Source organism: Nicotiana tomentosiformis, chromosome 2, assembly GCF_000390325.3.
Source record: "Nicotiana tomentosiformis chromosome 2, ASM39032v3, whole genome shotgun sequence".
Lineage (NCBI taxonomy): Eukaryota > Viridiplantae > Streptophyta > Magnoliopsida > Solanales > Solanaceae > Nicotiana > Nicotiana tomentosiformis.
This window is the reverse complement of record NC_090813.1, coordinates 15,667,153-15,811,331: the sequence shown is the minus strand read 5'-3', so window position 1 is coordinate 15,811,331 and position 144,179 is coordinate 15,667,153. Positions and strand designations below refer to the sequence as shown.

Genomic DNA, 144,179 nt, shown 5'->3' with positions numbered 1-144,179 from the left:
AATTATCGAAATACCATTTCAAATTCGAAAAGATATAAGAATTTAACAGATCTTGACATATAAATATAGAAGAATAAAGAGATTGACATATTTCACTAACACTTGATAAGAAAGTGACCATACAACCCATTATTTAAAGTTAATAAATATGGAGCACTTCATATTTAACTAAATATTACATCCTATAAGAAAATTGCAAATATTTCTAAATAATTTTTAAAGAAAATTCTATAATAAGTCTTAAAAATATATATATAAATTATATATTTATATATCGGTTTGGTTTGGGCTTTTTACTTAATACCAAACCAAATCAAATCAAACCTAATCGGGGTTTTAATCAGTTTTGTTTGACTTTTCGATTTGATGCGATTTTTCGGTTTGATTTTGTACACCCCTAACCAAAAGTTTGACAACAAGCAAACGGCTTTCTATCATAGGTGAAATAGTTCTAAACCTTTGATGAACGATGTAGTAGTATTTAACTTTTGTATATTTTTTGAATCATAAATTGGATAGTTATATAATCTTTATGTCGAACTAATTAACTCTTTTTTAATATTGTTTAACTTGATCTAGTCAAATTAAAGATTGAAGTTGGTCGAACTAAAGAGTTAGACATCAAAAAATAATTATGTTAGTCAAATTCAAATGTTCAAAGACCGACAAGATACTGACATCCACAGAAGATTGTGAGCCAAGTATGTATAATTATTGAAATGGAAAGATAATGCCAATATCATAAGATCGATCATGCAGATGTGAAGATGAGGTGTGACATAAATGTGAAAATGGCCTGTATTTATTCCAAGACTGTTGGCAGAGGCACCGACAAGTAAGGTATCTCTCTGCAAACTTTCTATACATTAAATAATTGGCAACAATATTATTAAATAGAGCATGTTATGTTGATGTCTAAATAGTGCCCACCCATTAATCATCTCAGTTATGCTCCAAACATCACAGTGTTCGTTTTATCTATATATGCCATCACAAATGGAAAAAGGAATTTCCAAAAACTCAATCTGTTTATTCCACACACCCCTTTTCTCCAAAGTGACATATATTAGCCAACAATGCAAACAACTTTATTACAGCTTGTTGGAGGGTTGTTACGCATTATTTTATAATGTATCATATTATATTATATTGTATTGTTTTGATGAATATAACGTTTGGATAAATTATATTATTTTATGTTGTTGCATGATATTACGCATCAACAATGTGAAAAATAAACTTACAATAATAAAAAGAAATAGAGTACAAGGTAGAATTATTATATAAAAGATACGATACATAATAAAATATAATTATTTAATAGGCAAAATAACCTTTGGGCCACCTAAACTTGTACCAAAATGCCAACCCGGTAAATGAACTTAGAAGTTTCCCATTTGAATACTTATACTTGATGGATGAGTACTAATAAATACCTCCAGCTGAGCGTGTTCCTCAATCGCTATGACACAGTTAACACGTCATATTCTTAACTTATTATTGTTTGACAAGTGTAATTTACAGGTCCCAGTCATTTTTCACCAATTTATTAAAATTTAAAAAAAAAGAACTTTATCTTCTTCTATACCATGGCAACCCCACCATCACCATATGTTTCATCCACCATCGACATCATCCTCATCTACTTTAAAATCCCCTCAAATCAACTATGAACTACATCTTTCTTCGTTCTAAAACTTTCAAATCAATAAAAAAAATATCAATTTCTTAATATTTTAAATTTTTTTTCTTTCTATTCCTATTCTCTATACCTGCTAGGATTGTGGGGGGGCGAAAGAAATTGGGGAGTTTTATAAGATATATGGCAATTCTGATAGAATTTAACTCCCAAAACCCCAACATCCAAATCTGCAACTAAGAGAAGCACAATCAATTTGCACCGGAAAAATCTACCAGTGATCTCATCAAAAATCACCTTTAATAATTATCACTTTTTCATCTGTAACTACTAAGACCAATCAAAATTACAATCCCTGAAAAATTAAAAAGTTGCATAAAATTTTCATCATAAGAAAAAGAAAATTAATCGTGAAAAGGAAGAAGAGGAGAAATTAAAGGGGAATTAGGGGAGGTGGAGGGAACAACGTTAATGGGGGAAAGGAACAGAAGGAACAAAAAAGGGGGAAAGGGGGGGTGGATTAGCGAAGGGGTAGGGAAAGAAAGTGTTACACCCCATGTTTTTGTATGTAAAAGTATGTCGTAAGTCAATTGATGTAAACTTGAAAATGAGATCCTCTTTGAAAGTATATAAAGTGATTTAATGATGTTACGTCCCATTTTCACAAGCCTTTAAAAGTTATCATTCGGGGAAAAATATTTCTAAGGGGACATGTTGTTACACCATATACTTCAGGCGTCACTATCATTATAGGATTATCTAATGTAAGCTCAAAAAGGACGAAATCCTTCTACAAGGATAAGAAAGATTTACCGAAATCTTAAGTAAGTTAAGATGAATATGAGACTTGTTAATCATGATTTAAATGAGTTTAAAATCATGATATGACTATATATGATGTTTGGATATGAAATATAAAGTTTGGGAAAAATCGAGCGAAGATTTGCCTTGTAACGAGCTATTTTGAGAAATTAATTCATAAGTTTTATGATGTCATTTTGGGACATATATCATACCAAAATGAAAGTATTTGAACCTAATTTCCAACGGCCCAAACCATTTATTCATACAATATCGGGGTAGAGAAATATGAATTTTTAAAGTAGGGTCGCCAAGTCACGTCGCCGCACTTCGGAGAAACTGGCAGGTTTATAGGCCAGGTTGCGAGGTAGTTTTCTCCCAATATATTGAGAGTTACAGGTTTATAGGCCAGGTTGCGAGGTAAGTTTATAGGCCCCATGTATCTAGTTTCTAACTCCGCAAACCGTTCGTCAATACGACATCGGTGTAGAGAGGTATTTATGTTTTCGCGAAACTGCGTAGGAAGCCCCTATGGGACCCACTTGGTCGGGGCCCGGCCTTCACTTATTCTTATCTCATCTTTGGGATGAGCTTTGCTCATTTTTCGTCCTCCTTCTAGACTCACACTCTCCAAACCCTCCCAAACAATTCCCCAAAGGCTCCAAACAAATTCCAAAGAAATACACCATAATCAAACATCAAAGTTAGCCTAAGTGAAGAAGAGAGTCTTTATGGTGTTGTGATGTGATTAAGAATGCTTGTATGCTAAGGGAAGCTTTGGTTCGAAATTTTTTATATTATTTAAGGTATGTATAACACTCTATTTCTTGGGATTAATTTTATTTATGTGTTGGTTGAGTTGTTTAAGTGAAAATCTACAAGATAGTAATTGACATGGCATAAGGAATCGTTATCTTTTTTTTTGTGGGCTGTGTTGAGGCTATATATATGGTTTGTTGTGGCTGAAAATTATTATAAATAGTTTGATTATGTTGTGGCTATTGTTGTTAAGCTTATCTATGTGCTTATTCAGTGGATTGGAGAAGATAACATGAAAAATAAGATGTTGACGATAAAGGTTAAGGTGCTAGGCGTGTGGACTATTTTTGAAGATTATTCTTATGATATTTTGGGATGAAAATGATATGGTAAGCATAAGTATGATGTTATATAAGTTGTAGGCAGATTCATGAAAAGGGAATTGGATTAAATTATATTTTTTTAATTGTAAATCGAGTTTGCCGCTCAAAATGGTTGTTGAAGTAATCAGAGAGCTTATTGTGAATTATATTGTTGTTGTTTGGGTTGTTTGGTGACTTTTAGTAACTTATGGGATGTAGTAAAAATAAGAGATGTGCTGTCCATTTTCTTGTAGAATATTGATTTTGAAATATGAGAGTTACAATGCTTATGTGATGACGACGAAGTCGGGTTACTCATTATAGACGTAAGAAGATCATATTGAGCTTGGTGGGCGATTGGAGAGAAGATTGCAAAGGTATGTTAAGACTATCCCTTCTTTCCTTTTGGCATGATCCATATGATGCAATGAAATGAGCAAGCACGCAACTTTCATAAATGACTTTATTCATAGAAGTACTAGGGTGCATATGTTCTTGATTCCCCATGTGTCCTATTGTTATATCTTCTGTTCATGGGTATCAGAAAAATACGTAAGTTGCTAAAGTTTATCCGAAGGCATATTGATCTTATGACATTCCGAGAAATCTTACTGACTTACTTCATTATACATTGCATTCATTTATACATGTACATTGACACATGACCAGGTAGCGTTATATACACGTATATTATATGTATTGGGATATGGGAAAAGATCCTGGCATTATATATACACCACCACCTGATCAGCTGGTATACGTTGATGATTTCACCCACAGTGGCTGAGATGATATGATGGGATTCCATCAGAGGCTTGATGATGTTATGTACGCATATACCTATGCATGGTATAGAATTTATACGCATATGTATAACATTATAAATTTTTCATGATTCACATAGCTATTCAAAATTACAGGTTGAGTTCTTTACTCTATGTTTCTTTCATGTCTTTTATATACTACTGTCATGCCTTACATACTCGGTACTTTATTTGTACTGACATCCCTTTTGCCTGGGGACATTGCGTTTCATGCCCGCAGGTACCGATAGACAGGTTGAGAGTCCTCCTAGTAGGCTATCAGCTCAGCGAAAGGTGTTGGTTCACTCCACTTGATCCGGAGTTACCTATCTGGTCAGTATGATTTGGACATGTATTGATTGGTATGGCGGGGCCATATCTCGAACTTTATGATATTTATGTACTCGTATAGGCTTGTAGACAGATGTAATGTATATGGATACTTGTATGGCCTTATCGGCCTATGTTTTGAGTATACAAAGGATTATGTCGGCCTTATAGGCCCGTATGTCATATGTATAAGTTGGTATATCATGTTGGGTCGTCCTATGTCGAGTATTCTCTTATGTTTAATTCTATTAATCTCATGACGGACTTTCCGGTTTATTTACCCATGATAGTATGATAAGAAGGATACGTTACGTTGGTACTCTGTTGAGTTAGACACCGGGTGCCCGTCGCGGCTCTACAATTTGGGTCGTGACAGAAAGTGTCTGATTTTACATTTCCTTTGTTTCTTTATTGTTTATAGTTTTAGTTTTTTTTTAAAAAAATGAAAACTAGCATAGTCACGCACCTTACAAGCGTGATTTGCACGTAGCTCGGCCACATCAGCTATGTCATTGCCACATAAGCATGGGCAATGGTTAAAGTAGTTTATTAATGTGAAAATGATTAAGTTGAAATGTTCAAATAGAAAACTTTTAAGTTCATTTACTGGGTTGGCAATTGGGTGCAAGTTTAGGTGGCTCAGAGGCCATTTTGCCTATTTAGTAATAAGAAATGGTAAGATGGGAGAAAAAAATAAGGTAACGACGCCACCACACTAAATTGGTCGTTAAATAAAGTGGCACTTTTCGCCGTTACGTAGCTATAGATTTAATAATATGATACAATAAAATTTAAGTAACAAACAAAATAAATATCATTTTTTAAAATAATAATAATAATAATAATAATAATAATAATAATAATAATAATAATAATAATAATAATAATAATAATAATAATAATAATAATAATAATAATAATAATAATAATAATAATAATAATAATAATAATAATAATAATAATAATAATAATAATAATAATAATAATAATAATAATAATAATAATAATAATAATAATAATAATAATAATAATAATAATAATAATAATAATAATAATAATAATAATAATAATAATAATAATAATAATAATAATAATAATAATAATAATAATAATAATAATAATAATAATAATAATAATAATAATAATAATAATAATAATAATAATAATAATAATAATAATAATAATAATAATAATAATAATAATAATAATAATAATAATAGCGTTTGGAGATTGATTTGAGGGGCAAAGGCATTGCGTTGTAACATTTTTAAATCTGGTCTTGAGGGTATGAAACCCCGGATTTTGGTAATAATAATAATAATAATAATAATAATAATAATAATAATAATAATAATAATACTTTTGATTACAAAAATGAAGTTTTGACAGAGTTTAATAAACTCAGAGGTTATCCCAAAAGGAATACTAGGCACGCTGATAAGCCTAGGATACAAACTTATTATTACAATCGTCCTACTCCTCAAGATGTTTTAATAGAGGAACGTGATTGGAATCAGACTAATACATCTTATAGTGCTTCCGAAATCTACGAGTGGAATCTTGATAGTTTAACTGATAGACAATTGACTATTCTTATGCATAGGATGCTTATGTACGCAACTATCTGTAAAAGTGTGAATAATACAGATAGGACTATTTGTAAAATGATTGTTGCAGGTTTTACTGGCCAATTTCGAGGCTGGTGAGATAATTATTTAAGCATTGAAGAAAAGGCTATGGTTGTTAATGCAATAGCCACTGACGAAGGAGTTGATAACCTAGGCATGGCTCTTGTTAAGAACAGAGAAGATGTTGTTTATACTCTAGTTCTTACAATTTTAGAACACTTCAATGGTACATTTACCAATCAGCATGAGACAGTTCGTACCCTACTTAATGGCCTTAGATGTAAGACCTTAGGGGAATTAAGATGGTATAAAGATACATTTATGAGCAGGGTTATGGAATTACCCGAAAATAAGTTCGACCATTGGAAAGCTAAGCTTATAGATGGCCTTCCCTCCTTATTTGTTGAAAGAGTTAGAAAGACTCTAAGAGGTAGCTATGGTGAAATTCCTTACAAAGATTAAACCTATGGTAAGTTGATAGGAATTTGCACACAGGAAGGGTTAAACCTGTGCAATGAGTTAATATTGTCCAGACAGCTTAAGATAGATAAGCTTAAGGAGAGAAACCAATTAGGGGACTTTTGCACCCAGTTCGGTTTACCCGAAACTTCTACTCATAAGAAGAAGAAACATAAGTATCATAGATACCCTAACCAAGACAGTTCTTATAGGAAAAAGAGATCTAGAATAGATCCAAAAAAGAACGAGAAGCCCATCGCAAGTCTACTAGATTTATCAAAAATAGATCTAAGCGAGAACTTGCTGATATTAAGTGTTACAAATGTGGAAAGTTTGGCCATATAGCACCAAACTGTAAGCTTCAAAAGCTGAAAACCTTAGAACTTGACAATAAATTACGTGATAAGGTTTATAGTTTGTTATACACTTCTGGATCAGAATCTGATTATTATTATTCTGAGTCAGAATCTGAAGCCGAAGTTGATTTACTTGATTTATCTGATAGTGATAAAAATGTTGATAATACTTGTACAACTTGCAGAGGTGATACATGTACCTGTGAGAATGATGAATTTTATAAATCGCAATCTCAGTTCCAGGAATTAAACATGAAAATTATTAAATCTGATAATGTGATAGAGCTTTTAAAATAAGTTACTAATGAAAGATTTCGTGAAAAGATTATAAATTTGGCTGCAAGTACTAGTTCAAGTTCTTCAAAGCCTTTTGAAAAATCAAAAAAGGAATTTGAATATACTGCTCCATATTCTTTATTAGAGATTATTAACCGTCTTTTGAATAAAAGTACTACTCCAGCAAGAGATTCTTCTTTCGATGATTTAAAGGTTGAAGTTGAAAACTTGAAACGAGAGATCAAATATCTTAAATAAAATCAAATGATTTGTGATCACAGGATTACTCAGATTGAGAAAATCAATTCTCCAGCTGAGAAATCTGATGAGAAAAACAACGGTATTTCTGAAAATAATATTTTTACTGAAAAACCTGTTAGAATTAATTCTCAACATGATATATTTTTGGGAATGATGCAAATTGTTACTGTCCATTGATGGTATATTAAATGTACTATTCTTATTGATAATAGTTTTTCTATTACTAATATTGCTATGATTGATAGTGGAGCTGATGTTATTTGCATACAAGAAGGTCTAGTACCTACTAAATATTTTCAAAAAACTACTCATATGGTTAAATCTACATCAGGACATGCTTTAGATATAGAGTATAAATTGCCTAATACTGGTATTTGTCAGAATAAAGTTTGCATACCTCACTTCGTTTTCTTAGTAAAAATCAGTTATACCCTCCAATTATACTTGGAACACCATTTATTAACGCTATCTATCATTTTACTAGCATAGACTCGAAAGGTTTTACTGCTACTTATAAGGATAAAAAGATTAATTATACTTTCATTACAGATCCAGTAACGAGAGATATAAATGCTTTAATTGATATGAAGCAGAAATATGTTGATTCGTTACAGTTAGAATTGTTTAGTATGAATATATTTGATACTTTAAATTCTACTAAAGTGCAGGAAAAGATCAAATTGATCTCCGAAAATATTGTTGTTGATATTTGTGCAGAGCATCCCAGTGCTTTTTGGAATAAAAAAAAGCATATTGTCACTCTGCCTTATGAAGATAATTTCTCTGAGGATGATATTCCTACTAAATCTCGACCTTGTCAGATGAACGCTGAATTGGTAGAATTCTGCAAGAAAGAGATTGATAATTTGTTACAAAAGGGTTTGATAAAACCCTCAAAATCTCCTTGGTCTTGCACAGTATTTTATGTTAATAATGCTGCTGAAAAGGAACGTGAAATTTTCAGATTAGTTATTAATTATAAACCTTTGAATAAGTTTTTAAAGTGGGTAAGATATCCAATTCCCAACAAAAAGGATTTATTGTCTGGATTATATGACGCCAATATATTTTTAAAATTTGATTTAAAATCTGGATATTGGCATATTCAAATATTTAAAGAGCATACTTATAGAACTGCTTTTAATGTTCCATTTGGGCAATATGAATGGAATGTTATGCCTTTTGGTTTGAAAAATGCCCCTTCTGAGTTTCAAAAAATTATGAATGACATATTTAATCCATATCTGGATTTTATCATTGTTTATATTGATGACATTTTGGTATTTTCCAAAATATTTGAAATGCATATTAAGCATTTAGATATTTTCAAAAGAATTGTTATACAAAATGGTTTGGTCATTTCTAAACAGAAAATGAGTTAATTCCAAACTAATATTCGATTTTTAGGACATTATATTTGTCAAGGAAAGATTACTCCAATTCAAAGATCTATTGACTTTGCTTCAAAATTTTCCGATGTTATTATTGATAGAACCCAGTTACAAAGATTTTTGGGAAGTTTGAATTATATTTCACCGTTTTATAAAGATTTATCTCGTGATTTAGCCCCATTATATGATCGGCTAAAAAGGATTATAAAAACCCTTGGACTAATAGTCATACTATTTTGGTTAGAAATATTAAATAGCGGGTTAAATCTTTACCTTGTTTGACCCTTGCGAATCCTGCATGGCAAAAGATTATAGAGACGGATGCATCCAATATTGGTTACGGAGGGATTCTGAAACAGATAAATCTCAGTAATAAGCATGAATATTTGATTAGATTTTACTCTGGAAAATGGTCTGAAGCCCAGAGAAAATACGCTACTGTGGCTCATGAAATGTTAACCATAGTTAAGTGTGTTTTAAAATTTCAAGATGATTTACATAATCAAAAGTTTTTGATAAAAACTGAAGCACAATCTGTTAAATATATGTTTAACCAAGACTTTAAACATGATGCCTCGAAAATGATATTTGCAAGGTGGCAGGCTCAATTAGCCCCTTTTGAATTTGAAATACAATACAAAAAGAGAATTGATAATTCTCTGCCAGATTTCTTATCCCGTGAATACTTGTAGGATGGAACCCCCATGGGGGCGAGGTAGAGGTGGTAAAGGATGGGGAAGATCATCCCCACAATCCATAGGAAGGACATCCCCTTCAGGATCGTCATACGGATCCACATCAAACTCCCCAGTTATACAAATGGGAAGAAAAAGTTTGACCAATGAGAAGATATCTCGCAGAGGTGAATCCTCGATAGTAGGACCATCTATTCACCTGGAAGATATTCCAGAAGATAGCCCGTTATATGCGCACTTGCAGGCATATTTGACTGCTCAAAAGCAAAGTGATACTTTTGCTTCTGTTACAAAAGAGGATAATGATGATATCAAATCCTATGAAAAAGTGACTAAAAAAGAAATTATATTTCTTTTAGAAAATTCTGATATTCAGAGAAAAGAAGAACCATGGAAGATATTCTAAAGGTATTTGATAAATGGTTTATATTATCCGGGTGAATCATATAAAACTCTTTCTTATTATGAAACTATACTCACTAGTACTGGCAGTGCAGAATTTCAGCACTTTTCTGGTTATAGTACAGACGAGAACGTTTATAGCTTCTCAAAGATCATAATCAAACAGATTATATCTGTTGAAGACTGGGGAATATCCACGAAGAAGGAAAGGCAGATAAGCCTTAACAAGTCCCGTATGAATTTTACTTATTGGGATTATATCCAGGCCTTTGATAAAGTCCTTTACTACAATAATGATAGACACAAGCATACTTGGTTCGTCAAAGTATGTGCAAAGATATTTGCAGAGCCCATTCCAAATTGGTTCTTAAATTGGTGGTCATACCACGGTCCGACTATAAAGATTTTACCAGATCTATTTCTCATGTTATACAAAGAATGGACAAAAATTTCTCCAGTTATAAATGAACTTTATCACGCAGATCATATCTGTTACTTAGAGAAGATTGACCAGATATATTTCTTTCTGGAATTCTCTATTCCTTGGATACATAAATGGACTCCAGAAGTTGGATTCACCGAGGAACAAGTTCCGTGTTTATACAGGACCTTTTATAATAATTTCTGGGATAAATTAATGAAGAAAGATCCCAAAACAAAGACGTTATACGGTCAAGAATTCTTGGATTCCATCAAGACAAAAATCCAAGAATATTCCAGCATCTCTCAAAAAGAGAAGGTTGACGATAGTTCAGTCAGGCATATTGCCAGAAAGATCTCCTTTCAAGAAGGGGATAAAGAAGAAATGATCAACGATTACTTGGAAGAAGTTAAAAGAAATTTACTTCGCTCAATTAAGTATGAGAAATCAGACACTTCGATGCAAAGTAAAACCAGCAACGATGATATCGCTGATGATTCCCAACCAATAGAATCAGAGAAGATTTTATCTAATGAAGCCCTACAAGATGCGGATGAATTCCTCCGCAAAATGAAAGAAGCAGAAAAGAGACCAGCACAGTGAAGCCGCCAGACCCCACTGCACAGTAAAGCAGCCGGACAGGTGGACCCTACTCAATAGTAGATACATTGTTCATCAACAGTAGAAACACTGTTTGCACCGTAGAAACACTGTACAGGGACCCATGTGGGACCCTATTTTACTGTTCATAGATTCTTTTTCTTTTCTATTTATACGTTCATTCATTCATTCTTTTAGGAGGTAGGAAGACAGAACCCTTCTCTCTCTCTCTCTCTCTCTCTCTCTCTCTCTCTCTCTCTCTCTCTCTCTCTCTCTCTCTCTAGAATTATCTCTCTCTCTTCAGTTGTAATTAGAGTTTGAAGTTTGTAACCGAAGAACAAAGTAAATAAAGTTTTCAGTTCTTCATCTTCAGGTCTTGCATCCCGGCCAAAAGGTACTGATTTTCTTCCTTAAGTGTTTTCATCTAGTCTCACCTCTCTAGCCGTGACTATGTCCGGCTAAGAGACAATATATCTATGTTGAATATCTAACTTCTCTCCTATATAAACCATGAAAGCGACGACATCTATTAAAATATAAATGAGTTTTATATATAGTATTTTGACTTGGTTTCGAGATGGTTGGTACAGTCTAATATAGCACTACTCTTATTGGCTTTGCCTTAGTGGCTCCGTCTAGCCAGCCGTGAACCTTAGCCCTATTATTATTATTATTATTATTATTATTATTATTATTATTATTATTATCTGAACAGACTATTCGTTTGTTAAACAAGTATGATATAGATGTTTATAAAAATCAGTATAATTATCTGCATATTGGTATATTTCAAATTGCTTTTAAGCCATTAACCCTTAAAGGGTTACCAAAGACGTTTTTGGCTACTCTCAGAGATGCCAGAAATCTGAATTTTAGGCAGTCTCTTATGGGTTCTATTGAATCTACTGTTGCCTACGGCCCAGTATATTTTAATACTCAACCAAATCTGCAATTATCTCTATCTGATGTTAATATACTTGATGCTTTGACATTAAATGTGAAAACGCATGGTTATAATTATGCACTTGGTTCTGAACTTATATGTTTATCGTATAGAATTTATTTTAAATTGATATCTATGTTAAACCCTAGATGTAAATTATATGATACATCTGATCAGACTATTTTAGTGGAAACGAATTTTGCAAAGTCTAAGGTCACCACGAGGAGACCTATTAAGTGGGAAGAAATTAATTTTCTAACTACATGGACTTTGGATTCGGTTATATCCCCCAGTTAGATAACTGATGTTGTTAGTAATACTGAGTATTCTCATATTACTAAATATTCGGATGGTAGGATATGCATTCAGTTTGATGATAATATTTCCACTTATAGTAGACAGTCATTTTCTAATAATAGAATGTTGCCTACTACTAGTTCTATTTATAATAGACATTCCTTTACCAATCGTAGATTGTTGCCCGATATTCAACATATTTCTCTTGTTGAACCAGTCTATGGACCAGCTAGAAATCGTGATGCATCTTTGCATATAATTTCTACTAAAGTGGGTGATAAGCCAGTTGAAAGGGTTAATATTAACCCCCATACAAATATTGTTCAGGATAGTGATAATATTTCTGATAAGAATATTTCTTCTGCGCCCGAGATGGATTTTAAACCCAATGATACTTAATGATCCCGCACCAAATTTATTTTAGTCCAGGGTCACAAGCTAGAAATTATATTCAAAAAGAATTTTTCTGTGATAAATGAAACCAGTTTAAAACTTGGTTTTTTGATACTTATAGTAAAGATGATTTGAATAATATTTCTCAAGAGTTTTATGAAACTTGTGCTTTACATAATCAAATTATGTATTTTGTTCCTTGGTTTATAACCACCTATTTACCACTTTTTATAAAAGTTTTGGAAAGATCTTATAAAGACGGGAATGGCAATATTATTAAAGCCATTAACCCTCCTCAAGCATCTTTTATTTTACCAAATAATACAGGTATTACTTTTACTGTATTTCAGAAATTTATTGATGAAGATGTTGTTGCAGTCAGCATCATAGAAATTAATAAATTAATTTCTAAAAATAATTATTTGAGTTTATATGTTTCAGTTTTGGGAGAACAAATTAGTTTTCTTAATAAAAAACTTGATGATTTGACTATTTTGATAAAGGATATGAGTACTAGTAAGATTTCAACTGATATTGCCTCTACTTCAGGAAGCAAATCAGAACCTCAAACTGTTTTTACTCATATTCAAAGACCTCTTGAGATTCAGGATTTTAAATTTAAATCTTTAAATGATTTAGAAAAACTTCTTGATAAAAAGTTATCCGGTTTGAATATCAAACCCATTGATTTATCAAAAGATTTTGCTGATAAATTAGATGATACTTTTGATTACAAAAATGAAGTTTTGACAGAGTTTAATAAATTCAGAGGTTATCCCAAAAGGAATACTAGGCACGCTGATAAGCCTAGGATGCAAACTTATTATTACAATCGTCCTACTCCTCAAGATGTTTTAATAGAGGAACGTGATTGGAATCAGACTAATACATCTTATAGTGCTTCCGAAATCTACGAGTGGAATCTTGATAGTTTAACTGATAGACAATTGACTATTCTTATGCATAGGATGCTTATGTACGCAACTATCTGTAAAAGTGTGAATAATACAGATAGGACTATTTGTAAAATGATTGTTGCAGGTTTTACTGGCCAATTTCGAGGCTGGTGAGATAATTATTTAAGCATTGAAGAAAAGGCTATGGTTGTTAATGCAATAGCCACTGACGAAGGAGTTGATAACCTAGGTATGGCTCTTGTTAAGAACAGAGAAGATGCTGTTTATACTCTAGTTCTTATAATTTTAGAACACTTCAATGGTACATTTACCAATCAGCATGAGACAGTTCGTACCCTACTTAATGGCCTTAGATGTAAGACCTTAGGGGAATTCAGATGGTATAAAGATACATTTATGAGCAGGGTTATGGAATTACCCGAAAATAAGTTCGACCATTGGAAAGCTAAGCTTATAGATGGCCTTCCCTCCTTATTTGTTGAAAGAGTTAGAAAGACTCTAAGAGGTAGCTATGGTGAAATTCCTTACAAAGATTATACCTATGGTAAGTTGATAGGAATTTGCACACAGGAAGGGTTAAACCTGTGCAATGAGTTAATATTGTCCAGACAGCTTAAGATAGATAAGCTTAAGGAGAGAAACCAATTAGGGGACTTTTGCACCCAGTTCGGTTTACCCGAGACTTCTACTCATAAGAAGAAGAAACATAAGTATCATAGATACCCTAACCAAGACAGTCCTTATAGGAAAAAGAGATCTAGAATAGATCCAAAAAAGAACGAGAAGCCCATCGCAAGTCTACTAGATTTACCAAAAATAGATCTAAGCGAGAACTTGCTGATATTAAGTGTTACAAATGTGGAAAGTTTGGCCATATAGCACCAAACTGTAAGCTTCAAAAGCTGAAAACCTTAGAACTTGACAATAAATTACGTGATAAGGTTTATAGTTTGTTATACACTTCTGGATCAGAATCTGATTATTATTATTCTGAGTCAGAATCTGAAGCCGAAGTTGATTTACTTGATTTATCTGATAGTGATAAAAATGTTGATAATACTTATACAACTTGCAGAGGTGATACATGTACCTATGAGAATGATGAATTTTATAAATCGCAATCTCAGTTCCAGGAATTAAACATGAAAATTATTAAATCTGATAATGTGATAGAGCTTTTAAAATAAGTTACTAATGAAAGACTTCGTGAAAAGATTATAAATTTGGCTGCAAGTACTAGTTCAAGTTCTTCAAAGCCTTTTGAAAAATCAAAAAAGGAATTTGAATATACTGCTCCATATTCTTTATTAGAGATTATTAACCGTCTTTTGAATAAAAGTACTACTCCAGCAAGAGATTCTTCTTTCGATGATTTAAAGGTTGAAGTTGAAAACTTGAAACGAGAGATCAAATATTTTAAATAAAATCAAATGATTTGTGATAACAGGATTACTCAGATTGAGAAAATCAATTCTCCAGCTGAGAAATCTGATGAGAAAAACAAAGGTATTTCTGAAAATAATATTTTTACTGAAAAACCTGTTAGAATTAATTCTCAACATGATATGTTTTTGGGAATGATGCAAATTGTTACTGTCCATTGATGGTATATTAAATGTACTATTCTTATTGATAATAGTTTTTCTATTACTAATATTGCTATGATTGATAGTGGAGCTGATGTTATTTGCATACAAGAAGGTCTAGTACCTACTAAATATTTTCAAAAAACTACTCATATGGTTAAATCTACATCAGGACATGCTTTAGATATAGAGTATAAATTGCCTAATACTGGTATTTGTCAGAATAAAGTTTGCATACCTCACTTTGTTTTCTTAGTAAAAATCAGTTATACCCTCCAATTATACTTGGAACACCGTTTATTAACGCTATCTATCATTTTACTAGCATAGACTCGAAAGGTTTTACTGCTACTTATAAGGATAAAAAGATTAATTATACTTTCATTACAGATCCAGTAACGAGAGATATAAATGCTTTAATTGATATGAAGCAGAAATATGTTGATTCGTTACAGTTAGAATTGTTTAGTATGAATATATTTGATACTTTAAATTCTACTAAAGTGCAGGAAAAGATCAAATTGATCTCCGAAAATATTGTTGTTGATATTTGTGCAGAGCATCCCAGTGCTTTTTGGAATAAAAAAAAGCATATTGTCACTCTGCCTTATGAAGATAATTTCTCTGAGGATGATATTCCTACTAAATCTCGACCTTGTCAGATGAACGCTGAATTGGTAGAATTCTGCAAGAAAGAGATTGATAATTTGTTACAAAAGGGTTTGATAAAACCCTCAAAATCTCCTTGGTCTTGCACAGTATTTTATGTTAATAATGCTGCTGAAAAGGAACGTGGAATTTTCAGATTAGTTATTAATTATAAACCTTTGAATAAGTTTTTAAAGTGGGTAAGATATCCAATTCCCAACAAAAAGGATTTATTGTCTGGATTATATGACGCCAATATATTTTTAAAATTTGATTTAAAATCTGGATATTGGCATATTCAAATATTTAAAGAGCATACTTATAGAACTGCTTTTAATGTTCCATTTGGGCAATATGAATGGAATTTTATGCCTTTTGGTTTGAAAAATGCCCCTTCTGAGTTTCAAAAAATTATGAATGACATATTTAATCCATATCTGGATTTTATCATTGTTTATATTGATGAAATTTTGGTATTTTCCAAAATATTTGAAATGCATATTAAGCATTTAGATATTTTCAAAAGAATTGTTATACAAAATGGTTTGGTCATTTCTAAACAGAAAATGAGTTAATTCCAAACTAATATTCGATTTTTAGGACATTATATTTGTCAAGGAAAGATTACTCCAATTCAAAGATCTATTGACTTTGCTTCAAAATTTCCCGATGTTATTACTGATAGAACCCAGTTACAAAGATTTTTGGGAAGTTTGAATTATATTTCACCGTTTTATAAAGATTTGTCTCGTGATTTAGCCCCATTATATGATCAGCTAAAAAAGGATTATAAAAACCCTTGGACTGATAGTCATACTATTTTGGTTAGAAATATTAAATAGTGGGTTAAATCTTTACCTTGTTTGACCCTTGCGAATCCTGCATGGCAAAAGATTATAGAGACAGATGCGTCCAATATTGGTTACGGAGGGATTCTAGAACAGATAAATCCCAGTAATAAGCATGAATATTTGATTAGATTTTACTCTGAAAAATGGTCTGAACCCCAGAGAAAATACGCTACTGTGGCTCATGAAATGTTAACCATAGTTAAGTGTGTTTTAAAATTTCAAGATGATTTACATAATCAAAAATTTTTGATAAAAACTGACGCACAATCTGTTAAATATATGTTTAACCAAGACTTTAAACATGATGCCTCGAAAATGATATTTGCAAGATGGCAGGCTCAATTAGCCCCTTTTGATTTTGAAATACAATACAAAAAGGGAATTGATAATTCTCTGCCAGATTTCTTATCCCGTGAATACTTGCAGGATGGAATCCCCATGGGGGCGAGGTAGAGGTGGTAGAGGATGGGGAAGATCATCCCCACAATCCAGAGGAAGGACATCCCCTTCAGGATCCTCATACGGATCCACATCAAACTCCCCAGTTATACAAATGGGAAGAAAAAGTTTGACCAATGAGAAGATATCTCTTAGAGGTGAATCCTCGATAGTAGGACCATCTATTCACCTGGAAGATATTCCAGAAGATAGCCCATTATACGCGCACTTGCAGGCATATTTGACTGCTCAAAAACAAAGTGATACTTTTGCTTCTCTTACAAAAGAGGATAATGATGATATCAAATCCTATGAAAAAGTGACTAAAAAAGAAATTATATTTCTTTTAGAAAATTATGATATTCAGAGAAAAGAAGAACCATGGAATATATTCCAAAGGTATTTGATAAATGGTTTATATTATCCGGGTGAATCATATAAAACCCATTCTTATTATGAAACTATACTCACTAGTACTGGCAGTGCAGAATTTCAGCACTTTTCTGGTTATAGTACAGACGAGAACGTTTATAACTTCTCAAAGATCATAATCAAACAGATTATATCTGTTGAAGACTGGGGAATATCCACGATGAAGGAAAGGCAGATAAGCCTTAACAAGTCCCGCATGAATTTTACTTATTGGGATTATATCCAGGCCTTTGATAAAGTCCTTTACTACAATAATAATAGACACAAGCATACTTGGTTCGTCAAAGTATGTGCAAAGATATTTGCAGAGCCCATTCCAAATTGGTTCTTAAATTGGTGGTCATACCACGGTTCGACTATAAAGATTTTACCAGATCTATTTCTCATGTTATACAAAGAATGGACAAAAAATTCTCCAGTTATAAATGAACTTTATCACGCAGATCATATCTGTTACTTAGAGAAGATTGACCAGATATATTTCTTTCTCGAATTCTCTATTCCTTGGATACATAAATGGACTCCAAAAGTTGGATTCACCGAGGAACAAGTTCCGTGTTTATACAGGACCTTTTATAATAATTTCTGGGATAAATTAATGAAGAAAGATCCCAAAACAAAGACGTTATACGGTCAAGAATTCTTGGATTCCATCAAGACAAAAATCCAAGAATATTCCAGCATCTCTCAAAAATAGAAGGTTGACGATAGTTCAGTCAGGCATATTACCAGAAAGATCTCCTTTCAAGAAGGGGATAAAGAAGAAATGATCAACGATTACTTGGAAGAAGTTAAAAGAAATTTACTTCGCTCAATTAAGTATGAGAAATCAGACACTTCGATGCAAAGTAAAACCAGCAACGATGATATTGCTGATGATTCCCAACCAATAGAATTAGAGAAGATTTTATCTGATGAAGCCCTACAAGATGCGGATGAATTCCTCCGCAAAATGAAAGAAGCAGAAAAGAGACCAGCACAGTGAAGCCGCCGGACCCCACTGCACAGTAAAGCAGCCGGACAGGTGGACCCTACTCAATAGTAGATACACTGTTCATCAACAGTAGAAACACTGTTTGCACAGTAGAAACACTGTACAGGGACCCATGTGGGACCCTATTTTTCTGTTCATAGATTCTTTTTCTTTTCTATTTATACGTTCATTCATTCATTCTTTCAGGAGGTAGGAAGACAGAACCTCTCTCTCTCTCTCTCTCTCTCTCTCTCTCTCTCTCTCTCTCTCTCTCTCTCTCTCTCTCTCTCTCTCTTCAATTGTAATTAGAGTTTGAAGTTTGTAACCGAAGAATAAAGTAAATAAAGTTTTCAGTTCTTCATCTTCAGGTCTTGCATCCCGGCCAAAAGGTACTGATTTTCTTCCTTAAGTGTTTTCATCTAGTCTCACCTCTCTAGCCGTGACTATGTCCGGCTAAGAGACAATATATCTATGTTGAATATCTAACTTCTCTCCTATATAAACCATGAAAGCGACGACATCTATTAAAATATAAATGAGTTTTATATATAGTATTTTGACTTGGTTTCGAGATGGTTGGTACAGTCTAATATAGCACTACTCTTATTGGCTTTGCCTTAGTGGCTCCGTCTAGCCAGCCGTGAACCTTAGCCCGATGAATGAGTTGAAAAAAGGCATCTTCTTTCACGGTTAGAACCGCTAGACACATGGGCTCAATGAGAGTATGTATTATATTAGGACAGACCCCTTGCTTGAGTAAAAAGGTTTAACCTTTCATACAGTCTTTAAACTATATAAAAAATTCAAGTATATTTCAATTCTTATATCCTTACTGATTGTGCGGATTACCGCCAGTCTTTAAACATAAGGATACTGAATTAGCTAGATTAAGAATTCTCAAATGTGTTAAAATAGAAATCTTTAACTGGTAAAAACCTCGATGGACATATAAATGTCAGCAGAGGTGCGAAACAATTCCAGTTTCCGGTCAAACGGTGATTTCTGTTTTAGCTTAGTTGAGAAGGCCGCGCGGATTACTGCCCGCTACTTGATCCTGTTAAAATAGTATCACCCACTTTAGTAGAAATTGTATGCAAAGATGCAGCACGATTTCTAGCTAGTCCATAGACTGGTTCAACAAGAGAAATATGTTGAATATCGGGCAACAGTCTACGATTGGTAAAGGAATGTCTATTATAAATAGAACTAGTAGTAGGCAACAGTCTATTATTAGAAAATGACTGTCTACTATAAGTGGAAACATTATCATCAAACTGAATGCATATCCTACCATCCGGATTTTGAGTAATATGAGAATACTCAGTATTACTAACAGCATCAGTTATCTGATTGGGGATATAACCGAATTCAAAGTTCATGTAGTTGAAAAATTAATTTCTTCCCACTTAATAGGTCTCCTCGTGGTGATCTTAGACTTTGCAAAATTCGTTTCCACTAAAATAGTCTGATCAGATGTATCATATAATTTACATCTAGGATTTAACGTAGATATCAATTTAAAATAAATTCTATACAATAAACATATAAGTTCAGAACCAAGTGCATAACTATAACCATGCGTTTTCACATTTAATGTTAAAGCATCAAGTATATTAACATCAGATAGAGATAATTGCAGATTGGGTTGAGTATTAAAATATACTAGGCCGTAGGCAACAGTAGATTCAATAGAACCTATAATAATAATAATAATAATAATAATAATAATAATAATAATAATAATAATAATAATAATAATAATAATAATAATAATAATAATAATAATAATAATAATACGCAATACAATAGGTAACAACCATTCAAATAAGCTGTTAGAAGTCATTAGAGGCGTGAGCATCTAATTTTTTACCGTGCTTGAATTTTCGCCCACTCATCTCACCAATACCACGCTTTGTCCTCACTCCACTTTACCTTGTCCCCCATGCTTGTCCCCACCCCACTTTACTTTGTCCCCCATGCTTGCCCCCATGCTTGTCCCCCATGCTTGTCCCCTCACTCACAACCCATATATCCCTATTTTTCCTTCAAGTAAAGACCTACACAGAGGAGGGGAGGTCTTCCAAAAAACAAAAAAAAAGGGGCAGAGCTTCTAGCTCTAAAAGAAAAACAAAGTCGTAGCTTCTCCTGAAAAGGGGCAAAAAACACACGAAAACAGGCCGGAAACCCCCCCCCCCCCCAAAAATAAATGCTGCACCTTTAACCAGCAAAAACACTTTCAAAACCAGTGTAAAAACAGTTCCAAAATGGCTCTTAAAGGCAGCCGAAAATCTGCCCAAAATTGCAGCAAAAATACGGCCGAACCAGCTGCAAAGCTCCCAAAAAACAGCTTCAAAAATCAATCCAAACACCATTCTTGAGCTTCGTCCAAGTTCCAGTCGAATTCGGCGAGGTGCGAGTTTCTTTCCGACGAGGTTGATGTTAAGTATTTCTGGTTCCTGTTATTCGAATATCCATCTCCCTTTGTTGTTTGTTTATTTATTTTGCATTTTCGTAAAAATAATTTACTGCTTTGATTTTGTTTCGATTTGTTTAGTTGGTATCTTGTTGTTTGAATCTCTTATTTTCGCTTTTATTTCATGAGCATGAGATCCAAGTCTAATAATCTTTTAGTTTTGTTTGATAGCTGAAAATAAGAAGCAGTGATGCATTATTTTTCCTTGGAACCATTGTCCATTAGTTATGCCAGTTTGGCCATTTGTTTGTCTTGTGAAAATCAGAAACTAGATCGGACATATAATAATATAGTTTGTGAGTTTGGGCAAAGTAAGATATGTTTTGCCATAATTCAAAAAAGAGAAACAAGAGAGTCCCTACTTATTCATATGCCGACCCAATTTTTCTAAAACATATGAAGCTAGCCCACTTTTTCATAACTAATTCACTTTATTTCCTTCACAATATTACTCATACCTTATGACTTTACAATAATCTCAAAGTTTAGATAGAATAATGAACACGATAGAGTATTTTAGGCATGCTTTTATTGTGATTTCCAAAATTAAAATTGAAGCACGTTATTCGCAATTTTGGCCAAAACAATCTTAATACAATAAAATATTATTAATTGTGTACACGTACGTGTGACATGATTTTGGCATAATAAAAAAAATGGATTCACACGTGACTCGTTTCAAAGTTAATTCCATATTTTAATAATTAAAAGCGGATAGATAAAATATAAAAATTATTAAATCACAGTTTATTCTAAATTAATTCAAACCAAGTTGTAGTCAATAAAGCTACCGTGCTAGAACCACGGGACTCGGGGAATGCCTTACACCTTCTCCCCGGTCAACAGAATTTCTTACCCGGACTTTATTTTGCAGACCAATAATAAAAGAGTCAAATCTTCCTTTGACTAGGGATTCAAACAAAAGGTGACTTGGAACACCCAAAAAATCAATTCCAAGTGGCGACTCTGTAAATAAAATAGTCCCTATTCAAGTTTGTCACTTTAATTGGAGAAACTCTTTAACCCACCATCCATAACACACTTTATCATTTTGGGGGTAGTAAAAGGGGTGTGACAGCTATGGCGACTCTGCTGGGGATTCTCAAGAATTCGAGCTTGTATATTGACTTTGTTTGGCTTTATTAATTTTTGTATATATTGTGAGTTATTTGGGACTAATGTGCTACTTGTCCACTTTTTACTGTCTTGATATTGTTGAACTGTACATATAAATTATATCCTCTCTCGCACCCCACTGAGTCTTCTGATAATTTGTTATATTGTGTTTGCCTACCAGCATCACAAAATTTCTATCTTGAGATAAAGCCAGTTAGCCTACCAACTTCTGGTGAAGAATTTAGTCACACATGTTTAGGCGGGAGAGCCGTTAGCTAGCCAGTGTTGTTCTACTACTGGTAATGCTTGACGCTCCTTGGCTCGGGTTGTCCGTCCGGGTAAGCCAGGTCTAGATACCATCTCCTTTAGGATTTACAAACTTAGAAGAACAAGCCACAAGCAATGAATATCCCTAGTAGGCTACGCTTTATTTTGCATCATGTGCATTTGACTTAGCAGCGTTCGACACAAAGGTCGAGCTCTGTTTTAGGACAGGTACCTTGTTGAGACCATTATGTCATGTTATGTGCTACTTGTTGCATTATTTGGGAGGCTGGCATGTCGACCGACTTTAGCATAAATCAGTTGAACAAACATAAAAAAAATGATGTGGTCTAGTGCATACGGTTTTTTAAAGGTTAATTTTTCAAAAAAACAAAAAAAAGAACATAGTCGATTTTTACCGAACTACGCGGGTCTGATTCTCACCGGATGTGAGATACGTAGGCAAATCTCATCGGTTCCGGCCCCAAATTATAAAAAATCCAAAAAAAAATTATTTTTTCTTTAATTCCTTCTTTAAAAGTCTTTCTTTGAGACGTCAAATCCAAAATTCCAAAAACTATTTTCTTTAGAAGTTTTCTTTCAACAAAAAAATAAAATTTCAAAAAAACAAATTGAAATATTGTACTTGTTAGCAGCTTTTATGAGATTATTTATATATGAGTAAAAAAAAGAGTTAGTTTATTTTACTTTATTCCTCATTTACCGAACTATGCGGGTCTGATTCTCACCGAATATGAGATACGTAGGCAAACCTCATCGGTTACGGCCCCAATTTTAAAAAAAATTCAAAAATAGTTTCCCTTTCCTTGATTTCCTCTCTAGAATTCTTTCCTTAGAAAATCCAAAAAAAAAAAAAGAATTTAATCCAAAAATATTTTCCTTCTTTTCCGAAGCCTTTCACTTGAAAAAAAAAGAACAAAAAGAATCTTCAAATCAAAATCCAAAATATTTTCTTCCTTCTTTAGAATTCCTTTTTTTTTTAAATAAAAAAATAAAAAAAATAATTCAAAATTCCATAAAAAGAAAAAAAAACTCAAAAAATATATTTAAAAGTCTTTATAAATTAAAAAAAATGAAAAATAGGCCAGTTTATTCCCAATCTTCCTGAACTACGTAATGATCTGATTCATGCGGTGTCATGATACGTAGGCAATCCCCATCGGATTCGATCATAGCCATAAACAAATTGAGTAAAAAAAATCGAAAAAAATTGAGTGAAAAAAAAAAAGAAAAAAAAGAAAGAGTGACAAAAAATAACAGAGAAAAACAAAGAGCGAAAAACAACAAAAAGAGAAAAAAATCAAGATATGAAAAAAAAAAAAAAAAAGAGAGAGCCTCTAGAGATGGATTACCCTTGTTGGTGAATCATACTCGATCTTGTTCCAATAGCTAGTCAGGCTAGGTCTACTTTGGCCAGTAGCCCCGAACCGGCCAAACCCCAAGTCCCATTCGCACCAGGCTAATGCTAGATGTGAATACCACTCTGGAGCAGTCAGACATGATACAAAAGACTGTTAGACTCTTAAGAGAGCAGTGGAAGACCTCATCAATGTCAAGGAAATAGTGCTTAGGGATAAAGAGGCCCCTAATATGATGAACAATTCTCTGCCTACTCACACCAATGGGCTAGTAATCAGAATGATCTGTGAAGATGAGGAATTTGATCTGGCACTGAAGGCCATTGCAGCCATTGCCAAGACAGAAGAGAAACCTAAAACCGAGCGCCAAACCTGAAAAGTTCTCTGTCATATGGGAGTCTCGGTAGCCGGTCTTGCTATCTTTTCTGCGTCCGAATTATTTCAGGATCTAATCCGAATATTTTTACTTCACTGCTTTGCTTTCTGATGTAAACCCTTCTATCTCAAAAAAAAAATAAAAAAAAAATTCAAATGAAATTAATATTTCATTGTCGGGGAATGTTTCTTTTCTTAATCTTGTCACTTTTCTTATTCTCTTTTTAGTTTTGTTAATGCAGATTTTAATGACATGACATGCTTGCGGACTTCACGCCCAGATCCTAAAACGTTGTCAGACCCTGAAATAATAGATCAAGAAACAAAATATTTTGAAGACAAGGCTTGTAAGAAAATAAATAGAAAATTGGAACGAAGTTGAGATTCCCTCTCTTCGGATCATTGTTGAAGTCGGGATTGAGGATAAAGAGTGGGTCAAGAACCGATTGAAATAATTGACACTGATGGATGAAAAATAATTGGCCGCATTTTGCCACGGGCAGTTGTGCCAACAAAGAATGGTCCGTGTCTACAACAAGAAAGTGCGGCCCAATAAATTTAAAATAGGACAACTCATTCTGAGACGTATCCTCTCAACTCATGAAGAAGCTAAAGGAAAATTGGCTCCAAATTGGAAAGGTACATACATTGTAATGAGAGTACTGCAAAAGAGAGCGTTGTACCTGGGAAGCAACGAAGAAAGTGTCCCTGAAACAACCGTCAACGCGGATGCAGTCAAAAGGTACTATGTTTGACCCTCTATATAGCATTAATGTTCTCTGATTGGGATGATGAAGGCTTTCATTCTCGCTATCCAAACACCATCAACCCTTTGCTAACCCTTTTGAGCCGGTTACCTTTCTTTGATTACCATCTTTGGAACCTGAAGATGTTATTTTTTAAAAAAAAAAAGAAAAAAGAAGAAAAACAAATAAAAAGAAGAAAAAAAAAAAAAGAAAAAAAAATGAAAAAAAAAAAATCAAACAAGTTCATGTTAATCGAACTACGTCTGACTTGATTCCGAAAGGATACGTAGGCAGCCTCTCTCTGAGGTTCAGTCACACCAAAATAAAAATCTACATTCCCCCAAAAGTTGAAACTAGGGGCAAGTGTTATAATGGTTCGGTGATGGTTTCGCCTGAGAGGTTCCAAAGTTGTAATTCAGTCCAAATCCTTTTTACCCAAATCCTTTTCAAGTCCTTCCGATCAATCAACAAGAATGTTCAAGAATTGGAGGATACAATCACTTGGATCTGATGCCACCAAAATGAGAGAAATAAAATGAGAGAGTCTTATTGATGAAAACCCTCACGGGCACCATAGGGCGATGACGAGCAAAGAAAATAAAAATGAGAGAGTCTTGTTAGTGAAAACCCGCAAAGGGCACTATAAGGCGATGGTGAGAAGAGAATTGAGAGAGTTTAGCTGGTGAAAACCCACAAAAGGCACTACTGATCGAAAAGAGGATCTTCACAGCCATTGGTATTGATAATCTAAGGTTTCTAGGTTTCGAGGCAAAAGTTGTGATGAATTTCTAAGAGTCGGACGGTTTACACAGATCAGACATCAAGTCCAAAAGGCATGTCATGTTCATTGAAGTCCGCATATACTCCAGATAAATCATTCTTTTCTTCCCCGAAAGGAATACCTCATGTCTAAATTCATTATCCATTCTATTGTTTGTTTTTCTTCGAATCCATTTTGGTCTAACTCTGTTCCAAAACTAAGGCAACGAAGGGATAGCAAGACTGATTTACAGGGCTTTCGTTTGATACAAGCTAATATGCAAAAAAATGCACCCAGACTCGGTAGTGACATCAAGTCGACCCCGACTGGCCATGGCGGTAGATGCTTAGAAATCAAAAACTCTTGTAAAGAGAAAATCAAATTGAAAGTGGCTACAAGGCAAAATGAAGTTGAATAGTTTAAGTCCCAAGTGGCTAACCGTTTTGGCAAAGTTTGAAAAGCTAAAGGTTCCCTAATTCTCAGAAATTGAAAGTTTCGGAGGAAAGAAGTCAAAAGTGAAATTCCACAAAGGCAAAACAAAGTTGAAAAGATTAAGTCCCACGCGACCAACCATCGTATAAAAGTTTGAAAAGTCAAAGGCTCTCTGGGGCCAGACATGCAAGTGGTATTCAGGAAACATCAAGTGGCAGGTTGCTCATCATCAAAAGAAGATGGGCACAAAGCCAAGTTTCCAAAGACATCAGGGCCACAAACTAGCCACTATTTTCAAAACTCACAATTTTTCTTTGTTTGCAGCATGAACAAAATAGTGAAGAATGGTGATTTCTAAAGGACGAATGTCACCAAAGGTAAGTTTCCTCAAAATCTCCACTTTCCTTTATTTTTAGCATGCATAACTATTGTTCATACCTCTCATTTTTGTAGCTTAACCCAGGTAGAACCTTTTCGCCTAGGGGGATTCAGCTCATAGTTCGGGTAGAAGTAATCTTCGCCCAGGTTGTTTTACATAGCTTAACCCAGGCAGAACCATTTTTCCTAGGGGGATCCAGCTCATATTTGTGGGTAGAAGTACTTTTCGCTCAGGTTTAATCATAGCTTAACCCAGGTAGAACCTTTTCGCCAAGGGGGATCTAGCTCATAGTTCGGGTAGAAGTACTCTTTGCCCAGGTTGTTTTACGTAGCTTAACTCAGGTAGAACCATTTTGCCTAGGGGGATCCAGCTCATAGTTCCGGGTAGAAGTACTCTTCGCTCAGGTTACTTTTCGTGGCTTAACCCAGGTAGAACCTTTTTGCCTAGGGGGATCCAGTTCATAGTTCCGGGTAGAAGTACTCTTCGCTCAGGATGTTTTACGTAGCTTAACTCAGTAGAACCATTTCGCCTAGGGGGATCCAGCTCATAGTTCCGAGTAGAAGTACTCTTCGCTCAGGTTACTTTTCGTAGCTTAACCCAGGTAGAACCTTTTCGCTTAGGGGGATCCAGTTCATAGTTCCGGGTAGAAGTACTCTTCGCTCAGGATGATTTACGTAGCTTAACCCAGGTAGAACATTTTCGCCTAAGGGGATCCAGCTCATATTTTCGGGTAGAAGTACTATTCGCCCAGGATTGGTTTTCGTAGCTTAACCCAGGTAGAACATTTTCGCCTAGGGGGATCCAGCTCATAGTTCGCGTAGAAGTACTTTTCGCCCAGGTTGTTTTACGTAGCTTAACCCAGGTAGAACCATTTCGCCTAGGGGGATCCAGCTCATATTTGCGGGTAGAAGTACTTTTCACTCAAGTTTTTAATCATAGCTTAACCCAGGTAGAACCTTTTCGCCTAGGGGGATCCAGCTCATATTTCCGGGTAGAAGTACTTTTCGCCCAGGCTGTTTTAGGTATCTTAACCCAGGTAGAATACTTTCGCCTAGGGGGATCCAGCTTATATTTCCTGGTAGAAGTACTATTCGCCCGGGATTGGTTTTTGTAGCTTAACCCAGGTAGAACATTTTCGCCTAGGGGGATCCAGCTCATAGTTCCAGGTAGAAGTACTTTTCGCCCAGGCTGTTTTAGGTAGCTTAACCCAGGTAGAATATTTTCGCCTAGGGGGATCCAGCTCATATTTCCGGGTAGAAGTACTATTCGCCCAGGATTGGTTTTTGTAGCTTAACCTAGGTAGAACCTTTTCGCCTATGGGGATCCAGCTCATAGTTTCCGGGTAGAAATACTATTCGCCTAGGATTGGTTTTTGTAGCTTAACCCAGATAGAACTTTTTCGCCTAGGGGGATCCAGTTCATAGTTTCCGGGTAGAAATACTCTTCGCCCAGGTTATTTTTCATAGCTTAACCTATGTAGAACCTTTTCGCCTAGGGGGATCCAGCTCACGGTTCCGGGTAGAAGTACTCTTCGCCCATGTTATTTTTCGTAGCTTAATCTAGGTAGAATATTTTCACCTAGGGGGATCCAGCTCATAGTTTCCGGGTAGAAGTACTATTCGCCCAGGATTGTTTTTCGTAGCTTAACCCAGGTAGAACCTTTTTGCCTAGGGGGATCCAGCTCATAGTTTCCGGGTAGAAATACTATTCGCCCAGGATTGGTTTTGTAGCTTAACCCAGATAGAACTTTTTCGCCTAGGGGGATCCAGTTCATAGTTCCGGGTAGAAGTACTTTTTGCCCAGGCTGTCTTTCGTAGCTTAACCCAGGTAGAACCTTGTCACCTAGGGGGATACAACTCATAGTTTCGGGTAGAAGTACTCTTCGCCCAGGTTGTTTTACGTAGCTTAACCCAGGTAGAACCATTTCGCCTAGGGGGATCCAGCTCATATTTGCGGGTAGAAGTACTTTTTGCTCAGGTTTTTAATCATAGCTTAACCCATGTAGAACCATTTCGCCTAGGGGGATCCAGCTCACGGTTCCGAATAGAAGTACTCTTCGCCCAGATTATTTTTCGTAGCTTAACCTAGGTAGAACATTTTCGCCTAGGGGGATCCAGCTCATAGTTTCTGGGTAGAAGTACTATTCGCCCAAGATTGTTTTTCGTAGCTTAACCCAGGTAGAACCTTTTCGCCTAGGGGGATCCAGCTCATAGTTTCCGGGTAGAAATACTATTCGCCCAGGATTGGTTTTTGTAGCTTAACCCATGTAAAACCTTTTCGCCTAGGGGGATCCAGCTCATAGTTCCGGGTAGAAGTACTCTTCGCCCAGGTTATTTTTCGTAGCTTAACCTAGGTAGAATATTTTCGCCTAGGGGGATTTAGCTCATAGTTCCGGGTAGAAGTAATCTTTGCTCAGGTTGTCTTACGTAGTTTAACCCGGGTAGAAACTTTTCTCCTAGGGGGATACAACTCATATTCCGAGTAGAAGTACTCTTCGCCCAGGTTTGTTTTTCGTAGTTTAACCCAGGTAGACCCTTTTCTCCTCGGGGATTCAGCAGTTTTTCAGTAATACAGGGCGCCAACCCCTGGTTACATTATCCTTTTTTAGTAATACAGGGCGCCAACCCCTGGTTACATTATCCTTTTCAATAATACAGGGCAGCGACCCCTGGTTACATTTCCTTTTCATTAATACATGGCACCAACCCTTGATTACCTTTCCTTTTCAGTAATATAGGGCGCCAACCCCTGGTTATATTTCCTTTTCATTAATACAGGGCGTCATCCCCTGATTACATTTCCTTACCAGAATAGGGTACACCAATCCCTGATCTCCTTACCAGTATAGGGTACACCAATCCCTTGTTGTGTTCTCCAACATAGGGTACACCACTCCCTAGTTGATTTGATTTTAAATGCAGGATACACCACTCCTTGGTATCATTGCCAATATAGGGTATCTCATTCTCTAACCACAGTTTTCCAACATAAGGTACACAAATCCTTAGTTGAGACATTCTTTTGGGACAATAAAAAAAACAAAATCATCATGACCTTTTCAGGGTACACCATTACTTTTTTTTTATTTATTTGCTTTCAATAAAGAAGTTGTTTAGAAATTTGTTACAATAACTCACGAAATTTTTCTAGTGAAAACTGGGACAGAAAAATTTCGTTCGTTTGTTTGGTGTGATGTCTGAGCAGGTTTTACCTCGAGGCACAAGGTTCGAGATGAACAAAAGAAGAAGTTTAAATCCACAATAAAGAAAAAAAAAGAAAAAACAAGTGAATCCAAATGCAGAAGCAGATGGAAATGATATGGACTGCTCAAAACATGACTGAAGTTACGAGCTTCACATTTCCCGTTTTGCTCAGAAGAAGCCGTAGAAGAATGAACTAGCACCTACAGCTAGCAAGCATCAAGGTTCAGATCAGAGTCTGCGTGAAGAACCAATCAAGAATCAAGATCAAGTTTTAGAAGACTTATAGATAGGAATCTTGTAACTCATAGTTGATAGATTTGTTTAGTTTCTTTTGATGTAATAACTAGACTACAGAACAGAGCCTCGACGAAAACTCACTCGACTCTCCAACTCAACATTCCATCCTTTTTCTTTGAACTACACGTGGCGAAATTTTCTCATAACCCGGGATATATAGGTTGTCCATAACGAAGACTCGGTCGCACTCTTTTCTCTTGTCTCTTCCCTTTTGAATAATGGTATGACCAAAAATTAGTCATATCGCTCATCTTTTCTTTGCCTGAAAACTTTTCATGTTTCCAAGCAAAGAGGGGCATGCTGTGAGCACCTAATTTTTTACCGTGCTTGAATTTTCGCCCACTCATCTCACCAGTACCACGCTTTGTCCCCACTCCACTTTACCTTGTCCCCCATGCTTGTCCCCACCCCACTTTACCTTGTCCCCCATGCTTGTCCCCTCACTCACAACCCACATATCCCTATTTTTCCTTCAAGTAAAGACCTACACAGAGGAGGGGGGGGTCTTCCAAAAAACAAAAAAAGGGCAGAGCTTCTAGCTCTAAAAGAAAAACAAAGTCGTAGCTTCTCCTGAAAAAGGGCAAAATACACACGAAAACAGGCCGGAACCCCCCCCAAAAAAATGCAGCACCTTTAACCAGCAAAAACACTTTCAAAACCAGTGTAAAAACAGTTCCAAAATGGCTCTTAAAGGCAGCTGAAAATCTGCCCAAAATTGCAGCAAAAATACGGCCGAACCAGCTGCAAAGCTCCCGAAAAACAGGTTCAAAAATCAATCCAAACACCATTCTTGAGCTTCGTCCAAGTTCCGGTCGAATTCGGCGAGGTGCGAGTTTCTTTCCGACGAGGTTGATGTTAAGTATTTCTGGTTCCTATTATTCGAATATCCATCTCCCTTTGTTGTTTGTTTATTTATTTTGCATTTTCGTAAAAATAATTTACTGCTTTGATTTTGTTTCGATGTGTTTAGTTGGTATCTTGTTGTTTGAATCTCTTATTTTCGCTTTTATTTCATGAGCATGAGATCCAAGTCTAATAATCTTTTAGTTTTGTTTGATAGCTGAAAATAAGAAGCAGTGATGCATTATTTTTTCTTGGAACCATTGTCCATTAGTTATGCCAGTTTGGCCATTTGTTTGTCTTGTGAAAATCAGAAACTAGATCGGACATACAATAATATAGTTTGTGAGTTTGGGCCAAGTAAGATATGTTTTGCCATAATCCAAAAAAGAGAAACAAGAGAGTCCCTACTTATTCATATGCCGACCCAATTTTTCTAAAACACATGAAGCTAGCCCACTTTTTCATAACTAATTCACTTTATTTCCTCCACAATATTACTCATACCTTATGACTTTACAATAATCTCAAAGTTTAGATAGAATAATGAACACGATAGAGTACTTTAGGCATGCTTTTATTGTGATTTCCCAAATTAAAATTGAAGCACGTTGTTCGCAATTTTGGCCAAAACAATCTTGATATAATAAAATATTATTAATTGTGTACACGTACGTGTGACATGATTTTGGCATAATAAAAAAAATGGATTCACACGTGACTCGTTTCAAAGTTAATTCCATATTTTAATAATTAAAAGCGGATAGATAAAATATAAAAATTATTAAATCACAGTTTATTCTAAATTAATTCAAACCAAGTTGTAGTCAATAAAGCTACCGTGCTAGAACCACGGGACTCGGGGAATGCCTTATACCTTCTCCCCGGTCAACAGAATTCCTTATCCGGACTTTGTTTTGCAGACCAATAATAAAAGAGTCAAATCTTCCTTTGACTAGGGATTCAAACAAAAGGTGACTTGGAACACCCAAAAAATCAATTCCAAGTGGCGACTCTGTAAATAAAATAATCTCTATTCAAGTTTGTCACTTTAATTGGAGAAACTCTTTAACCCACCATCCATAACACACTTTATCATTTTGGGGGTAGTAAAAGGGGTGTGACAAGAGGGACATGGAGATTTCAACTACACTAGTAATTAGAAATGTCATAAAATCTTTCTTTCAGATTTTCTTTCTCATGTGGAGAATTGAATGGACTTAAGTTATATATGACAATAGAGATTTCTTTGTTACATCTTTATAGTGAATTTTAACATGAGGTTAACTATTATTTTTATCAGATTATTAGTTAGTAAAATAGACCCTGTGGTCCGGGTCTTCCTCGAACCCCCGCATAGCGGGAGTTTAGTGCACCGGTCTGTCCCTTTATCAGATTATTAGTTAATGCTTACATTATCATGTAACTTGATTGTGTAACTATTACTTATATTATTAATGCATGGAACTTAAACTCGTGCAGAATAGTACCCCACCTTAGAATCTGTAACGATGATCCGTTGTAGATGCCGTGTTGGTAACGGGTGCGAGCGTATTCACTAACTCGGACTATATGTATAGTTGATTTATTTATTTATAGTAAGTTCTGAATCTTGATCATACTGAAAAGAAGTAGTGAGTTCAGTGCCAGGCGTAGAGCTGCCTCTGCCAATGATAAATTAAGCTAGTTAAGTCATTGACTTTCATATTGTGTAGATATTGTTGTAGAGATCTAGCCTAATGTCTCCATCTGTATATATATTCGATAGTGATCTAACTAAGCGGGTGGAATGTTTTCTATGGAAGTAAAAGTACTTACTTTTTTGAGAAATGAGAAACCTTCTAATGCAAATCCTTATGAACTTGTGGATTCATAAACCAGAAAACTAGTCAAATCGAATTCTATACTACAAGTTATCATATGCTGATAAATAAGGACGGCCAGTTGAAATTATTTACATGAGATCAGAAATAAAAACATATTGGACTAGGACGAAAACTAAGGTAGGTCTTCTATTTAATTTGTAACATATTTACTTGCACTCCGAGCATGTGCCAAAGTAAAAAGTGCATAACTTGTGTCTTTTACATGAGATTTGTTATGATCACAGTTAAGTAAATGTATTTTTATCTCAGCAAATTAACATGATTTTGCTTTTGCCACTCTACTAATTGGAAGAGGAGGCAGTTTGGTAGTAGAAGGAATTTCGGTCTTCGGACCTAATAGTAATAAGTAGTTGATACTTGATACTTATTCCTTTCTCCTCCTCGGAATAATTCAAGAAGAATAAAATAATCCAAGTCACATACAAGAAAAGAGTTGAAAATATGCAGAATCTCTCAGTAGGGACAAGGTTCCTAGAGAAGTTCTCTGGAGATGTCTGGAGGCAAAAGGTGTGTCGGTTCCCTACATTATGGCGATTAAGGACATGTATGATGGAGCTAAGACTCGGGTTAGGACAGTAGGAGGCGACTCTGAGCATTTTTCGGTTGTAATGGGGTTCTGCGCTCAGTCCGTTCTTATTCGCCCTGGTGATCGACGCGTTAACACACCATATTCAAGGGGAGGTGCCACGGTGCATGCTATTCGTCGATGACATAGTTATGATTGATGAGTCGTGAGCCGGTGTTAACGAGAGGCTAGAGGTTTGGAGACATGCTCTTCAGTCTAAGGGTTTCAAGCTGAGCAGGACGAAGACGGAATACTTGGAGTGTAAATTCAGCGCTGAGCCAGGGGAAGTGGGCGTGGATGTGAGGCTTGAATCACAGGTCATCCCAAGTAGAGGCAGCTTCAAATATCTTGGTTCGGTTATCCAGGGGGAGGGGAGATCGACGAGGATGTCACACACCGTATTGGGGTAGGATGGATAAAGTAGAGATTAGCATCTAGAGTCATGTGTGACAAGAGAGTGCAACCAATACTCAAAGGTAAGTTCTATAAAGCGGTAATTAGACCGGCCATGTTGTATGGGGTTGAGTGTTGGCCCGTTAAGAACTCACATATCCAGAAGATGAAAGTAGCAGAAATGAGGATGTTGAGGTGGATGTGCGGGCACACTAGGATATATAAGATTAGGAATGATGTTATTCGGGAGAAGGTGCACATGGCTCCCATTGATGACAAGATGCGGAAAGCGAGGCTTAGATGGTTCGGACATGTTCAAAGGAGAAGCCCGGATGCTCTGGTACGGAGGTGTGAGTGGCTGGTTGTGGGGGGCACGAGAAGAGGTAGAGGGTGGCCTAAGAAGTATTGGGGAGAGGTGATCAGACAGGATATGGCGAGGCTCTAGATTTTCGAGGACATGACACTTGATAGGAAGATGTGGAGGTCGGGTATTAGAGTTGTAGGTTAGGATGTAGTTGAGTCTTGACTTACTTCGTACCATTGTGGGACTAGCCAGGTAGGGTTTTTGTCTAAGATAGCTAGTGACAATGTTGTGTTTTACTTCTTCGTTTTTCTGTGCATGTCCTATTTACTAGCTATCGCTTTTGCTTTGCATCTTTTTTCTGTATTTCATGGTGTTCCTATTTTTCCTATGATTGTTGTGGTGATACTAATATTGTCTCCTTTTGTCTTTTTGTTTTCTTGAGCCGAGAGTCTTTCGGAAACAGTCTCTCTACTCCTTTGGGGTAGGGGTAAGGTATGCGTACACACTACCCTCCCCAGACCCTATTAGTAAAATTTTACTGGGTTGTTGTTGTTGTTGTCGTCTCAGTAGGGACAAAAACAAATTCGTTAAGTGATAATCTTTATCTTTGCCTAAATCGTCTTGGTATAAAAAAAAGTTATAAGAATTAACTTAAATAGTCTTCCATCTATCCGTTTGAACTAAATATAGCTAACAAATATATAATATATATGTAATCATGTATGTAAATAGTGTACAATATAATGTAATAAAAAACTAATCAGTGAATTCGACCGGCTATTTGTGGAAAGATATACATGTGATGAAGATTTCTTTCCTTTGAGATATATTGGTCCCATCACAGAAGTTGGGCTTTTTAAGTGCATCGTGGGAGTTGTGTTGGACCATCCTCAGCCCAGCTTGTGGCTAACGGACTTACAGAAGCTAAGCCAAAATTAGCGACTGATTTCTGCAAATATTCCTTTTTAGACCACTTTTTAGATTTTGTTCATATTTAAAAAGTTGTGCAAATATAGCTCTTGAGAAATTATTTCTTGCACGTTATGTTTAAACTCAAATTTAATATTTGCTCATTTAATTTTCATGTTGCTCATAAAACATTAGATCGTGATCTAATATTTTCTAATAAGATTTTCAGTTTGCTAAAAAAGAATCTTTAGACCGTGGTTTAAAAGGTCCATTAATTGCAAGAAGAAGAAAAAAGATTATTTATAGCATGTTGGGTCAAGCTTTTAAAATTTGCTTATTTCGAAAGGTATTTTTCTCAAAAATATTTTTCAAAAAAGTATTTATGGTGAGAAGCAGTTTATATTTGACTAATAAATCCGAAAAGCACTTTGAGCAGCAATTAGAATTTAAAGCTTTTAAAAAATACTTCTAAGTGTATTTTCTTAAAACTGTTTTTCAAAAAAATACTTTTGGAGAGAAACTCCCTTTTTAGCTTCTCAAAAATAGCTTATGCTTCTACTCAAAAAAACTTTTCTCCTTATAAAAGGTTGACCAAACACATGAACTTTAGAAGAAGAAAAAAAATACTTTTGGCTATAGAAAGATTGACCAAATAGGTTATTACTAAATACCTGATATAAAAACGGAGAACCAGCGAAAACTTCACAAATAGCATACAAAATGGTAGAATCAAGTGAAGTCAGAACTATGTTGAAAAATGGATTATTTGTACGGTATGATATTCTTTGAGATCACTCTTTAAATAAATTTCACTTTTAAAAGTAATTTAATAATATATCTTTTTGTGCAGACAAATTTAGTTCATAGGACAGAATTTAAATAGTGACCTCCAAAAAGATGTCATTTGTGCAAATGCTCCCTCAAAATACAAAAACTTCACAAAACGAGACCAACACCATCTTTGTAATTTCCCCACTCCCCAAAACTGATCTACTGTATATATTAAACCCTACTGCAATCTTTAACCCTAGTTTCTCCTCTTCCTGAATATTCCTCTAGCCCCCCTTTACCCCCCCCCCCCCCAAAAAACTTCACCACACCAGAAAGCAGCCATGGGTCGTGTTCGTACGAAAACAGTGAAGAAATCCTCACGTCAAGTCATAGAACGTTACTACTCAAAAATGACCTTAGATTTCCACACAAATAAGAAGATTCTCGAAGAAGTAGCCATCATCCCATCGAAGCGTCTCCGCAACAAAATTGCTGGATTCTCCACTCATTTAATGAAGCGGATCCAAAAAGGTCCAGTAAGAGGAATTTCTCTCAAGTTACAAGAAGAAGAAAGAGAGCGTCGTATGGACTTTGTACCTGATGAATCTGCTATTCAAACTGATAGGATTGAAGTTGATAAGGAAACTATTGACTTACTTGCTTCAATGGGTATGAGTGAACTACCTGGTGTTGTGCTTAAGGAAGAACAGCCCGTGGCTATGGCTGCGCCTGTAGGATTCGGTGGACGTGGTGGATTTGGTGGTAGACGTGGTGGGTATTGATAACCGGTCTGTAGCTTTTATTGTTTAAATGCCTTTGTGTTGTTTCTTTTTGGTGTTATGAGAAGAAGTGCGTTTGTTAAATTTGATCTGATTGTGGCTTGAAATTTGAGTGTTTTTTTAAACCAATTTTAGTGTATTGAACTTCGTGGGTAATGCAACATATACTTTAATTGAGATGTTGTGCATTTCTGTCCAATTTCATGTAAAATAGAACTTTAATTGTTTTGCTAAGTTCCTATCACAGATTTCTTATTGAAGCATTATAGAATTTACTTGTACAGGATTTATCCATGTTACATGCTTTCGTTCTTTGAGCAATGGTAAGCACATTTGGATATGGATGTGGAAGCTTTGTGCAGATTCTTCAACATAAACTAGATGTCCTGCACCCTCTTATGTGTTACCAGATCATAGATGTATAGGCTATTGGTGATAAGAATTGCTTTTATTACCCTATATTTGATAGGACGCACACTTTTCTTAAAGTTGGATAATCTCCAAAGTATGGAATGAATTCGTTCCTCTTGTACCAAAGAGTGAGCTGCCCATGATTTCTATTTAACTTCATCATCATGTGGCATTCTCCCAAGAAGCTATTTCCCATTCTATTTTTTTTAAGTTTATGGTTTAGTTTGGCCTTTCTTTAAGCCAAAATAGTCCTAAACTTTATAGATACTGCAAATTCACAGAAGAAAAATTTGGGCAAGGGTAAAGGTTTCTTGCCCAGAGAAACCCTTTCTGCATGTACGTTTAATCTCTAACTATTATACGCGGCTGAATCGGATGAAGATCTTTGATGTTTCCAAAAGTTCCCCAGAAAATATCATTCTTTACTTCACATATTTGGATGTAGAAATATACATGTATGATATCACAATCAAATGAATCTGTTCCTTTGTTACACTTGTCTATCCCTCGAGGCTCAACCAACTACTTGGGCAATAATATAACTGTATAAGGCATTTAACTGCCAAAAGCACCTGAAGAAGAGTGTTACATTGAAGATGCTATTAAATAACACATGATGTTTTATTTCACAAGATAACACATCTATCAATTTTCTACTCACTTCATAGTAATAACACAATACATAATTAAACTACATGCAAGATGATAAACTCTCGAATACGCAAGCCAAACCATGCTGACTTGAGCAGAAGCAACAAGTGCCTCAACTTCAAATAAGTATGAGGGGACGCAGGCACATCACTGACTTGAATTGGCAAGTCCAACCATGTTAAGCATATGGCGGTCCTCTTTAAATCTGTCTAACACAGTACCTTTAAGTCGATCATGATTATCGTCTTGAGCTCTTTTTATTGCGACTCCCCAGCATTCTATCACTTCCGGGAAGATCTGCTGGGTCTTTGATAAGCTAGGACTGCCAAAGGTAGTGCAGGTGAAAGTATGCCCCTGGTCAAAGTTAGCTGAGATGAACAAGCCGAAGTGGTGCACTCGTCCTCCAAAACCAATGCCATTGGGAATGCTCTCAGAACTAAAATTTATAGCACACTGCCAAAAGATAAGAGCTTAAACATCTTAGTAATTCAAGAGTTGATAAATAAATTCAAGTTTGCAAGTAGTTATTGTTTCAGCATATAAACATCCAGGCTCAAGGGATTTACATGAACCAGGAAAATTAAATTCTGAAAATTCTAATTTCCCAACTATGTGAACAATAATCAAAATGGAAATCCAAACCACTCATGCAATGAAAGCAAGTAACACTGACGGAGCAAATTTTTTGTCAAGTGTACATTTCCCAGATTACTGTACAATGTTGTGAGGCAGGAGATATATTAAAAGCTGTTCTTCTACGTGAACAATTCCGGATAAAAGTAGGACATGTAGGTGTTTCAGGAGAGCACATAAACTACTTGATAAAAACCTACACCACCTGGTGGTTACACAAAACTAATGGATGCGAGACATACGTCTTTCATACACAGTATTCTCACTTAACTATGATTAAATGGTATCTATTCTCAGCACCCAAGGGTGTGGGCTAGTTGTCTATGAAGTGGGAGTTGAACCATGAAGTCTCAGGTTCAAATCCCAGCGGAGGCAAGAAACACTAGGTGATTTCTTCCCATCTGCCTATGTTTTGGTAGGCGGAGTTACCCGCTACCTATGCTGGTGGGAGGTAACATATACCTGAAATAGTCGAGGTGCACACAAGTTGACTTGGACACTACCTTCATAAGAAAAAAGTATGTATACTACTGCATTGAGAGAACTTGCAATATGTATACTACTGCACTGAGATAACTTGCAAAAATATTGATACATTTTCGTCTCTTCCCAAGTCTCAGAAGGCAAAAGAAGAATGATAAACCTCCAGCTTCGAAATCCAAAATCCGTCAAGGATCACTTATGGTCAAATGGGGGCAATAGGTAATAACCAGTAGCAACGAGTTGCAACTTGAGAAATGAAGAGCCCACGGGATAATAGGAAAAGTTTTTAAGAGTTGGAGGAACTTTGAAGTTTTGAACAAGAGGAGGCCTTCTCCAATGATACCAAGTGAATCCATTATTTCTTTTGACAGCTAATATGAATAAAGTTAAATGATATCAATTGTTTCAAAAGGTTCAGAAGCTTACCCACTGTAAATTAGTGTTCGCTCCAGTAGGACGGTATACTGATGCCTTCGGGTATAGCTGGAAGAGGAAAGACTTCATGTCCCCATAAAAATCAGCATGCTTCTCCCATGGTTGAGAAGCATAACCTCCATAAATATAACCTTCCTTGTCTTTTATTATCAATAAAGTTGGTCCTTTGTCATTTCTGCAGTCCAAGTTGGGAGTTAATACTTGGATAAAAGAGTTTAACACTTGGCTCAAAGAATGATACTACAGCAACCAGACATAAAAATGAGAGGAAAGAGTGATGGCATTTATGCATCAGTATGCGCCCAAAATTTATCATTTAGCTGCTAGAAGAATCAATGCTGCATGCAAGATGGTATGTTGTGAATCCTGTGATAGGATTCATGCGCATAACATCTCTTTGTGGTTGTCAATAGCCATTCCACGTATTCAACAACCAATTCTCGAATCATCCTTGGATTCCTCTAGTTGGGTTATAGACACCTTATTAGTTTCTTGAATGGGTTTGAGACTCTGTTTATGCAAGTTTATGAAGATATTCAGTGATTCTTGAAACTTATCGAGGCTAAATGCCCATGGAGAGGATGCAGAAATGAAATGCCAGCAAGCTAGGTCCGAGTAGGGAAAACTCCACCCACAAAAGAGTAGGGGTGGACGAGGGTGATGGATCTCAAAGGGAGAGTGGTGTGGACAATGAGAAATATGCAATGCCCTATCACCATCTTAAATAAATGTCCTAGCTTCTTAGAGGCTGGATTATCAATGCAACTGGCAGATAGCTTAGGGAAGCTTCTATAGTTACGAAATGCAGTTAGTTTTGCCTGGAATCCATTGGAGAAATGCATGTTATACTACTTGATATTTCAAAGTCCATTGTACTAACAATACGTAGGTTAACTTCGCAACTGATATAAAAAAAAAATGGCATCTATTTAGCAAGTTGTGCAAGTGGAAGTTAGGATAAACTGAAAGATGATACTATAAGCATATTCAGTGATCTGATAAGCTGAGAAATTTTTTCTGTCAAGCCCAAAATAATGATGGAAACAAGATGGCTACCAAAAAATCTTTTAGCCTAACTATAGCTAATTTAAAGATCTTAATGAGATCAAAGATACTGATAGTTAATCCTCAAATAAGAAAATCATTTCTAAGCTAACATGAAGCCACTCACGAAATGTTCCCCAGGAATGTATTGAAACTTAGTCCATGTACTGTACTGTGATACAAAAGTCTCCATTCATGCAGCTCGTCTTGTGGGAGGGCCCCCCCTATATGCCAAGCATATTCCTTTCTTAACAATAGTACAGCAGGATCAATATTTTCCGGGTGTATTAGCACAGGAACCTCAGAGCCTGCAAAAGAAATACTAATAGATTAGTAATCACTGCATACCACCTAACTTGACTACGTTTTTGCAACTGTGAAAATATTTTACCGTGTTTTTTTCCCTTTTGCGTGCCTGGGGATGGGGAAGTGGAATGACAATTATGAATACAAACAACCAGATTTCCATATACAAACTGATATGTGTAACTGACAATATTCTAGAGTGGTTATAAGTAAAGAATTAGGTTTATACCTATTCTACTGGAAAGCTGCATAAAACTAGCAAGAAGAGTTATTATGACAAAGAAAATCCTCAAACTAAAATTGCTCTTTCATTTCATGAATGAAGATTTTTCAACTTAAATTTGAGAAAATAATGTGATTTCACATATGCTGTGTGGGGGAGGGAGGAGGGTTGTATATCCGTGCCACATTAGCATCCTGTATGTGTAAGGAAGCAATACTCAAAATAAGCAGAGTATCATTAAACTATCAGAGAGATACATGATGAAAAAATATGTTCAAACTGAACTTAATCTTTCATTTACATGATTGAAGATTTTTCAATTTCAGCTTGAGAAAAACTGATAATTTTTTTAATAGGCTGACTCCATACTAGCATCCTTGCTTCCTCTATATCCAAGTTTTCAGAGGATTCAACATAGTTACAGACTATTTTTACATTGGCAGCCAGCCTACTGCAACCTCCTTCTTCATCCGGATTTAAGAGCGGCTATGCTTTGTGAAACTCACATACACAAAGTAAAAGAGAACACGACAAAGTACTTTATAAGGAGGAAAAAGATAACATGACAACGCGCAAGAAAATGGTTCTGACTGGATACGTCCTCCTCCCTTAACCTTGCAATGCGCACAACCATCAAAAATACTATAGAGTTCGTGAAAAGGTAAGGGCCCTGTTAGATCAAACCCTTTGTGAATCAGGTGATCATAAAGTTTTCGCCCCTGGTATATGGATACAAAGGAATAGGACATATTTGAGGAGTCCTTCACAAGCTTAGGGAAGCATGGCGATGAACTTGTCCTTGACTCTGCTCTAGGAATAATCTTAACACCACTTCCTATACAGAAATGATCTTTCTGAGAGTAAGAAAATTACATCGAAACAAGCATTACCCAATTCCTTATTTCATTGACCATGATAGCCACAAAGCATCCTACCACCCTCGTGTATTTCCCTCATTCCCCAAGATCAAATTCTATTGCTTTCATATAAATGTGGCAGACTGAAAAGCTAAACTGTTATAAGAATCCCCATAACAGCAACTACACCAGTTGCAGGACTCAGCATATTTAACAGAACTCTAGAATTATGCATAATAACATATAAATTTCAGAGAAAACACAAGTAATGTCTATTACATGCAAAGGCCAGTATCATGCATAATTGTCATGGAAGTTTCAGAGAATGTAGAAGTGGAACCAAATAGAAAAGCCAACATTCAAGCCCACAGAAATTCACCCAGTAAGCAATGTCCAATATGTTTTAGAGAAACTACAAATAACAAGAAAAAATGTGGAAATACAAATTAGAAAAACACAAGATGACTGTAAAGCAGAAACCTGAATCACGTGGAGACAACAGACTTCCGAGAAACTTCCTTACTGATGGAAGACGGGCACACCAACTTCTAAATTCCTCGAAAGAAATATAACTTTCAGCACATTGTTTATCATCCGTTGTTAAATTTGCAGCATTCAGGAAAATGTCAAGAACTTCCCTCTCTGAACTAGGTTCAGATTGATGGCTCTCATGAGAAGATATATTTCTGAGTACTGCAGTCAAGACAGCTTCAAGATCAGATCTGCAAATTGATCCCAGAGATGTATTTACCACCATAAAGGAGAAACAATACTGCTGGGTTTTCTTTTATCATTCTCTTTTCGGTGTTCAATAGTACGGATATCTATATAAAGAAAAAAAGAAAAAGAAGAGGATCTAGAATTATTTTTAATGATAATTAAAAGTTAAATGTTTAAAACCGGACTAGGCAGGGGTTATTTTAGGAGAGCCTCAATGTATCTATTTGACATCCAAGTTTAAGTAGTCAAGCTCACAAACTGAAGAAAAAACTTCTCATTCGACATATATCTGTTCCATATAAGGATAAAAGAGATTCTGGAAAAAAAAGGAACCTTTCATCTGACAACAACTATTGAAATAAAGGAAACAAATACATCATCTAATGCCAGATGGTATGCTCTTTCCAATTACAAGGAGGGCTTCTAGGCCATAGAAAGCAATCGAAGAAGAAACCATTTCTCTTCCATCATAGAATATTATTTTGCAGAAAGAGGCTATTGGAAATTCCCCAAAGGGCCAAAGTTATGGTCAACCCCTTTGATTCAACAACTGTATGTACATGCTACTTAAAGTTTATCAATAAGCACCGCAAGTTTATGTTATCTATCTTGAAGAATAATGCTGGAACCTCCTCCTTCTCCTCAATGGAGATCCATTCTTCAGAAATAAAATTTATGTCACTTCCACCTCAAAAAGTAGGGATAATTTTTAACGAAAAGGGTCCAATCCCAGATATTTCAAGTCTGGTGAACAAACATCACGACCCTATCCAGCCAAAAGCAGGTGCAGCATGGTTGCCTCATTCTGAAATTAAATATTAGCATCTCACGGAGTGTAATGCTCTGCCCGTCCTCTCTTCTTGTAATTATTTTACTTGACTATTACAGAGGAAAGGTAGCAATATCAAGGACAACCAGCATCACTTGACTCTGCAACTAACCTGATGGTTAAGCTTGTATCAAGTGCTTCACAAGGATTTCAAGGTAAAATAGTTAAAGTTTGCAAAACAAATTTAGTTGTAATTCTTTGCTGGCATCATTTTAGGGAGAACTACCTGCGAAAGACAACCCAAGAAAGGGGTTGGGAGGATCAATCAATGTGAAGCTTACAGACGAGGAATACCCAGGGGGATGCACAGGAGGTATGCACATATTAAAAAGAGCTAAGTTGCTCAGTGCGGGTGTCCAATACGGGTGCGGATCTAGAGGTCGGATCCTTCACAATCTAAATTTTAAAATTCGAGAATACGGATCCAGGTATGGATACGGGTGCAGGGTTCGGCTAAAATTAATTCAAATATCTGAAAATAGAGTTAAAAAATATGTCTAAATTATGAGACATTAGAAAACTTACAAGTTACAAGATATTTCAACAAGGAAAACCTATTGATAAAGAGGAGAATCCAAGAAGGAGATAAAAGGAAAAGGGCTGACATAGAAATTTCTATATAAAAGGTACTCCATTTTCTTCAATTTTCACTTAGCTTTTGTTTTGATTTTAGAAATCATTGTATCTTTTCCAAAATTTCTCCGCCGATTTTGGTTAAAAGTACCCAAAATCGGTTGATTAAATCAAGTACGTATCCCAGGCCCACACCCACATCGTGTTATGTCGACTGGGTGTGGCACCGAAAGTGAAGAGTCCGAACAACTTAGAAAAAGAGTGATAATACTATGATTACTGCAGGAAAGAAATAGGATGGCTGAGGATGACTAGAAGAAACATTTTTACAAAGTCTGATAATCTGTTGATTATGAAGAACTTTGCATAAATCAAGATAATGGTAAAAAAAAGAAGTCGTGTATAGAATAAGATGAGTGAGACAAAGATATGTTGGGTCAAGTAAAATATGTACATACATACAAATGATTGTGACAATACCAACTTCCCCATTAGTTTTTAATAATGAAATACAAGCCTGAAATCCCTATTTCCTCAAGAGGCTTACATCACAATCTTTTTCGAGATTTTCATTTTGCTTGCCAGTTCTATTTAACATTTGCCCGGTCTTCATTGACAGCATATTTAGAAATTCTGATCAATCATTCTTTACTAAGACCTCTCCTCTCTGTAACTTTAGCATCTTGATAATGATCATCTTCTCATAATTATCATTTCAAAAGTAGTCCAAGAGATAGTGAGATGTCAAATTGCAGCTTTCGAATCAATGTTAAAACTAAAACACCTTAATTGAAAAAAAAATATTAATATAAAATAAAACAAAGCATAATATTAATAGAGAGAATACCAAATCTCAATTCAACATAAAGAAGGCCAAATTAAAATGAATGTATAATCCCAGGCCCTCCGAGTGGTGGAAGGAAAAAGAACTGCCTCAAATGAGCCAAAACGCACAAATTATCTCAACTGCACGAAGCAGTTATTTTTCTGTAGAAAAGGGTGGTTAAACTTAAATTGGAAAACAAAAAAAATTGCATTTAAAATAGAGTACCACCTTAGTCCTATGGGGCAAAGCAAAAGTTGATTTTTAATCCAAATTAATGACAAGTGTACCACCTTAGTCCTAGTACTTTTAGGAGAGCATTCACACTAAAAATAACTGTAGTTTAGCACATAAATCTTCAAAGATCTCTAGCCCGGCCTTTTACCCAAAACCTGATCCCCACACCACACTTGACAGCACTCTATGCCGTCAACCAACCTACAGTGAGAACCTTTGCCCTTGGTTTTCGTAAATATGAAGTTTGAGCTGGTAGAGTTGTCTGTTCCATTATAAAGTTAGTTTGGACTTTTATTTTAACCCATGAATTGAGAGGTAATTAATACATTTAGAAAGTTGAGCATAGTTACACGTAAAAAACTATCTGGAGGGACCAAACTATATATAGCCCTTAAATATATCAACGCTTATTGCTCTACCTTCCAGCAATTCCATCATCAAAGACATCTAACAACTGATAGATAAACTCTTCAATATCATTGTTTGTCCCTTTTTCATAGGTTCCCTGCAATATGAAAAGTGGATGCATACATCATGAGTTCATATTTTTTCATTTGTTACTTGCAATAGAAGCTTCACAGGTAGAGACAGAATGATCCTCACTTCACCGATAGACAGATACATGTCCATATTTATGCAGTAAAGGATTAAAGGGTAATGGTTATCTGAATGAATTACAGTTTGCAAATATAACACCGTTCTCTACAACTATGTTTTTCACTCCGGATGTCCACGAGGAGAACATCAATATGCTGATAGAAACTTGAAATGGCACACAAGGAGAAGGCAAGAATTTCCAGAGAGACCTCAAATTTCAGAAGTAAAAGATAACACTGTAGAGGTTTATTCTGGTCGTTTTAGGGGTATGACGGACACAAGAAAGTAGAAACACTAGCAGTTGATTAAGTCTTAAGTCTTGTGCTAAAACATCTCTTCATCCCTTTTAGCTCGGCCCTAAATTAGCTCAGCCATTAAGCTTATCCAGAGAATCCTACCAACGTAGGTAGATCATGCTTCAGTAATTACTACCCTGAGTATAGGGACTGCAGTTGGAGCTGCCTATGGCTAATAATTCATGGAGACAGTCTCTACATCTCTTCCCTATTTATCATTGCATTCTTTTGGGGCTTCTATCCGAGCTAGCGCGGAATGCAATCTTATAAAAGTGGAATTTGCGCTCAAATGCAGTAAACATGTAACTTGCATTTCCTTCTGTAGATATTGCTTCAACTTTTAAGTCCCATTCTCCACCCTCCAATAGCTTGTTCATGAATATTTTGTGAGTTGAGTCTTCTAGTGCTCATCATTAAAATCTGGTTCCATATTACTCTTCTCCTTTTTTGCTCCATTCTTTTGTTTTACATGCAAGACCACCGGACTATTTTGGATGGTTAGGTGTTCTCCTTGTATAACCTTGCTGTCCTTTTCTATTTATTTATAGGATAACCTTGCCATGCTTAAACATGGAATTGTCGCTTCTTTTAGTAAGAATGAAGTTTATTTGGCTATGGTTGCCTCCTCTCTTAAATATCAATTGTTCTTCTCTTTCCTTATATTAGGTTTCAGCTAAAAGCCTAAAACTAGATAATAAGCTAACGCAAAACTCTAAAACCTTCCCTTCTCCATTTCTTGTATGATAATACTTGTTATGTACTCGGCAAGCGCTGTCACATATCTATCCACATATCCATTCTCGTCTACTCCTATAAACATTTGTCAGTCACCTAGAATTCCGCGTACCAACGGATCCATATCTTCTCAAAATTTAGTTTTATTTTTCTCACACAATTCTATTTGTGAAGCCTATGCACTAATGATATCTTTTGTTTTCTTTCCCTCACTAATCATAACAAGATAAACCAATCACCAATTCTCTTTACTTCTAAAACTTTATCTATAGGTCCCAGCTCAACATTATTTCCATCCTGCGCCTACTTTTATCGATCCCACAAGCCATAGTACCACAGCTTATTTAGCTTGTTGGTCAATCTCTCTAACCTTCCTTCATGCAGGCCAAGTCTCTTATAGACACGCAATATTGGTTCTTCTCCTCTTTAAGGTAGACATTAATTTCATTTACTTCTCGGTACCTAACTAAAAAGAATCTTTGACATCCATGTCAATCAGCCTATATACCACTACCGATTTGAAATTCACTATCTTGGAATAACATATTTAATCTATTCATCCAGTATGATGGGGAATCCTTCTTATCTAGCATCATATCCACGCACTCTGATGGAACTAATTTCTTTACTCACACCCGTGCATGATATGAGAATCCTTGCTTGTACTCCTTAATGCCAATGTAGTGCGTGCTAAGGAGAGAACATTACCATGAGGATAAAGGATTCAACGCAATTGATAATTTTTTACACTGATCATCAACCTAACACAACCCTCTTTTTCATCCAGGCTTGGAACTAGATATACTCTGAGAGCATATGTGAACAAATTCGTATGTAGTTTTCATATTGTAGATGTACCTTTTCCATTACGATGTAACAATATTGAGGTTATTATTAGTTAATAATGTTCAAAGGGGCAAATTATGAAAGTTGTTCGTCCTATTATTATAACAACTATGACATGTTACAATAATGAAATGGATCATATCATACACTTAAGCTCCTACTCGAAAAGTCATGGATATGTGAAGGAAAATGTGTTCTTTTCATTATATATTTTAGGTCACATGTCCAAGCAATTGTCTCTTAAATGAGTGATGGTGCCTTAAGTAAATAATGAACTTTTATACCACGTAGGTACAAATAAGTTATGTCATTAAGGGTAAAATTGGGACAACCTAAAAAAGAACTTGTGTCACATAAAAGCAATAACAATAAAGGAATAAGATGAAAAATACTCACTTTAGCAATCACAAGGTCTTCAAATGTAAGTTTTTGATCCTTACGTTTCTGAGTGACCAAATCGAACATTCTATCACCCAACGGCCCTTCAACTCCAATATAACCCTATACAAGCATAAATACCCAATTCATGATTTAATTGTAAAAAAACTGAAAATTTAACAGACGAGACATAAAATTGAGAGGAAGCACCTTGAAAACAGGAGGAGAAATGTAATTTCCATTGCTTTGAGATTGTGCAGCTAGCGAATCGAACATCGATTTCAGGTCTTCCAGTTTCTTCTCGGTGAATGCTCTACAAAAGATTATCAAATCCGTTTTGAGTTTAAACTGATCAAACATATTCAAAGTGGGTAACCAGTTGTAGTGTTAAACAGAAATTGCCACCTCTTTGCTAAAGCAAATCGCGGATTCGTGGATGAAGATTGAGAGTTGCCCATTTTCTGCTCTGCTCTCCTCAACTCTTAGCGTTTTACTACTCTATTATTACTCTCCTCTTCACTTCAAGCTGTTTCCTGTAATAAACGTGGCAGCAAGTAACCGTTTGCAGATATTTCAAGGGGAACTAGCAAAAGTTAGCGGCCCAAATCAGATCGGCTCAGGACAAAAGTGTGTGCGCTACAAATGGAAATGCTTTAGAAATTAACTCAAATAGTCGCTCACTCCATCACTTAAACTAAAAATAGCCAACGAATATACAATATATAGATAATTTATATATTACATATGTATAATTATATATAATTAATATATAATTTATGTATATAACTAAAAAAAAAAAATTAATATGGCCGGCTATTTGTGTAAAAATCTCGTTTTAGACAAGCTCCAAACTCGAAAGGGCTTTTTACAAAAGTAATGAATTTACATTTGGCTAACTTCTAAATATTAATTAGTTTTTGGCCAAACTTTTAAAAAGTGTTTCTAACTCTATTTTTCTCAAAAATGCTTTTCAAAAAAAGTTTTCAAAAGTGCTTTTTTTCTGCTTCTCCAAAATTATTTCTGTTTCTACTCAAAAGCATTTTTTCTCCTAAAAGCTTGGCCAAATACTTTAACTTTAAAAGAAAAACACTTTTTTCAACTAGGAAAAGCTCGGCCAAACAGGCTATTTGTCTGGAAAAAATACTAATTTCTTGTAAAATATAAATTTTTAAAGAATAATTAAAGATTTATTAATAGTTTCAACAATTTTATGCAAATTTTAATAAAAACAGTTACCAAAATAACAACAAAAAAGAAATATGAAATGTAAAAGGATGCTTGTTTAATTTCACCACACACATACACTCTATGAGCCATAATTGAAGTTTCTTTTTCGAGCTTTTGACAAAGTTAGCCATTCGGCAGAAACTATAAACAGCCGCCTAGCCTATAATTCTATATTAAAACTTGTAGCCAAAAATTAAAATATGTTAACCAACATATTTGTGCTTCCCGAAAAATTTTACGTTGGTTCTATATGTGAGGCTCCTCTTAAATTTTGACAAATGGAAAAATGGGTCCTATGGTGTCGCTTTATTAACTTTTTGCAATCTCTTTCCTAACTTCGTTCTTAAAAAAATAAACATTCTTTCTTCTTTGAAAAAAATTTATAACACCTTCTTTCTTCCTTGTACTTCAAAGTTCAAACCATTTCATCTTCCACTACAAAAAATTATCACTACTCCATCAACTTCGTCAGCAAACTTTTTTTTTCTCACACAAAAAAATTATTCTCACACAAGTATTACGTATCATGTCTCACACATGATAAAATTTCTCGTGCCATCTTGTCCTCCCTAGTCACCAAAGTACAAAATTTTCTTGCATTCTTTCCTCTTCTTCCAATTTATCTCGTTTACTACATCTCTACCAATCTCCGTTCTCGTATCTTCTTCTGGAAAACAAATCATTCACCAAAGAGAAAAAGAAATTGTAGTAAAAATCAACAATACAAACTCTCAACACTTCTTTTCAGGCCAAAACTTTTTTTTATTCTGTCACTTCCATTCTTATTTTATAAAAAAATTCATCTTACCTTGCCAAATTCTTCTATACAAAATATATAAAATATATACAAAAATAAATTGTCACTATGCAAAAAATATACAAAATAGGCTGTCACTATATAATTTATATAAAATAGACTGTCACTATATAAAATATATACAAAATAGACTATTACTATACAAAAATATACTAAATAGACTGTCATTATGTAATTTATATACAATAGACGGTCACTGTACAAAATATATACAAAAATAGATTGTCACTATGCAAAAAATATACAAAATAGACTGTCACTATACAATTTATATAAAATAGACTGTCACTATACAAAATATATACACAATAGACTGTCACTATACAAAAAATATACTAAATAGACTGTCATTATACAATTTATATACAATAGGTTGTCACTGTACAAAATATATACAAAATACACTGTCACTATACAAAAAGTATACAAAATAGATTGTCACTATACAATTTATATACAATAGACTGTTACTATACAAAATATTTACAAAATAGGCTGTCACTATACAAAAAATATATAAAATAAACTGTCACTATACAAAAAATATACAAAATAGACATTTCGGGCTATTAGATGTAATATGTTTGGGGCGGAGGGACATTTCATGTCAATGAAGAAAAATATGGACTATTAAAATTTTGAGGGGCTATAGAGGATCATTTTCTCTTCTTTTTCTTTGCTTTTGCTTTATTTTGGCGGTATGTGTAATAATAATAATGCAGTGTTTTTGCTATTGTGCCATGTGACCTATTATAGTTTGGCACTAATCACATTTTTAAAAAATAAAGTAAAAATAAATTAACCACTAAAACTAGTATTACATAAAGCTATCAAATGGGCTCGGTCCGGCCCAGACCTATTTTAGCCCGGATCGGACCGGTAGTAAGGGGCCGGGTAGGGTTGGGTTGGGACGGGGACCGAACTGTGCCGGATAATTTTTTGGTATCGGTTAAGTGGACCGAAACGACCCGTTATGGTCAAGTCACATGGGAACTGATTAACCGGACCGGTTCAATGGCTATTTTTTTAATTTTTTAATTTTATAAAGTTGACGATTGTTATAAAAAAATATTAAATAATTTCGGCCCGGCCCAGCACATTAGACCCAGAACTATTCTGGTTAAATTTTGCATTGAAGAAGCCCGGAACCGATTAACCCAGTAAAGAATAATCGGAATCGGCCCGGTAATGAAACTGGATGGTTCACTATTCCCTGTAACGCCTCGACCGGTTGTATTGAGCTCTAGCGCGTCGTTCGGCAGTTTGAGGCCATGAGCAGCTTCACTTCAGGTATTATGACTTGTACGCGTGATCGCGATTGAATTTTGGGGAGTTCAGAGTTGAATTGGAAAGAAAATTCTCATTTCGAAAGCTTTAAGTTGGAAGAATTGACTAAGGTTGAATTTTTATGTAAACTATCTCGAAATCGGGATTTGAAGGATCCAACAGGTCCATATGATGAATTCGGACTTGGACGTGTATCCGGATCGGGTTTTGGATGATCGAGGAGCATTTCGGCGCCTATTGTGGAAGTTGGCATTTTGGAAGAATTTCATAAATTTGGGTCGAAGTGCATTTCAATGTTATCGACGTCCGTTTGGGATTTTGAGTTTGGGAATAGCTCCGTATGGTGATTCTGGTATTGGGAGCGCATCCGGATGTGGATTTGGAGGTCCGTAGGTCATTTTGACGTCAATTGGCAAAAATTGGAAATTTGGACGATTTCGAGAAGTTTGACCCGAAAGTGGACTTTTTGATATCGGGGTTGGATTCCGATTACAGAAGTTGGAGTAGGTCCGTAATGTCGAACGTGACTTGTGTACAAAATTTGAGGTCAATCGGACGTGATTTGATAGGTTTCGGCATCGAATATAGAAGTCTGAAGTTCTAAAGCTCATTAAGCTTGAATTGGAGTGCGATTCATAGTTTTAGCGTTGTTTGATGTGATTTGAAGGCTCGACTAAGTTCGTAATGTGTTTTGGGACGTGTTGGTATGATTGGTGGAGGTCCCGAGGGCCATGGTTAACGGATTGAAATTCGACTTGAGGGATCTGCTGAAGTTGTTGTCATGACTGTTGCTGGTTTCCTTATACGTGATCGCGAGTGGAAGTCCGCGATCATATAGAGTTGTTTGGGGGAGACTGTGAAATATGCTATGCGGTCGCGATGATGGACCTGCGATTGCGGTGCGGTGGGTAGTTGTGCTACGCGAACGCGGCTGTGGTAATGCATTCGCGAAGAAGGAATGAGGGATGGCATGATGCTACACGTTTGCTCATCGCGATCGCGTGAGGAGGAGTGCGATCGCGAAGTGTTGGGTTAAAGAACATCGCGTTCGCGTGGGCTTGTGTGTGGTCGCGTAGAGGAAAATGCGGAGGCAGTGTGCTTAGCCTTCACGATCCCGAAGGCACTCCCGCGATCGCGAAGAAGGGCGGACCCGGGCTAGGCAGAATATTTTAAAAGCAGGGTTTGAGTTCATTTCACCCATTTTCACACGGCTTGGGCGATTTTTGGAACTTTTGAAGAGGGAATTTTCATCAAGCAATTCTAGGTAAGTGGTCTCTTCTCATTTGTGAGTTAAATACATGAATTATACATGGATTAGAACATGAAAATTAGTATGAATTGTGGGGGTTTTGGTAGAAGACCTAAAATTTGATATTTTGGATTTTGACCACGAAATTGGGTATAGAATTGAGAATAAATTATATATTTGAGTTCGTGGGTTTATGGGTAAAGTTTATCTTCGAAAATATTCGGAATTCGGGCACGTGGGCCAGAGAGTGGTTTTTATCGACTTTTCAAACGGAGTTGGAAATTGTTGTAAATTGGATTATAATGAGTATTAGAGTATATATTTATGGATTTCCTCATTTATTGACTAGTTTTGGAGCGTTGGGCATCGATTTGAGTTGATTGAATGGCTTGGGAGCCGGTTATGGAACTTCGGAGCGAGGTAAGTCTCATTTCTAACCTTGTAAGAGGGAATTAACCCCATAGGTAAATTAAATAAATGTTTGTACCTAATTGTGGGGACTACGTACGTACGAGGTGACGAGAGTCCGTACATAACTACTATTATGCTATTGTTCGGGTAGTTTAGGACCCGTATCATGCTATACTTGGAATGTTCGTGCCCTTACTTGCTAATATAATCACTTAGTCATGATAGAAATTGATAAAAGAATTGTATAAGGTTAAATTCACTTACTTGAAGGTTTGTACGAGATACTTTAGTGTAAATGAGAAACTTGTGTTTTCTTGAAAATAACTCTTATTTGTGGATCGGGCCGAGCGCCTCGGTAGTAAATAAATGCATCTATGGTTCGCATCATTCGACCCTCTAGCAGTGCACAGTTTAAATATTTGTTGGATTGGGTCGTACGACCTCGGCATGATTTGCGCATGCTTGTATTGCTTGCCTTGAAATTTATAAATAATGATATTTCCTCCTCGGCCTGAGTTAGATTGTTAAATAATGGGAGATGAATTTGGAGATTTCTTAATTATGAAAGAACTGCTTACTTACTTCAAAATATTGAGCTTGCAATCATTCATATAATCAATACTTAATTATATCATTGATATCCTATTTATAGCCCATAGTAAGTGTCGAAATCGACCCCTCGTCACTACTTCTTCGGGGTTAGGCGAGATACTTACTGGGTACGCGTTGATTTACGTACTCACACTACACTTATTGTATATTTTTGTGCAGGCACACATATGTTTAGCAGCCTTATGGGCGCAGAGACGTGATTATGGCAGGGACTTAGGTGAGTTGCATTCTATACGACGCACCGCAGCCAACAGAGTCTCCTTCAGAGTATTGTATTTTTTTCTTTCATGTCCAAATTTGTATTCCGGACAGTTATTATATTTTATTTTAGATTTTTAGAAAAGGCTCATGCACTTGTGACACTGGGTTCTTGGATGATTATGGGATGTTCAATATTGGAATTGGAAACATTGTTATTTATTCTATAAATTCATCTTTTACTAGATAAATTGAAGTAAATTTATGATTTCAAAAATATTAAAACGAGAATTTAATTAACTATTTAGTGTTGGCTTGCCTGACACTGGTGTCCGGCGGCATCACGACCTTTAACGGATTTTGGGTCGTGACAGCATGGTATCAGAGCGCTAGGTTCATGTAGGTCTCACGAGCACGAAGACGCATGTACTTATCTTCGAGAGGCCACAGGACTGTTAGGAGCACTTCCCTTCTTGATTCCTCACCGTGCGATTTGATTCCTTTGGGGCTTATGCCTTCATTTCTTTCCCATTCAATCTTATGCGACGTGAAGCGCTGGTTATAAATCGAAAATTAAGAAATAATACAGATGTGGTGCGGGATATTTCTCCCTGCGTAGTTGATTGGGCTATTATCGTCGCCTTGTGGAAGGATATTCTGTCATTTCAGCTCAGAAGTTATACGTCTGAGAGCTTTGAGGCTATGCACAGGTTGATATGATGCTCATGAGTTGTTATCGCACAATATTGATGTGATGGTAGGATGCTTGCCTATGTATCGGGGCAGTGAATGGCTTGAAATGAGGTTTACTCAATGTATGATTCAGAGATTCAGTATTTTATTTCCGACGGAGGAAAGGCAATCGAACCAAGAATGTTTAGACTTGGGTTGATGGAGGTATCAGGACTCGATATTTTCGAGCGTGGTGGAATCTTCACATGTGATGTGGCGTCATCGTCCTTGATTGGCTATAATGTGTTAAGTTCGCCGGGGTTATGGTTTCCTTCAATTCGCCTCGGGGCAGAGTATTATAAATGCTACCGAGAAAGTGGTTGTCAGAGGTCGCAGTGTGCAGGGGTTCAAGGTCAAATCGGCATTCCTAGTATTGATGGTTCGAGAAAGATGATTTTCGGAAAAGGTTTAAAGTTGGTAGCAATCTATCGGTTCAAAGTGCTACAGAGGTAGATTTTGATTTAAGGCAATATCTGGGCAGTGAAGAATAAGGAAGGGCATGTGGGAGGTGCATTGTGGTGGATAAATTTATAGAAGGCCAAGCGTCAGAAACATGAGTCGGGTAATTACTTATAGGAGTGAGTTTGACCGAAGTGGGAGAGTGCAGAGTAGCATGTGGGTTCTGTGATAGGATAGATACACGCCTTGAGGAAAGTTTAGAGTGATTAGGGAATGATTGTGGATGGTGATTGGGTCTACAAACTTAATTTGGAATATTGCCTGCTATATTGAGGAAGATTGGGTGTGACAGGAGGGAGTTGCTTGATATGAAGAAGGATATAGCATAACTTTGGATTGGAATGTATTGTCGCACCTTTAGTTGATACCCATGAGGAGTGAACGGACATGTACAACTGGTGAATGAGCACGGGCTCAATATGGGTTACTGATTTCGTAGTTATTGTACCTAGTGCAGCGGCATTGGATGATGTTGGCATGAAATTTTCACAGGTGGGTTATCTCCTGTGAGCAGGTTAGCGGTTGCGTGGTGTTGATGGGGCTGTCACGAAAGAATTCTACTGGTTATCCGACAAGAGGTCGAATATGTGAATGTGGTTAGTGATTCAGAGTGTTCAAGAAAGGTCAAATGGAAGGATTTCGAGAAATTTGGCGAGTTGGTTGTGCAAGATCAGTTCAACGAAGAAGAAAGAATCTTGACGGGTTCTAGAGTTATGCAATGGTAGCTTCAAGCTAAGTGGGAAAGTTCCACCGCCTACTGTTGGATTGCATGGTTGTCTAATTGTGAGATTTCAGGTTATCGGCATATTGATGGGTTATTACGACTAAGGAAAGAGAACATCAGTGGTAATCTGAGTAAGTGAGTTGAGGAATGTGTGCTATGGTTGGCCTTATCGATTCATGCTCAGGCTTTGGGAAGATTCAGGATTTATGCTTCGTGTATAGGCGAGTTACAAGGAAGATGATTCGGCCAGGTGCTTCCTTGAGAGGGTGCTTTTGTGTTAGCAGCGCCTTGGAGTTGATTATATTCGGGACCAAGTTAGAGCGGGTGACTCTCAATAACGGTCCTAGTGGATTCAAAAGTTAAGGCGTGGTGCCTAAGGATTTCGAGTCCATAGTATGGTTGAATATCGAGCTTCTACAGCGGATTATAATAAAGGAGCTTGGAGTGTTCTATGTTATCTTTGGTCTACGAGGTATCATGAGAGGAAGGGGAACATGTAACTTTGGATTTATAGAAGAATCATCAGAATGGGTATATCAGTTGAAGACGCGATTATGCGCATAATGAGGGTATGAAATGGTTCGTGGGTTTTGGGGACAATGTGGTATCATGAAATGGGGTCACTCGGGATGAGTACAGATTGAGTTCGTTATATTGATAAAAGGAGTTGTTGTTATTTCTAAGGAAGATCCAGAGTAAATTAGGAGAAGTCGGTTTGGTTAGCAATGGTTGAATTGGCATAATGATGGCAATGATCAGCTCCTTCAGTGTGTTGGGTTATTCATGTGATTTGTGACGGTACGTGCGAGGTTTGACAGTCGCCGTAACCGATCTTATTTGGAGGCTTTCGAGTATTATGGCATGTTATATGCAGATGGATCCCGGAGGGGTTATGGTGGTTTAGACCACTATTTGAGGTTGGTATTTTCTGTGAATATAAGGATTCAGTCGCGTGTTGCGATGGTTCTCTTGGAATGAGTGAAGTAAAAGGTTTCTACGTGGTGAAGTGTTTACCCTATTAATAGTTCAGAAGTTAAGATGAAATTCTTGCACTCTTGTGCACTGGCATGATTAAGTGCAATGATCGACATGGGATTCGGAAGTTGAGGATCAAGGTTGCAGTTTGGTGTCGACAAGAATGTCAAGAGCTCGGATGAGCGGGAAAGGATTCAGATGGTTAGAGTAAGCTGGTATTGTCTTTAGCGTCACCTGAGATCGGTGTCCTGTACAAGAGGCTTTGAGTAGTGATTTCGGATTTTTGATTTGCTTTACATCGTTTGTGCGGCCAATGGTATGAATGTGCAGACTTGTTATCTGGTGCGGAAGGTCGTGGGAGCATGTTCCACGGGAAGATTATATAAGCGTGACATGTAGTAACTTGATTGATCGAATATTAGAACCAGGTATGGAGATTACTGTACTATTGTTCATGTGAGAATTTAAGCTTGGAGGGCGCTCGTTCATTTAATTGTGGATTGTGGAGGTTTGTTCCGAATATGATGGTTGTTCTTGTGTGTTATAGGGAAAAGGGGTTATTATGAACCCTTGAAAGATTATTAGACTAGTACGGTGCGATCCGAATCGGCATGAGGTCCGTGGATGGATCTAGATATGAATGTTGGCTTTATATCGGGCGTGTTCATTTCAGCTTAGCGCTCCTTATGGAGGAGTATTCGGACGTTGGATATTATTTTGTCGTCGGCTATTTCATGTAATACAATATTGTGCCGTGAGAGTTGTGAAACGACTTGATAAATTTCCTATGTGTTGAGGTTCCGCGTAGCGATGATGTTATGTGAGCAGGATGGCTCTCGAGATTCAGATCATATATCGCACCTTAGTTGTGCTTGACTTTTGCAGCGTATAGTACTATCTGTCTCCCCAGGGATGGTATTATGCACTTAGCATGCTCGTGGCCGATATTCAGGTATTTTTGTAATAATGAACATTCTAGCTCGGTAAGTATCTCCTTATATAGATTTTATGTGTGGATCGGGTGGCACACCGCCACATACATGCTGTTTGGATCGGGTTACGTACCACAACAGTGTGATGTCGAGTATAGTTCCCTATATCTATTATTGTGTGTTTTGTTTCTCATTTCCTGAGGAAGGTTCATAAAGCCTTTGGTTGTTTAATTAGTTACGCGGGTTGAATAATCCTTTTTAGAGTTCATTTTCCTTATGTATCACGTTTGAGTTTGTAGCTTATTGGCACATTGCGGCATCATATGAGACTTTGGTCATGTTTGGGGTAGCTTGTTACCTGAGCAGCTTATACTGGGTGAGATGAGATTTTTGGATCTGGGATCAGTGTGATCAAATTATATGAAGTATATTAAAGAGAAAATATCATTATTTGGTTCATAATAGGGTGATGATTATAGTCAAAGGGAGAGATTCAATGATTTGTTGACTCTGTAGTTGGTTATGAATTTCTATACATCTCTTCCATCGTGGCGGTATTGCAAGAGTTAGAACAAGACTTATATATGTCATGAGGTGCATTGTGAGCATCAAATTTGTGAAATTTCGGCTATTATTATCAGAGGATGTTATTATGGTCATGTGAGTTATGCAGTGCATAGTGTGAATTCAGCAAAGGTATGCAATCATGTATCAGTGCATCGTGTAGTGATTGACACGGTATTCGTATGATGGGAACATGCCTGGCAGAGAATTCCAGATGTTGGAATTGGACTCTAAGGCTCATTTGGCTAAGTAAAAATGGAGAATCTTCAGATTGGCTCGAGCTAGTATGCTCAACTGAGTTGTGGCAGCGCGGGTAAGTGCACGAGGTATTAAACAGTGATTTCGGACAACCCCAGAGCAATTCTTAGCACGTTCGAGGACGGACGTATATTTAAGTAGGAGAGAATGTAACGAGCTGAGCGGTCGTTTTGAGCTCTAGCGCGTCGTTCGGCGGTTTGAGGCTATGAGCAGCTTCACTTCAGGTATTATGACTTGTACGCGTGGTCGAGATTGAATTTCGGAAAGTTTGGAGTTGAACTGAAAAGAAAATTCTCATTTCGAAAGCTTTAAGTTGGAAGAATTGACTAAGGTTGGATTTTTGAGTAAACGATCTCGGAATCAGGATTTGAAGGTTCCAACAAGCTTGTATAATGAATTCGGACTTGGGCGTATGTCCGGATCGGGTTTTGGATGAACCAGGAGCGTTTCGGCGCCTATTGTGGAAGTTGGCATTTTGGAAGAATTTCATAAATTTGGGTTGAAGTGCATTTCAATGGTATCGACGTTCATTTGGGATTCTGAGTTTGGGAATAGCTCCGTATGGTGATTCTGGTATTAGCAGCGCATCTGGATATGGATTTAGAGATTCGTATGTCATTTCAGCGTCAATTGATGAAAGTTGGAAATTTGGATGATTTTGAGAAGTTTGACTCGAAAGTGGACTTTTGAAATCAGGGTTGGATTTCGATTCCGAAAGTTGAAGTAGGTCCGTAATATCGAACGTGGTTTGTGTGCAAAATTTAAGGTCAATCGGACGTGATTTGGTAGGTTTCAGCATCGAATATAAAAGTTTGAAGTTCTAAAGTTCATTAAGCTTGAATTGGAGTGCGATTCATGGTTTTAGCGTTGTTTGATGTGATTTAAAGGCTCGGGTAAGTTCGTAATGTGCTTTGGGACGTGTTGGTATGATTGGTGGAGGTCCCGAGGTCCTTAGGTAGAATTTGGATGATTAACGGATTGAAATTCGACTTGAGGGATCTGCTAAAGTTGTTGTCGTGACTGTTGCTGGTTTCCTTATACGCGATCGCGAGTGGAAGTCCGCGATCGCGTAGAGTTGTTTAGGGGCGACTGTGAAATGTGCTATGCGGTCGCGATGATGGACATGCGATCGCGGTGCGGTGGGTAGTTGTGCTACGCGAACGTGGTTGTGGTAATGCGTTCGCGAAGAAGGAATGAGGGATGGCCTAATGCTATGTGTTTGCTCATCGGGATTGCGTGAGGAGGAGTACGATCGCGAAGTGTTGGGTTACAGAACGTCGCGTTCGCATGGGCTTGTGTGCGGTTGCGTAGAGGAAAATGCGGAGGCAGTGTGCTTAGCCTTTGCGATCGCGAAGGCACTCCCGCGATCGCGAAGAAGGGCGGACCCGGGCTAGGCAGAATATTTTAAAAGCATGGTTTGAGTTCATTTCACCCATTTTCACATGGCTTGGGCGATTTTTGGAACTTTTGAAGAGGAAATTTTCATCAAGCAATTCTAGGTAAGTGGTCTTTTCCCATTTGTGAGTTAAATACATGAATTATACATGGATTGGAACATAAAAATTAGTATGAATTGTGGGGGTTTTGGTAGAAGACCTAAAATTTGATATTTTGGATTTTGACCACGAATTTGCGCATAAATTTGAGAATAAATTATATATTTGAGTTCGTGGATTTATGGGTAAAGTTTATCTTCGAAAATATTCGAAATTCGGGCACGCGGGCCAGAGGGTGGTTTTTATCGACTTTTCGAACGGAGTTGGAAATTGTTATAAATTGGATTATAATGAGTATTAGAGTATATATTTATGAAGTTGCTCATTTATTGGCTAGTTTTGGAGTGTTGGGCATCGATTTGAGTTGATTGAATGGCTTGGGAGACGGTTATGGAACTTTAGAGCGAGGTAAGTCTCCTTTCTAACCTTGTAAGAGGGAATTAACCCCATAGGTGAATTAAATAAATGTTTATACCTAATTATGGGGGCTACGTACGTACGAGGTGACGAGAGTCCGTCCGTAGCTACTATTATGCTATTGTCCGAGTAGTTTAGGCCCCGTATCTTGTTATACTTGGAATGTCCGTACCATTACTTGCTAATATAATCACTTAGTCATGATAGAAATTGATAAAAGAATTATATAAGATTAAATTCACCTACTTGAAGGTTTGTACGAGATAATTGATTGTAAATGAGAAACTTGTGTTTTCTTAAAAATAACTGTTATTTGTGGATCGGGCCGAGCGCCTCGGTAGTAAATAGATGCATCTATGGTTCGCGCCATTCGACCCTCTAGCAGTGCACAATTTAAATATTTATTGGATCGGGTCGTACGACCTAGGTATGATTTGTGCATGCTTGTATTGCTTGCCTTGAAATTTATAAATAATGATATTGCCTCCTCGGCCTCAGTTAGATTGTTAAATAATGGGAGATGAATTTGGAGATTTCTTAATTATGAAAGAACTGCTTACTTACTTCAAAATATTGAGCTTGCAACCGTTCATAAAATCCATACTTAATTATATCTTTATTATCCTATTTATAGCCCATAGTAAGTGTCGAAGTCGACCCCTCGTCGCTACTTCTTCGGGGTTAGGCGGGATACTTACTGGGTACGCATTGATTTACGTACTCATATTACACTTGCTGCATATTTTTGTGCAAGCGCACATATGTTTAGCAGCCTTGTGGGCGCAGAGGCGCGATTATGGTGGGGACTTAGGTGAGCTGCATTCTATACGATGCACCGCAGCCAACAGAGTCTCCTTCAGAGTATTTTTTTTCTTTCTTGTCCAAATTTGTATTCCGGACAGTTATTGTATTTTATTTTAAATTTCTAGAAAAGGCTCATACACTTGTGACACCGGGTTCTGGGATGATTATGGGATGTTCAATATTGAAATTGGAAACATTGTTATTTATTCTGTAAATTCATCTTTTACTAGATAAATTAAAATAAATTTACGATTTCAAAAATATTAAAACGAGAATTTAATTAACCATTTAGTGTTGGCTTGCTGATAGTGGTGTCCGGCACCATCAAGACCTTAAACGGATTATGAGTCATGACATTCTCCAACCCCTAACCGGCTTGGCCCAGCCCTTTGACACCTATAGTATTACATGTAACTCGAAGAATAGAATTGTGTGCAAAACCCTTGGTCTCAAAATTTTGAAATGTTAAAAAGGGTCAGATTTGTTCTTCTTTAATGTTTTCGAAATTTTTTGATAGTTTTTTAGGTAAAATACTAGTCATAATGTTTTTTCATACGCAAGTTTAATTTCCCTAAATTGAAAATCAAACTTTTATTTGTGAGCTCCTTATCTCTCTTTTCTCTCAAGGTCTCACGTTGGTGTTACCTAACTATAAGCTAATGAAATAATATAAAATAAAAAAGCAACTTGGTACTAACAAAATTAAAGAAAAACTAAGGATATGACTCCTTTTACTACAGGACGTTGCCTACTCAATGCTTAGATCCGGCTCTAGCCAAACTTTTATGGTTCACCTCAACATTCTCCATGTGTCCGACTGTTGTTGAGCAGTTTTTGGATATCAAACGAACCTCCCTAGAAGGTAACTTTAATGTGATCGATTTTTCCTCTTTTGCAATCAGTTTCGCTGTAGCACCCGCTGCTCTAGCTAATTGTCCACCATTTCCAAGTGTGATTTATATGTTATGTATGGTCGTGCCTAAGGACATATCGGTTGAAGTAGATTCTTGGGTAGAAATTTATTCCTACTCATGTCTATACTATCTAATGAATACATGACGCATATATTCGCATATATACTCTTTACTAAATTATAACTTAATTAATATATTTATATTAATTTATAATTTTATTATAATAATATTACATCTCGCGTTTCTCGTACGTTAAAGTTTTGTCTTCAGTTAATTGACATAGAGTCGGGGATGAGATTATCTTGAGGTTAGCATATTTATGCTATTTATAACAAGCAATAAGTAAGTGCCATAAAGGAAAGGGTACACGAATTAAAGAAAATGAGTTTCGTTGAAGGTTGTCGATTTGGGATAAAATACGGTCCGAGCTATAATACCCGAATACAACACTTCAAATCAGAACGTTAGAAATTCCAACAAGAATTATTAGCATTAGCAACGTGAGATTTTGCGATTTTAAGGGAGTACGGTGCAACCTTTTCCAAGAATATCATACGGGGTTTCCCCCTACTCCAGGTATGTTAAGGTTAAGCCCTTCTTTCATTTTGGCATGATCTCGTAATTATACGAGTTTGATAACGAAGCATAAAGAAAAAATCATATCCTGGAATTTACGTATATTTTTCTAGTTTTGTAAGTTACAATATTTTCTTTATCGGGACTTCATATTCATTTGAGTATTTCCTTTTTCTAGTCAAGAGAGCAGAGAGTCTATATATACATTATAATAATTTCATTACCATCGAGCTATAATCGATGGACATGCCCCTATTAGGCAACCTCTGATCAGATGATAAGTTATATATCGAGCCTACGGTGGCCGAGCGCCTATGAGCAAGCCCAGTTGGTCGAGATACAGAGCCTAGTATGGCCGAGCGCCTATGAGCGAGCCTACTACGATATAGCAGTTATATATATATATATACCGAGCCTTATAGGGCCGGACATCTATTTTACTCACTATATTGAGAGAGTTGAGTCATTATCAGCAAGTAAACATATATTCAGATTATCAGTTCAGTTTCAACTTTCTATATATTGCCTTACATACTCGGTATATTATTTCGTACTGACGTCCCTTTCTGAGGAGGGGAGGGGATGCATTTCATGCGTGCAGGTTCAGACAGACAGACGGGTAGACCTCCTCAGTAGGTGTTGCCCGAGTTCAGCTTTATCGGTAAGCTCCCCGTCCTTCGGAGTTGCTGGGTCTAGAAGTTTTGCGTACATCTTGTGTATATATGTAGATAGGTTATGGGTAGGTCAGGCCCCTATTCCGATCACAGTACATCTATCAGTAGAGGCTTGTAGACATATCCTGCCAGTTAGTGCAGTATGTTAGGCTTGTAGGCCCTGTACATATATTTTGTTGGCTTGTCAGTTATAGTAATTATGACGGTCTTGCCGGACCAGCTTTATGTTGATATTTAGTCAGCGTTAGTCTTTATTCAGTTTTATAATTTGCATCGCACATTATCTTGTAATGTGGCCCATGGCCAAAGTATGACATTACATGTTCAGAGTCTCTTAATCGCAAGTGGTACGCAAGGATAGGTGAGGCACTGGGTGCCGGTCTCGCCCCCAGGCTCGGGGCGTGACAAATAATTAATATGATTTAGTATAAATATATAAATAAGGGAGAATCTGATCAAAGAGAGATGGATAACAACTTGTTTGGATGGTTGTTACCTATTGTATTATATCGTATTGTTACTTTAAATACTATAATTATTTTGATTGTTGCTTAAATTTTATTGTATCGTATCGTTAAATACATCGTTACGTAACGACGAAAAGTGTCACTTTATGGAACGTCCGATTTGGTGTGTGTCACGTCATTGCCTTATTTTTTCTATTATCTTGCCCTTCCTTATTGTTAAATATTATTAAATAATCATATTTTATCATCTATCCTACCTTCTAATATAATAATTTTGCCTCGTACCTTACTTTTTCTTTATAGTATTACAAGTTTATTTTTCGTATGATTAATGCATGACATCATGAAATGACGACAAATAATACAATCTATCCAAACATTGTATATATCAAAATAATAAAGTATAATACAATATAATATTATACGATACATTATGAAACGATATATGGCAACCTTCCATACAAGCCGTAAAGGAAGTGGTAAATTTGCCTAACCTTCACAAAAGGCTAAAGCCGACAACTCGCTTGCTTACATGACTCGTAAAATCTTTAGGGTATGTTTGAAAAGTCATGTGTAATTATTTAACAGTGTAATTATAAGGACAGTAATTACATAGTCTAGTAATTACATATTATAATAATTAAAATAATATATTTATTTGTCAGAACGTAATTATAATATAATACTACAATTATATTTAGTTGGACAAGTATAATTACAAAGTTAGATAAATATTTTTAGATTAACATGTAGATAAATTTACTGTGTAACGAACATATATGTACGTTATAAATGTAAAATATTAATTTATTATGAGGTATTTAAAGTAAATATTTTTTTTTGTACAAATATATTTAATAATTATAAATTAGTAAATAATATCAAAAATAACACTCTATCTTCCAAGCAAATATTATAATTTAAATTAATTAATAAAAATTTTAATAGCAAAATTAGTTGCTTACCACCTCATGTGAATAAAAGAAAGTTAGATATGAGCTTAAAAAATAATTTTATATTAAATATTTATTAGAAAATAAAGCTAGTAAAATACAAAGTAACTATCTTTAATGTGTGACAAATTCATGTATACATTAAAAATATTATATATTATTTATAATTGTGTATTTAAACTACATATTTTCTTTAAATGATAATTATAAATAAATAACTAATATCATAAAGAATAATCTATATCTTAACTATCTTTTAACTAAATAATATATTAACTTAAAATAATTAATAAAACTTTTAATTATGAATTTAATTTTTTTTCCAACTCATATGTATGTAAGATGAAATTAAATTTTTTACGCTTTTTCAATAACAAAAAGATATATATGAGTTTATGAGGTATTTCTTTTTAATAAATATGCATACTAATGAAAATAAAATAAAGCTTCTAATGAAATATAAAATTGTATTTAACAACTAAGAATAACAAATAAAAATAAAAATATAAGAAACAAAACATGAGAACTCGCAAAATTATATAAAAGCATACCATAAGCAACATGATTTACATAACGTGATTCTAGAGAACTTACTTTCTCTCTCTCTTTGAACTTACCGTTAGCGAAGAGCCCGACCCGACGCATCTCTCTATCACGCCGACGACCACAGGTAGAGTTTCTCTCTCCTCCTTTGTTCCCCCTATCTCGGTTGTTTTCTATCTCTTTCTCTCCCCTTCTTCCTTTCTCTATTTTTTCCGCCCTCTCTTATCTCCTTATCTTTCTCTCCCGCCTCTGTTTTCCCCTTGCTGGTGGAAGTCCGGCGATAAAAAAATTTTGTCTGCACCGCTGCGGTCCGCCTCTGTTTTCCCTCTTCCCCTTTCCCGTCTACTTCTCTCTTTGTCTCCTCCCCTTCTCTCGCTCTCTCTTTCTGGTGTGTGGGTGTGGAAAAGGCAGCAGATTTTTGGCAACCTAGACATAAATCAAACCGTGCGTAATCTGTCAAGGCGGGATCGACGTATTATAGTGCCCCCGGCCAACTAGTTTCTATAGTCTCTTTTTCCAATTTGTTTCTAGTTTTGGATATTGATCAACATTGTTAATCATAGGTTGCGTTAATCCTTCTGTTGTTTATTATTTTTAGGAAGCTTTTATGTGGTTATATTCTTACTTAGTTACTTTACTATTCGTATTTTTCTGTTTTTGAGGCTTAGTAGAATTCTTTCCATGTTATTAATCATTTCTACTGAGTATTATGAATTACATTGCATTGACTTTATTCCCCATTTCTTGTTATGCCCTTTTATTTTGGTACTTCTATATCTCATCTTTTATTGAAACTAGGAGTATTGCATTAATTATGGACTTGATATTTGGGCTATAGTGGTTGTATTGAGTAATGATAGAGTAATGTAGTATCTTCGGGTGGAGCGGGGGGTGGGGGCAAGGGTAGTAACAGGGGTAAGGGAATATCTAGGTTGAGAATTAGATTGTGGAACATAGGGACTTTGACGGAAAAGTCTATAGAGTCACCCCAAAAGATGAAGGTCAACATAGTTTATGTCCAGGAAACTTGAAGGGTGGGGATTAAAGCTCAGGAGGCAGACGAGTTTAAGTTGTAGTGCTCGGGGAGGGGTGAGGGTTGAGGGCGAAGAATGGGGTTGGCGTCCTAGTTGATAAGAAACGTAGAGAGCTAGTGGTAGAGGTTATGAGGATGAACGATAGGCCAATAACTATTAAAATAGTTGTGGGAGTGCTTACTTTGAACAATATTAGTGTTTATGCACCTAATATGGGGTTTAGACGAGAAGGTTAAAAGGCGTTTTTGGGAGGACTTAAATGGGTTGCTGCGGGGAATTCCGAAATCGAGAAGCTTATCATAGGAGGTGATTTTAATGGCCACATTGAGACATCGCATGGGGGTTATGATGGTGTCACGACCCAAAATCTCACCTGTCGTGATGGCGCCTATCTCAATACTAGGCAAGCCGAAAATCCCAATAAATCACCATATCTTTTAAATTTGAAAAAAATATATTAAATTTAGCGGAAAAAATCTCACAAATACAAATATAACACTCCCAAAACCCGGTGTCACTGAGTACGTGAGCATCTAATATGAATACAATGTCTGACTGATAAAAAATACTGTCTGAAAGTATAGAACAGTACAATAATTGAAGGAAAGAGAGACAAGGTTAGCGGACGCTAGGCAGTTACCCTGATAGTCTCCAACTGGTAACACACTGAGGTCTAACAGTCGCTGTGTCCGGAAGTATCTGGATCTGCACACGAGGTACATAGTGTAGTATGAGTACAACCAACTCAATAAGTAACAATACTAACCTCTGGTTAAAAGTAGTGACGAGCTCCGCAGGTACAATCCAGTATAAATAATGGTACAAAATGTAGGCATGCTTTCAAGTTCAACAGTTAAACTTAGTACAATTGAAATAGATCAATATTGAATGATATGAGGAATGTGACATCCCGGTAGAAAGACCTCATGTAAATACTGGTCACAAATTATTCGGTCACTCGGTATAGTTTTTGGCCAATCCAGCCCAGGGGTGTTCCAATCCATATATAAATACACATCGACTGACAATCAGTCAATCAGTACCGTATAAGGCCAATCTAGTCCTAGGTAATTTGTCCCCAAATGTAAATGATACAGACAAGATCCATGTCTATGTAAATTCAGTACAATAAAAATCAGTAAGACAGGTCCATGCCCTGGGAAATCCATCACGAATATATATGATAATCTACGCTCACTAGGGGGTGTGTACAGATCCGGAGGGGCTCATTCAGCCCAAGCGTGATATAAATCCTATAAGGCATGCTGCAGGCGGGCAGCTCCGATCCATAAAATAGTAAAGCCTATAAAGCTTGCTACAGGTGGGCATCCCCGATCCATATAATAATAATGTATAAAGTCATTCTGGTCTGTTGCAGGCGGGCAACCCCGCTCCCTTTAATGATAGAATATATAAAGCCAATATGGCATGCTGCGGTGTGCAGCTCGATCCCCTAAATATCCTCACAATGGACGAATATGACTGAGTGTGAAATATATATTTTTGAAATAATTAATTCAACAGCAACATGACCCCATGGGTCCCAAAATATTGGCATGTAGCTTAAACATGACATTTAATAAGAGTCTCAGCTCAATTTCTCTAACACGTGGAACATGTTCAGATAATAACATGATTCGTTAATTTTACAACTGCATGGGATTTATTCAAAATATAATTTCTATGGTGCACGTCCACATGCTCGTCATCTATCGGGTGTTTCACCTCCAAACAATTTATATCATACCAAATTCGGGGATTCATACCCTCACAACTAAGTTTAGAAGTGTTACTTACCTCAAATCGTGTAACTTTTTACTCCGCTATGCCTTTGCCTTGTGAATTGGCCTCCAAATACCTCGAATCTAGCCACAATTAATTCGATTTGGTCAATAAAATTTATTGGAATTAATCCCTTAAGAAAATACTAATTTTTCAACAAAATTCAAAATTTAGCTCAAAAATCGCCTGTGGGGCCCACGTCTCGGAACCCGACCAAAGTTATAAAATCTGAAAGCCCATTCAACTACGAGTCTAACCATACTAATTTTACCAAAATCCAACCTCAACTCGACCTCCAAATCATCAAATCTTATTTCTGAATTCCTAAGTTCAAATCTTTGATTTACACCTCAAAAACATGTAATCTAGTCGGATTATTCGATGATAATTCAATATTATGGAGTAGAAATAATCACAAGTGACTTACCTCAACCTTCCCTTGAATTCTCTCTCAAAATCGCCCCAAAAACCGTGCTTGAAGGTCCAAAAATGGCAAAACTCAGAACCCCTTCGAAATGTATACTGTTCAGGGGTTCCGCACGTGCGACTTACTTAGCCGCTTCTGCGGTCTCGCAGATGCGAGAATTCAACCACTTTTGCGGTTTCGCCAAGCCTCAACTGGAGCCGCTTCTACGAGCTAGGAGTCGCTTCTACGAGTTAGGAGCCGATTCTGCGAAAAGCTCGCTTTTGCGATGGCTGGTGTGCACATGCTGGCACCTGCGATCAAACCTCCGCATGTGCGAAAAATACCAGAATAAAAAACTCCAGCAGTGGTTTTAAGTCCGAATTTGATCCGTTAACCATCCGAAACTCACCAAGGCCCTCGGGACCTCAACCAAACATACCAACAATTCCTAAAATATTATACGAACTTAGTCGAGTCTTCAAATCACATCCAACAACACTAAAAACATAAATCACACATAGATTCAAGCCTAGTGAACTTTGAAACTTCTAATTTCTACAAACGACGCCGGAACCTATCAAATCACGTCCGATTGACCTCAAATTTTGTACACAAGGCATAAATGACATAACGGAGCTATGAAAATTTTTAAGACTGGATTTTGACCCCGATATCAAAAAGTCAACCCCCGGTCAAACTTTCCAAAAATTCAACTTTCATCATTTCAAGCCTAATTCCACTACGGACCTTCAAATAATTTTTTGGACACGCTCTTAAGTCCAAAACTACCATACAAAGCTATTGGAATCATCATAATTCAAATTCGAGGTCGTTTACACATAAGTCAACATCCGATCGACTTTTCCAACTTAAGTTTTAAGCCTTAGAACTAAGTATTCCAATTCATTCCAACACCTCATCGAACCCGAACCAATTAACCCAATAAGTCATAAAATAACTGTAAAGCATACATTGAGCAGTAAATATGGAAACTGGGTTGTAATACTTAAAATGATTGGTCGGGTCATTACAGATGGTGTGCATGACGGCTTTGGTTTTGGAAACAAAAACGGAGAAAGAACTTCGTTATTGGAGTGTGCTAAAACCTTTGATTTGGTGATTGCTAACTTGTGTTTTCCATATAAATAGTAGCACTTGGTCACCTTCCAAAGTACAATGGCCAAAATCCAATTGCTTACCTACTACTTAGGAGGTATGATAGAGGTGTATGCATGGATTGCAAAGTCATCCCAATTGAAAATCTAACGATGCAACATATGTTATTGGTTATGGATTTGGCGATCATGCGGACAAGGAAAAAAAAGGGTTATGTCTGGTCTAACTAGGATCAAGTGGGATGCCTTGACTAAGGACTAAGCTGAGGAGTTGGGGGAAAGCTATTGGCTAATGGGGGCCTGGAGAAGTAGTAGGGACGTAGGTTGCATGTGGACCAGGACAACAAACTATATTACAGAAGCTATGAGAGAGGTGTTAAGGGCCTAGAAGGTTTTCTCTGGTGGATGCAAAGGAGACTGGTGGTGGAATGAAAATGTCCAAGAAAAAGTAAAATCTAAGAAAATGGCATATATGAAGCTAGTAGAAAGCATAGATGAGGTGGAGAAGAGACCATACAAGGAGGCAAAGTGAGCGGTTACCACGGCTAAAATCGCGACGTTCGAATGTTTGTATGAAGAGATTGGGGATAAATGCGGGGATACGAAGTTGTACAGGCAGGGCCAAAATGAGAAAGAAAGGCCCGTGACCTTGATTAGGTGATGTGTATAAGAGATGATGAGGGCAAAGTTTTAATGGATGAGGCAAAGATTAGGCGAAGATGGCTGTCATACTTTCATAAACTCTTGAATGAAGGGGAAGATAGCAACATTCTGATGGGTGATTTGGAGCACTCCGAGAGTCATCAAGATTTTAGATACTGTAGGCGCATAAGAGTATGGGAGATCGAGGGGGTGATGTGTAGGATGAACCAGGATAGAGCAATCGGGCCAGACAAAATTCCTGTAGAGTTTTAGAAAAGTGTAAGTAAGGTAGGCTTGGAATTGCACTCTGGGCTGTTTAACTTTATTTTTAGGACGAAGAAGATGCCTGAAGATTTGATGTGAAGTACGGTGATTTTGTTATATAAGAATAAGGGTGATATCCAAAATTACAACTATAGGTAAGGTTGTTCAAGATTGAACCAAAACAGTTATCCAAACCGAACCGATGGCTTATTGGCTTATTGGTATCGGATTATCGGTGTAATGGATGGTGAACGGATTGAGATTTTATAATTAACGGCTTAACGGTTTGGGGGCATATTACTCAATTTTCTTATCGGGTAAACTGTTAACCCTTTACAATTTTTTATATTTACTCTTTTACCTCTATGTATATAAAGTACTATTGAAACTCTAAATGGCTAAATCCCTAATTTTTATTTTCTAATTCTCAATTGTCTGCACCACCAGAGGCAGAGAAGTCCTCAGTCTCGTCTCTCTCTTGAAATAAGAATTGAGAAGTCAAAAAATCGAAATCTCAATGATTAATACGTGCATGTCTTTATGAGTAGTCTTGATGGTGTTAAAAATCTGGTTAATACATGTATGATAGTATAAGTAGTCTTGAAGACTCTTCAATTAAAAAGTATCGTTTGGTTAGATCTTAGATGGTATTAAAAAATTGGTATTGATTTGAAGCTGTTTGGTGTTGATTGAATGATTGTTCAAAAAAATTCTATTTGGTTTAGCTGATAAGCCGCCCGATAATTGTTAATCCGATATCAATCCGCCTGGTGTCTTATTGGATGGCTAGCAGATTACTACATTTATAATCCGATAACCGTTAAGTTGAACCGTTAAGCGTAATTATCCGCCCGATAAGCACCCCTAACTATAGGGGTATGAAGTTTCTAAGCCATACGATGAAAGTTTATGAGAATGTGGTAGAAGGGAGGGCGAGGAGAAGTGTGTATATTTTCGAGAACCAGTTCGGTTTTATGCCGGGTCGTTCGACTACAAAATTCACTCATACGGTGAGAAGATTGGTAGAGCAGTATAAGACAATAAATAAGGACTTGCATATGGTGTTCATTCATGACCTAAAAAAAACATACGACAAAGTCCCGATATAGGTAATATGGAGGTGTTTGGAGGCTAAAAGTGTGCTTGTAACGTACATTATGGTGGTTAAGGACATATATGATGGAGCTAAGACACAGGTAAGGACAACTAGAGGTGACTCATAACACTTCCCGGTTGATATGGGGTTGCATCAGAGATCAACCCTTAGCCCATTTTTATTTTCCTTGGAGATGGATGTATTGGCACGACATGGGAGGTGCCATGGTGTATGTTATTTGCAGATAATGCAGTTCTCATTGACGAGACACGAGGTGGTGTTAACGAGATACTGGAGGTTTGAAGACATACTCTTGAGTCTAAAGGTTTCAAGCTGAGCAAGACTAAGACAGAGTACTTGGAGTGCACATTAAACAGCGTTGTACAGGAAGCACGCATGCATGTGAGGCTTATACACAAGTCATTCCGAGGAGAGGGAGTTTCAAGTACCTTGCACCAATAATACAAGGTGATAGAGAGATTGGTGAGGTTGTTACACATCATATAGAAGCAGGGTGTATGAAGTAGAGGCTCGTTTTTCGGTGTGTTGTGTGATAAGAACGTACCACTGAAATATAAAGGTAAGTTCTACAAAGTAGTGGTTAAACTAACCATGTTGTATGGGACAAAGTGTTGGGCGGTAAAGAAATCTCATGTCAGAAGATGAAAGTGGTTGAGATGCAGATGTTGAGATGGATGTATGGGCAAATTAGGTTAGATAAGATTAGTAATGAAGTCATTCGAGATAAGATGGATGTGGCCCCGGTGGAGGATAAAGTGCGAGAAGCGAGGTTGAGATAATTAATGCATGTTAATAGGAGAAATATAGGCGGTGTAAAAGGTTAGCATTGGGGGTATGAGGAGGGGTACATGTAGGCCAAAGAAGTCTTGATGAGAGATGATTAGGTGGGACATGATGTATCTATAGGTGACTGAGGACATAACTCTTGATAGGAGTGTGTGGAGGTCGAGAATTAGGGTAGTGGGCTAGTAGGTAGTCGAGCGTTTCGCCTTGTATTCTTAGTTCTATAGCAATAATATTAATATATTATCTTTTATTCTTATATTGTTATTACTATCTAGCGTATAATTGTTACCTTGGCTTCGGTCTTCTCCTTTTATCTTGTTGTTATTACTACTTATTGCCTTTACTTTCTTTCATCTATTTTAGCCGAGGGTCTATCGGAAACAACCTCTGTACCTTTCCAAGGTAGGGTAAGGCTGCATAAATCGTACCCTTCCCAAACATCCCTCGTGGAATTCACTGAGTTTGTTGTTATTGTTGTTGTATACAACAACATCTTAGAAGGTTATAAAATGAAATTTGGGGAAATCAAAGAGAAGTAATGTGAAAAAATAGTACTTAATATATTTGAAAAAATAAAGGAGAATTAGAAAAGTTATATTAGTTTGTAATAAAAATAATTCCCCTCGATTACATTCAATTTCGCAATTACACCCACATATAGGGGTGTGTTTGGTCCGAAAGAAAAATATTTTCCTGGAAAATGAGTTGTTTTATCACTTATTTTCCTATGTTTGGTTGGTGAGCGAAATTTTTTTTTAGTATTTGGTTAGAGAGAAGAAAATATTTTTTAGAAAAATAATTTTCTATGCTACTCTCCTCACCCCCTTCCCCAAAATCCGTGTGCTTTTTATCCTCTATCCTCTCCCCTCCCAAATACCCAATATTTAATTATTCTTTTAAAAATTCACACAAACTCAAAGGAACTAATGTGTTGCTTTACTTTTTCACACAAGAACAACGTTCAAATTTGAGCACCATAACTAAAAAGAAAATACTATTTTTCTTGTTGAACCAAAACAAAAGTATTCTTTCTACAATATGAAAAGAAAATACTCATCTTGTTGAAATGAAAGAAAATATTTTTTCTATATCATAAAAAGAAAGTACTCATTTTGGTGGAACGAAAGAAAATACTTTTTCTACATCATGAAAAGAAAGTACCAATTTTGTTGAGATGAAAAATAAAGTACTTTATCTATAATATGAAAAGAAAATATTCTAAATAACATTTGTATTTAGAGTCGGGGTGGGGGTCAGGGATAGGGTAGTGGTGTTAAGGTGGGTTGGGGTGGGTAGGATTGGGTGTTAAGAGTTGGTGGGATGGAGAATACGGTGGAGATAGTTGAAAAAATATTTTGAAAAATATTTTCTCTTCTTTTGAACCAACCAAAAATATTTAAACCAACCAAGAAAATTAGAAAGCTTCGTACCAAACACACCTTAATTCTTAGGCTGCTTTCCAAACATTAGAAACAAAACTAGGGGGCTGCATGTAAAATACTAAAACTAAAAGGACCAATCTGTAGATAGGTCTTTACGAAATTGTATAAAATCCAGAATTCTTCCCCAATTCACCCTCGCAAATCAATCAACCAAATTCTCATCCTTGGAAACCCTAGTTCCGACGCCATATAGCTTATTCCCTTGGCCATTCTCTTCAGATTTCCATTCGATTCGCTTCGAAATCTAACGGACTATTCGATTCGCATCGTGCGCGAAGATGAATTGATGTTTTCCGGTAGAGAAATAGAGAAAATCTCACTCCAGTTTTCTTCCGTCGAAGAATTTGCGGTCGCTTTTCGCCGATTGGATAAAATTCAGTCGATCCGAAATAAGCCGGCGGTTTACAGCTCAGCATCAGCTAAGAGAGACGTCCAGGGTGCAAGAGAAGCCGATTTTTGTGCTAATTGATAGATCCGATCGAGATCGTCGCAGTCGAAGGAGTAGCGTAGCAGCGTTTATTAAATTTTTGTTAACAAGCCCTAAACTATTGCTGCTGAGTGAAGCTTTGAGGATTAATTTCGTCACGGTCAGGATGTTCAACTGATCTGTTGAAGGAATTTGGTTTGACTGATTTTATCTTGAGTTATTGAAGAGAAGTTGTGAGAGAAAAAAAAGAGCTGTTTTAGTTTTTTTGTACTTTATATATCAGTTTTATTTGAGTTCAATATCAGGCCTATTATAATTTTTTTGATTTTGGCCTTTTTGTTGTTGTTGTTATTGATTTGTTTGAGGAAAAAAAAGGAATTTTAAGGAAAAAAGAGAGTCATGGCAGTTTATTTTAAGTTTAAAAGTGCAAAAGATTACGATTCAATAGCAATTGACGGTCACTTTATTACTGTTGGGAACTTGAAAGAAAAAATATTTGAATCCAAGCATCTAGGCAGGGGTACAGATTTTGACCTCGTTGTCACCAACGCCCAGACTAACGAAGGTTCGTTAGCTTCCAATTGAGTCGTCATTTTCGTGCATTCCCTAGTTGCATTCCTAGTCATATTGCCCAAGCTATTGTGTGACATTGATTTGGGGTCTATCAATATATTTAGTTTCTCTAGCATTTGGAATGTGCTGCTTATATTCAAACATTTTTTCAAAAGAAAAAAGTGGCTTTTATTAAGTAAAAAATGATTACAGTGATTTTAATTTAATTTTCGGAAAGATGACAGCATAAACTCTTTCAAGAACATATACATTGTAAAAATGTCTGATTTCAATTTTTCATTCTCTAGGGGGGATATACAATTTCAGTCATCTTATCTTAGTGGATTTGTTTTACATAATTATAGGGCAATCTCTATTTTGATTTAAAGGGAGAGTGGTCTTTTTAAAGTTTGCATAGAGGAAATCCTGTATTCAGCACTGCTGAGTTTCTGGACTTGTTTGAGTTTTCCTTTGTATAATTTTTGTACAAGTCCAGCTTCTTTTTTGTACTTTTTCAGTTCTCCCTTTGTACTGCTATTTATCAATAACATTAATTTCTATAATAAATAACTTGTTCTAATGTTAGGGCTCATAACAATAAGCTGGTGGCACACTGTCCAGTATAGCATTTACCTTGAGATTTGGTTTTTCCATAATAGTCTTTGAGTAGCTTTAAACGATACAACTATGTATTGTGCTACCTGAGACAAAAGAAATTATGTAAGGAGCCTATTTCACTCAAGGTTTATGTCACATTGCAAAACTCAGGGTCAAGTTGATCCTCCGTGAGGAACTGCAGTGCTTGACAAATAGTTTGTTTAGACTAAGGGGCTTTAATGGCGGATCATGCCATTTGGAATTGAATGCATAACTTGTATTTCCATTCATATGTATTGTGGACTCTACAGGGCTTTATGTGCTTTGTGTTTTTCTTTTTGCAATTTCAGAATATCTTGATGAGGACACCTTGATCCCCAAAAATACTAGTGTTTTGATTCGTCGTGTTCCTGGACGACCTCGCATGCCCATAGTAACTGCACCTGTAGCAGAACCAGACGAGTATTGTCTTGATCCTTTTGATTCTCATCTGTTATTTAGATTGCTTTATCTTTAAAACTTCAAAATCTGTGGAAGAAAGACAGTTGACCTGGGTTGGTACCTAAGAATTGCGCAGGTATCTCTTTTGTTGGAGCTGGTGATGGGGTGTTATGGGTAGTTTACTAAATCTCAAGATCCTTTTTCATGGTTTTTTCCTTTCCCAGGGAAGACCGACCCCAACTTCTTTGGGACTGAGGCATAGTTGTTGTTGTTGTTGTTTTCCTTCCCTTGGAAGGTTGTTGAAAGGTGGTGGGTATAGACCTTTGCAATGTGTGGAAGGTGGTTGAAAGGGGATGGGGTATAGGGGAGAATCGATGAGAATGCTGATGCTGTCATTTGCATTGTGTCGAATATGGTGTTCATAGTTTGTCCCTCCCCTCTTCTGCACAAGGTGGAAGTGGTGTTAATCATAGGTCCTTATACTGCTTTCAGTCTTTTGGGCATTGCCATAATAGCTATTTTAATATGACCGAAATGTCCTTTCTGCAGGCCCCAAGTAGAATACCAATCTGAGGAGGCTCAAACAGTAAAAAGTAGTTATCTGGGAGGGGTGTCATCTGCCACCAAATATGTAAGCGTCCATAGCACTATGCTGTAGGAGAATCTTGGTGTTTTTAGTAATGACAACTTGTGGTCTTAAGCATATTGATATATTCATGTTCATTGTGTAGCCTGAAGATCTAGATTGGGATGAATTTGGGAATGATTTGTATGCTATTCCTGAAGCAATGCCAGTTCAGTCAAGCAACCAAGTGCAGGATGCTCCTCCTCCAAGCAAAGCTGATGAGGAGAGTAAGATCAAAGCTTTAATTGACACTCCAGCTTTGGATTGGCAGAGGTGGGAAAGCCTCCTTTAAAAAAAAAAAAAAAATGTAAATGCACTCTGGAGAGTGTGATTATTGCATTACCTGTTCCTTTTTCTCTAATTTGGAATGATACTGGTTTGACGGAGACTTCACAACTTGTGTAGTTCTCCCCTTATATATAAAATTGTTACCATTATCCAAAAAAATAAAATAAAAAGGTTCTGATGATCTTTAAGTTGATGCAGTCAACCCTCTGATGGCTTTGGTGCTGGTAGAGGTTATGGACGAGGTCCAGGTGGAAGAATGATGGGTGGACGTGGTGGACGAGGCTTTGGTAATACGCCTTTTTTCTTGTCCTGTTGATCTACTATGAATCTTCCCATCTTTATCGGGTTGAAGAGCTTTGTCTATTTTTGCGTATGCTCACTTGAAATATCGGTCTTTTCATGCTGTTATTTTATAAGAACTACTACGATCTCAATCTCAAGCTAATTGGGGGCGGCTATATGAATCCTCACCATCCAAGTTGGTCCATTTAAGTCCATCTCAGTACACCTGCCTTCATTTCGTTCTTTTCTGAAATTTAATGACAAAAAAACTCATCAAGTCAATTGTGAAATTGTAGGTTGAAATTTTTTAAAAACCTTGTGGTTAAGTTCTTATGACTTGCCATCCTGGTTGAATAATTGTCATAAGTATGTAGGAGTATTGAATTTTCATGTTGCTACTGCTAAGATGAATTACTGATTGTGATTGAATTTGTTGGCTGTCATATTTTCATGTTTGAGCTCTCAAACTGGATGCTACTCTTCCAATTTTTCAGGTTGGGGTGGATTGGAACGGAAAACACCACCACCGGGCTATGTATGCCATCGTTGTAAGGTGCCGGGTATGTTTCTTATGTTTCATCCATCTTCTGGTCGTTGTCTTAGAAGTCTGTGATTAGCATAGTCAATGTGTTAGTTGACTCGGTGTGAACCGATTATGACAAATTGTTTCAGGGCATTTCATCCAGCACTGCCCAACAAATGGTGACCCAAATTATGACATCAAGAAAGTGAAACCTCCAACTGGCATTCCAAAGTCCATGTTAATGGCAACCCCAGATGGTTCATATGCTTTACCAAGTGGTGCTGTTGCAGTTTTAAAGCCCAATGAGTAAGATTTCCTGTCATGTTGGTATTGTTGAATGCTTGCTTGTAACAAGAATGCGTATGACTGGCCACTTGTTGTAGGGCTGCTTTTGATAGAGAAGTTGAAGGGATGCCTTCTATACGTTCCGTCGGTGATCTTCCACCAGAACTTCATTGTCCCTTGTGTAAAGAAGTAATGAAAGATGCGGTGCTAACAAGCAAGTGTTGTTTTACGAGTTTCTGCGATAAATGTAAGGAGCTTGCTGTTTAATTTGAGCATAGTGTTGTTTAAAGAGTTTTTGCTATAAATGTCAGCTTGCTGTTTAATATGAAGCTAGTGTTGTTGCTTCTACGATGAATTAAAGGAGTTCTCTGTTCAATTTAGTGTGCCCTATATTCTTGAATTTTGAATTGATCTCAAGGGTTATCCTCAGGCATAAGGGATTATATCATCTCAAAGTCAATGTGCATCTGTGGGGCCACAAGTATACTTGCTGATGACCTGTTGCCTAACAAGACTTTGCGGGATACAATAAATAGAATACTGGAATCAAATAATAGCAGTGCAGAGCATGGGGGTAGTGCTCTTCAAGTTCAAGGTTGGTACTGGTTTTAACTCTCTGAACTGTTCTCTCGCTCAAGTCCATTATCATTTTGATTTTTAAATGGCTTACGTCTTGTCTTTGTTATCACATGTTCCAGATATGGAGTCAGCACGCAATCTCCCACCTAAGATTCCATCTCCTTCACAATCTGCAGCTTCAAGGGGAGAGCTGTTACCACCACCTCCTCCTCATAAGGAGGAAACTTCTTCTAAAGTCCAGGAGATTGCTGAGGAGGGTAAAAATGGCAGTGCACCACAGCAAATGGTGGAGAGAGGCAGGATTTCTAAGGTTGCAGATGTTTCTGAAGCCACACATGAGTCAGTTAGTGTTAAAGAACCTGCATCCCAGGGAAGTGCTCCATTGGCTGATGAAGAAGTTCAACAAAAGCATGTAGCTGCGGAGGCAGGTAATGATGCTCTGTTGTTCACATTTTTGGCTTCGTAAGTCTTTGGTTGTATCTTACCGAGCAGCTTAGAGGAGATTCTTGGTTTCTTATATCCCTTGGATTAGTTCTCATCTATTTCTATTTTTTATTTTTTCAGCAAAGAAAAAGAAGAAGAAGAAAGCACGCCTGCCATTGAACCGTATGCACATTTCCCTTCCTCTTGTGCACGAGTTGATAAATCTGTTAGTTATTTTTTGGAATAGAGCTTCGATTATTATGTCTGCAATCTTGATGGATCTGTTTCCTGATTTACTTGATGCCCTTGCAGCTGCTGCTGCGGAGATGCAGTGGAGAGCTGCTCAAGATCATCTTGCTGCTGAGAATTATATGATGTCCATGGGTCCTTCTGCGTATAATCCTTATTGGTCAGGCATGCAACCTGGACTAGATGGGTTTGCAGCCCCTTATCATGGTGCCATGCCGTACAATCCTTATGGGTTTGGTCCTCTAGATGTTCCATTTGTCCCTCCTGTATTACCACAAGATCCATTTGGCGGACAAGGTTTTATGTTGCCTTTTGGTCCTCCAATGCAGAGGTATAATTTGTGTTGCCTTTTATCCTGAATTTCTCTCTTAATCTCTGGTCAAGCGTTTACACATGTTTTGGGGGTCCTAACCCCTTCTCGCAGTTTTTGGAAATGGATATTCAGTCTGGTTCTGATGTTGTAGTTTAATTACTTTCATGTTCATGTATCTATATGTGTCAGCTCCTGCGAGATTTGGATCACCTGACTGGTTTAAAAATGATCACCAAATTTTAGGGATCTTGCAGCAGAGTTTGGGATGGGATTTAATGCTGGCCCACCAATCATGAGCAGAGAAGAGTTCGAGGCTAGAAAGGCTGATCTGAAAAGGAAGCGTGAGATCGAGATACGGGGAGAGAGGTAATTTAACCTACCTGGTTTTCTGTTCCTGTTAATTCATTGCACAATATGGTGCTATTTCCGTTGGTGATGTTAAAATCACATTAAATGATCTGAGCACTGCGTGTTGAGGTTTTCCAAAGAATGCTCATTCCGTAATTTCACGGCATCACATTATGGTGCTATTTTGGTGTGATATCAAGAATTTCTTAAATGCTTGAGTATTGAATCTTGAGGTTTTTGCAGTATGCGTGTGCTATAAGTGCCTCCGTACAACTTAGTTTTCTCTACTTGAAGGCATGCTGAATTCAAGCACGATTAATTATATCCTCATATTTTGTCCTCTTTGGTTTGTTTTTATTGTCAAGAGTCATTTTCTATTATGCTTCTGCTTTTTAACGCACTTTCAATGGATTTTTGATATTGGCAATGTCTCGTGTTATATCCAGCAGGGAGTTTTCTAAAGACAGGGAACATGCAAGGGAAGTTGGGAGCGGTGCTGATGGTCCTCCAGTGAAATCCAAATCTGTATGTATCTTGCTTGCCAAATATTCCAGTCTATTTTATCCCTATATTTTAGTAGATGGGTATGCGTTACGAGAAAATTTGGCTAACAACCTGTTTAGCCAAGAAGCAGTTTATTTCCAGTTTCATCTTTCTATTACCGGGGACAGTCAAAAAAGCAGCAGTCTCCACCCCCCCAACCACCACCAAAAAAAAAAAAAAAAGAGTCTCAGAGACTGAATTTCTAGCATTTTTTTCTAATATTAAGTACAGGACACACTGGAGTCTGGACTACCTTAATATGGGGTTCTGGAGAATTAAGATTAAAGTTTGCCCATTCTGCTGGAAGGGTATATACGACTTCCTAACCCTAGTTGGTGCTCCTTTTGAATGATGATGTTGCCTGATGGCGAAAAATATCGTCACAGTTTTTGGTTGCCCTCAGTAAAATGGGCAGTTGACTGGAGCTCAATCAGGACAGTGCGCATTAAGATGTTGATTTACATTTCTTTTGCTAGTTATTAGTCTGTTCCGGTTCCTGTATGTTGGATGTGTTGGACAATGGCCATTAAGTGATTTTGTTCCCTCATTTTCTTTTCTGTTTTTTTCCCCAATTTTTTAAACCTTTTCCTAATGGAAACAAGCCTGGAGTTCTACTCCTTTTGTGACGAAACTGTTTGCCTATTTTGACGAAAATTTTTACAGTAAGCTATTAAGAACATGGAAAAATGATGGAAGTGGATAGGACTCCAAAAGTGTTCTAGACTAATCTTCTGTTGTAGAATCATTGAAGTGTAGTGGGGGATTGGGTGAGGTTAAATCATTTTTCCTGGAATGTACTATGGTGTATTTATTTTGAGTATTTGCTAGGCCAGTAGGAAAAAAGAGTCTATTTTAAAGAGGTGTAAAATCCTCTCCTTTTGTAGTGCATGATGTTTTTTACGGCTTTAGATCTGCATTTTGATATTTTAGAACATTTTTTCTTCTTTGCAATTTTTTGATATTAATATATTCATTGATGATTGCACAGAAAGCTATTCCTCCTCAATCGAGCTCCGGCCGTCCCCGCCGACCTGAGAGGCCATCACCGGACCTTGACCACCACCGCCGACCTGAGAGGCCATCGCCAGACCTTGACCACCACCGCCGACCTGAGAGGCCTTCGCCGGAGCTTGACCACCGCCGCCGACCTGAGAGGCCCTCACCTGACCTTGACTATCACCGTCGGCCTGAGAGGCCATCTCCAGACCGTCGATCGCGAGATCCTGAACTTCCTCGCCCTTTGTCCAAGAGAAAGTATGAAGATTATGATGATCACCATCATGAGGACCGCCATCGCCGCGACCACCATGAGGACCGCCACCACCGTGAGTATGCCCATCGCAGTAGCAGTAGCCACCACCGTTCAGAATCTTCAGCTAGCGTCAAACCATCCTCCACTGGCCCATCCGAGCCACCAGTGGTGGCGCCACTCAAATCCATGGATAAGAAGAAGGCCAGTGTTTTTTCTCGCATCAGTTTCCCAGCTGAAGATGCACCAGCAGCTTCAAAGAAGCGAAAGGTGTCATCCTCCAGTGAAGTGCCAGTGAGTTCCTCGGCGAGCCACCGGGGTACTACATCAAATGGGTATCACGAAGAGTACAAAGCAGCTACTGGATCAAGGAAGAGTGCTGCTGCAAGTATGGATTATGAGAGTAGTGACGATGATCGGCACTTCAAAAGAAGGCCTTCAAGGTACGAGCCATCTCCACCACCGGCTTCTGTACAGTGGGAGGAAGAGAAGCAGGAGGGGCCTCCTCCTAGGCATAGCAAGGGGTCAAGGGAAAGAGGGTAAACTGGATAGTAGTTTATTGCATTTTGCACTTCTCTGATATGTCAATTCTTTGCATTTTTCACATATCTTATATTTCAATTAGCCAGTTTCTTGAGTTCTTTCCAGTATCTGATATGCAATATTTAGAATTTAATCTAGGTGGCAACATTACATTGATTGCTTTTTTTGTTTCTCATTTTTTTGCCATGTCCTGTAGTGGAGTTGATTGTTCATTTGTGCATTATGTGTTACTGTCTTACTTGACTCAAAGATGTGTTATTTACTGTCTGCGGCTTTACTTTTCTAGATTCGTTTATCTAGAACAGATGGTTTAACTATTTAGATAACTCAAAGAGAATAAAAAGCAAAATCATTTAGTTGTGCAGAAAGTGGAGATAAATAGCGTGCATGATGATGGCATGTTTTTCCTTACTAATTTCATTTGGAATTCAGTGCTATATATCACACACATGTAGAGAATCCTTCTTTCGTTTTACTTGGTGTGGCACTATAAAACAGCCATAATTCCATATTAGTGTTTACTCGCTAGCTCATGATTAGATATTGTCACTTAGTGAGACATTCAGGAAAGACAAATTGATTTTTCAATGTTCATGTACACAAGATAGATCTCTCTTTCATGGCGTATCTGTGAGCAGCGATACACATCACTTGTCTGACTGGTGGGGCATGAGTAAAGTGGAGTATGTGCCCTTTTAGCTTCTTCTGGTGGGTGTGTTGGTGATGTTTTAGGGATAGTTACTAAGAATCTTGTTTGTCATATGGATACAGAAACAATTTTTTTAGTTGTGAGCACTGGAAACCTAACCTCTGTCGTTGGCACCACACCCTCCCCCTTATGGTGTTAATTAGAAAATTGGTTGTTTTAGCTTGGCAGCAATGGTGACCTATAAGAGAATTCACTTGCATCCTTTCAGTTTCAGCTGTAGGCCAGTCCCAAAACTCTTACAGAAGTATCATGAGAATATCACTTAGAAAATTGATGCAAACGTTCTCATTTTGTATGCTGCATTTAGAAATCAATTTTGATGCTCGACTTTTATTCTTTTGTTCTGTTTTTTCAAATCTTTCTATGGCATTTTCATTTGAACTGCCTGCGGACTTTCCTTTTGGTGTTCCAATGTAGCATCTTCATTGAGTATATATATCCTTTTGCCATTCTCGCTGTACCATCACAATAATCTCATGGATCCTTTCTCGACAAATGTCTTAATTCATTGGTTCTTAATGCAGATTGAGATAGTATATGACAAGGAAGAGCTTGAATTGGAATGACTCTTGCATGGAATACAAATACAGGTAGAGAATTATTTATATGTTTGCTGCTCGGATTGCTCTGTTAGGAAATGCAAGTAATTTGACTTCACACGCATTGTCTTGTGTGTTTCTGTTTCTCATCATAAATTCTCGACAGTGCAATGAAAACAGAATCATTTTCTTGTGTTTGAAGAGAATTTGTGAAACTCATTGTATCTGGTCATCAGGATGTTTGTATTCACAATATTTCATCTGAGGTGCATTTTATTTTATTGGTGCAGATTCAGAAGGTGCAGGGAACATCTAAATCTGGATCTCCTCTTCTGAGTGATACCATCTGCTTCACAAACTTCTCAGTGCAAAACTGATACAACTTTTTGTTCGATGCTCAATGGGATGGCACGGTGCAATGATTACTGAATTCGCCCGCTCAAAGGATGAACATGAATGTTCTAGAGCATTTGTAGATTCTTATCCAAAATTTGTATCATATAATGATTCCATATAATTGTGAACTGCAAACGCAAACATTTCAAAATAAGTTCGCGGGCTCCCTTATTTTGCAATTTTTATAGATTGTTTGAGCATTATGTGGCATTGCAATTTTGATATATTTTAATATTGCTGGTTCTGGCTTCTTTTATTTGTTTGGACAATATTCGCATTACAATCTTATGTTTCCTTCACTAATTCAAAGTTGGTTGGATAAAATACAAGTTTATTTCCGATAGGTTAATCAGGGGTGTCAATGGTTCGGTTCGGCCGGTTATTTTATTAAATTTGTATCATATTAATTTTTCGGTTATTCTATTATGTATTACCAAAATTAGACTTTTTGAAACCGTCCCAATTATGTCGGTTTCTCTTCGGTATCGGTACGGTTCGGTTAATTTTCGGTATTTTCTTAAATATCATGTAAAATTCACCAGTAGAAGTAGAATGTAATAACATATGTTCTTTTATATTACTTAGCAAAACTCTATACATTTTTATTGTTTAAAGGGTGATGAATAAAAAAAAAATGAAAGATGGATAGAGTATAGATCTATCAACTATTTTACAACACCATAAAAGAAATCAAGCAAAGGCAAAAAAAAATAAATATAAATCACACGAGTGGAAAGATATTAACCAAACTGAGTTGAAGAATAAAGTCTATAGAAGATTAAATATTCAAAAAGATAAATCTAAATTATATGAAAGGAAACATATTCAATACATTGTAGTTTGCTACAAGAGGGGTTGCTCTGATGGTAAACAACCTCCACTTCCAACCAAGATGTTGTGAGTTCGAGTCACCTGAAGATCAAGGTGGGGAGTTCTTGGAGGGAAGGATGCCGAGGGTCTATTGGAAACAACCTCTCTACCTCATGGTAGGGGTAAGGTCTGTGTACACACTACCCTCCCCAGACCCCACTAGTGGAATTATACTGGGTTGTTGTTATTGTTGTTGTAGTAGTAGTAGTTTCCTACTCATAATTGCTAGAATACTTTGTGTCTTACTAATGAAGATACTTGAAATAACTTAGTTTAAGTACAAGTAGCATAATAAGTTTTAGGAATTAGTATTTTGAGTTTAATTACTTGTTCGCTTGTAACAGTTTTCATAATTCTAAGGCCGAAAGAAAAATTCAATACATTATTATTTTTAAACTTACTATATAAATATATTTTTCACATGTAAAATTTATTCGGTACGGTTCAGTATTTTTTCGGTTTATTTTCATAAAATAAAAAACCTACCCTAATTATCGGTGCAGTTATAGATTTATAAAAAAACCTACGGTTTCTTTAAAAGAAATCTAAAAATCAATTCGGTGCGATACGGTTCGATCAATTTAGTGAGTTTTCAAATATTCATTGACACCCCTTTACTAACGCTCTTTTAGGAAAAGATAAAAGAGTCATTTTGGTCAAACCCCTTTCATAGTGCTATTAAATTAGTATCATTTTAATGAAGGTGCCAATTTTAAATGAAAAATAAAAAGAAATGAAAGGAAGCATTATGTATAAACTTATTATCCATTTTTAAATTAATATGAACGTAAACAATTGATTTTTCTGGTCTTGATCAAAGAGAGAACACGTAAACCTTTCGTGTATCTTTCGCAGAAATTCAGCATCATATTTCATTTATTGTAAATAAAAGTCAAAGTTTATTCATGAAAGTACGCAACTTATCAATTACAAGACATATCTGTTCGCTATTAAAATGAGGGGGAGGTCCAGTGACCGATATTTATTTATTGTTAATTAAAGACCTGTTGTTGTACATTGACACCTCAACATTTAATTACTAATCGCAGAACATTAACTTTGTAATTAAAAGTGGGTGCAGAAGCCAAATCAAGAAATAATAAATCATAGAGGCAGAGTCATAATTACGTTATAGTTTCTTATAGGAAATTATATTTATATATATAAAAAAACTAAAATACGAAGGTGAAATTAATGGATAATCAATGGTATCTGAAACTATGAAAACAAGTCACTCCCAGATTCAGAGTTTAAAATACTACTTTCTAGTGTCAGATAACTCATTCATGGCACTGTTACCTGCTTAAATTCTCTAAGGAAATTCAGAATTCTAATTGTATCTAACGATTAATTTATTTTTAGATATACTAAATGTATATAATTCATCAAACTTCAACGAATTGTACATTCAAAAAGTGAAATACAACACGAAATACATTAGTACTTTGCTCTAATAATTCTGAATATGGGAAATTAAACAGCACCTTGATGGATAATTGCATATATTTATAATTCAATGTATCACATGCATATATATTGCTACTGAATTAAATTTCGGTGCTAATGACTAAACGAAGTCAATTGATCACGCCCAACTATGCCTCATAAAAAGGATTAAGTGGTCGTTGCAAATATAATCCGGTTTACAAGTCTGGAGTCGAATCCCACAGAGAACTAAGGCTTAACTACAGTTGTTCAATATCGCTAAGAAACACAAGTCCAAACAATTTCCTAATTGTAAAGATTATAATATTTATTTTTATCTAATTAACTAACAAATACTAGAAAGCAGTAAAACTATCAATTAACAAGGATAAAGATTGGAGACAAGATTAAGGAGGTCTAGAGTTATGATTTCTCCAATTGTCGGAATCCTTCCCGCTACGCCTTCTATAATTTCGCCTAAGTATTCTCTACCGATCATAAGCGCTCTGAGTGGCGTAATTCTTTCCCGAGTAACTACCACAATTTACTAGACATATTTTTCTGAATTACGCTAGTTGGCATTAAGTACGGCTCACTCGGATTGCACCAAGGTTTCGTTATCCCTAATCCCACCTTTAAACCCTCCGTATTGATCCCTCATATACGTTAGGAGTGATGTTGTTCAACAATTATCTAAATATGCACTATCTCCCGAGTAATATACACTAAATAAGCACAGTCGATTGGGAGCTTTTCAACCAACCACAATAATAACGTAGTTGAACAAGTAGAGAAAATACTACGGCAAATCTATATTAACGTAACAGGAAAATCATCCTCCAATACGTTCCATCAAAACCCTAGATAACAAATTAGCTATTCATAATAGTATGCATAACTACAATACTAGAATTCATAACCAATAATAGAAATAGGAAGAAGAAAGTGAAAAACTCGTAGAAGAATTCTCCGCCTTGCTCCTAGTGTGTTCTTGGATCCTTAGGTCGAATCCCCGGTCTCCTCTGTCCAACCCCCCTCAAAAGTGGCATTTTTAGGTCTATTTATATGTGTAGGAAAATACCTAAACGTGTATGCCAAGTCCTAGTCAAACCAGGAGATGGAATAAGTCTTCAAAACTCGGAATGTGCACGCCCAGACCTGGCCTCACGAGGCATAACGCTTGGTGGACCTCGCCCCAGGCCTGGCGTCGCCAAGTATACAACATGCTTGAGCTTGCCTCTGCCTCGCCTCGCCAGCTCCTACGCGAGCTAAAGGCCTGGCATCGCCAAGAATAAAGCCTGCTATAAGCCTGGCTTCGCCAGGTATAAATCCTGCTATAGGCCTGGCTTTGCCAACTTTCTCCTTTTCACTGTTCTCGAGCACGCTTTCAATGTTTAATTATCCATTTTGCTCTACTTTCATCTCCAATTCACCTACACATAAAATAGACTTCATTACGCGCAAATAAAGTGTAATTTATCATTAAAATATATAAAATGCAAGGCAAATAATATACGAAACTATGGAATTATAGCCACACATCAATACCCCACATTTAAACGTTGCTTGTCCTCGAGTCAACCAACACTTTACACTATCTTTGAGCATTTAACATATTTAAAACTTTTGAAACACACTACACCAATTACTATGGTTGATAGCAGCAATTGAACTTTAGCATATGAAATCTCATACACTTCCCTTTTCTGATGCTATGCTTCAAAACATTCACAACAACTACAACATGCTCGTAACAATCGTAGCCTCAAAAACCGACTCAAAAATTTACAATGCACTCATGGATTGAACACCAACATCCTAGAGAAGTCTAATAACGTTACCTATCCCTCATGAAATCATGTGCCCTCACAACAAGAACAAAAGAGTAAGTTGAATCCACAAACTTAAATCAAATGCTCAAATATACTTTAAGGACTCATATATATATCAAAGAAAATATCCCACTCTCACAACAGAAGTCACATGCATGCAATTGGCATCATAGGCTTGCCCTTAATGTAAATATCTACTACTGTAAGCTCGCTCGATCTAAAATCAATTAGGACTTTTTCATGGTTGTAATGTGGGCTAAGGGACGGGTAGGATATATTTTAGGAATAGTGACTCACCCTCCTAAGCACTTTAACACATCACACAATTACTTTAAGCGTATTTTCTTCAATACCACTTTAATTTCACAAACAATAGCACCCAAAAAAATGTTCCCTTATTCTTTAAGCACTACTTTAATTCATACCTACTAGCAAGGACAATATAACAATTTATTCATCTCTATTTTTTCTTATTTGTTTTTTCTACTATGGATTTTCCCTTTGCAGTTTCCGCTAGTGGTGTATTACTTTATAAAATAAGTGCACCTTTCTTCCTTTCATTGATTCCACTCAAAAGCCACCCCACACTTAATCCTTACTTCTTCTAGCTCTTATTTCACAATTAAAGTGCTTTACGAGATAAAAGGATCAAAACAATATCAATTAAGAACAAAAAGGGTATAGGCAACGACGCCAAAATTTTATCACGCCCAACTATGCCTTATAAAAAGGACTAAGCGATCGTTGCAAATATAATCCGGTTTACAAGTCCGGAGTCGAATCCCACAGAGAACTAAGGCTTAGCTACAGTTGTTCAATATCGCTAAGAAACACAAGTCCAAACAATTTCCTAATTATAAAGATTATAATATTTATTTTTATCTAATAAACTAACAAATACTAGAAAGAAGTAATACTATCAATTAACAAGGATAAGAATTGGAGACAAGATTAAGGAGGTCTAGAGTTATGATTTCTCCAATTGTCGAAATCCTTCCCACTACGTCTTCTATAATTTCGCCTAAGTATTGTAATTGGCTCGTGGTGTAGCATAAAAGCAGGTATATTCTGCTTGGATTTTACTCAGAAAACCGACCGAAGTCGGTCGAAAATCTCATTTTTTTATTCTCTACCGATCATGAGCGCTCTGAGTGTCGTAATTCTCTCCTGAGTAACAACCATAATTTACTAGACATATTCTCTCGAATTACGCTAGCTGGCATTAAGTATGGCTCACTCAGATCGCACCAAGATTTCGTTATCCCTAATCCCACCTTTAAACTCTCCGTATTTATCGCTCATATATGTTAGGAGTGATATTGTTCAACAAATACCTAAATATACACTCTCTCCCGAGTAATACACACTAAATAGGCACAGTCGATTGAGAACTCTTCAACCAACCACAATAATAACGTAATTGAACAAATAGAGAAAATACTACGGCAAATATATATTAACGTAACAGGAAAATCATCCTCCAATAGGTTCCATCAAAACCCTAGATAACAAATTAGCTATTCATAATAGTATGCATAACTACAATACTAGAATTCATAACCAATAATGAAAATAAGAAGAAGAAAGTAAAAAACTCGTAGAAGAATTCTCCGCCTTACTCCTAGTGTATTCTTGCCTCCTTAGGTCGAATCCCCGGCCTCCTCTGTCCAATTCCCATCAAAAGTGGAATTTTTAGGTCTATTTATATGTGTAGGAAAAGATCTAAATGTATATGTCAAGTCCTAGTCAAACCAGGAGACAGAATAAGTCTTCAAAACTCGGAATGTGCACGCCCAGACCTGGCCTCACGAGGCATAACGCTTGGTGGACCTCGCCCCAGACCTGGCGTCGCCAAGTATACAGCTTGCTTGAGCTCGCCTCTGCCTCGCCTCGCTAGCTCCTACGCGAGCTAAAGGCCTGGCGTCGCCAGGTATAAAGCCTGTTATAGGCCTGGCTTCGCCAGGTATAAATCCTTCTATAGGCCTGGCTTCGCCAGCTTTCTACTTTTCACTGTTCACGAGCACGCTTTCAACGTTTAATTATCCCTTTTGCTCCACTTTCATCTCCAATTTACCTACACATAAAATAGACTCCATTATACATAAATAAAGTGTAATTTATCATTAAAGCATATAAAATGCAAGACAAATAATGTACAAAACTATGAAATTATAGCCACATATCATCAATCGAACAACAATTAGGTTAACATTGAATTCATCATTATGTTACATATAATTGCTTAATACCAAACTAGCTTGCTCAAATCCGTGCATTTCTTGCCATAGTGACCTTTACCTAAAATTATATTGCATAGTAAGTTTTAGTAATTTGAGATGATTTACCTAATTTCTTGAGCAGTAGTTGTGAGATTTTCTTCAATAATTAAGAATTTATTCTGTCATCTCATATCCTTTGGGTTTTTTTCATATATGTTTTTTCTAACATTGAAGAGACCTTGATCAAGCAACAACTAGCACTTAAATTGTTAGCTGATTTAGCTTTTTCGTCTGCTAGAATAAGCCTGAATTCAAATTTTTTAGTTAGATTCATTTAAGTCATCTGAACATTGTTTTTGGCTTAGTGGTCAACTACTATTTTCAAATGGCTTGACTGAATTTAAACCATTCAAATATATGGTCATTAGGTAGCAAGAGAAATTTGAATTACAGTTTCTTAGTACATAGTTTGATAATGTTGATGTATCATTACTGTAACTTATTGTAACTCAATGTTTTAAATGGCGAGCCCTGGGGTGAGGTGCACCAAAAATGTCCTGAGGCGATAGTGGGGGAGAAAGTCTCAAGAGGCGTACGCCCAGCATGAGGCGCGTTTTTGCAATGAGGCGCATTTTTGCAATGAGGCGTAAGCCAAAGAGACATTTTTAAATTTAAAACAAAATTTGCTGAATGAGTCCTTAATATAATATCCAAATTCTCAAAAGTCAGCTTGTAATTACTCAAAAGTTTTAAAAAGGAATTGAAATATCAAATTTGAAAGTCAAGACCTTTTTTTTTATTGCTAGAAGCCCTAATTTATGATCTTCCCCAATTCTTTATCTTGTCCTCTAGTCTGTTATTATCTCCGAAAAAATGAATAGTCAATTTGTTTTTTCAAATACAAAAAAAAAAAACTCCATTCTCCTCCATAGCAACAAGTTCAAATTTAAATTGCAGGTTAATCATCCTTTTTATTCCTCTATATAGAAAACATTATTCTTTTCAACTCAAGTTACTTGTGCTTGTAAGTAGTGTGTATCTCCTTTTCTCTCTCTCTCTCTCTCTCTCTCTCTCTCTCTATATATATATATATATATATATATATATATATATATATATATATTGAACTATATGTATTAGTAGTGATTAGTTGTAACTAATACACTAGTTAGTTAGAAGTAATTGTGGCATGGGTCGAGACACACGTGTGTCTATATATACATGTACATATCTTGAACCTTCTTTTAATAATGAGAATATATAGTACATTTTCATCTCTCAAATATCTGTAAAACTCTCTCTCTCTCTCTCTCTCTCTCTCTCATCTTTTTTCATGGAGATCATCATAGATCTCCATTGTTGCTCACCTTGAGGTCTTATCATCTTGACATGGTATCTATAACTCTCTCTCTCATCTGTTTTCATGGAGATCATCACAGATTTCCATTGTTGCTCACCTTGAGCTCTTATCATCTTGACACGGTATCGGAGTATGAGAGCTCGTAATCCCTGAAATTCCCGATTTTCATATTTACTTTTTTTCGTCTTTGCCCTAATTTCTTCGATAATTTCGATTTGCCCTAATTCGAACAAAAATCGCACAAGTCAGTGATTTGCCCTCAATTGTTCACATTCTCTAGTTCCATTTCACCTTTGTTTTACATTCTCTTTATCAATTTCATTTCCTTGCTTTTGGATGGCTATTCTCAATCAAAATGACCCGATTGATGTCAACACAACAAGTGCAGTTGTGGCGGCCGGTGGAGTTGCTAACGCTGGAGTTGACATTAACAACCCTCTTTACCTTTATCCATCTAATAACCCTGGGGCTATGCTGGTTTCTGCCCCTTTCAATGTAATTCGATATCGCTCATGGTGGCGTAGTGTTATGCAAGCCTTATCCGTTAAGAACAAGCTTAGTTTTATTAGTGGGGAGTGCAAATGACCGAATTCTCAGTCTGCCGATTATCGCCAGTGGGTGCGATGTGATGATATGGTCACCTCATATATACTTATTTCCCTTTCGAAGGACATCAGAGATAGTGTTGAGTATACAAATGATGATGTTGAATTATGGACATAATTAGAAGATCATTACGAGCAAACTAATGATGCTAGACTGTATCAGATCCAGAAATAAATAAATGATCTAACTCATGGAGCTCTCGATATCACGAACTACTACACCAAAATGAAGAAACTTTGGGAAGAAATGAGCAATCTGAGTATGCAAGCACAATGCAATTGCCAATGTAATTGTGGTGCCAAGGAAAAATTATAGAAGGCAGAGCAGGATAGGCGCTTGATCCAATTTCTTATGGGACTAAATGAGATGTATACAATAGTGCGTGGAAGAATTTTAATGATGAATACTCTCCCTTCATTAGCACAAGCCTTTTCTCTACTCATTCAAGATGAGAAACAGAGAGAGATGCGACCCTCCAATCAACTGGTTTTTGAGTCGACTTCTCTTCACGTGAATGCACAGGGAAATACCAATTCTAACACTCAAGGGAATGCTAACTTTAGAACAAACTATCGTGCAGATAACCAATCCATTGGAGGTAGAACTTCGTGTCCTTTTTGCGGTTATTGCAAAACCATAGGACACACTAGAGATAGATGTTACAAACTGTACGGCTATCCCCAGAACTACATTCTAGGTCCTAGAATTAATACCAAAGGGAAACGTATCATGGCTAATGCACATGCCGCACCCACTAAGGAGTTGCCTGTTAAGGAAGATGGTTCAAGCTCATAGGACAAACAGCCCAGTCGGAGTCACAGTAGGCCTGGATAGTGCAGTCTGGATCATTAGAGAAGAAGATCCCCAGTGTAGGATCACTTCTTAGATATCATAACAAATGAAAATTAACCTTAAGATGAGGTTCCCCGGGGTCCTGCATAAATTGGTTAAGGTGTTGGACTCCATAAGTAATGTCCAACCTGGTATTAGTAAGGAAGTTCAGCTTGACCTTATAACCGTTTGGAAGTACAACTAACAGAGGATAGTACAAAGGTCTAGTTTCAATGAAAATAGTTTTATTGTATGTTATGTGGTGTGAGGCACTAGAATCCACTATTCATGTGTCAGACATAGTTCTGAAATATTTACAATGAGAATTACCATGACTAACAGAAGAGGAGCATGCCATAATACCTGCAAAATTGACTGCTCCACTGCTCAGGTGAGTGTCAGCAATCCTCTCTATTGGTACCTTGAAGGTGCTGAAGCAGGTTTACTAATTGACCATACTGCTCCTTTGTGATTCCAATAGTTGCCACATTGTGCTGCTAAAAAATAAGTGTCCTTTTGAACTTTTATACAATAAGAAACCATCCTATTCATATCTAATATCCTTTGACTGCTTATGCTTTTCCACTGTGCCTAAAGTACATAGAGATAAACTTGAACCCAGGAGTGTTCCCCATATTTTTGTTGATTACCCTTTTGATAGCAAAGGATATAAAGTATTGAATCTCACCACTCATAAAATTCATGTTTCCAGAGATGTTGTTTTCTATGAAACCTTCTTCCCATTTGCTAGTCCACAGTCACATGGTGCCCCTCTCCATCCTCTGCTCCTTTCCTTGATTCTTTTGACATTACCAATAATCCATTTGTTGCTCATCCTGCCTCCTTTCCTTCTCACTTTCCCGATTCCTTTCCTTCTCACTCTCCTGAATTACAATCTTTCCATGCTTCTCCATCTGTATCTCCACCACATGAGCATGCACCTACACTTAGGAGATCTCAAAGAGAACATCACCTGCCTTCTCACCTACAAGACTATGTTTGCTCAATTCCCAAGTTAAGCTTAGACATTCCTGCTACCTCATCCTCCTCTCTTGCTGCTTTGTTTTCTTTGAATCATCATATTCCACCTGAATCCCTAGTTCATGATAGTCATTCATTTGTGATGAATATTTGCAATATTAATGAACCATGCTCATACGAGGAGGCAACACTTAACCTAGCTTGGCAGGCTGCTATGTCTCAACTCTCAAGAGTTTGAGGCCCTGCATGTCAATCATACATGGGATTTGATTCCATTACCTCTAGGAAAGAAGGCCATTGGTTATAGGCAGGTTTACAAGGTGAAACACAAAGCAGATGGGAGAATTAAAAGGTTCAAAGCAACACTAGTAGTCAAGGAATACACACAACAGGCAGGTGTAGACTATACTGAAACTTTCTCACCTGTTGTAAAATTGACTACAGTTAGGGCTCTCATTGCCATTGCAGTAAAGAGGAAGTGGATCATTTCTCAACTTGATGTCAGTAACGCTTTCCTCCATGGGGACTTGCATGAGGAAGTCTACATGGAAATTCCTCCAGGTCTTGAGGTACACACTCCAGGTGTTGTTTGTAGACTGAACAAATCTCTCTATGGGTTGAAGCAAGCTAGTAGGCAATGGTATGCCAAGCTAGCTGAGGCATTATACACCAGAGGCTATGTGCATTCCCTCCATGATTATTCCTTGTTTTGCAAAAGGACAGACTCCTCCACTATGTACATAACTGTCTGTGTTGATGATGTGCTTATCACAAGAACAAACATGAATGAGGTCAATTAGTTGAAAAGATTCCTACATAGCACTTTTAAAATCAAAGATCTAGGCAGATTACACTACTTTCTGGACTTAAAGGTTCTTTACAAAACTGATGGGGTTCTCATCTCACAAGGAAATTTTCTCTTGATCTCCTCAAAGAATATGACTGTATATCCTACAATGGACTGTCCTCCCCCCTTGATCCTTCTGTTAAGTTGCAGGCTAAGGTTGGTGCTGTCTTGAATGACCCTACATATTATAGGAAGCTTGTTGGAAAGCTGAACTTCCTTACTAATACTAGGTTGGACATTTCTTATGGAGTCCAACACCTTAGCCAATTTATGCAGCACCCAGGGAACCTCATCTTAAGGATGCTTTTCACTTGTTACAATATCTAAGAAGTGATCCTACACTGGGGGATCTTCTTCTCTAATGATCCAGACTACACTATACAGGCCTACTGTGACTCCGACTGGGCTGCTTGTCCAGACTCCAGAAGGTCAGTCAGTGGCTATATAGTTCTCTTGGGAGATAGTCCCATAAGTTGGAAGTCCAAGAAATAAGAAACTGTCTCCATTTCCTCAGCCGATGCAGAGTATAGATCTCTCCGAAAAGTTGTTGGTGAACTCACTTGGTTGTGCAGATTACTCGAGGAGCTAGCTGTTCCATTTTCAAAGCCTGTCACTGTCTTTTGTGATAGCCAGTCAGCTCTCCATATAGCTAGAAATTCTATTTTCGATGAACAGACCAAGCGCACTGAGGTGGATTACCATTTTGTACGAACCAAACTTCAAGAAGGGTTGATTAATTTGACTCATGTTCTTACCCATGCTCAATTGGCAGACATCCTCACCAAAGCCTTGACTGGAGTTAAACATTGTGGGGTTCTCAGCAAGTTGTCAGTGCGGTTCTCACCTCCAACTTGGGGGGGGGGGGGGGGAGGTATTGAACTATATGTATTTATGTATTAGTAGTGATTAGTTGTAACTAATACACTAGTTAGTTAGAAGTAGCTGTGGCATGAGGTGAGACACACGTGTGTCTATATATACATGTACATATCTGGAACCTTCTTCTAATAATGAGAATATACAGTACATTTTCATCTCTCAAATATCTGTAACTCTCTCTCTCATCTGTTTTCATGGAGATCATCAGAGATCTCCATTGTTACTCACCTTGAGCTCTTATCATCTTGACAATATATATATATATATATATATATATATATATATATATATATATATATATATATATATATATATATATTTACTTATATATAATTTTCTTCAATTTTATGTAATTTTACATATTTAAAAATATTTACTGTAATTATATAGTTCATAAAATATTAAAATTAAATTCCCATGAGGCTTACTCTCGTGACTCGGGGCTTAAGCCTCGCTGAGGCATGTAAAACGCCTCGCCTTTTAAAACACTGTTGTAACTTTATTAGACTTTGAAATGCAACTTGTACTAATGCTTTAGACATATTTTTACTATTTTATATATTTGCTTTGCAAGTGATATTGAATTTCTGTAACTTACTTCTCCTAAGATTATCCCAAAAGAAGAAGAAGATAGACACATAAAACTGGTCATCCATTCCTTTTTTTTTTTAAAAAATTTTATTTTTACAATTATCAATAAGAATGTTGATTTTTTCTCACTTAAAAAAAAAAAAAATTCCAAAGTTGGGGGATCTTGAAAAATGGTGATAAAATTGAAAGAAGAAGATGATGATAATAATGGTGAAGAACTGTCTCAATATAGTATGCAAAATCCCGTTATTAATGTCATAGTCAACTGTTGTTTGCCACCTGGATCGATAGTTTCCATAAATAGAATATTAGATGCCCATATTAACAATTTAATTTACCTTTACCTAATTCTCCTTTTATTTAATTTTTGCGTCTTTTTATTTTTGTTCCTTTTCTTGCTTTAATTTGAGGGTTGGGTGGAATAAAATGCTCTTAATTGCTAGTATTAACTTCTCCATTGAATCTAGGGCGATACATGTACAATTTAAGTGTAAGTACATAACGAAACAAGTGATATAAGATAAAATATAAGAGATTATCATTTGTTGTTTAATTAGACGTCAGAAAAATTATTGTGTTTTGAGTGATAGATAATTGAATTCTTAAATTATTCTAGGTGCATAGCAAATAAATGCAACACTACAGTATACGATGGCTTCTAATTAACCATGGCATCTAACAAGACATTATTGTGTTTGAGTTTATACAATTTTTATACTTTGATAATATAAAAATATTTAAACTAACTTACACTTTTTAATCATCTAAAGATCAGTAACAATATTAGTACGCGCCATAGTAAACAAAATTAGTAACCTGAAAGATAAGGTGAGCAACGTTCTACAACAAATTAAATTACACTAGATGTGTAAAGCTTCTTTACACAATCATAATTCATAGTATATCTAAATCCATTTAGGTTTTAGGCATCTTTAGATTACTCATTTCAAAAATATTATTCTATCGATGGCGAGATTTCAAAATTTTGTTGTTTATAAAATTTAGGGTGTGTTTAGTGTGAAGAAAAATATTTTTCTAATTTTTTCATATTTGGTTGGATTAAATATTTTGGAAAATATTTTCCTCCAATTTGAGGAAAATAATGTTCCTATTAAGAGAAGGAAAAATATTTTTCATAACTCTTTTTCAACCTTCTCCACCCTATTCCCCATCCCCAACCCCGCTCCCAACCCCAACCCACCCTAAATAGAAACATTATTAATAGTAGTTTCTTTTCATGTTGTAGATAAAATATTTTTTTTTCATTTCAACAAATGAGTATATTCTTTTCATAATACTTTTTATTATTTTAAGTACTTTCTTTTCATGATGTAGAAAAAATATTTTCTTTTATTTCAACAAAATAGTATAGTAAAAAGTATTTTTTTTCACTTCAACAAAATGATGTAGTAAAAAATATTCTTTTATTTCAACAAAAAAAGTATTTTCTTTTCATGAAGTAGAAAATGTATTTTCTTTTATGTCAACAAAATGAATACTTTATTTTCATGTTATAGAAAGAGTACTTTCTTTTTCAACCAAAAAAATAGCATTTTCTTTTTAGTTATGTAGCACAAATTTCAACGTTGTTTTTGCGTAAAAAACGTAAAACAACACATTAGTTCCTTTGAGTTTTTAGAAGAATAATTAATTTTTTGAAGAAAATAAAGTCCTAAAAACGTTGGGTATTTGAGGTAGGGGAGGGGGGGGGGGGGGAAGCACAAGAAACATGGGGACTTGGGGGGACGGGGGTGAAGAAAGTAGCATAAAAAATTATTTTTCTAAAAAATATTTTTTACTCTCTAACCAAATACTAGAAAATATTTTTCGGAAAAAGTTTTTCACTTACCAACTAAACAAGGGAGAATAAGTGATAAAATCACCCATTTTCCATGAATACACAAAACACACCCTAAGTTAAATCAACTTCACTCTCAAGCCAATGTTGATTAATTTAGTGAATTTACGTAAATAAGTATATAGTCAAACGTTGTTTTTGGCTCTCAATTGCGTAAAATATGACATACCAGCCCCTTTCCATGAAAGTTCATTCTCAATACAATGCATTTTTCCATGATAATCATATTTATTAAGAAAAAGCCAAACTAATAGTAAATGCGAGGACGTGCATAGTTGACTTTCATGAGATGATAGAAATTAGATAAATGAAATTAAAATAAAAAGAAGCCGATCATGATCAAAATCCAAAGGTAGATCCGTATTCATGATTCTAATGGTTGAGTTGATAAAATTATTTTTAAGAAATTAGGTCATGAGTAGAAATAGGAAAAGGAAAAGATAAAGTTATGCTTATGTCACGATCAAGGTCGTTCAAATCAAATCGAATAATCGCACCAACGAAAAGTCAAACCAAACTGATTAAAAACTCTGACTAGGTTTGGTTTCGTATGGAGTAGAGAAATCTGAATTAAATCGGCATATAAATATATAATATTTATATATACTTTTAAAACGTTATATAATATGAGATCTTGAAATATTTGTGATCTTCTCATAGGATGTAATATTTAATAAAACTATAAGTGCATCAATTTTATTTACTTTAAATAATGCTTTATCCTAATGTGTATCATCACTTTCTTATTAAGTATGATTGAAATGTGTCAATCTCTTTATTTTTCCATACTTATATGTCAAGATCTATTAAACTCTTATATTTTTTTCGAATTTAAAATGATATTTTATTGGTAATTTTTAAAATTAAATAGAACATATCAGATTTTAGGTTTCATATTGATTTATTTTTTAATTATTAAAATTCGATTAAGCTTGAAAGCGTACATCAATAAAAAATTATTGTTAGATAAAGAAAAGCTATCATGTGTTACTAGGGGTGTTCAAAACCGAATCGAAACCGAAAACCGAATCGAAACCGAAACTTAATGGCTTATTGGTATCGGGTTAACGATTTAACGGACGGAGAATGGATTGAATTTTTTTTATTAACGGCTTATCGATTTGGGGGCGGATTATTTAATTTTTTTAACGGATAATCCGTTAACCCGTTAAGAATATATATATATATATATATATATATATATATATATATATATATATATATATTGCTTTGGACAATATATTTTTTTTTCCAGAAAGATTACCATCTTCAAGAATCATTCATATTTTGTTACAAAACATTAGCTTTAAATAATTTACTATATAGCCAAAGCAAAGCCAAGAGACACTGCAATTTCTAACTAGTTTCATGTCAACGTTTCTTAGCAAAATCCGAAAGAATAACAGAAGAAAGGACACAAGCCAGTTACAACGAAATTTACAGAGCAACAATAGCTTCAACCACAATCAGCAGTAACAACTCTCAGGTTAATACTTCTAATATCAACCATTGCTATAAGCTAAGCATAATAGTTGAAAACACAATTCATCTGTTACAAAAAAGGAATTTATAATGTTTGTCATCATTATTATAAGGTACTGAAGAATGTCATCATTTTAATCAACTGAAACTAAACCGATAACCGCCTGATAACCGCCCGATAATAGCTAAACCGATACTAATCCGTCCGATATCTTATTGGGTGGCTAGCGGATTAATACATTTAAAAATCGATAACCGATAAGTCAAACCGTTAAGAGTAAATAACCGCCCGATCCGCCCGTTAAGCAGCCCTATGTGTTACCATAAGAATTCTCCCATAATAATATTTTTAATTGATCATGTGATTGTCAATTTATTCAGTTCTTACTAAACATATACTAATTTATCAAAAATTTATTTATAACACTAATAAAGTAAGATTGAAATAATATTCATGTAACAAAAAAAATCTAAAAAACCCTGAAGAAATCGAAAAAACCGACACCCATAAGTGTTACCAAAATACACACATGCATAATTAATAGTGGGTGTTTGGACATAAAAAATATGGTATTTAAAAAAGTAATATTTGAAAAAAAGTTGAAAAAAAAGTTTGAAAATTGAAATTGTTTTGGAATCTTGGTATATGTGATGTTAAGTGAAGGCAATCTTGGTGTGTTTGATATAATGAAGGTTATTTTTCAAAAAGGAGAAAGTACTTTTCACGAAAATAATTTAATTTCTAGTGTTTGATTATTTATTTTTATTAAAAGGGAAAATATTCTTTTTTTATTTATGAGTAAAAGTTATTTTTCTTATAACTATCTTACCTTTTAACTTTATATATTAATTACTACAAACTAAAATTTACCCATTATAATAGCTTTTAATCCTCCAACAATTCATCAAAACACTTCGACTTGTCAATATTATTATACCCCGCGCATAGTCACTAAGGACAAAGCTCAAGAGTTGGGAGAGAAGTTGCTGGATATGGGGGCCTGGAGGAGTAGTGAGGACGCGAGTGGTATGTGTACCATGACAGCTAACAACATTAGGGAGGCCGCGAGAGAGGTGTTAGGGGCAAAGGGTTACTCTGGTGGTCACAAAGGGACTGATGGTGGAATGTAGAGGTTCGAGGTAAAGTGAAAGTCAAGAAAGCAACGTATTTGAAGTTAGTGGAGAGTGCATACGAGGAGAAGAAGCAGACGAACAAGGAGTTGTATAAGAAGGCTAGAAAGGAAGCAAAGGTAGGAGTATCAGAGGCTAAGACAACAATATTTGGTCATTTGTACGAAGAACTTGGGGTCAAAGGAGGTCACAAGAGATTGTACAGGCTAGCCAAGGTGAGAAAAAGAAAAACCCGTGATCTGGAGCAGGTGAAGTACATCAAAGACGAGGAAGGCAAAGTTCTGATGGAAGAGGGTGGTATGTGTACCATGACAGCTAACAACATTAGGGAGGCCGCGAGAGAGGTGTTAGGGGCAAAGGGTTACTCTGGTGGTCACAAAGGGACTGATGGTGGAATGTAGAGGTTCGAGGTAAAGTGAAAGTCAAGAAAGCAACGTATTTGAAGTTAATGGAGAGTGCATACGAGGAGAAGAAGCAGACGAACAAGGAGTTGTATAAGAAGGCTAGAAAGGAAGCAAAGGTAGGAGTATCAGAGGCTAAGACAACAATATTTGGTCATTTGTACGAAGAACTTGGGGTCAAAGGAGGTCACAAGAGATTGTACAGGCTAGCCAAGGTGAGAAAAAGAAAAACCCGTGATCTGGAGCAGGTGAAGTACATCAAAGACGAGGAAGGCAAAGTTCTGATGGAAGAGGCACATATTAAACGAGAATGGCAGACATACTTCCCTAAACTTTTGAATGAAGAAGGAAATATGGATATTGTGCTGGGTGATCTGGAGCCATCCAAGAGTCGGCGAGATTTTGGGTATTGTAGGCGTATTAAAGTTGAGGAGGTCGAGGGGGCTATGCGTAAGATGAAAAAGGGTAGAGCGATTGGACCAGACGAAATCCCGGTAGAATTTTGAAAGCACGCGGGTAGGGCAGGATTAAAGTGGATCACTGAATTGTTTAACGTTATTTTTAGGACGAAAAAAATGCCTGAAGAATAGAGGTAGAGTTCGATTCGTTGTTTAAGAACAAATGTGATGTCCAAAATTGTAATAACTATAGGGACATCAAACTGCTTAGTCATACTATGAAGTTTTAGGAGAGAGTGATTGGAGTGAGGGTTACGAGGACAATATCTATTTTTGAGAACCAGTTAGGATTCACGCTAGGTCGTTCGACTATAAAAGCTATTAATTAAGGGGTTAGTGGAATAATATAGGGAGAGGAATATATATTTACATATGTTGTTCATTGACCTAGAGAAAACATACAACAAAATCCTTAGGGAGGTTCTATGAAGATATTTAGAGACTAAAGATGTTCCTGTAGCGTACATTAGGGTGATTAAGGACATGTACGATGGAGCTAACACTCGGGTGAGGTCTGTGGGAGGAGAATCAGAATATTTTCCTATTGTGATGGGGTTGCACTAGGGCTCAGATCTTAGCCCGTTCTTATTTGCCTTACCGATGGACGCATTGACACGCCATATTCAAGGGGAGGTGCCATGGTGTATGTTATTCGCGGATGACATTGTACTAATTGACGTGACGTGCGACGGTGTTAACGAGAGGCTGGAAGTTTGGAGACACATTCTAGAGTCTAAAGGTTTTAAGTTGTGTAGGACTAAGACAAAATACTCAGAGTGCAAGTTCAGCGACGAGATCGAGGAAGCAGACATGGACGCGAGACTTGATTCACAAGTCATCCCCAAGAGAGGAAGTTTCAAGTATCTGGGGTCTGTTATCCAAGGAAACGGGGAGATTGACGAGGATGTCACGCATCGTATCAGAGCAGGGTGGATGAAATAAAGGCTAACATCCAGCATCTTGTATGATAAGAATGTGCCATCGAGACTTAAAGATAAGTTCTACAGAGTGATGGTTAGACCGACTATATTATATGGGACAGAGTATTGGCCGGTCAAGAACTCTCATATCCAGAAGATTAGAGTAGTAGAGATGAGAATGTTGAGATAGATGTACGAGCATACTAGGTTGGATAAGATTAGGAATGATGATATTTAGGTGAAGGCGGGAGTGGATCCCGTGGAAGACAAGATGCAGAAAACGAGGCTAAGATGGTTCGGACATGTGATGATAAAAAGCATAGATGCCCCAGTGAGGAGGTGTGAGCGGTTGGTCTTGGTGGGTATGAGAAGAGGTAGAGGGAGGCCAAAAAAATATTAGGGAGAGATGATCAGGCAGGACATGGCACGACTGAAGCTTACCGAGGACAAGGTCCTTGATAGAAGGGCGTGGATATCGAGAATTAGGGTAGAAGGCTAGCTAGTAGGTAATCAAGCTTTTTTTCATTTCCGTATCGATGGTATTAAGGTTAGTCTGTCCCTACTGCTTTCCTACTATCTTTCGCTTCAGTTTCTTTGTTTTTTGTTGTTGTTACTGCTTATTGCTAGTGTTTACTTTCAGTTATTTTCTGGCTATCTGCTATTCTCTCACTATCGTTCGCTTCGGTTTTCGCAGTATCTTGCTATTGCTATTGCTTGTTGCTACTGTTTTATTTCTTCTTTCCTGAGCTGATGATCTATTAGAAATAACCTCTCTACCTCCCAAGGATAGGGTAAGGTCTATGTATACGCTATCATTTTCAGACTCCACTTGTGAAATCCTACTAAATTGTCGTCATTGTTGTTGTATAGTGAAAGCTTAATGACCCGGATTACATTATTTTGTTTTGGGTGCCTCGGCCACGGATTTAACGCCAGAAAAACCTCATCCTAACTATCTCACATACATAGAGGAAGCTAGAAAATATTCTCCACTCATCAACCAAATAATGAACATCAAAATGATTTGGCTGTACCAAACACACTCTCTAGAAGAAGGGTGAGAAATAAAAAGAAAATATTTATTAGAAGAAATACCAGCACGGGACAGATGGTTTTGTTGGGTGAGGGGCATTCATATTATCTGCTTTTCTTCTTAAACCTTAGCAGCTATATTATCACATGAATTAATCAAATATGGAACTCAAACATCAGAGAAGTTCGACCGAATATATTAAGCTGCAATAAACAGTTTTGAACACTAAACTTGAAAATACAGTGCGCCGATATTAGAATAATAGTACTCTCTACGATTCACTTTAATTAATTTTTTCTCTTTTTTGTGGTCCACAATATTTATTTTCTTCATATATAAAAAAGGAATTAACTTCTTTTTTCAAAGTTGTCATTGGAATGAAGAGTCTAGGAGTGTTTATTTTATTTCCAAATTCCAACGAACAAATTATGATTAATATATTCAATTTCATTATTAATTAATGCTGAAAGATGAATTTTTTAATGTGTGAAAATAACCAAAAAATCAATTAAAGGGGATTGGAAGGAGTATATATTTAAGCCGCTCATATCAAAACCTTTGGCGGCGACACAAATGTATATGCATATATTTTCAATGAAACAGTAGCTCATAATAAATCGCCACAAAAGTGTTATTAGGCCATATTTATTTAAGTATGAATACACAAATAATATAATTAAGTTTACACGGTATATATACCTTTGTATCAGAGAAAAAAAAAGGAAAAAGAGGAAGAAGGAAAAAGTATTTTTATTTTAAAAAAATATTCCCTTCGTCTCAAATTATCTATCATATTTCTCTTTTGCACAGCCCTTAAGAAACATTAATTAAAAGGTATTTTTGATTATTTTACCTTTATTTATGTTTTAAAATAAAATATTTCTTTATTAAATATTTTGTTTTATTTATGTGCCATCTCCATCTTCAAGAATAATTAATACTAAGGGTAAATGAGAAAAAAATAATTGATTTTGTCGAAAAGTTCTAAAATAACAAATAATCTGAGACAACTATTTTTAGAAATCACGACAAATAATTTGAGCTAGGAGAACATAATTAGCGAAGGTTCATATATATAACCAATCACAATTTGATTGGAATTAATAGTGAGTAGTTGTTGTTGTAAAGAAAATTGAAAAAAATGGAAAAGATGTGTTCAACACTTATTCATTTCACATTAACTAATTAACAAGTCCATCATGATACGCAACTCTAGAATTTATTAAATATGGATAGCTATTGAAAATTAATATGAGTGAGGTTGGATTTGTTAGAAAATTTAGTTGGCGCTTTAAAGGCTTCTATGGCTTTTCTTGTGTTTGTGTTTGTTCTGTATGTATAGCTTTATCAAGAAACACACACAAACACACAGTGGCAATGGGTATTTACACCTTTCATTGACCATAATGAATTACCTCCCTCTACCAGCCCCTTTAATTTCCCTGCACAGCATGCACTTATTAGTTTTAATTGCAAATATTTACTCCAATTTTCCATTTTGAGCAAACTATCTTGGGATTTTCTCCAACCATTAATACATTTCCCTGCCCCTCAATTTACTCCTCTCTCTTCTTTCTACCCTTCCTCTTTCAATTCATTCAATTGATTTCCTATTAACTCTCTCTCTCTCTCTCTCTCTCTCTCTTCCAACTTCTTCTCCTATAATTTAATTAAGCTTTTAAAGCAATCCCATCTCTCCACTCTATAGTTCCCATTATATAATATGGCTTTACAAGTCCAAGATCATCAACTAGGACCACAACAAGTTCAACTTGTTCATCTTAGTAGTTTGGCCGTGCTGCCGGTGGTTCCGGTTACTTCCCTTGGTGCGCCGCCGATCTCCGCCGTAACCTTCCGGCTACCCCCTTCCTTTCTTCAATCACAACCACCCTTACTCCACCTTTGAATTAGAAGAGCTAGCTTTCCTCATCACTTCCTTTAGGTGGCAAAAATTCCTCAATCTTAAGGTAATACAAGTTCTTCTGATGATCACGTAAAAAATACTAATCGTTTTTTAATATCATTTTTACACTATCAGTATAATTTTACCTGTTTTAATTGATCATTTACCGTGGTTTGTTGGAAGAGGAGCCTTGGCGTAACTGGTAAAGTTGATGCCGTGTGACTAGGAGGTCATAGGTTCAAGCCATGAAAACAGCCTCCTGCAGAAATACAGTGTAAGACTGCGTACAATTGACCCTTGTGGTCTGGCCCTTCCCAAACTCTGCGCATAGCGAGAGCTGAGTGCACCGGATTACACTTGTTTACTGTGTTTTGTTGGTTATCAATCCATACTTGCTATAAAAAGTAAAAATTTCTTTACGTTGTCATATTAGTTGAACTCCTTTTTTAATGTTATTTATTGTTATTTTTGGGGCTTTTGTTTTCAGACAGGGGAGATTGATTATTATTCAAAAGAAAGAAGAAAAGAAATCATATTAATTACAAGTACTACAATTAGCCATGAGCCGAAGAAATGGAAATGGTGAGCTTGACCTAAAGCTGAATTTGTCACCACCACGAGTGATCAACCACCCACAAGTGGAGTCGCCGAGCAGGTCGTTGACGGCGTCGCCGACGAGTTCATGCGTGTCGTCCGACGATTCCTCCGCCGTCCAACGTTATTCCGACAGCCCAGAAACAATTACTTCAATGGTGTTGGTTGGTTGTCCACGTTGTCTCATGTATGTTATGTTAGCAGAAGTTAATGACCCAAGATGCCCTAAATGCAAGAGTACTTGTTTGCTTGATGTTATGTATGAGAAGAACAAGACTACTAGGAGGAATATCAGTTAATTAGACTATAGTCAAGAATCTATCAAATTCTGCTATTACTGCGTGTATCAGCAATCTTGCCCCCCAACCTTGGAAAAAATGAAAAATTAAAACCTTTGTTTACCCCTGTTTTCAACTTTCTATAAATAGCACTATTTGAGCTCCATTTTGACTTGAATCCAAAATGAAAAATGTAAAAGAAAAAAAATGAAAAATGAAATGGGTGAAGAGAACTTTTGGAGCTTCTATATATAGCGCTACTTTACCTTTTTTTTTTTTTTTGGGTTCTTTTAGAAATTTTGGGTTTCTAGGTTAGGTTTGTTTCTAGCTAAAGGGTGATCTTGGAAAAGTAGCATGTGTTGTGTTGGTAGGTTTAAGGTGTGTTTCTTGTTCTATCTTTAGTAGAAGACTATGTAACTGGGCCAAGTGAAAACTGCCCAGGTTTTCTTGCGAAAAAAGAGAGCAAGAAATTAAAAATGTTGGTTATTTTCTCAAATGATGAGTGAAAATTACTTAAACTAGCAATTCAGAAGCTCTTCTTTGATCCCATGCAAAGCAGAGAATAGAGATTATGCTACAATATGGACTGTTGCCAGAGTTATACATAAAGTATAGCACTTTTGCAAGAATGCTTTCTTGTGATGTTTGGCCCCACCAAGACGCAAAAGGATCAGCCTTAATTTCCCACGTTGCAGAAATTAACTTAAATAGTTGTTCCTATCCAACAATTTAAACTAAAAATAATGTATATTATATGATAGTCAACATATAATCTACGCGTACCTATTAAGATAAGTATAACAGTAAATTAAGCTACCTATTTGTATAAAGATTCCTGAAAAAAAAATTAAAATCAAAATATTGGGCCACTGCCCTTTTGAATCTTGATTAATTCTTGCAAAAGCTGGTAAAAGTCGTTCCACAATCCACACATCAAATGACTATGGAATATAGAGTACTATATTTTAACTTTTCTTTTCCACAATTAAATAGAAAAATGAAAAACTTATTTAATGCACCTTAAGACCCATCAACCTCTTTCGTAGTCAAGTTTCTTACACGACATCAAGGCTTTGGGTAGTGAGGCCATTGCCTTATGCCCTCAAATTTTGAAGACCCCAAATTTATTTTAAATTCTTATTATTATTGTTACTATTATATATTATATAATCTATATAAAGAATTAGAATAAAAAAAGTGTTACAGTATATTTTTTGTTACTTGATTGAGGTTATTTTATACAATAAATTTATAAATTATGATAATTTTCTTTCCTCATTAATTAGTATATTTGACAAGAGTGGGTTGCTCTAGTGGTGAGCACCCCCCATTTCCAACTAAGAGGTTGTGAGTTCGAATCACCCCAAGAGCAAGGTGGAGAGTTCTTGGAGGGAGAGAGCCGAGGATCTATCAGAAACAACCTCTCTACTCCAGGGTAGGGGTAAGGTCTGCGTACAAACTACTCTTCCCAGATCTCACTAGTGGGATTATACTGAGATTAAGGACCTCCGAATATGATTTCGCCTTAGACCCCGAGATCTGTTGAGCCGCCCCGTACACCACCTAACTAATTCAGAATACGTACGTACACCGATCAGAAAATCTTAGAAAAGATAGGTGATGCAAACCGAAGTATTCACTTTGTAATGAATATTGTAGGGTTGAGTAATATCATGAGGTGCGCAGCTCCATGTATGTACCAACAATGGCGGAGTAACACGTTGTACATTTAAGAGAATTAGAGGGTTGATAGTGTGCCAGTAGTAGTTCCATGTCAATATTATAATTATAAACAGAAGATGTAATCAATGTGATGATACCACGACGTATATGCATGTGATGTTATAATTAGGTCAAATATGTTATTTATGACAAATCAGTCGATAAATTCAAGGGTGCGCTTGCCAGAGTGGTTTGAGATTGCGATGTATTAGTCAACTAGTTTTTTGATACGTGTATTGTACGTGTATTCATACACTAATGCTATATCAATGCTAACACTAATGCTAAAATATTTTGGATTTAGCATAGAACTTGCAGTATATCAATGCTCTCTTAATATTAAAATAGAAACAGTTTCTTAGAGTACAATATAATATTTGAATGAGATTAAAAAAAACAATTAATAACATGTTTAAATATATTAGTAGTGATAGCTGATATATAAAGATTATTTGCATTATAAGTTCTAGCAAGATGAAAAAAGATACGCTATGAATATCTTCTTTCCATCCAAACAACTACCTAGTCCCCTCACCCCTCCTCCAGATCTAGCTTGCGATCTATGGGTTCACGTAAACTCAGTAGTTTTTGTCCAAACAGTATAAATGTGTTTAAAAAAAATCACTGAATATCTATAAATATTTAAATGTGAATCCAGTTACTATTTTGAAATTTACTTGAGGTCGTTGCAGAACCCATAAATATTAAATTCTGGATCCGTCCCTAAACTTAATTAGATTTGGGGTATTATTCCCGAAAATAAACCCTTAATACGACGAACAAAGTAAAGTTCTAAGAGCCCACCAATGGTCCTAATTTTGATATTCAAACCGACGATGTTAGGAAAGTACTGCTTAAGTGCTATATATGGATTTGAGTGTCCCTGAGGTATTAATCATGTACAGCAAGAAGCTTTAGAATTCCGAGTCACTCCTTAACTGGTAATAATGATGACAAAGGATAAATAACTAAGGCGGCCAAGATATCATTTGATAAGTCCTTCAAATACAAAAATAACACCAAAGAGAAGATAAAAAGGAAATAAACCAACGAGCTTTTCGTTTCCGTTCTTCCCCAACGTACATAACCTCCGATCCATCGTATTTTTTGTTTTTGTTTTTGAAGATGAGATATTAATTGTCATATTAATATTCCATGATCTCTACTTGTGAAAGAATACCTTATACGTGGTTAGTACTTTTATTGTTGAAGTAACTATAATAAAGTTTTTTCAACATTCCAAGTTATTAGACTTTAAAATCCAGCATCTAACATTTGAAATTACATTTTTGTACTTCAATGAAGAATAGTTATTTGGCTTCTAATATAGGGCAAAAACGTCTTTCAATTTATGATGGATATTTTAGTAATTCAACCTTAACTTTGGAACTTCACACTTGTAATATAGTATGATGATGATATGATACGATGATACTCTTTACCAAAAGGTGTCATTCAATATTGCTTCGCAATATGTATATTCAACCAATATATTTTTTATAATAATTTATTGTTTAAAATTAGTTAAAACAAATATTAACTTTTTTGAAGAAAAATAATTTTATGGATGAATCTTTGTAGGTACAATTGTGTTTGTTCCCTTGATTCTTTTTCTTGATTATCCTTCGTGATTTGAGGGGTATTTTTCGAACGTAGATGCGGACCTCCCTGAAATGTCGTATTTGATCTCCATAAAAGTCGAGCATTGTGTGAATCTTTTTCTTGAATTATATAAATATCAAGAAGCGTCCGGTCGCATTTCGAGTTGATCTTGAGGAAGAACGTCTTTTTATCCCATCGACTTTTAGAAAAATATTATTTTATATCTTGATCTTCTTACGAATATCTCAAGGGTTTATCGGATTTTTAGAGCAAGAAAGTAAAGTCTTATTCTAGATCCAATTAATCACTTATCATCAATACATCGACACTTTTTGCGCAAAATTTGGCGTACAAATACACGAGATTGGATTAATTTGAACATTGAAAAAAGAAAGGATTAGGAGGCGGGGAGCAATATATTAGTTTGGGTGACCATTAAAATCAAAATAAATGCAAACAGTAAATTGAGACGGTTGAGATAATGAGGTCATCGCTTCAGATGATAAATACACAAATTTAATGTTTGTGTTCATCTTGTACTGCCATCTTCCTTCATTTGATTTTTTATTAAATGTATTTACATCATGACAGAACAGTCTTCAACTAAATTATTTTCTTAGGAGAACGACATGAATGCTAGTAGTATAGGAGTTATGTACGGTCAAAATCGATTCTCAGTCATAATGGCCGGTCGAGACAATGACGTTTCAATCGAAGGGTATTCACATGACAAGCTCGGACGAATTCCGAAGTAGGACGTCGAGATTCGCGCTATAAACGGCAAAACTCGATATCATTATCGAGTCCGTATTCGAATCGAATACGGGGCAACACCGATCGATACGGGCCCCGAATATCGATGCCCCAAGGCAGAACCGAGCTCGAACCAAGACTGGGGGTTCGACCTAACACCGAGCTCGAGCCAGTGCCAAGCTTGCAGACAAGAGCCGTTACAACCGCACCGAGGGAGAGAATCTTGGCGAGAATCAAGGAAGAGACAAACCATCATGGGTCTTCCACTATATGCATTATTTTATTATGTTGTTATAGATAAAGCAGCTATCCTCTACTATAAAAAGGGGGATAGACCGCAATAGAGGCAAGTTCTCCGAGATACATTAAGATTTCATTGTGCTTGTTTTTCTAATTCATTTCAGTCTTCCCGTCCATCATTCCCATTTTATAGCAAAAATACCTGTATTGTCATTTTGTATTAAAGGCATTCGCATACCTTTAGAACCATATCTAAATTTAACGTTATCCGATTTTTCAAATAAATAGGAGTATTAAAGATGACTTTGATTAATTTGCTAGAAACATGACCAACAAATTGTTTTATACGTTCCCTTATTTAACTCTGTTTCAACTCTTTTCAGATAAGCAATCTTCATCTTTCTGCTCTCTACCACTTTTTCTGGAATTGCAATTCATTTTTTTAAGAAAAAGGGTTTGATATATCCCTCTACCATTAGAAATTATTTAGAAGTACCTTTTATTATACTATTGGATCAAAAAAATCCCTTCTGTCTTACTATCCAAACAAATATACCCCTAGCTCGACGGACTGTATACGTGGCATCAAAACTTTTGGTCCATCGGGTCTTAGAGTAGACACGACCACCGCCCCCATTACCCGTTGCCCGCCCCATTAAATTTGACCCGTCAACAAAAAAGTATGAAAAAGTAAATCATACAACCCTCCAACTCCTAAATCCCCCAAGATTGAATTTATGTCCATGGCTGTTAACATAAAGTTTTTTTGGGGGATTGGGAACCGAAAGCGTCACAATTTGAGATTGTAATTATACGTTATGTATATCATAGAGAGAAGCTCTTAGACAAAGGTAGATACATGATTTGAATAATAAGATTTTAGAGTTCTGAGTTTTACCACATTTCATTTGAATTCTACTATTTATACTTATATAAAGGATTTATTAACATATATACAAGGTTTGAATCGAATCTACCCGTAAATTCTTAACTATATCCGTCCCTGCTTCATATACAGACAATTATATATACATCTAAAGGATCCTAACTTAGTCAAGATTGAGCCCTCAAATTGAATAGGGGACATAAATGCTATTTGCAAGGTGATGTAACAAACTCAACCAGAATAATTTAACAAATCAATTATGGGACAGAAAACAGGGAAGGGAGGGGCCCTAAAACGAGAGGATGAGCTGAAAGTCAGGTAGTAGTAGTACTTAAACTGAATTATTTCTGTTACACACAACGGTCCTAGGATAGGTGAAAAGAAAATTGATCAATCATGTCAGCCTTCATTCTATTATTACCTGCTACCTCGTAAGAAGCATATTTGATATATCTGTCATCTGCTACTTATAATATATGGGGTTCATACTGTGGTCAAATGGCGGGTTGGACTGCAATTGAGCTGGTTAAAATAAGCTGAGCTAATAAATGGGTCATTGTCCAATTCTGTCCAAATGTTACTTGGGTTGAAATGAGTTGGGTCAATATGGACTAAATAATGAGTTATGTCGCTCTAGTGGTGAACACCCTCCACTTCCAAACAAGAGATTGTGAATTCGAGTCACCCCAAGAGCAATGTAGAGAGTTCTTGGAGGGAGGGAGCCGAGAGTCTATCGAAAACAGTCTCTCTACCACAGGATAGGGGTAAGGTCTGCGTACAAACTACCCTCCTCAGACCCCACTAGTGAAATTATACTGGGTTGTTATTGTTGTAATGGGTTATGTCGCAAAAGTACGGTAAGTTGATAGTTATTAGTTCAAGGGAAATTTACCTAACTATACTATAATAAAAACCTATTTACCACCTTTACTTAGGTTCCTTATTAATTACTTTGTATATCTATATTTACAAGTTATACACAAAACCATAAAAACAAGAAAATTCAAGAACTCTTAAATTTAGCCTATTAATTATACAGCACCAACTCTCATTTCCAATAATCCCCTTACATTAAAGATTTTGTTCCTTTTCCAAAGGACTTCAAAAATATTTTCTCTCTTTCTTAATAATCAATCAAAATCTGTTTTATTTTTTCATACCCCCGCCCAAAAAAATTTGCCGAATCTTTTCCTTTTTCAAAGATCTTCAAACCCATTTTCTTTCTTTCTTATTGGTCACCCAAAATATCTCTTATTTTTTTATACCCCCTCCTCCAACCAAAAAAAATTTGCCTAATCTTTTCCTTTTTCAAAGGTCTTCAAATCCAATTTCTCTCTTTCTTACTTATCAACCCAAATCTCTCTTTCTTATTGATACAATGCAGACGAAATTCAGAATATTACTCTAAAATCTTATTTTCTTTCTTTATTTTGTCTCTCTTTCAAGCTTTACTTTGCATTATCAATGGCTTCACTAGCAATAAGAATCATTATATGATTTTTTTTATAGAATTTTTCACAAATTGCTATCTCTACACTTAAATCTTACGGGTTTGAACTTCGATTTGCAGCTGCTCTCTTCACGATAGGTAAAGAATCTGAATTATATGATAATTGTATCATATTTGTTTTAGAATTGTATCACAATTGTATCAAAATTGTATGTGACTTATATATGATGCATCAATACACAAAACAATACTTGATACAATACTAATATAATTATAATACGATTATATTAGGTCTTTAGTGTAGAATTGTGATTCAAACTTGAAGAAGATCAAGATCATAATTGTATCATAATTTTTCATAAATGCTTCGCGACTATATTATAATTGTATATGTATCATAATTGTTGCAGGAAATGTATTACAAATATATGGTCATTGTATATTCATTGTATAATGTTACGAGCAGTTGTGAGTTCGTGACCAATTTCACATTTTGTATTTCAAATATATGATAATTATATATTAATTTATTAGTTTTGTATCATGTATTGTTTTGGGTATTAATGTGCTAGATATAAATTAGATACAATTGTGATACAAGTATGATATAATTATATTTTAGGCATTGATGTATTTGATACAATTCAAATACAATTATGATACAGTTATCATACAATTCTTGCAATTTCTTCTTTTTCGAATTTCAATATGAAATTTCGCCTAAAAATAACTTTATTCTTAACTAATCTCCCTCAAAATTGAGATATAAAACTGCAAAGCATATTCTTAATCATTTGCAAGAATATCCAATTCAAATAAATCACAAAATCTGAAAATATATTATCGAATTCAAAGTTTCAAAGCTTTTTAATAGAGCGACATTGGTAATAATTCTAGCAACAATCTGAATGTTTCTTTATTTTTAGTGTCTCTCCCAGCAAAAGAACGATGCAATTGATAATTTTTTAATAATATAAAGCTATCGGCACTGGTGGAAAGAGAGAATATGGAGATTCTGGCGTAGATTACGAGATTTTGATGTAAAAAAGGAGAGAGAAGAGGAGAGGGAAAAAGAAAAAAATGTAATTGAATCCCTTAATTGAATGCACAAATAATGGGATGAGAGCCTTTTAAGGAGCAATGTGTACAATTTGTAAGAAAAAACTAGATACTTATTAAAAACTACAAAACATAGAGAAAATAGGTAAATTAGTTTCTAATATAGTATAGTTAGGTAAAAATCCCTTAGTTCAATCCCCAATTAAATTTTCATTTCCATTTTACATTTTGATTTCACTTGATTTCACATCGAACTAATATTTTGTTTTCTAAAAATGAAACTTTTCAAAGATAAGAATATATGAGATGTATTCTTTCACTTTTATGTTTAAATTAATTCCTATTTTATCTTTAAATATTCTAAAGAGTATGATTGATCCACAATGTGATTTATAAAAAGAACAAATGTTTTGATCATATAAAAGAATTCTATTTTTCATAATTTTATAAATTAAAATTCACCTTTCTCGACAAGGAATTACTCATATTTTTATTTGATTGAGCATCAATGACGGTTCACATATATCCCGCTTCAAGAGAGGATTTTGGACACTCACATAGATCATAGTTGGGCACTATCATGGGTCAATTTGGGCTAGTGGTTTTTCATAAGTTACTTTGGGCTAGCCCAAATCAGCCCATCAACAAAATCACTCTAGCCCAAACCTATTAATACTTGGGCGGGTTACATGGGTTTGGGCCTGTTTTGCCACCCCTAGACTTCATATTATCCGTCCTTTATAATTTTACGTCTATATGAACAAAGATATTATTTGATAATTTTAATTTTAAGAATATTTGTCAAACATATTTTTTGTCACTGCTTTAGATGTCTTAAATTTAAGACACCAATACTGGAGCAATAAAGGTAATTTTTTCAAAAAGTAATACTAATATTTCTTACTTTTTTAATCAAATAAATTTAATTCACTAAAACAAATAAGATTTGATACTAAAAGGGGTACTAGGAGAACAACTTTTTCTTTTCATTTTTTAGAGCCATCATGAACGCCAGCACACCAAGAATTACCACCGAATCAAAATTTATACACTTCTTTTTAATAGTGGTGTTCGAGCTTGCGTACATCTAAATTAATATTCCTTCGTATACTTGCTACCTCCCTCAAGTAAAGATACCGAATACTCCATAGTCCATACCACCAAAGCGAAACAATTGAAATGAAATCACTTTATCTCTTTTTTTGGGGTTGCCCAAACTGAGGTTTGAACATTTTTTGATGGGTATCATTTGGTACATGGGATAAGAATAAAATTTCGAGATAAAATTTGGGATTAACTTTATCTTATATTTGATTTGGGATATTAGCTTATTTCAAGATAGCTTTTATAACTAAAATAGTGGGATTAACTATCACATATAAAAGGTGGGATAACTAATTCCATATGATATCTTACCCCATGGGATATCGTAAGATGTCCCACCATTATACCGAACGACCCCTTACTCTTCAAACTGCCTGTACATGAGGGGGATAGTGAAGGTAGAAATTGCATACTTCTAGACTTGTTGATTTGCTTGCACAATTGAGCTTATGATCTTTAAGCTGGCAGTAATGACCCAAAGGTTTCATCAAGTAAGAAGTAGTATGTGGTTATGTTGGACTACAAGTGACTGGGCCAGACTACATAATGGCTTCGTCTTGGGCCTATGTCAAGGTGGATGATAAACAACTAAAATTAGGGATCTTTATACAAATAGCCGATCATATTTGCTGTTTACTTTTTCTAGCCATATACATAGATTATACATTGATTATACACAATTATAATATATATATTACACATTTACTGACTATTTTTAGTTTAAGTGGTGGGATGATCGGCTATTTGGGTTAATTCTTCTAAAATATTACATGATGTAACTAACTTATACATTATTTTTACCATATATAAATACACTATGAAATTATTACAATTCTTAGCTACTCTTTGTATTTTGTTGCAAAATTCCAACGGTAGATACAATGCATACAATGATACACTCAGGGTATTGTATCTGTTGATACAACCATTTAGAATGAATTGGAGTCACATACAGTAATTATATGTATCATTGTATTTCAGTGTATTGTGTGCGTTGATACATCTAGTATTTAGAGCGAATGAATACAAATTCTACAATCTGGTAGCAATTGAAAAGTAACTACAAATGATAATTAAGCAAACTATAATTAAGAATAATTATGCTCTAAACCGTAATGCTTTATGAAAATTTATTTTTATATTTTGACTCCATTAATAAAAGTTTTGATTAATATGAGCAGTTCTAGTACTATATTAAAAGCACGAAGACCCTTAGTGAAATGTCGTTCGTCTTTTTTACCCTTTTAAAATAGAGTTCGCACTAAGCAAAATAGTCATTCGAATATTTTTATAATATTTAGGAATAATTATTTAATTATTTATTTAATATTAGAAAATAGAGATTTAATCGATTTCCTACTGTTTAGGAATAGTCTTTTAATTAATTTTCTACTATTTAGGAATAGTCATTTAATTATTCCTTAATATTTAGAACTTTTATTTTACAATCCTTTCGAATCTAGAATTTCAAGTACATTCAATTTATACTAGGAAAGTTTTGTTCATGTTCAACTTTATTCATATTTTGGAATATTAAATTTCTCCTTATAGATTTAAAAGGAAGTTTTTTAGTAAATAAAATTTTGACATATTAGTTCACACTAGGAAGTTTCGTTCAATTTCACCATCTTGTACTCCTTTTAGGTTTAGTAAAAAATGAACACTTTGAACTCCTTTCGATATAGGAGTCTCTATTTTTTTAATAAGGTTTTCTTTGTCTTTTGAACTATACACGAGTTTTTGACTAAAATTATCGCTTATGGGTGTAGGTCTATTTTTATCGTTCAAATATAACTAAAAGCATTTTTAATTGCTTCATTTTGCTAAAGTGAAGCATATTTGGTCTCACCGAGAGACTCATGTTAAAAACTAATGGTGCTATCCCTGTGAGTCTCACGTGGTGATTCCCCTCTAGGTTCTGTCTTCTTCATTTTCTTAGGATATGGTTAAACCAATGTGGCCTTTATCAATAGTCAAGCGAACCATTCAGGTGTATGACTGGTTTATATAAATAGCAGCGAATTCATGTGCATAACTTGTCATAATTAATAGTCAAGCAAACCATCAGTTGTTACAGTAAAAGCAAAACCAAGATAAAGAGACACTAAAATTATCTCATTTGCACAGAAATATGTTGGAGTTTCTTAGAAACCCCCGCTCTTTTACAGCAACCCTCAACAACAAAATTATAACGACACGATCGGTTGTTTTGAGTATTTTAACCTCGATTCTCTATTTATTGCTTTCTCTATGTTATATTGTGGTTATGTAACTTGCCGAGGTATTTGGTTTTGATTTCGGGTGAGTTTCGGAGTGAAATAGGATACATAGTCCATAAGCTGGAGTCCTAAGTTGTTAGAGTTGACCGTAGTTTGACTTTTATGTAGATGACTCCGGCATGGAGTTTGACGGTTCCAATGACTTTGTATAGTGATTTTGATTTGGAGGTCCGTAGGTCGTTTCGGCGTGAATTGGCGAAATTTGAAAAGTTAAAGATTTGGAAGGTTTAACCGGGAGCTAACTTTATTGATATTGGAGTCGGATTTCGATTCAGGAAGTTGGAATAGGTCCGTCATGTCATTTATGACTTATGTGCAAAATTTGAAGTCAATCGGAGTTATTTGGTATGAATCGACATTGGTTTCAGAATTTGGAAGTTCATAGTTCCTAGGCTTGAATTGGGTTGCAATTCGTAGAATCGATGTTGTTTCTCGAGTAGGTATGTTATGTGTTTTGGGACTTGTTGGTATATTTAAATGGTGGAAGCGTATAATTTTTGGACTTGTGCAATTGTTGAAGTTTCCAGCATTTGGTGTCATCGCACCTACGGAGGGACTGGACGCAGGTGTGGACTCGCAAAAATGAGCCGTTGATCGCAGAAGCGAAGTCGCTTTTGCGATGGAGGGAAGCGTAAGAGCGGGCTGGATCGCAGGTGCGACTTATTCGCCGCAAGTGCGCATACGCAGATGCGTCCTGGTTCTCGCAAAAGCGGAGGTTGCTGGACTAAGTCATGACCGCACCGCGTCCTGGTTCTCGCAGATGCGGCAATTGGTTCGCAGGTGCGAGTTCCCTGAGTAGAAAATGGCCAAGTCGGGGGTTTGATTTTCATAACCTATTTTTTGACTTAGAGAGCTCGGTGTGAGGCGATTTTTCGGGAGATTTTTTAAGAAAAATATTGGGGTAAAAATTTCTAACTCGATTTTGATTAAATTACAAGAATCTATTATTGTTTTTATCATCTAATTAGGGATTTGAGTTAGAAAATTTAGGAAAAAAGTTGTGAAACTCCGTAGGCTAAATTTTGTGGATTTGAAAGACGATTTGAGGTTGGATTTGAATAATTATTGTATGGTTGGACTCGTTATCAAATGAGTGTTCGGATTTTATATTTTAGGTCGGGTTCTGAGACGTGGGCCCGAGTTAACTTTTTGATTCTTCGCAAAGATCGTAATTTTTTTGTTCGAATTAGTTTTCTATAGTTTATATTTATGGTATGAAGTTTTTTAGCTAGATTCGAGCCGTTATGAGTTGAAAAATCGTAGGAATGGCCTACTAGTGGATTGAGTTAGCGTGATTTGAGGTAAGTAACTTGCCTAACCTTATGTGGGGGAATTACCCCTTAGGAATTGTGTTAGTTGTGATAATTGTGGTATGTGAAAGCCGTCTACGTAAGGTGATGAGTGTGTACATGGGCTAAATATGAAAATTATCAATTTTAGCTATGTAGATTCCTTTCATGCCTTAATTGAATTACCTTAACATGTTTTAGTCATCATTTCTAGTTTACTTTCACATATTTACTTGTCTTATCTCTTACTTGCTAATTGCTTTGCATGTTTAGTTGAAGTTCTTGTTTCTTTTATTCCGTATTCATTATTTAACCGTTGAGATCTTTACTTGAAGTTGTTATTCTTAGAATATCTTGTTGTTGAATTTGACATTTGTTGTTATAAAGGTCGTAATTCGCGTTGAGGCAAAGTGTTAAGTTGTGAAATACTATTCTTGTTGAGTTGTTCATGATCGGTTATTATTGCTGAGACTTCTGTGTACATTGTGGTTGAGCCATGATCTATTTATTGTGAGAACACTGTTATTATTGGTCTCTGTGGCAAGTTGTGATATTGGGTACTTGAGATGCAATTTGTGATACGTTGTGATATTAATACGCATGCGATTGTATAAGGTTTTGGGGATGAAACACATGCGGTGAGATAAGATGGATTTGATACGCGCGGCTAGTAGGGGAACTACTAGAAGTCATGCAATGTGATAAGATGGGCTAAAATACGGGATGCTATTTCGGAAAAAAATAATTTTCAAAACTAAATATAAAGGCTCCCACGGTGATATAAGGAAAGATTGTGACTTATTCTTATGATTTGAGACTAGGAGTCGGTACCTCGGTAGAGACTCTTGCTGGTATTTCTCCATTGTTGCCCTTGTCTTTGATTGTTGTTTTCTCAGTATATTATTATTTGTTTTTCTCCATGTTGCACTAATTGTTTTAGTTCTGTGTATCTAACCTTGATATATTATTTGTTGTTTTAATTTCATTACTGTCATTATTACACGGCCTTACACTTGTTCAGTCTGCTTATTTATTCTAGTAGGGCCTTGACTTGACCTCGTCACTACTCTACCGAGGTTAGGCTCAGCACTTACTAGGTACTATTATGGTGTACTCATGCTACGCTTCTGCACATCTTTTTGTACAGATCTAGGTAGTTCCTACCAGTCCATGCACTAGCGGGAGTTCAGTTTTCAGAGACTTCAAGGTATACCTACCGGCGTCCGCAGACCTCGGAGTCCCCCTCCATCTGGATTATTTATTTTCTTATCCTTATTTAGACACAAATGTATAGAGATATTCAGTATCACTTTATAGAGCTTGTGACTTGTATTTCGTCGGATTTTGGGCAATTATGTATATACTGAGTTGTGGAGATTTTATTATTATTAGTTGTTGAATTTTGAGATTCTAAACATTATTTCAGTTTTTTCTGCATAAATGTTATGCTTACCTAGTCTCAGAGACTATGTGCTATCACGACATCCTACGAAGAAAAATTGGGGTCGTGACAAAAATGAACCCTTTGCAGCAACAAAACTATTCTTTTGTAGCAGCAAAAAAAAATCCTTTCACACCAGCAAAAAACACCGAACTCCAATAGCAAAACTAAATTTTTTCAGCATCAACTTACATACTAAAGCCCAAATAGTATTCTCTGCTAAAATCTTACTATAATTGGGTATTCCACTACCTTAGAATCTAATAATCATTACTGGAGATGAAGAAATAAACTTCTTCACTTGAGTTATGTTCGTGTTCCAGCCAATCAAGCTTTTTCCAGAGGGGATTGGGCTTTTGATAAATGGTTTATTTGGGGAATATTTACAAATGAAATTTGGGAGAATTAGGAATGGAGTTAATCTTTCACCGTGGGTTTAGTGTTTTACAGTCGCATGGGAGTCACAGGGGATAGCACCGTCAGTTTTCGACATGGGTTTGTTAGTGAGATCAAAAATACCCCATTTTAGCAAAGTTAAAGAATTAAAGATGTTGTGAATTATATTTGAAGAACAAAAATAGACTTACTCCCGGGGACAATTTTAGGCAAAAACTCAACTATACACAATCAAACCTTATATAAACCCTTTACTATTTGAATTATATACATGCCTACTTGATTCCATTTTTTTGTCATTAAAACTTTGCGTTGTTGAAGTAGCAACTACTAAATTAAGAGTTTTCAAGTTCTATTTAATTGAGCAAAAAGTTTTGTAGTAGTTAAATTTTAAATTTATGTATTTGTATTAGTAGTTGAATTTTGTATTCACATAATAATTTGAATTTTGCATTCACATATATTATTTATGTTATTTTTAAAAGTTTGTTTTTATTGATACGAGAGACATGCGCAATGCACGTACACTAAAACTAGTAATATTTATAGCCCTTTTACTTTGTAGAGATATGTGTTGAGAAATAACCTACACACCTTTGTGCTTTGTTGTAGAGCTCTTTGTAAGATGATACAAAGTACAAGTTATAATCAAACTCTTCAAGATAACAACAAGACTCCTCTCTCTATCTAATTGCAGTGAGATATACTCCTGTCCAAATCAAACTATAATACGTTAACACTCCTAGTATCATGACCAAAATAAACTCCTACTTCCATAATTTCTTTCACATTTATATTTTAACATCTTCTGGTTTACGGATCACCACTACTATTCTTTAAGGTAAACTTGCCTCTTTGTTTGGCTCCAAGATATACCACTACTAGTATATCTGAGAATGAAGTTTATGTCGTGATGACACCTAGTCTCTAAGACTAGATAAGTTAATTTTCATTATATTTTTGAAGCCATTTTTTTTTTAAAAACTAACAACAAAAATAATTATAATATACAACCTCCCAAGACTGGTAGTACTGAGTCACGAACTCTAACTGAATACATAGAAGGATCACGAGGACCGAATATACAATACTGTTTGATTACAAATTAACAATACAATGAAATGAAAAGACTCCAAGGGACTGGACGACCAAGCAGCTCTACCTTGAATTCTTACGATCCCGCTTTAACTCTGCTCAAGTCCGTTATCTTCAATACCTGGCTCTGCACAAAAATATACAGAAGTGTAGTAAATTTTGATCTTAAGAGAATATAAAAATTATATATTAATTTTCTGTCCTGCTAAACTGTTGCTGTTGGGATTTTAAGCTTGTGTAGCTTAAAGAGGGTGAATGAGAAATGGAGGAAAAATGAAAAATTTGAGTTTCCCTCCTTGGCAAAGGGATATTGTCCCATATTGGAGGAAGAAAAGGCTTTTGATGGGTATATATATAATTGCTCTTTTTCTAGCTCTTAAAGAGTTAAGAAGAAGGCAAGCCTCGCGCCGTCGTCGCTCGCTCGGATCGGCTTCGGCTTCGGCTTCGGCTTCAGATGTCCGGTCAGGCCCGTTTTCTTTCCCGGATTATTTTAAATTTTTCCTCAATATTTCAAACAATTTGTTCCAACAGCCATGGCTGTTTCTGAAAGGTTGCAAACCTTTTCAGAAACAATGCGAGCAACTCTATAAATATACTTTGAATTCCAGAATCTTTCCTTACGAAATTTTCTGATCTTCTTCTTCTTTTTCTGCACAAAAAATTCCAGTGTGTTTTACAGCCTTTGAGTAGCTCGCTGTTCACCAGCGTTTTTAGTACCAACACTCCGGTGAGTTAAATCGTTTTATCCTGGGAGGATATATTCCAGCACCTCAGGTATTTGAGGAGAATAATTTCCTTAAGGACACACTGTGTATTCAGTGGGCTCGATTTATTCCTACACTGTTTTTCCAGAATATATTTCTTTAAACAAGTGTTACTAACTTTCTGTTTTTGTTTATATATTTCAGAAAGTTTAATGATTTAATTGTTTATTACAGCAATACAGATTTATAACAATCTTAAGGAAATTATTTTATTATATCTATATTTTGTTTGTGGAGATTAAAACCTGTGTGGTTTTCTACTCCTTTTGAATTTTACTATTCTGATTTGAAGATATAAAAAACTTCATCAGAGTATTGAAATTCATAAAACGATTTGAAAAACATAAAAACTTTATCGTTTTTCTGTGAAACAGTATATAAAAATTTTGATTTTATTTATTATACATATTGTTTTTTGTTAATAATAGTATTGTTTACTATTCTGATTTTGCCATTAATTGAACTTTTATGTTGTTTACAGTAAGAAATGGCAATTGATAACGGAAATTCTTCTGCGACTGTTGCGGCAACGACGATAGTCTCGTCAAGCCGGACTGCTGTTCCACCGGCAGAGAAACCGGGAAAATTTTTTGGAGCCAACTATAAAGGATGGCAGCAAAGGGTGTTCTTCTGGCTTACCACACTTGGTATGCAGAAATTCACTAGTGAAGAACCTCCAGTGCCTGCTGCGGACATGCCGGACAACGAAAAATTCATGATTGTTGAGGCGTGGAAGCAGGCAGATTTTCTTTGCAAAGGCTATATCTTAAGCGCTTTAGAGGATGACTTGTACAATGTGTACAGTGCGATGAATACTTCGAAAGAATTATGGAACGCACTTGAGAAGAAGTACAAGACTGAAGATGCTTGCTTGAAGAAGTTCGTGGTTGCCAAGTTTCTAGACTATAAAATGATAGACAACAAAACTGTTGGAACCCAAGTTCAGGAGTTTCAACTTATTTTTTATGACCTTATTGCTGAAGGTATGGTCGTGAATGAAGCATTTCAAGTGGCTGCAATGATTGAAAAATTGCCTCCTTCGTGGAGAGATTTCAAGAACTATCTTAAGCACAAGCGCAAAGAAATGAAGTTGGAAGATCTTGTAATTCGTCTCAAGATTGAGGAAGACAACAAAACAGCCGAGAAGAAGTCTCGTGGAAATTCAACGATCATAGGAGCTAATATTGTTGAGGAGACTGCTCCAAAAAGTAAGAAGAGAAAGAGGTTTTCTGGACAGACTAAGGAGCAGAACAAAAAAAAATTCAAGGGCAGCTGCTACAATTGTGGAAAAACCGGTCACAAAGCCCCTGATTGTCATCTCCCGAAAAAGTATAAGAAGAAGGGACAGGCTAACATAGTGGAGAAGAATGATGACATTGATAATCTGTGTGCAATGCTTTCGGAATGTAACCTAGTTGGAAATCCAAAGGAGTGGTGGATTGACTCTGGAGCCACTCGACATGTTTATGCTGTCAAGGAAGCATTTGCGACTTACTCTACTGCTGGTCCCGAAGAAGAGCTTTCCATGGAAAATACTGCAACAGCCAAGATTGAAGGTTATGGGAAGATATTCCTGAAGATGACTTCCGGAAAGGTGTTAATGCTCAACAACGTTCTTCATGTTCCTACTATTAGGAAGAATTTAGTTTCTACTTCTTTGCTTGTTAAGAATGGATTCAAATGTGTATTTGTTTCTGATAAAGTTGTTGTAAGCAAGAATGAAATGTATGTTGGAAAGGGCTACCTCACAGAGGGCCTATTCAAACTAAATGTAATGGTTGTTGACAGTATGAATAAATTTCAGCTTCTTCTTATTTATTGGAGTCAAATGATTTATGGCATATTCGTTTAGGACATGTCAATTACAAAACCTTGTGGAAGTTAATTAATTTAGAAGTATTGCCTAAATTCGAGTGTAATAAATCAAAATGTCAAATATGTGTTGAGTCTAAGTTTGTAAAATATCCTTATAAGTCTATTGAAAGGAATTCAAATCCTTTAGACTTAATTCATACTGACATTTGTGATATGAAGTCGACACCATCTCGAGGTAGGAAAAAGTATTTTATTACTTTTATTGATGATTGCACTCGATATTGTTATGTTTATTTGCTTAATAGTAAGGATGAAATAATTGAAGCATTTAAGCAATACAAGAATGAAGTGGAGAATCAATTGAATAAAAAGATCAAAATGATTAGAAGTGATAGGGGTGGAGAATATGAATTGCCGTTTGCAGAAATTGTTCGGAATATGGAATTATCCATCAAACTACTGCACCTTACACACCTCAATCCAATGGAATTGCGGAAAGGAAAAATCGGACATTAAAGGAAATGATGAATTCTTTATTTATAAGTTCCGGATTACCGCAGAGTTTGTAGGGCGAAGCTATCCTTACAGCTAACCGAATACTCGACAGACTACCCCACAGCAAAACGCAATCTATTCCATATGAAAAATGGAAAGAAAGAAAATCCAACTTGAAATATTTCAAAGTGTGGGGGTGTCTAGCAAAGGTACAAGTTCCTTTACCTAAAAGGGTTAAAATCGGACCAAAAACTGTTGATTGCGTTTTCATTGGTTATTCTACAAACAGTAAAGCATGTCGGTTTTTGGTTCATAAATCCGATAATCCCGAAATTCACGTTAATATGTTAATGGAATCAGATAATGCTGAATTCTTTGAAAGCATCTATCCGTATAAAACTAAATATGAGTCGTTAAGTGAAAGACCTAAACGACCTCGAGAAGAACCAAAGGAATATACTCCAAGTATAGAAGATCCAAGGCGTAGCAAACGTCAAAGAACATCTACTTCCTTTGGACCAGATTTTGTGACATTCTTGCTTGAAAATGATCCTCAAACTTTTAAAGCAGCTATGTCATCTTCTGATTCAGCGTTTTAGAAAGAGGCAGTCAATAGTGAGATTCAATCAATTTTGGATAACTATACATGGAAATTGGTAGATCTTCCTCCGGGAAATAAGCTTAGGTTCGAAGTGGATCTTTAAACGGAAAGTGAAAGCTAATGGCACTATTGACAAATATAAGGCAAGACTTGTTGTCAAAGGTTATAGACAAAAGGAAGGCCTTGATTACTTTGACACTTACTCGCCAGTAACGAGGATAATATCTATTAGGGTGTTAGTGGCACTAGCTGCCGTGTATGGTCTTGAAATCCATCAAATGGATGTTAAAACAACTTTCTTAAATGGATAATTAGAGGAAGAGATTTACATGGAACAACCTGAGGGTTTTGTGGTTCCTGGTAAAGAAAAGAAAGTGTGCAAACTTGTTAAGTCACTTTATGGACTTAAACAAGCACCCAAACAATGGCATGCCAAATTTGACCAAACAATGTTGGCAAGTGGGTTTAAAATCAACGAGTGCGACAAATGTCTTTACATTAAAAACACTCCAGGTCATGAAGTCATTATTTGTTTATATGTTGATGATATGTTGATAATAAGCAAAAACATGGCAGATATAAATGCTACTAAGCGCATGTTGGCTAGCAAATTCGATATGAAGGAAGTTGCTGATGTGATCTTAGGAATCAGAATTCACAAGACTCCACAAGGTCTAGCATTATCACAGTCTCACTACATTGAAAATGTACTTGACAAGTTCAAGTATTTAGATTTCAAAATTGCCAAGACTCCAATTGACGTGAGTTATGCACTTCAAAAGAATGAAGGTGAAAGTGACTCACAACTTGACTATGCAACAGTATTGGGAAGTTTGATGTATATCATGAATTGTACGTGACCAGATATAGCATGTGCTATTAGTAAACTGTGTCGGTTTACAAGTAATCCCAATCACATACATTGGATGGCAATGAAATGAGTTTTGGGGTATCTCAAACATACCCAAAATTAAGCTTTGCATTATAACAAATATCCCTCTGTGATCGAGGGATATAGTGATGCAAATTGGATGACTGGATCATCTGAAGTTAAATCCACGAGTGGATATATTTTCATAATTGAAGGTGGAGCAGTGTCTTGGAAATCATCCAAACAAACATGCATCGCCCGTTCTACAATGTAATCTGAATTCATAACTTTAGATAAGGCCGGTGAAGAAGCTGAATAGCTCTGAAATTTCTTGGAAGATATTCCATTTTGGCCCAAACCTTTGGCACCTCTTTGTATACATTGTGATAGTCAAGCGGCAATAAGTAGGGCAGGGAGCGTTATGTATAACGGAAAATCTCGTCATATACGACGGAGATACAATACCGTTAGACAACTACTCTCTAGTGGTGTTATCACAATTGACTACGTAAAGTCAAGAGATAACGTGTCAGATCCACTTACAAAAGGCCTATCTAGAGAGGCAGTTGAAAGATCATCAAAGGGAATGGGGTTAAGGTCTAGGACAAGTCATCATGGCGGTAACTCTACCTAGCAAACTGGAGATCCCACGAGCTAGGTTCAAAGAGATCAAACAAAGTTATGAATGACGGTTCAACATTGTCAAATAACTCAACCCATTCTCGTGATGAAGACAATGTTCAGAAATCGAGGTAAAACATTAAGGCTTTTTGATGAGTCAAACAAAGCTTAAAGGGTTTTTAATGATTTGCTAAGTCTGGCAGGATATGACCAGATAGTGTGTCTATAGGATTACACGTTTAGAAATCACCTATGTGAGTGTGAAGTGTAAGCCGCTTCAAGGGGAATGAAAGTAAAAGCCCATTCTCTAAGCACTCATGAAACCAGACGATGTTCATGGCTGAAACGAACACTACCGTGAGAACCATAGATAGTTAAGGATTGATTGTGTGACTTATGTTGTCTAGGTATACAACAAAGCTTGACGGTTCAAAGATATCAAATCTACCGATTGACCGAGTATATTCGATATAAGTTCACTACGAAAAGTTCAAAGGAAAATCTACTTATCCAGATGCAATTAGTTCTTGCATGTAAAACACACACGCGTCCGTGCATTCCTTTATTTTATAGCCATTCCCCATTCATGTGGGAGATTGTTGGGATTTTAAGCTTGTGTAGCTTAAAGAGAGTGAATGAGAAATGGAGGAAAAATAAAATATTTGAGTTTTCCTCCTTGGCAAAGGGACATTATCCCATATTGGAGGAAGAAAAGGCTTTTGATGGGTATATATATAATTGCTCTTCTTCTAGCTTTTAAAGAGTTAAGAAGAAGACAAGCCTCGCGCCGTCGTCGTCGCTCGCTCGGCTCGGCTTCGGCTTCGGATTTGGTCAAAGATTGATTGATTAATCTTTTTGGACAAAATTCTATTTAATTATTTAATTAAATAATTAATTAATTAACGAAAAATTCAATCCGGAATAACCCATGACTGGCGACCCGGTCCGGTCTGGTCAGGCCTATTTTCTTTCTCGGATTATTTTAATTTTTTCCGCAATATTTCAAACAACCTGTTCCAACAGCCATTGTTGCTTCTGAAAGGTTGCAAACCTTTTCAGAAACAATACCACCAACTCTATAATTATACTTTGAATCCCAGAATCTTTCCATACGAAATTTTCTGATCTTCTTCTTCTTCTTTTTCTGCACAAAATATTCCAGTATGTTTTACAGTCTTCGAGTGGCTCGCTGTTCACCGGCATTTTTAGTACCAACACTCCGGTGAGTTAAATCGTTCTATCTTGGGAGGATATATAACAGCACCTCGGGTTCTTGAGGGGAATAATTTCCTTAAGGACATACTGTGTATTCAGTGGGCTCGATTTATTCCTACACTATTTTTCCAAAATTTATTTCTTTAAACAACTGTTACTAACTTTTTATTTTTGTTTATATATTTCAGAAAATTTAATAATTTAATTATTTATTACAGCAATACAAATTTATAACAGTTGCTGCAACTTGCAAAGCACAATTTGACTTATTTTAAGTGATTGGCAACCGAAAGCAATGAATACACAACCTGTCCATAGTACATCATCCAAACCAGGCGAGCAACTTTCTCCTAAATGTAAGATTAATTTTTAAAAAGACAAGACTAGACCCATTACCACATTGAAGAACAATATAAACTTCTATATAAAGTATATTCATTCAAATATTTCAAATGAATACTTGGACTCAACGCGTTCCATGAAATAGTTTCTCAACACCTGTTTTTGTTTCATACATGTAATGTTGTGCATTTTGCCCCGCTTTAACTTATGCATCCAACATTTCCAAGGTTGAGATTTTTTACCCGAAAAATGGATGACAATTGAATTTGTACGCGGTTCTAAGGATATGTGGTATAATTCGGTACAAATTGAGAAAATATATAAATGAATATTGAAATTAATTGCGACAGAAATGAATGCAAACCGAATGAATTAATTAGCCTAAGCCTTGAGGTTTTATCACCCTCAAACTGAATGGAGAGTAGCTGATAGAAGAACAAAATGACTAAATATCAAAACCAGAAGAAAGATAGTATATTACTTTATGTTCTATGAATCTCCATGAATCTCCCTTATAAATAATCAGACCCTCCTTTATATAGTGGGAAGGTCCTATTCTTAATATCATTTTTAAATACAACAAGAAATCCTATGATAGATTAATTAATTGGCCTCTCATTGATATGCGTTGTGATTTCCGCCGAGATTCTCGCCCAATTGTGGATATTCAGGCTTTATATTTTTTGGCTCGATAAGCTTTCCTCGATCGAGGCCGATCGAGGCCTCGATCGGTTTCTATTTAGCCTGATCTCGATCTTTGATCGGTCTCTATTTTGTTCGACCTTGATCTTAGCCGATCTCGATCTTGACCGGTCTCTATTTTGCTCGACCTCTGGGTTTCGAGCTCAGTAACCTAACTTCGCATCATGGATTGATATTATACGAAGTCGATCCTTGGTCTATCATGTTCCAATATCGATTATTCATACGAAGGGCAAACTCAGTTTTGACCGTATACAGATAGTCCCCTCGTTTCTCGAAAAGATGATGATGAGAAATGATATGAATTTCCGAACTCTGACTTGGCGGGTGACGACGTCAGCGAAGAGCCCGATTATGACGTATGTGACAAACGTCCCGTCTGTTCAGTTACCAAGGCATTAAATGTTTGTTAGTTATTGGTCAGCCACTACCAGTTTTGAACCGTCATTACCAGGCTATAAGTATTCAAACCTTCATATTCATTCAAAACTTTTCACTCGAAACTTCTTCTCTACTCTTGCATCTTCTTCAAAAAATCCTTTTGCTTCACAATTCTCACTCCATATACAATCCTAATTCTCTTTTCCTTTGATCATCAATGGCGAAAACTTCCAAAACAGTGCCGGAAAAAGAGGCCGTTTCTTCATCACGGCCCGCCAGTGGCGAGGATGCGGTAGAGCCTCACCCTGAGGAATTCGTTTCGGTAGGGTGCTCAACCGTCATCGACTTTAAGGTTGAAAAACCCTCTTTGGTACCGGACCGATGTGAGCCGATCTTTAGGTACTAGTGCACAATCACCGAGAATATCCTCGACAAAGTATAAAAGGAATGCAACTGGGGCAAAAAGTATGTGGTAGTCCCGTCGCCTGAAGAATCAATTACTACCCATGTGGAGAGGTTCTTAAGTGTTTATACTTATCCCTTCACGTTGGGTCCCTTAGATTCTGTCATCGTCGCCTTTTGCAAGAGATATGACGTGACCCTCGGCCAGATCCACCCTTCTTTTTTGAGAATAGTGATTCTCCTCCGATTTTTTTTGAGCAAAATCGAGGGGTGTCTTTTCACCCTCGATCACCTCATGCGCCTTTATAGTCTCCGATTATATCGAGGAGGGCTAATCAAACTTGCTCGTCGAGCCACCAAAGCATCGTTCTCGAGCATAGACGAGAATCATGATCGCGGTTGGATGGGCCGATTCGTTAGAGTTAGAACTTCAGACATGATCCCTGCTGATGACATGCCGTTTCCTGAGAAATGGAACATGAATTGTGAGTGTTATTCCCCTTCGAACGATTAATTTTGTGGCTCTTCTTTTTATTTTCTTGATCTATTTTTTCTATGCTTGTTACAGCTGTGGCCTGAATGCCGGAACCGATTCCAGAACTTAAACAATAGGTTGAAGGTCTGGTGCTGTAGAGACCGTACTCCGAGCGCTCTTGGATGGAACTATCAAAGGGTCGATGGGAGGCCCGCAGTTATGGTAAATCTCTTTCTTAGATTGTTTATCGTTTGATCTTATTCTCTTACTTACTCCCCTTTTCCTTTGTAGGCCTTGGGAAGGATGTTGCCATGAGGCCCCCATTTGGTGACAAAGAGGTCCCTGCTCCGAAGCAGGTCAAAGAGAAAAAGAGAAAAGAGGCTCCGAGTTCCCCGGTCTCGGAAAAGAAACAACCGATGAAGAAATATTGCAAGCCCAAGGGGGCTCCGGTATTTTGCCTCCGGACTCAATCCGTCGATTAAGGGATGAGCCCGAAGAAGGTTGAGAGGAATTAGCCTATGTGCAGGCTAATGTTGTGATACAACAATCCTCCGAATCGGCGGAGGTTGATAAGGGAGCTCTGGCCATAATTCCTGAATAAGGAAAAGTTGAGGCCATTCCGTCCCGAGCCGAGTTGGTTGAAGGAGAGACCGGGGGCAAGACTTCTTGGGCAGCAGAAGATATCTCGAGGGACGAGCTTGAGATAATCGACATTACTGGATCCCCTAAGATTTTGGATGCTATGATCTGTGAGGCCAACATGTTGGAAGGTCGATCTTACGAGGGTATTCAGGAGTCGATTGATATCCATGGCTTTCTGGATAGGCTCGAGTCCGCTGCCTCGAAGGATATTATAGGGTTCGGTGGATTAGTGGTACCGAAGAAAGCATCATGGCCGGTTGCTATAGGGTCTTCATCGGGCCCAAAACTAGTGGACCGATTCCCTGCCCCGAGTATTAATCCCGATCGTAGGCGGAAAGTAGTGCTCTCCATCCCGGAGGATGCCCGAATTGTTTCTCCCCCTATGGGAATTGCTAGTTACCTTCGGTCCTCGGTGATCGAAGAGGATCAAGCTGTGATGAACGCAGTAGGAGTCGCTTGCCTTTTCAACGAGGCCCAACATGCTCTGAATCGAGTAACTTCGAGTGTATCTCTACTTTTTCTTTTATATTTTAGAATTGTAGATAATTCTAACATCTTCTTCCTTGTTTGCAGGCTTCGGTGTTGCATCACGAGGCTTTCCTCCAAATTCGGGAGGAGTATGAGGCTGAGGTTCGGAACCTCACTAAGAAGAGTGACACCTACAAACTTCTTAGTGAGAAACTTCGGGCAGATTTGACAACGGCCCGGGATGAGCATGCCGAGATAGATGGACAGGTATTTTGAGTGCTTAGTGAAGATGAATTGGAGATAACTACTAATGATTCAATTCTGCAGGCCCGATAGAGGTTCGGACAAATCGGACGGCTCTAAACGTAGGTGGATGCGATACATGCTGATGAGGTAGATGCAAAAAGAACATGGACATTTTAGCCTCAAAAAAGGAGATCGTTCAAGTTCAACTGGAGTCGGCCGAGACCTAGCTCCAAGCTGCGAAAGAGAATGCCTTGGTGCAGATTGAGAAGATTAAGGAGCTTCAGCATCGGTTGAATTTGGCTATTTCTGATAAGGCAAGCTTGGTCGATGAACTCGAAGTGGCCAGATCCAAGGTGGTCGAGGCAAACAAAAGAGCTGATGCTAAAGTGGCCCAGTTTAGGGTCAATGTCGACGTCAACTAGGCTAAGGCCAAGGGCATGGTCGAGCATACGAAATGGCAGGCTCAAAGGGAAGCTCTCAAGGGGGTCAGTGCTCAAGGCTTCGATATTGTGTCCGAAATTGAAAATTCCAAAGCGGAGGAAGACATGGACCGGAGGCTGGATTTCCCCGAGGAAGTCTCCGAGAGCTCAAGCGAATCTGAAGATGGAGAAAATCCCGAGGATGCAACCTCCGATGAAGACCAAGCCACTTTAGGACATTACGTTTCTTGTTTTTCTTTTGCATTTTTTCTGAGGCCGTTTTTTGGCCGTTGTAAATTTAGGCCGATTTGGCCTTTTTGTAAAAAGCTTTTGTATATAAATATAAGGCTTTTTCTAGCCCTTCCGGTTCTTGTTTTTTTCCTTTGCTTTTCTATATTTTACAAAGGTCAAAAATGCCTTAGCATAAAATTGTGTTCGAGGGTTCGAACAAATCTTGCCTTTATTTCCTTTCTGGGTTTAGGCGTTATCGAGGTTCGATGTTACGGATTTCGGACATCTCCGATCGGTGTTAAATTAGCCGTAGCCTTTTAGTTCGGGAGTTACCCATTGTAAGGCATGTTTTCCCATTTTATCTGGGCTTGCCCGAGATAGTAGTTCCCGAGTGGGGTGGCCGTGACTTTTTGAGATCGGGGCGTTGCCTATTAGGTCTTTTGCTCCGAGGACCGATCACTTGGGCTCTTTTGAGTCGGATGGTAGTCCCCGAGTGAGGGAGAGGTCGTTCGTATTCCGGTTAAGTATTGCCCTTGGGCTTGTTTATATTCATAAGTACGAAGCTCTTTGCAAAGAAGGAAAAAAGAAAGAAATTCTACTTATTTTAAAGCATAAGATGTTTGTAAGGAATATATTTCTCTTTATTCTCGATCGAAACAAGGTTCGAGCAATCTATATGGGCACGGTTTGATTTGACCATTTGACTTTCTCTTTATTCTTGATCGAAAAAGGGTTCTAGCAATCTATATGGGCACAGTTCGATTTGACCGTTTGACCCTTACAATAAATCCTATTTCTCGAGTTAATGTCTGAGGGTAGCCCCCTAGTATTCAAGGTTGATTGCAAAGGAACATCGGATAATGTCGAATGGATCTCTGATGCCGATTCGTAATCGGGCTTGATTCTTAGTTAGCACGATTCATTGTTGCCTCGTTAAAAAACTTGCCGAAAAAACTCATTTGGGATAAAACTCGGTCTTAGTAAAAAAGAGTGCAACACGTGTAACACTTGTTAATATGAAAATAGGAAAGGAATGAAGAAAAGGCGTACTTTAGCAGTAGTACCATTTTAGATGAGATATGTTCTAATTGGTAGTTGTTCCCCATTCATCGTTCCGAGATTATAAGATCCTTTTCAGGTGACCTCGAGAATTTGGTACGGTCCTTCCCAATTCGGGCTTAATTTTCCTTTATTAGAATCTCGGGTGTTGAGTGTGACTTTTCTTAGTACTAAGTCCCCGACATTAAAATATCAAAGATTAGTTCTTCGATTATAGTATCTCTCGATTCGTTGCTTTTGGGCAGCTAATCGGATGGGAGCGGTTTCACTCCTTTCGTCCAATAGTTCTAGGCTCGTATTCATGGCCTCGTTATTTGATTTTTTTGTTGCATATCAGAACTGGATACTCAGTTCTCCGACTTCGACCGATATTAGAGCTTCGGCGCCATAAACTAATGAGAATGGGGTAGCCCCAATACTGGATTTCGAGGTTGTGCGATATGCCCAAAGAACTTCGGGTAGGATTTCCTTCCACTTTCCTTTGGCGTCGGTTAACCTCTTCTTAAGATTTTGGATGGTGGTTTTGTTGGTTGATTTGGCTTGCCCGTTCCCGCTAGGATGATAAGGTATTGATAGGATTCTTTTGATCTTATGATCTTCGAGAAATTTGGTTACTTTGCTGCCGATAAACTATTTCCCGTTATCACACACAATTTCGGATGGCATCCCGAATCGACATATGATGTGATCCCAAATGAATTCGATGACTTCTTTCTCCCTAACTTTCTCGAAAGCCTGTGCTTCAACCCACTTAGAAAAATAGTAAGTTATAAACAAAATAAATTAAGATTTACCTGGTGCCAATGGAGGGGGTCGACAATGTCCATTCCCCATTTCATAAATGGCCACGGTGACAAGACCAAATGGAGCAGTTCTCCGAGTTGGTGAATCATTGGTGCATGCTTTTGACATTCGTTACATTTTCTAACAAACTCTTTCGTATCTTTTTCCATATCGATCCACTAATAGCCGGCTCTGATTACCTTTTGAACCAATGATTCAGCACCAGAGTGATTTCCGCAAGTGCCTTCGTGAACTTCTCTTAGAACATACTCGGTGTCTCCCGGTCCCAGACATATCGCTAATGGACCATTGAACGTTCTCCTAAACAAGGTTCCATCTTCGGTCAAAGTGAACCGTGCTGCCTTCGTGCGTAGGGCCCTAGATTATTTCGGATCTGAGGGAAGCTTTCTGGTCTTCAAATATTCTATGTACTTATTTCTCCAATCCCAGGTCAAGTTTGTGGAATTTATCTCGGCGTGACCTTCTTCAACTAATTATCTCATGAGTTGCACGACAACCCCTGAATCGAGCTTGTTGTCCTCGATTGATGATCCCAAGTTTGCGAGAGCATCGGCCTCACTATTCTGATCTCGAGGCACATGTGGCAAAGTCCACTCCTTAAATCGGTGCAAAGTTACTTGTAATTTATCTAGGTATCTTTGCATTCGGCCTTCTCTAACTTCGAAGGTTCCGTTAACGTGATTCACTACGAGGAGGGAGTTGCATTTGTCCTTGATCACCTCCGCTCCCAAGCCTTTGGCTAGTTCGAGACTTGCAATCATGGCCTCATATTCGGCCTCATTGTTAGTCAATTTCACAGTTCTAATAGATTGTCTAACCACGTTGCCTGTGGGTAGTTTTAGTACGATGCCGAGCCCGGACCCTTTCGAGTTTGAAGCACCGTCCATGAAGAAGGTCCAGATTTTGAGGACGTACCCAGATTTATCAATAGCTCTCTTTCGACCTCGGGTACTAGGGCCAATGTGAAGTCAGCTACGAAGTCTGCCAAAATTTGAGACTTAATTGCTGTTCGGGGTCGATATTCGATATCATACCCGCTGATTTCTATGGCCCATTTGGCCAACCGTCCCGAAAGCTCAGTTTATGCAAAACATTTTGAAGTGGATATGTTGTTACAACACATATGGTGTGATATTGAAAGTATGGTTTTAGTTTCCTAGAGGCTCTTATCAATGCGAACGCCAATTTTTCTAGGTGGGGATATCTAGTTTCGGCCTCACCTAAGGTCCGACTGACATAATAAATGGGAAATTGTATACCTCGTTCTTCCCGGACTAGGACTCCACTTACCGCTATCTCCGATACTACCAAATATAAGTAAAGTTGTTCGTCTGCCCTTGGTGTGTGAAGCAGCGGCGGGCTCGATAAATACCGTTTAAGCTCTTCCAAGGCCTGCTAGCATTCTGAGGTCCATGTGAAATTATTTTTCTTCTTTAGCAGCGAGAAAAATCGGTGGCCCTTATCGGAGGACCTCGAGATGAATCGCCCCAAATCGGCCTTGCGCCCGGTTAACCTCTGCACTGCCTTTACGTTGTCTACCACCGTGATGCCATCAATGGCTTTGATCTTGTCGGGATTAATCTCGATTCCTCAGTTAGATACCATGAACCCGAAAAATTTGCCTGACCTGACTCCGAATGCACATTTTTCCGGGTTTAGCTTTATGTTGTATTTCTTCAATATACTGAGAGTTTCCTGTAAGTGCTTTAAATGGTCCTCTGCTTGCAGGGACTTAACTAGCATGTCATCAATGTAAACTTCCATAGATTTCCCTATTTGTTCTTCGAACATCCGATTTACTAGGCGTTGATAAGTGGCACCAGTATTTTTTAATCCAAATGGTATTACATTGTAGCAGTAGGTACCATACTTAGTGATAAACAAGTCTTTTCTTGATCATCCGGGCTCATTTGTATTTGATTGTACCTGGAATAGGCATCGAGAAAACTGAGGATCTCGTGGTCGGCCGTGACATCGATTATGCGATCGATATTAGGCGAATGAAAATAATCCTTGGGGCATGCTTTATTTAGATCCTTGTAATCTATACATATTTCTGAGCTCGGGATTTAACCCCGTGCCTAGGTATACCTTTCGTTCGGGCAGATGTTCGATTAGTGTGATTTGCTCAAGTTCTTCGACCATTGATTTGGTAGCGTCAGAATCATCGGGAACTATGTAGGATCGAGGGACCCCATAATTATCATCTTAGTCAGACTCGTGCTTCTCTAGTTGGGTCATGGCAGGCGTTTGTGATTTCTATTTGGTCTCCTATTTTCCCTTCGAATTTGACCATTTTATCGATGAGAGTGACGATATCGGAGTCACTTCGTCGACGACAAACATTTCCTTTGCGGCGGGTTGCTTTTCGTAGATTGTTTTGATTCCCTCTAGTGTTGGGAATTTTAGAACCTGGTGAAGGGTCGAGGGTACTGCTCTCATGTTGTGGATCCATATTCTCCTGAATAGGGCGTTATACCTCATGTCACCCTCGATCACGTGGAACTTCATTTTTTGGATGGTCCCGACCACGTTTACTGGCAAAGTTATCTTGCCCTTAGTAGTTTCAGATGCCATGTTGAATCCGTTTAGTACTATGGCCGCGGGTACAATCTGGTCTTGTAAACCGAGTTGCTCTACGACCTTCGATCGAATTATGTTGGCCGAACTACCTGGATCAATTAACACACGCTTAACTTGAGTCTTATTCATGAGTACAGATATTACTAGTGCATCGTTATAGGGTTGTATGATTCCTTTTGCGTCTTCGTCGTTGAAGGACAAGGTTCCTTTTGGTATGTAATCCTGAGCCCGAGATCGCTTCTCCCTTACGATCGACACCTTAGTGTATTTAAACATTGGCCCTTGGGGAACGTCGATCCCTCCGATAATCATGTGAATAATGTGTTGCGGTTCTTCTTGCTCGTTTTGTCTATTGAACTCTCTGTTTTTGAAGTAATTCGTGGCCCGATCACTTAAAAACTCCTGAAGGTACCCTTCATTGAATAACCGGGCTACTTCTTCTCTCAACTGCTTGCAATCTTCCATTCTGTGGCCATGGGTGCCATGATACTTGCATACTTGATTGGGATTTCTCTGGGCTGGATTGGTCTGTAGAGGTCGAGGCTATTTAGTATCTTTGATGCGTCCGATAGCTGATACGATGGCGGATGCATCAACATTGAAGTTATACTCTGACAATCGCGGTGATTCCTTAGGTCCGGTGTGCCTGTCGAAACCATTCTTGATGATCAACCCTTGAGAGACTTGGCCTCGATCGCTTCTCTTCTCACCTCGTATGGAGATGTGCACATGTCTGTTTCCCCTACGATCTCTATTATACGGCTGGTATCGATCCCTGTTCATCCTCGGTTCTCAATCGATGTCTCTTTTGGTAGCGGAACTAAAAGGAGCCCACAGTTGGTCATCTTCGACTCTAATCATTAATTGATATCGATTATGTATATCGGCCTAGGTAACAGCCAATTACTTAATCAAGTTATGCTTCAACTGTTGTGAAGCCACTGAGCTTCGTTCATTTAGTCCTTGGGTGAAAGCTTGAACGGCCCAATCGTCTGTGACCAGTGGTAGATCCATTCGTTCCATTCCCAAAAACGAGATACAAACTCTATTAGCATCTCGTTCTTTTTTTTGCTTTACCTTGAAGAGGTTCGACTTCCTAGTCTCGACCTTTATGGCTCTGGCATATGCTTTTACAAAAGAATCTGCAAGCACGACAAGAGAATCGATATAGTTAGGTGGTAAATTATGATACCATATCATTGCTCCCTTTGACGGGGTTTCCCCGAATTTCTTTAGTAATACAGATTCGATCTCGTCATCTTCTAGATCATTCCCTTTAATGGCACACGTGTAAGAGGTGACATGCTCGTTGGGGTCGGTCGTTCCATCATACTTAGGAATCTCGGGTATGCGTAACTTCTTGGGGATCGGGTTGGGAGCTGCGCTCGGGGGAAAGGCTTTTGTACGAACTTTTTGGAATTCAAACCCTTCAGTATTGGTGGTGCCCCCGGGATCTAATCAACCCTGGAGTTATAGGTTTCCACTTTCTTGTCATTTGCTTCGATCCTCTTTTCCCCTGATTCCATCCGCTTTGTCAGTTTCTCGAGTATCTTTATAATTTCGGGGTTAGTCCCCGATTCTTGTTCATTTGACCTTACCACAGCTGGCCCCGTTCTGTGGGTGACTTATTGGGTTGAACGGGCTTGGCCCTGCTCGGTGCGTGGATTTGGCTCTGCAACTGAGCTATCACCACCTGTTGAACCTGCAGCATATCGAAGATCATACACAGGCTGATCACGTCTTCTCCAACATTTTGGGTATTTCGAACTACAGATCAGATTCCACCATGGATACTATTTTCGGGACTGGAATGTTGTTTTGCTTCGATGGCCACTGCGAATTAACATCAATCAGATTCACGACCCGAGTTCTAACGGGGTGAGCGGGTGGCCTTCCATCCCCGGGCATCTCGTTATTATTCTCCCCTTGATGGCCAGAATTGTTGTCGATATGTAGGGGTATTAATTGAGAGTTCGTCATTTTTAGCCTGAAAATCAAAGATACTTCCAAGATCAAATATAAAATACTGTGTTTTTCATAGATTTGTATCAAATAACCACTATTATCCTTAGCCCCATTATGGGCGCCAAACTGTTTACCCGAAAAATAGATGACAATTAAATTTGTACGCGGTTCTAAGGATATGTGGTATAATTTGGTACAAATTGAGAAAATATATAAATGAATATCGAAATTAATTGCGAAAGATATGAATGCAAACCGAATGAATTAATTTGCCTAAGCTTTCAAGTTTTATCACCCTCAAACTGAATGGAGAGTAGCTGATAGAAGAACAAAATGACTAAATATTAAAACGAGAAGAAAAATAGTATATTGCTTTATGTTCTATGAATCTCCCTTACATATAATCAGATCCCCCTTTATATAGTGGGGAGGTCCTATTCTTAATTTTATTTTTAAATACAATAAGAAATCCCATAATAGATTAATTAATTGGCCTCTCATTTGCTCGACCTCTGGGTCTCGAGCTCGATAACCTAACTTTGCATCATGACTTGATATTACATGAAGTTGATCATTGATCTATCATATTCCAATCTCGATTATTCATACGAAGGAAAAATTTGGTTTTGATCGTATACAGAGATGTATAAGGTTTCTCATCTTCATCTAATGCATCTTCAAACATAAATTTTAATAAAACCAGAAAAGTCAATTAGTATTAACAAAGAACAACAGGAAAAAAAGATAAAACAATCTTTTTTCTAGTAGATTTCTTTTACTGCAAATGTAGTATGTGTTAGATCTCAGTAAATTTCAATGATGCAAAATAACCAATTACTCCCTATGTGCATTCTGAGCAATAAAGTGGAGGAAATGAATCCAATAAAAAAGGAAAGAGAAGCGGACAAATCAATCCAAGAAGATAGCAAAATCAATTAGAAGAATTATTATAGGAAGGATCTAAATCAAAGGAGATTACGGGCACGAAATCATCCGCTAAAGGTTCTCTCACATAATGACGTCAATCGAAGGCATCAACCAAGGTATTTGGCAACGGGAATACTCTCTCATTTAAGGAAGAAATCACTCAAGCCCGCGAGTTAAGACAAGTCAGCAGAAGAATTAATCTACGAATCCGTTTGAATACAACTCCCTTGGGTTCACAATCTCTTAAAAAGATATACAAGACTTGAAGGTCTCGAGAAGTATAAATACCTATTGCACTAGCTTTGGAATGATATACTTTGATCAAACCAACTACAATCTCTTTGTTCTATTTCAAACAAAACACTGTAGTCTGTTTTGGATTCCTTGTGTAACAAAGAAGAGAAGGGAGAGAGAAAAGAACACTTGTGAGACATTATATCAATTACAGAGAGAAAAACGAGCGACATAAGCTATTGGTGTATAACAACATCAACTCATCTGTACTAAGACACTTCATACTTGAAAGAGATCATTCTTGCAACTTACGGGGACTGGACGTAGTATTCACTCTGAAGCCGAACCAGTATAAAAACATACTGTGTCATTTACTTTCTGCAATTTATCTTTTACATTCTATTCCTGAAAAGTCCAGTCGACTACCTCGAAAAAAAAAAGAAAAATTACAATTCACCCCCTCTTGTACTATCAGTATGCACGACAAGAACCAGATAAAATAACTTCAGATTAAGCAGTTAAGAAGTACAATCTTTTTCCCCTGCTTCCCTTGTCTTATAGGTTAATTCCTTTGTTTTACACCAGATTTATTTGAATTGACCAACTACGTATTACTTCCTAATTTATCCAATAGTCAACATCATGTATTGATGTTCATAGACGAAGCTCGAACCAATAACAATTAAGCAGTCAATAAAGCCAAATATTTCCACATGCATTTATTGTGGCAAAAAGATTTACATAAACTACTTTGAGAGGCTAAGAAGAATTTCAGAACCTCAGCTATCAATATAATAGGCTTAAAATGACTTGATAGCAGGTAACTGCAGTTTTGCATTGGTTGGTCAATAAACCAATTACGAGGGCATTGTTGCTAAACAAAGAATAAAAAGGCAAGTACAAAGGGAATTCCTCGTGAGACAAATTAAAGGTCATATTAGCTTCCTATGAAGTTGAAGCTTTCAGTTTCAATGTTGGCAATGAATGACTATCATACGAGAACCTTACTAAATTAGGAGTGTCTAACTTAACAACAATCACATTATGACAATCATATACTCTCAGTTGTTTAAGCCGGGCGCTTGAGATCTTCATAGTCTTGATCAATGTCGCGCGCGCAACGAATTAAGTCAAAATTTTCTAGATTTTGTAGGTTGGAAAAAATTTCCTCTAACCATTTTTCAGTCATGGGCATACTTGTTGTATGCCTAACTCAAACTCCAAAATGGTAATAGGAGCCAAAAGTTTTGTTCAGAGATCTTCTGCTTTTGCTGATTTGCTAGAGTTTGATGCACAATATTCTTTTTTTTTGTTGAGAAAATAGAAACATTAAATTAATACTAAACTGGTTCCACCGTATTACAATTCATAGTGATGTCACTTAGGACATTCAGATTACCTAGACTTGCTAGCATATTACATGCACTATTAGATAAGTGCTTAACAAAAACAACACCACCAAGTTTATATTTTTCTAGTGCATAGTTAACAAAATTGGGAGGCCTTGCAAAGCGGGTCATCTTGTTCAACTTGGATTGATGGGAAGTTTCCTCTGCTAATATGTGTGTTGTCCCACCCCTTTTCTACCCCCACAAAAGATATGCATGTTATGGATGGTGGGTTAAAGAGTTTTTCCAATTAAAATAATAATTTTGAAATAGGGATTATTTTGTTATTCAGAGTTGTCACTTGGAATTGATTTTTTGGTGTTGCAAGTCACCTTTTATTTGAATCCATAGTCAAAGGAAGGTTTGACTCTTTTATTATGGGTTTGCAAAAATAAAGTCCGGATAAGAAATTCTGTTGACCGAGGAGAAGGTGTAAAATATTTTCCGAGTCCCGTGGTTCTAGTATGGTCGCTTTATTGACTTAAACTTGGCTTAAATTAATTTTGGACATACTGTGATTTATTGGTTTTCATGTTTTATCTATCCGCTTTTAATTATTAAAATACGAAATTATCTTTAAAACGGATCACATGTGCGTAAATTCGTTTTATTTTGTACGCTAAAATTATGTCACGCGTACGTGTACACAATTAATAAAGCTTTATTATTTATTAAGATTGTTTTTGGTCAAAGTCGCGCGAACGCGTAACTTGATTTATTTTGGGAATCATAATTATGCCACGCGAATGTGTACATAATCACAATAATAAGTTTAAAACGCGCCTAAAGCACTCTAACGGTGTTCATTATTCTTCCTAAACTTTGAGATTATTGTGAGGCATAAGTTATGAAATTTATTATGGATGAAGTGTAGTAAATTAGTTATGAAAAAGTAAAAAATTTTATAGCTCAAACAAAATCCTCACTCAGTCCAAAATTAATGAAAGTGCAATTTTCATGTAGAAGAATTAGCCAAAATCCCAAACCCTTTAATGTTAGTTAATCATCACGTTATCAAATCATTAGGTGGCCCATGCACTAAGGCCCAAAAATTATTCTTTCCATCTTTGATCCCTTAAAACCCAAATTTTGTGTCCCACCACACATATTGTAATTTAAACAAATATTCTTATCTCTCAACCTTTAAAGATTTAGTAGTAGAACCAATAAAGCAATCAATATTCATCTGATTAAACCAAAACTAAAGCAAATAAAATATATTAATCAAAATAAGACAACGAGATAACCGAGAAAACACATAGAACATTTAAAAGAAGAAACCTACCAAAAAGCAAATGTAATACGTACTTAAACAGTAAACAAAATGGACCTTTTTATTATTGGATATGTAGCCTTTGTGCTGCATACAAAGAAGCCTCGAACCGGCGACGGAGCCTCGAATAGAAAAATCGCGACTTGCGACCTCGATCGACCTAACAAAACCAGTGAATTAGTGATTGTTTTTTGCTGGTTTTGGTGCTGCTTTTGGAGCAGTTTGGTGACTGTTTTTCGACTGATTTTGAGTGAAATTTTGGTCTCTTTTTAGAGCGGATTTCGTGACTGTTTCAGAGTCATTTTTAGACTGAGAAGAGGGCTGATTTCGGGGTGGATTTCCAGCTCGTTTTTGGGACTTTGTTGCTGGAAGTGACCAGCTTTTATGGGGTTAAAGGCTGGTAAAGTTTGATGGTTATTTGGAGTAGGTTTTATGGGCAAGAGGGGCTGGTTTACAAGCTGGAACTGACAGAATTTTGGACCATTTTCGGAGCTGTTTTGGGGCTCTTTTTTTGGGATTGATTTTAAGGTGTTTTGGAGCTAGATTTTAGAGTATTTTGGGGGTGGTTTCAGTTAGGCTTCGAGTGTTTTCGGAGCTGTTTTGCAGTTGCTTTTGACCCATGTTTTGGTGACGTTTTTTGGGGGTGGTTTATGAGAGCTCATTTCAGCAGGTTTTGGGGAGCTTTTTTTTTTTTTTTGCTCCAGTTGGATGGAAAGTAACCAGCTTTTTATGAGCTTTATAGATTGATTTTTTGACGGTGCAAGATGATTCCTTCCTTCTCTTTTCATGCCCCGTTTCCCTCGTTGTCCCCTTCTTTCCTCCTCCCTATTTTTTTTTGTGTGTGTAAAAGAAAGTAAGAGTGTGAGTTGTAAAGAGTAAGAGTGTGGGAAGTGAGAAGTTAGGTATTAGGGAGATGAGTGGAGAAAATTCAAGTATGGTAAAAAATTAGATGCTCACATGTGCGACTGCATTTCCTTGACGGAAGGTGTGCCTAATCGCCAGGTGTTTTAGTTGCAACATTAACAACTTGCAGTCATAAATAAGATCGTTAAATACTTTATTACCTTCTTGATGCACAATATTCACGAGCTTGGGTATGCGTTCTGGTGGCTTATAATAGAAAAACTTATTACAAAAATTTAAATAGACACATTAAAATAGTGTAAGATGATAGCTGAATTTAACTAAAACTCCTCTCACGTATAAACTCTTTCCTCTTTTTTTTTGGTAAGTTTCCAAAAAAAATATTCTTTTAAATTTAAATCTTTTATATTTTAATATTTTAATTTCAATTTTAACAACATACTCATTTGGAGACCAGAATATGCTAAAATTATCGGTATGTCAAATATAAATTTAGATTTCTTTCCTTTTCACTGTGTCAAATTAACCAACTTGCCATAAAATGGAAGGAAAGAAATAGTAGTACTTAATTACGAAGTTACTCTTAGTTTCTTTTTATGTTAAATTGCTCTCTTTTTCTTTTTGAATTTGTGCATTGGTATAAAACTACGAAGTTTTGCATTTTCTATCTATTGCTTATATACTATTGCAAAAGTACGAAACTTTAACATTGAATTTATGTTGGTTGATTTTTCACTTTTTATTTTACTTCATTAGGTTACGTTCTTTTATAGATTAATATGGCCGTTGATTTGGTAGTGTCAGAATCATCGGGAAATATGTAGGATCGAGGGACCCCATAATCATCAACTTCGTCAGACTCCTGCTTCTCTAGTTAGGTCGAGGCAGGCGTTTGTGATTGCTATTTGGTCTCCTGTTTTCCCTTCGAATTTGACCCCCTTGTCGATGAGAGTGACGATATCGGAGTCACTTCGTCGACGACAAACATTTCCTTTGCGGCGGGTTGCTCTCCGTAGATTGTTTTGATTCCCTCTAGTGTTGTGAAGTTTAGAACCTGGTGAAGGGTCGAGGGTACTGCTCTCATGTTGTGGATCCATGGTCTCCCGAACAGGGCATTATACCTCATGTCTCCCTCGATCACATGTAACTTCGTTTCTTGGATGGTCCCGACCATGTTTAC

General features: G+C 36.5%; 5 protein-coding genes and 2 long non-coding RNA genes across 12 annotated transcripts; 6 read left to right on the top strand and 1 right to left on the bottom strand.

Moving 5' to 3' along the window:
• Positions 1–2,180: 2,180 nt before the first annotated feature.
• LOC138906382 (uncharacterized) lies at positions 2,181–4,913 on the top strand. Its single transcript, XR_011413701.1, has 2 exons — positions 2,181–4,410; positions 4,606–4,913. It is a non-coding gene; the product is annotated as an uncharacterized lncRNA (long non-coding RNA).
• Positions 4,914–36,014: 31,101 nt separating this feature from the next.
• LOC104094809 (small ribosomal subunit protein eS17-like) lies at positions 36,015–36,709 on the top strand. The gene has a single exon (XM_009600805.4). The coding sequence runs from the start codon at positions 36,095–36,097 to the stop codon at positions 36,533–36,535; it is 441 nt and encodes a 146-aa protein (XP_009599100.1). The 5' UTR covers positions 36,015–36,094; the 3' UTR covers positions 36,536–36,709.
• A 668-nt stretch (positions 36,710–37,377) lies between these two features.
• LOC104094808 (uncharacterized) lies at positions 37,378–48,235 on the bottom strand. 2 transcript variants are annotated; one of them, XR_011413700.1, is made up of 9 exons: positions 48,015–48,235; positions 47,820–47,922; positions 47,628–47,732; positions 45,177–45,262; positions 42,056–42,297; positions 40,317–40,497; positions 39,137–39,320; positions 37,504–38,047; positions 37,378–37,443 (listed from the first exon to the last, which is right to left on the bottom strand). XR_011413700.1 is itself a non-coding variant. In XM_009600804.4 (8 exons), the coding sequence occupies exons 1-8, from the start codon at positions 48,065–48,067 to the stop codon at positions 37,742–37,744; spliced, it is 1,260 nt and encodes a 419-aa protein (XP_009599099.1). In that variant the 5' UTR covers positions 48,068–48,235; the 3' UTR covers positions 37,470–37,741. The 2 variants fall into 2 exon arrangements, 1 of the variants encoding a protein (XP_009599099.1); XM_009600804.4 differs by lacking the exon at positions 37,378–37,443 and having other exon boundaries at positions 37,470–38,047.
• A 25,391-nt stretch (positions 48,236–73,626) lies between these two features.
• On the top strand, positions 73,627–83,653 carry LOC104094807 (E3 ubiquitin ligase PARAQUAT TOLERANCE 3-like). 5 transcript variants are annotated; one of them, XM_070195015.1, is made up of 17 exons: positions 73,627–74,478; positions 75,413–75,524; positions 76,053–76,134; positions 76,235–76,401; positions 76,615–76,703; positions 77,193–77,258; positions 77,371–77,527; positions 77,605–77,753; positions 77,937–78,101; positions 78,205–78,513; positions 78,650–78,691; positions 78,821–79,088; positions 79,314–79,436; positions 79,868–79,943; positions 80,950–81,653; positions 82,987–83,052; positions 83,292–83,653. In XM_070195015.1, the coding sequence occupies exons 1-16, from the start codon at positions 74,313–74,315 to the stop codon at positions 82,994–82,996; spliced, it is 2,685 nt and encodes an 894-aa protein (XP_070051116.1). In that variant the 5' UTR covers positions 73,627–74,312; the 3' UTR covers positions 82,997–83,052; positions 83,292–83,653. The 5 variants fall into 5 exon arrangements, with proteins under 5 accessions (XP_070051116.1, XP_009599097.1, XP_009599098.1 ...); XM_009600802.4 differs by having other exon boundaries at positions 80,950–81,749; XM_009600803.4 differs by having other exon boundaries at positions 79,865–79,943.
• A 17,104-nt stretch (positions 83,654–100,757) lies between these two features.
• Positions 100,758–101,216, top strand: LOC138904382 (uncharacterized). Its single transcript, XM_070192884.1, has one exon. It carries the CDS (start codon positions 100,758–100,760, stop codon positions 101,214–101,216), a length of 459 nt encoding a protein of 152 aa, XP_070048985.1.
• Positions 101,217–101,768: 552 nt separating this feature from the next.
• Positions 101,769–102,110, top strand: LOC138904381 (uncharacterized). Its single transcript, XM_070192883.1, has one exon. It carries the CDS (start codon positions 101,769–101,771, stop codon positions 102,108–102,110), a length of 342 nt encoding a protein of 113 aa, XP_070048984.1.
• A 2,623-nt stretch (positions 102,111–104,733) lies between these two features.
• On the top strand, positions 104,734–106,144 carry LOC104094806 (uncharacterized). Its single transcript, XR_004506682.2, has 2 exons — positions 104,734–105,088; positions 105,512–106,144. It is a non-coding gene; the product is annotated as an uncharacterized lncRNA (long non-coding RNA).
• Positions 106,145–144,179: the final 38,035 nt, after the last annotated feature.

Coding starts and splice junctions, on each gene's coding strand:
- LOC104094809 (XM_009600805.4), top strand. CDS start 36,095: ATGGGTCGTGTTCGTACGAAAACAGTGAAGAAATCCTCACGTCAAGTC.
- LOC138904382 (XM_070192884.1), top strand. CDS start 100,758: ATGGAGAGTGCATACGAGGAGAAGAAGCAGACGAACAAGGAGTTGTAT.
- LOC104094808 (XM_009600804.4), bottom strand. CDS start 48,067: ATGGGCAACTCTCAATCTTCATCCACGAATCCGCGATTTGCTTTAGCA. Junction 40,498..42,055: donor GTTGTCTCCACGTGATTCAG/GTTTCTGCTTTA, acceptor TTTCTTTTGCAG/GCTCTGAGGTTCCTGTGCTA. Junction 39,321..40,316: donor ACATTCCTGGGGAACATTTC/GTGAGTGGCTTC, acceptor CTTGGACTGCAG/AAATGACAAAGGACCAACTT.
- LOC138904381 (XM_070192883.1), top strand. CDS start 101,769: ATGGACGCATTGACACGCCATATTCAAGGGGAGGTGCCATGGTGTATG.
- LOC104094807 (XM_009600800.4), top strand. CDS start 74,313: ATGGCAGTTTATTTTAAGTTTAAAAGTGCAAAAGATTACGATTCAATA. Junction 74,479..75,412: donor CAACGCCCAGACTAACGAAG/GTTCGTTAGCTT, acceptor TTGCAATTTCAG/AATATCTTGATGAGGACACC. Junction 76,135..76,234: donor TGTCATCTGCCACCAAATAT/GTAAGCGTCCAT, acceptor TTCATTGTGTAG/CCTGAAGATCTAGATTGGGA.